General features: G+C 41.4%; 1 protein-coding gene across 2 annotated transcripts; it reads right to left on the reverse strand.

Annotated features, from left to right (window-relative positions):
* Positions 1 to 19,443: 19,443 nt before the first annotated feature.
* Positions 19,444 to 117,358, reverse strand: cnih3 (cornichon family AMPA receptor auxiliary protein 3). 2 transcript variants are annotated; one of them, XM_061704537.1, is made up of 6 exons: positions 117,247 to 117,358; positions 96,237 to 96,305; positions 80,472 to 80,519; positions 41,650 to 41,762; positions 28,993 to 29,139; positions 19,444 to 20,822 (listed from the first exon to the last, which is right to left on the reverse strand). In XM_061704537.1, exons 1-6 carry the CDS (start codon positions 117,322 to 117,324, stop codon positions 20,795 to 20,797), a joined length of 483 nt encoding a protein of 160 aa, XP_061560521.1. In that variant the 5' UTR covers positions 117,325 to 117,358; the 3' UTR covers positions 19,444 to 20,794. The 2 variants fall into 2 exon arrangements, with proteins under 2 accessions (XP_061560521.1, XP_061560520.1); XM_061704536.1 differs by lacking the exon at positions 19,444 to 20,822 and adding an exon at positions 28,495 to 28,550 and having other exon boundaries at positions 117,247 to 117,334.
* Between the last annotated feature and the right edge of the window lie 6,696 nt (positions 117,359 to 124,054).

Genomic DNA, 124,054 nt, shown 5'->3' on the forward strand with positions numbered 1-124,054 from the left:
TCACCTTTCTGGACAGAATATGTACGCCGGGCAGCAGAGGCGTTGAGGTGGTCCAATTTGGTGACCTCACTATTACATCTCTGCTTTTGGATGAAGATGTGGTTCTGTTGCCTTCATCAAGCCGCAATCTTCAACTCTCACTGGAGCGGTTTGCAGCCATGTGTGAAGTTGGGATGAGAATTAGCACCTCTAAATCTGAGGCCATAGTTCTCAGTCATAAAAGGGTAGATTGCCCTGTCAGGTCGAGGAAGAGATCCTGCCCCAAGGGGAGGAGTTCAATTATCTCAGGGTCTTGTTGATGAGTGAGGGAAGAATTGAGGGAGAGATCGACAGGCGGATCGGTGCAGCCTCTGCAGTGATAAAGACTGTATTTGTCTCTTGTAGTGAAGAAAGAGCTGAGCTGAAAGGCAAAGCTATTGATTTACCTGTCAAAAGAATAAGATTGCGGATACAAGCAGGCGTAATGAGTTTCCTCCTCCACATGTTGTACGAGCTCTGGTGAGAAGCTTAGTCATCTGGGAGGGGCTCAGAGTTGAGCCGCTGCTCCCCCGCATCGAGAGGAGCTCGATGAGATCGCTCGATGCCTCCCTGGTGAGGTGTTCTTTGCACGTCCCACCGAAAAGAGGCCTCAGTGGCTATCCAGAACACAACGGAGAGACTATGTTTCCCGGCTGGCCTGAAGACGCCACTGGATTCACCCGGAAGAGCTGGACGAAGTGACTGGGAAGAGGGAACTCTGGGCTTCCCTGTTTAAACTGCTGCCCGCGCGACCTGACTCCAGATAAGCGGATAGATGGATGAATGAATGGATGGTGGTGTTTTTTTTTTTTATGAGTTGAATTATCAAATAAAGAAACGAGTCCTGTAATGCTTCGTAACATGTTATGGTAAAGTTGCATAAAAATTGAAGGTTGATACATCATCGTACGAAATTAACCCCACAAGTCCTCACTTCAATCAGCATATCAAGAAACAAATCCACAAGTGTTTTCTGCTTTATCTTTGGCTTTTACTGTGAAATATTTGGTTATATTAGTACACCGGCAAAATAAAAGAGCAGGAATTATGTATGTTTGTCATTTGCAGCATTTAGTTGTAGCATTTCTAATGTCGAGATTTGTGTGGTCTGAAATATAAAACAGTTGGAAAAATGTCGGCCCCAAAAATCCTGCTCGTGTAAAGCCTAGCATTTTTGTTAGTCACTGATGGTGTAGTGGTACACTCGCCTGACTTTGGTGCAGGCAGTGTGGGTTCAGTTCCCACTCAGTGACGGTGTGAATGTGAGTGCAGATGGTTGTCTGTGTCTATATGTGCCCTGTGACTGACTGGCGACCAGTTCAGGGAGTAGTCCACCATTTGCCTGAAGTCAGCTGGGATAGGCTCCAGCACCCCGCGACCCTATCCAGGATAAGCGGTGTTGACGATGGATGTATTTTTATTAAAACAGCTACTATCTGCCAAAGTAGATCACAAATTGATCCTTGGTCAGTGGCTAGAAAAATGTAAAATGTTCTTGTGGCATAAATGAAGAAAAATACACTCAAAAGTCCTATGGACATGATTTTCAGTCCTTTGTGCACTTTCTGCTCAGTCAACATAACAGTTTGTATCTTTTAGCTCATTACTTTGATTTCATCCTGATGCCACATTACCTGCCCAACTACAGATGAGTTGTAGCAGTGTTTCCTTTCCTTGTTATTTCTTTTAAGGATCATCTCAGCATTTCAATCTTCTGCGCCTCTGGCAAAGTCTCTCCAATTATACTGAAGATTCAATCTTTATGCCATTTGGAATTTTCCTCTCTTGCTTTATTGCGACAGCGACCATACTGTAACTCTCCAGTCACCTATGGAGATTGTGGGCGCTGAAAGTCAATGATGGACTTTTTTTTATTAACTTTTGTCCCAAACTAATCTACCATGTGTTTTCAATTGAAACATAGCTGAGTGAACTTTAAGCCTCACACTTAAAGTATAATGGCCTGGACATTAATCTCCTCTTAAAATAATATATACATCAATCAGTGACAACATTAGATACATTAGATACATCTGGTAAGATTAAATACAAAAACCGTATAAAAAAATCATGCCTGTTCAAAACTCATAATACTGTAATCATAATACTCTGTTTTAATTCCATCCATCCATCCATTTTCTGAGCCGCTTATCCTCACTTGGGTCGCGGGCGTGCTGGAGCCTATCCCAGGTGTCATCGGGCAGGAGGCGGGGTACACCCTGAACTGGTTGCCAGCCAATCGCAGGGCACATACACACAGACAACCATTTGCACTCACAGTCACACCTAAGGGCAATTTAGAGTCTCCAATTTATGCATGTTTTTGGGATGTGGGAGGAAACCGGAGTGCCCGGAGAAAACCCACACAGGCACGGGGAGAACATGCAAACTCCACACAGTCAGGGCCGGGGATTGAACCCGGGTCCTCAGAACTGTGAGGCTGACGCTCTAACCAGTCGTCCACCGTGCCGCCTGTTTTAATTCACATGGTTAAATTAATTGTTGTTGTTTTTATATTAATGCACAATGAAGATGACATTTACATATTATATTAGCACTTATAAGAGCTCCTCATCCAGAATGTCTGTTATTTTAAGTCAGGCTTTATAGAGAAAGATAAACAGCCATATACAGTAGCTAGACTTGACATATAAAATATTATAGTACATTAGCGCTATAGAGTAAAGCACATTGGTGTATTCCTGCAGGCGTAAAAGGTGGCATCAAAAGCAGAGAACAATAAGAACAGAACATCTGCTGTGACAGAGTCAGGTCAGAGGGGATAAGAACATACCTTCAAGCAATGGTTGCACTCTGGACCTGCCAACAGCAAAGGTTTACACAGAGAAGGTTTATATTAGCATGTCTGGATGTGACAGGTAAAACACTACTGTATCACTGTTTACCGTTTTAATTATGAATATTTTTGTATTGCAATTTTTATTTTTGCTGCACATTATTATGAAGAAAACATTTAAATAATTGTGTATAATATAGTGTTTCAATTATTACCGAGAAATATATAGCCATAGACAACCACAGTAAGCCGTAGGGCATCCTCCTATTGTTTATAATACTGTTTATGTATATGTACCTTAAGTTTACGCAACAATCGGGCTTTATTTTGTAGTTCAGCTAAAATTAAGCTCAAAATCAATAAAACATTGTTAATAATGTTGACTCTATGGGAGGGGAAATAAGGGCTTAATTGAAGAAAGTAACGGCAAAACATTCAAGAATTAAAAATGATTAAGAAATCTATTTATTTCATGGGAATTCATATCAAAGTAAAATCGCTATCCATGCATCAATTTTCTATATCGCTTGTCATGATTAGGGTCACAGGTGAGCTGGAACCTAGCCCAGCTGACTTTTGGTGAGAAGCAGGGTACACCCTGGACTGGTTGACAGCCAATCGCAGGTTAAAAGCTGTCATCAAATAATAATTGTAGTCCCAGATGAAAGCTTGCTGGCCGAACTCTTACCTGTTTTTAAATATGCTATGTTGAATAATGAGACTGTGATTCTCGCCCAAAGTCAGCTAGCTGACACACAGCAGGCTCCAGCTCACCTACAACCCAAGTGCCGGTAAGCGGTAGAGAAAGCTGGATGATTTATTAGATGAATAATGACATTAATTCATCATGTAAACATTTTCTCAGTAATAAACTTCTGTATTTATGTATTACTTTCAACATATTGGCTTTCACCAAATGCAAAGTTTACTCGTAATTTAGATAACTGTAAGGTCATGTCCTGTACATAATTTACAGTATATAAGTTTATAAAATCACAAGGTACTCTATCATCGTGAAATGTGTAGCTATAGCTTGTTCATAGGGATTTCTTGACCAGTGTTGCCATACTAATCCTTGACAAAGTAAGTTAGTTACTTATTAGATTTTAAAGTAGCACTAAACTGGCCCAAAAAAATGTCATGTAAATTTGATACACCACAGAGAAGAGTAATGATAACAAGCCTGCCAAATTTGAATGAATAATAAAAAACAGCTAAGTATATAAAATCAGGGGTGGCACAGTGGACGACTGGTTACCACATCTGTCTCCCTGTTATGAGTACCGGGGTTCAAATCCCGGCCCCGCCTGTGTAGAGTTTGCATGTTCTCCCCGTGCCTGCGTGGGTTTTCTCCGGGCACTCCGGTTTCCTCCCACATCCCAAAAACATGCATGGTAGGTTGATTGAAGACTCTCCCCGTAGGTGTGAATGTGAGTGCGAATGGTTGTTTGTTTACATGTGACCTGCGATTGGCTCTCGACCAGTTCAGGGTGTACCCCGCTTCTCACCCGACGATAGCTGGCATAGGCTCCAGTACGCCCGTGAACCCAGCGGTACAGAAAATGGATGGATGGATGGATGGATATAAAATCAGGCTTCAACACTTGAATAAGATGCTGTGGGCGTGTCGAATGGATGCGCCAAAAGAAATAATAAAACAAACTGAGAGGGTGATAGTTTACGTTAGGAGGCTCAACTTCAAAATTGAATGGTTATTGTAGACAAGAATCATAAAAATAAGCACACAAGTCAACTTACCCTCGTTGTGGGAATGTCACAGCCGAACACGACACCTGATGACAGCAGGATGGTCGGAGGAAGCCAGGGAGTTAGACACTTGGCACTGTCCCGTTCCCTAGTATCAAGTTACCCACGAAGCAATGTTGTCCTGGTGAAAGTTTACTAAGCTGTCTGTCGTAAAATACGCACTGCAGAGTCCGGTAGTTGTGTTGATATTCAGCTCGCCATCTGCATGTGTTTTCAAAAAGTCAATTCATCACTTTTTTGTTTCCTAATTTTTTGGGAGCTTAAAAATTGTCCCCGAGATGTTCTGTAAATTGAGGTATCCAGCAAAGATGCATTTTTGAGGTATAGCCATCGTTAGCTTGCTAACTGCACGCTGGAGTATTGTTATGGAAGCTAAGCACAGCTACAGTGCATGAAATGAGCATTTAGCACGTCGCTATTTTTGTCATTAAATATATTTCCAAAGGTGCTGTTGACATTAAAATTTCACCAGATGTTGGGAACAATCCAAGTAATCCATACATACAAAGAAAGTAGAACAAATAAGATAAGAAATTAGGTTCTGTGTAATAATGTGAAATGACACAGGGAAAAAGTATTGAACACATGAAGAAATGGGGGTGCAAAAAGGCATGGAATGGACTGGTATTTATTTCATACTTTGTACAAAAGCCTTTGCTTGCAATTACAGGTTCAAGACGCCTCCTGTATGGAGAAACTAGTTGTATGCATTGCTCTGGTGTGATTTTGGCCCATTCTTCCACACAAGCAGTCTTCAAATCTTTAAGGTTTGTCATGAACGGAACAGAGGATAGGACCCAAAAATGCACAACTCCAAAACAAATGGACAGTCTCCAAAAAGATAGGTTTAATAGACAGGCATAGGTCGGTACACAGGCAGGCAATCCAAGAAAGACAACAGTATCCAAAAACATGAGGCAAAGAGGCGAGGTCGATAATCGGAACAGGGTCAAATCTTACTGTGAGTCTGTGACGTGGAAACAATGAATGCTGGAACGCGACGACAAGGTACAACAAACTGGCGACGAGAGGGAATGAGACACGAGGTTAAATACAAGGGGTAATTAGGGTGAACGAGGCACAGGTGGTGAAGATGCTCACAGGAGCAGGTGTGTGTGAAACAGGGGGGAAGACAAAACCAGGAACACACACCCATGACAAGGTTCCGTGGGCTTCTTTTATGGACCTGGCGTTTCAGTTCTTTCCATAGAATTTCGATTGGATTCAAGTCAAGTGATTGGCTGGGCCATTCTAGTAGCTTTATTTTGTTTCTTTGAAACCAATTGAGAGTTTCCTTGGCAGTATGTTTTCGATCATTATCCTGCTGAATTGTCCACCCTCATTTTATTTTCATCATCATCGTAGATGGCAGCAGAATTTTGTCAATAATGTCTTGTTACATTTGCCCATTCATCCTTCCTTCAATAATGTGACTTTTACCAGTACCATTTGTTGAAAAGCAGCCCCACAACATCATGTTCCCACCTCTGTACTTCACTGTTGGTATGGTGTTGTTAGGGTGATGTGCAGTGCCGTTTCTCCTCCAAACATGGTGTGCATTATGGCATCGAAACAGTTAAATTTTGCTCACATCCGACAAGATTATATTCTACCGATATTTAACTGGCTTGTCCAAATGTTGTTCAGCAAACTTTAAATGAGCTTTGACATGCTTTTTTTTTTTCCAGCAATGGGGTCTTGTGTGGTGAGTGTGCATACAGGCCATGGCGGCGGAGTGCATTACTCACTGTTTTCCTTGTGACAGTACCTGCTAATTCCATGTCTTTTTTAAGCTCTCCACAGATGGTCCTTTGCTTTTGGACAACTCTTTTGATTATTATTTGCAGTCCTCTGTCAGAAATCTTGTGAGGAGCACCTGATCGATGCAAATTTATGGTGGCATGATTGTGCCACCGTGCTCACTGGAACGTACAGAAGCTTAGATATGCGCCTGTAACCAATGCCATCGTTATGTTTTGCAACAATTTTTTTTGAAGTATTTAAGTATTTGACATGTCAACATTTTCAAGTATTGAACACATGAAGAAAGGGAGGTGCAAAAAGGCATGGAAAGCCAAGACAACACCTTAAATCTATCAAGAATCAAACAGCATTCGAGCCCCATGTCAGTGCAAATTAATATCAGCTGTTTCAGTCCTAATCGATGGCCTAAAAAAGGTCTCATTGTCAAAGTGTGAGTCAAGACACCTGGGTCCTCAGAACTATGAGGTGGATGTGCTAACCAGTCGGTTAGGCCATTGTATCATTGACAAATACGACATTGCATCAGTGCAATCAGTTATTTTTTCCAAGCCTACTTGCTACCCATTTTACCAAGCTAAGGAACATGAAGAGGAGATTCATAACAACCCAATCATTGAAAGCCATAATTTTTTGACTGACACTTGTGATGCTGACAATTAGCCTGCTTGACCATGATGAAAAAAAATATGCCCATAAAATGTACAGCGAAGATTACAATGACAGCAGTCATTTGAGCACTGTTGGAAATCATAAATGGAATTGCAGTTGCAGGACAAATTGTCAGAGGAAGACTTTACCTGTTACCTGATGGATTATGTCATACAGCTATAGGGAAAGAGCAATAAAAACTGTTCAATGTCAAGCACTCAGATGTTGCCCGACCCCAAAGAGCATTTTGTCTGACTAAACAAGGCAATAAATCACATCTCCCACATCATATGATATATTAATACTTATATGATAATTGACATAATGTTCTTGAGTAGAGCAGAGCAATTATACTGCTATATTGTGTGCACATCTAATGCAGCCCTATGGGGGGCACAAGTCAGTGCAAACTGTATGCCGGTCCCAAGCCCGGATAAATGCAGAGGGTTGCGTCAGGAAGGGCATCCGGCTTAAAACTTTGCCAAACAAATATGAGCGTTCATCCAAATAATTCCATCCCGTATCGGTCGTGGCCCGGGTTCACAACGTCCACCACCGGCGCCGTCAACCTGCAGAGCGGCGTTGGAAATTCAGCTACTGTGGGTCAAAGTCAAAGAAGAAGAAGAGGTGGAAAGCGGGTTCTTCGGCAGAAAGAGAAGAGGAAAGCACAGAGCCTAGAACTGAATGTGGGGGCTTTGAATGTTGGGACTATGACAGGAAAATCTCGGGAGTTGGTTGACATGATGATTAGGAGAAAGGTTGATATAGTGTGTGTCCAGGAGACCAGGTGGAAAGGCAGTAACGCTAGAAGTTTAGGGGCAGGGTTTAAATTATTTTACCATGGTGTAAATAGGAAGAGAAATGGAGTTGGGGTTATTTCAAAAGAAGAGTTGGCTAAGCATGTCGATGAGGCTGAAACTTGAAATTGAGGGTGTTATGTGTAATGTGATTAGTGGCTATGCCCCACAGGTAGGATGCGACCTAGAGGTGAAAGAGAAATTCTGGTAGAAGCGAGACAAAGTAATTCTGAGCATCCCAGACAGAGAGAGAGTCGTAATTGTTGCACATTGTAATGGACATGTTGGTGAAGGTAATAGGGGTGATGAAGAAGTGATGGGTAAGTACGGCATCCAGGAAAGGAACTTGGAGGGACAGATGGTGGTAGACTTTGAAACAAGGATGCACATAGCTGTCGTGAACACTTTTTTCCAGAAGAGGCACAAACATAGGGTGACCTACAAGAGCGGAGGTAGAAGCACGCAGGTGTATTACATCTTGTGCAGACGATGTAATCTGAAGGAGGTTACCAACTGTAAGGTAGTGGTAGGGGAGAGTGTGGCTAGACAGCATAGGATGGTGGTGTGTAAGATGACTCTGGTGGTGGTGAGGAAGATTAGGAACACAAAGGCAGAGAAGAGAACCATGCAGTGGAAGCTGAGACAGGACGAGTGTTGTGCAGCTTTTTGGGAAGAGGTGAGACAGGCTCTTGGTGGACGGGAGGAGCTTCCAGAAGACTGGACCACTGCAGCCAAGGTGATCAGAGAGGCAGGCAGGAGAGTGCTTGGTGTATCTTCTGGCAGGAAAGGAGAGAAGGAGACTTGGTGGTGTAACCTCGCAGTACAGGAAATCATACAAGGAAGAAGGTTAGCTAAGAAGAAGTGGGACACTGAGAGGACCGAGGAGAGGCGAAAGGAATACATTGAGATGCGACACAGGGCAAAGGTAGAGGAGGCAAAGGCCAAACAAGAGGCATATGATGACATGTATGGCAGGTTGGACACTAAAGAAGGAGAAAAGGATCTATACAGGCTGGCCAGACAGAGGGATAGAGATGGGAAGGATGTGCAGCAGGTTAGGGTGTTTAAGGATAGAGTTGGAAATATGTGACTGGTGCCAGCAGTGTGCTAGTTAGATGGAAAGAATACTTCGAGGAGTTGATGAATGAGGAAAATGAGAGAGAAGGGAGAGTAGAAGAGGCAAGTGTGGTGGACCAGGAAGTGTCTATGATTAGTAAGGGGGAAGTTAGAAACGCATTAAAGAGGATGAAAAATGGAAAGGCAGTTGGTCTTGATGACATTCCTGTGGAGGTATGGAAGCATCTAGGAGAAGTGGATGTGGAGTTTTTGACCAGCTTGTTCAATAGAATTCTAGTGCGTGAGAAGATGCCTGAGTGTACGTGTACTGGTGCCCATTTTTAAGAACAAAGGTGATGTGCAGTGCTGTGGGAACTATAGAGGAATGAAGTTGATGAGCCACACAATTAAGTTATGGGAAAGAGTAGTGGAGGCTACACTCAGGACAGAAGTGAGTATTTGCGAGCAGCAGTATGGTTTGAGGCCTAGAAAGAGTTTCACAGATGCATTATTTGCCTTGAGGATGTTGATGGAAAAGTACAGAGAAGGTCAGAAGGAGCTACATTGTGTCTTTGTAGATCTAGTGAAAGCCTATTACAGAGTACCCAGAGAGGAACTGTGGTACTGCATGCGGAAGTCTGGAGTGGCAGAGAAGTATGTTAGAATAATACAGGACATGTACGAGGGCGGCAGAACAGCGGTGAGGTGTGCTGTCGGTGTGACAGACGAATTTAGGGTGGACGTGGGACTGCATTAGGGATCAGCCCTGAGCCGCTTCCTTTTTGCAGTGGTGATGGATAGGCTGACAGATGAGGTTAGACTGGAATCCCCGTGGACCATGATGTTTGCAGATGACATTGTGTTCTGCAGTGAAAGCAGGGAGCAGCTGGAGGAACAGTTAGAAAGATGGAGGCATGCACTGGAAAGAAGAGGAATGTCAGACAGAATATATGTGCATGAATGAGAAGGGTGGTGGGGGAAGAGTGAGGCTACAAGGAGAAGAGATAGCAAAGGTGTAGGACTTTAAATACTTGGGGTCAACCGTCGAGAGCAATGGTGAGTGTGGTCAGGAAGTGAAGAAACAGGTCCAAACAGGTTGGAATGGGTGGAGGAAGGTGTCAGGTGTGTTACGTGACAGAAGAGTCTCTGCTAGTATGAAGGGCAAAGTTTATAAAACAGTGGTGAGGCCAGCCATGATGTACGGATTAGAGACAGTGGCACTGAAGAGACAACAGGAAGCAGAGGCGGAAATGAAGATGTTGAGGTTCGCTCTCGGATTGACCAGGTTGGATAAAATTAGAAATGAGTTCATCAGAGGGACAGCCAAGGTTAGATGTTTTGGAGACAAAGTTAGAGAGAGCAGACTTTGATGGTTTGGAAACGTCCAGAGGAGAAATAGTGAGTATATTGGTAGAAGGATGATGAGATTGGAGCTGCCAGGCAAGAGAGCTAGAGGAAGACCAAAGAGAAGGTTGATGGATGTCGTGAGGGAAGACATGATGGCAGTTGGTGTTGGAGAGGAGGATGCAGGAGATATTTTTCCATGGAAAAGGATGACACGATGTGGCAAACCCAAAAGGGACAAGCTGAAAGGAAAAGAAGAAGAAGAGACTCGGCAAAACTTGCAACTTGATTTGGACAGGAACAACTCATGACTTCACTCATACTTGAGCCCAGTTACTTGAAAAGACTTGACACTTTTTTGAGAGCAAAATTAAAAAAAAGGATGACGCGCTGTGGCGACCCCTAACGGGACAAGCCGAAAGGAAAAGAAGAAGAAGAAGACTATCAGCAAAGTGTTGCTTGTTGCAATTGGTACACAAATACCAAATACCTTCAAATAATTTGTTCTGATTTTAAAACTATTTTCCCCATAGAAAATAATGGAAATAGAATGAATCTTTTCCACGTCCAGGCTACCAACATAATGAATCCTTCATTGACTGTACAGTGGTATTGTGTGGTATCTCACATTTCGCGTGACATCCTGCATGACTGCGATCTACAGTACTGTGATAAACCACTTGCCCACTTCTAAAATTCTTAATGTCGTGCATAGTTTCCCCACTTTAATGTTTAAGATCCATCCATCCATCCATTTTCTGAGCCGCTTCTCCTTACTAGGGTCGCAGGCGTGCTGGAGCCGATCCCACCTGTCATCGGGCAGGAGGCGGGGTACACCCTGAACTGGTTGCCAGCCAATCGCAGGGCACATAGAAACAAACAACCTTTCGCACTCACATTCATGCCTATGGGCAATTTAGAGTCTCCAATTAATGCCTGTTTTTGGGATGTGGGAGGAAACCGGAATGCCCGGAGGAAACCCACGCAGGCACGGGCAGAACATGCAAACTCCACACAGGCGGGGCCGGGGATTGAACCCGGGTCCTCAGAACTGTGAGGCTGACACTCTAACCAGTCGGTCACCGTGCCGCCATGTTTAAGATCATCGAACTAATTTAAATATTAGACAAAGATAACCCAAGTAAATATAAAATGCAGTTTCTGAGGGGGGAAAAAGAACTATTCAAAGCTACCTGGTCCTGTGTGAAAAATTAATTGCCCTCTGAATCTAATCACTGTTTGGGCCAGCCTCAGCAGCAACAACTGAAATCAAATTTAAAAACGAAATATTTGAGATTGGCCACTCCAAAATCTCCATTCTGTTTTTTTAAGCAATTTAGAAGTTGACATGCTCGTCATTGTCGTGCTGCAGAACCCAAGTGCCCTTCAAGTTGAGGTCAGGAATTGATGGCTGAATTTTTTTGGTAAAGAGCAGAATTAACAAGAGAGGGTTCATGTTTTCTATTGTCAGATCTGCTAATATTTTTAGATTCGCAGCAATGATTATAAATATTTCCAGGTCGTTAAAGGTGTCTGGCAGACACACATCAATTCAGAGCTGTCAGGCATTTAATTTCATGCTTTCTCAGAGTGGTCTGACATCCTTATGCCACATTTAAGTACTGGGGGAAACCAGCACACTCAGCAACTTGATTCATCATTTAGAATTCATGCCTCAGAATGGTATTCAAAGTCTGTTTTTATTGGGCCTTTTTTTTTCCACAAAAAAAAGTATCAATATGTATGAGTGGGCTTCAGTTCTATGCAGAGGGGGATTAAAATTGGCTCCAGTGCAGTGAAAAGCTAAGGAAACAGACAGGTTCTACAGAAAGACCCGAGGTTCCAGAAAGCTGAGCACTGTGTGCCAGAGCCGCGGGACAAGAGCTCAGTGTCATTCTGCAGCTTTAAGACGAAAGCTGGATGACAGCAAAAAGAAAAAGCGATGGGAGTGAGTGGGGGCTAATGCAGGAGGGTGGGGACTTCATATCTAAATTAATGCACTTACACACATATGCCCAAACACATGAACATGATGAGGGGTCAGAAGGTAAGCAGTGGCTGTCTGGTGTAATTATGTTGATATGCGTGGAATCGGTCTCAAGACCATACTGAGAAGACAGGTTGTCAGCAATCTGTCACCCTTGTCTGCCACGGGTTGGACACACACTTGCGCACTTGCTCACACACACAAGCATGCATGCACACACACAAATGTCTCTCCAAAATGAGTCATTTTGATTGGCTCGCGAAGGCTACGTGCGCGGTCATGTGACTGCCTTGTGTCGTCTGATTGCCGCAACAAGCACCCTATGCGGAAGTCAAAGATGAAGTCTAAAAATAGACGCGCACACGCAGGAATGGATAAATAAAAGGAGCAAACGGGATGTCCATCATTGTAACAGAGTAAAAGTATCTATCCTTCTTCACATAAATACTCAATTAAAAGTAAAAAGTACGGCGCATTTAAAGTACTGTGACAAGTACAGTTAATGGAAAATGTTACTTGAGTAAATGTAACTGAGTATATGTAGCGCATTACTACCCACCTCTGCATTTATTAAACCATGAACAGATAGGTTAATAGTAAAGGAAGAAGCTACAGAGAGAGGATGTGGGTGAGAATAAAAGCGAGAGCGTGGATATTTTAAAAGAGGCTCGCTCACTCCCATCCCTTAGAACGTACCTCTTGTATACATTTTGGCAACAAACTTTGCTATTTCATTGACAGGTACGTTAATAAATATAGTTATGGGTATTTGTAAAACACAATATTTGTTTACTTTTTAGACTGAATTTGTATGGCTTGAGGCAGCATGGTGGCCGTTCGGTGTCTCGTTTGCTTAAAACCCGGAAATGTATTTTCAGCGTTTTAAAGCTTATGTGCATTTTGATTGGCTAGTTGCTACATCGTGCAACTGCAATTAAAATTTTGGAACCAACAACAGCAACAACCAGTGACCAACTGATCGGTCACTCATGAAAATAGTTGCCAAACCCCACACACTATGTGAGAGTTCAGCTGGGTCCAGCCACATCGCTCAGTGTGCAGCAGGCTTTAAACACACGCACAATTCGGTCTCTGTTATGACTCTGATACTACCTCTGAAAGGAGATTATTGCTGCAATTACTTACATAATCTCCTGAAAGTAGCCCCCTTCATGTCACCTTGCAGCTTTCCAGTTTGATTTAGATTTTGGTTCTTGCTGCATCATTCCAAAACTTTACTTTTTTGTTTGTGAAGCCATTAATCTGTTGAGGGGGCTACATGCTTGAGGTCAATGTCATGTTGAAAGATACATTTCTAACTTCAATTTTAGATTAATATCAGCATCTGATTAATTTGAAAGAAAACTCAATTTCCAGATGAAAATAAAAACAAGCACAAAACATTCCTGTATGTAGTTGTATACTACCGTAATTTCTCATGTATGGTCAAAATGGTCAAAAGTGAATAGTGCGCATTATACATAGGTATAGGGGAAAATGGAAAAAACTTTAACATTTTATAAATGTATGCTGCCATCGAGAGGTTATGAAAAAGCTTTACACTTTCATTCCCTAATATGCCCCCATCACCTAGAGGTTTTGAAAAAGGTGTAGCCTACACTTTCATTCCAATATGACAGGGGTATGTATGACTGGATACATGTAGAGTTGTGCTCATAAGTGTACATACCCTAACAGAATTTGTGAACTATTGTTTTTTTTGTTTTTTGTTTTTTTTAATACGACTGACTGAACAACAATCATCATTAATTTCTTTATGGTTATGTTTTGTTCAATGCTTTTCTGAAATGCTTGACAGTTTTGAGTGTATTCTTGAAATAATTTTACCCATCTTACAAATACTGCCTGGGCAATCAAACATATGAGCACAACTGTGTGTTTTCTCATTTACTAAATAAAAGTAGGGCTGTGAATTTCAAAATAAGAGTAAGTACATAAAAATAAAGTATTACGCGTTCAAATAAAGTGCTTGATTTCAGAATAATTATTTTAAAAAAACTAACACAATAGAGATAATACTTTATGTTTTGATCATATGGGTAGAAGCAAAAGCATTGTACACATTATACATAGGTAGAAGGGTTTTCCAGAATTTTTAGGTCAACTTTGGGGGTGCATATTATACATGGGTGCGCATTATACATGAGAAATTACGGTACCTCATATTTTTGGTGACATGCAGTTTTGATTTTGATTCATCCAGCCATCTTTTTTCTAACACCAATCTTGTTCAGGCTCATGGTTGAACTGGAACCTATCCCAGTTGACTGTGCAAAAGACAGACTACACCCTGAATTGATCTCTGGGTAATTAGGCCCACTATTACATACGTAACAGTGGGAGTGCTTACGTAAATATTTTCAGAAATCGGCAGATGACAAAAAGTTTACTTTGTGGTTCCCCTCCCTGAGCCATCATCTTATTATGGTGGAGAGGTTTGTGTGTCCCAATGAGCCGATGAGTTAAATTGTCTGGGGCTTTATGCCCTTAGCTGGGTCACCCACGGCAAACAGATCGAAGGTGAGGGACCATAAAAAGCCTGGCTCAACAGCCCCTATGATGAACATCAATGACCTCGTTTCCCCTCGCCCAGACGCTGGTCACCGGGGCCTACCTCGGAAAACAGTCCTGGCGGTGGGGCTCGTTGGCGAGCGCCTGGTCCCTGGGTCTGCACCCGTGGAGCCCAGCCGGGCACAGCCCGAAGAGGCAACGTGGGTCCCCCTTCCCATGGGCTCACCGCCCGTAGGAAGGGCTAAGGGGGTCAGGTGCACAGAGAGCTGGGTGGCGGCCAAAGGTGGCCGACTCCTAGCTATAAAAGCTGTCTCTTGGAACATGGAATGTCACCTCTCTGGCAGAAAAGGAGCTGGTCTGAGAGGTCAAGAATTTCTGACTAGACAGTCGGCCTTGCCTCAACAATTACTATAGTTTGGGCTCTGGTGCCAGTCCTTTTGAGAGGGGTTGGACTCTATTCCACTCTGGAGTTGCCCTTGATGAAAGGCACTGAACAGGTGTGGTCATACTTATTGCCCATACTATTGCTTGCTACCTATACATTGGGCTTCACCGCGGTTGACGAGAGGGTAGCCTTCCTCTGCCTTCGGGTAGGGGGAGAGGCTCTGACTGTTGTTTGTTCCTATGCACCAAACAGCAGCTCAGAGTACCCACCCTTTTAGAAGTCCTTGGCAGGGGTTCTGGAGAGTGTCCCACTGTGGATTCCCATGTTCTGCAACACTCACGTAGGCAATGCCAGACTCGGCTAGTCATGGATTGTCCATAATGAACACCATGTTCCGACATTAGGGTGCTCATGCACTTGGTACCACAACACACTGAAGTTCAATGATTGACTTTGTCTTCATGTGCGGACTTGTGACCGCATGTCTTGGAAACTCAGGTGAAGACAGGGGTGGAAGTGTCTACTGATCACCACCTGGTTGTGTGTTGGCTCCAATTGTGGGGGAAGATGCCGGTCCGACCTGGCAGATACAAATATATTGTGAGGGTCTGCTGGGAACGTCTGGCAGAATAATACCCTGTGAGAAGGAGTTTCAACTCCCACCTCTGGGAGAATTTCGAGCACGTCCCAGAGGAGGTGGGGAACATTTAGTCCGAGTAGACCATGTTCCGGCCTCCATTGTTGAAGCAACTGACCATAGCTGTGGCAGTTAGTTGGTCAGTGCCTGTTGTGGTGGCAATCCCCAAAAGTCTTGGTGGACATCAGCAGTCACCATGGCTGGACCATAGGGGCCCATGACTGCCCACCAAGATGCTTGTGCGCCGCCACCTGAGACATGGATCTCTTATAAAAAACAAACCTTTTATTTTATTTCTATTTTAATTCATCCTAGTAACTATGTTTGTGTTAAGAAATAATTATGTTGAGTTATTTATATCACTAAGACATTAAAAAGAAAGAAACAATGGTGTGCTTATTTTTGATTGATGGGAACCTAATCTTCAACAGTCCTGTGTGTACCCCACCTCTTGCCCAAAGTCAGCTATGATAGGCTCAATCTCACCCGTAACCCTGATGATTAGTGAGCCTGTTAGAGCGGGTGTGGAGTCTGTAAGGTTAAGGCTAAGTAGTGCTATTCTGGACTCTAACAACACAGTCCTATATGTAGATTAGAGTGACATACTCCACATTGTGATCCACTACCCACAAATGCATTGCAGACTTTGATGCTTTCTACTGAGGTTGTACTGTTTGATGAGTTTAAGCACTCTTCCCCGGTTTGTTCTACCGATAACAAGTCGAGAAAAAACTACCAGATTCCTGCAATATTAATCCCCACAGCAACTCGAAATATATTACTGTTTCTAAACAATGCAATCTTTTTTATATGACTTCTATGAATACTTATAGCACCAATCAGCCCTCCTTAATGAAAATTGGTCTTATGAATATTAGATCACGTTCCTCAAACGCTTTGCTAGTCAATGATTTTATCATAGACTATAATCTTAATATGATTGATCTTTGCAAAACTTAGTTATAACCAAATGAGTTTTTATCCACTTAATGAGGCATTTCCCCAAAACTTTGTGAATTAACATGTTGTGCGTCCTATTAAGACGGGAGGGTTTGTCGTCCTCATCTCCAAATCCAATTTCAACCTTAGCACGAGGCCAAACATTGACTTTAAAAATTTTGAGGCTCTTGTTATGTGATCTATAACACCACTGCCATTCTATCGTGCACTTATCTACTGCCCCTGGCCCTTATTTTGGGTTTTTAGATTAATTATCAGAATTTATTGCTGACTAGGTGACCCACCGTGACAATAAATTAATCATAGGTGACTTTAATATTCATATGAATTCGCCGTCGGAAAATATTAATGCAGCGTTTCAGACAATAATTGATACTTTTGGATTCGTGCAATTAAGACATGAACCGACCCATAATAAGGGTAATCCTTTAAATTTGCTTTTAACATGGGGCATCGCAACCTCAAATATAATGGTACTTCCCTATACTACTGCTATGTCCGACCATTACTTTATAAAATTTGAAGTCTTGGGCCATTGCCATTGTTCTGACCACAATGAAAGCTATAATAGCTATAATACAGTATTAGTTCTTCAACTACTACTGCACTCGCTGACCAATTAGCCTCAGCAATTGCTTCATTTCCTTCTTATATGTGGGTCCTATTGATAATCTCACAAATGATTTTAAAGTGGCTCTGTGTAATGCTCTTAACACCATTAAACACTTAAAACAAGAAATATCTTCCTTGGTTCACAGATAAAACCAGAAAATTAAAACAAGCATGTCGGAAGCTAAATACTTATTTGATACAGTAGCAATGCTAACCCAAAGGCAGCCTACTTCCAATAGCTCCTCCTTTTCAGTTAATGATTTCATGCAATTTTGTTTACAAAAAATAAAAAATAAAAAAAAATAAAAATAAACAAACTCATTAGGAATGAGATTAAGGACACTGTTCCTCAATCCCAGTTGAATGTGTTGATTACTGAGCCTAATGTGGGCACCAGTGTGGACACCCGTCCTGCTATCCTCTCTGATTTTGAGGAAGTATCTATTGACAGAGACTCATAAAACTCGTTAGTGCGGCAAAACAAAACCCTCCTGGGGGTGGAGGGGGTGGTGGGGTGGAGCGGCGTGTGGGGCGGTTGTCTGGGGGGGGTGGCATTAGGTCCCTGCAGCCCCCACTGGGTGGCCGGTTGTCGGGGCGCCTCGGTGGGGCCACCAGACCGCCCTGGGTCCCTCGGTGTGGGACGTGTCACGTCCACCGGGCTGCTCTCGGGTGGACCCCTGGGCCTGTTCCCGCCCCTCGATTGATTGGGTGGGGTCCTCAGCTGCCGCGGTGCGGCCACAACAATTCCATGACACTGGTGCATTTCAAATGATATCAATTCACTTGCATGTATCTGCAGGCACACACCCCTTGAACTCTTTCACTGGGTGTGGAGTCACGCACTGACTGCAACAAATAACTCATGAATATGCAAATCGCTTGTGTATCCCCTAACTTATACTCTTGTCCTGTAGACTTTTATAATTCACATATTTAATGCCACCACAGTTCAGTTGTATAGCGGGGTTCACGACCCTTGTCCTGCATGCTTCTTCTCCTGTCCTTGTTCTGTTTTATCTTGTCCTGTCCTTCCCTCACAGGGTGTAGCACTACAGACCCATGCGACACTCATATTAATGTTTCATTGTTGGAGATAATGTAATGATTTACTTCTCTCATCCTGTTTACAATTAGTGCTTTGTCTTTGTTTCTCTCTCCCTTCTAGAAACTTTGTTCTGTTCGACTGATTAAGTCTGATTCTCAATAAACCTCAATTATAATACAACAGCGGAAGCTTAAAAACTCTACTAACACAGTAAAACTGTTCCAGAAAAAAAGGGACACAGATTTTCCATTCTGCTTGACCTAACAGCCGAACAGGACAAAAAAACAAACAATTTAAATAAATAAATAAATAAATAAATTGACTCTTAATGAACATTGTACAGCATCTTGCCATTGTAATGAACATAGAGCAGCACCAGAATATAATCGACATCTATTGCAAACTGGTCATCCTGGAAGGAGGATCCCCCCCATCTGTGGTCCCTTCTCAAGGTTTCTTTTTCCCCAAATGCGGTTTTGAGCTTTTCCTTGTCCGATTGGGGGTTTAGATTAAGGGATATCGGCAATCATTGCCAACTGTGGGCCTGTGAAGCCATATGAGACTCTTTTGTGATTAAGGGCTATACAAATGAACTTCACTTGACATGAAGACAAGCGGTATAAAAATGTAATAATACAAAACATGTTCCCAAATTATGAAAGGGTTAACATATTTAGTATGCTTCCACACTAGCACACTTAAGTCTATTTGAATCAAAGTCTAGTTAATTTTTTTCCCCCTTGGTGTGGTTTGTTTGGTCAGATAGAACTTGAATGTGGACCAAATCAACTGGTCTAACACCACAAAGAAAAAAAAGTTTTCAAACTCTTCGATTGTGTTGAGAAAGCCATCCAACCTTGTTCCGGTGAAAACTGAACCAGTAACGTTTGCCACAGAGAAATATTCCGCCTCCCTTTCTCCTCCATCTCCTTTGTGTTTGAGGCTGTGACCGTGTGGACACGGATTTTGATTTTCTCTGGCATTTTTTTTATTAAACAGGATAATGCATAATTACTGCTAAAAAATACTGATACTTTTGATTTTAAAATAGTTTATTTCATAAACAATATCTAAATTCACATACACAGTAAGGATAGAAAATGCTAGAATTCGAATAGGGCAAAATACAGAGGAAAAAAAATGCAGGACTTCCAATCCATGATGGTGGTAATATTGGGAACAGGCGGTGGTTTCGACGAGGACACATAGAGAATGCAGACTATATTTGGGAAATGCCTGCTCCGCATTGACAAAATTACATATTTGCCATGTGACCTATTTATGGAGGTAATATCTGACTTGAAGGTAATCGTGTTATAGCAAGCATATGTTGTGTAAATAGTGTCAGTTGTGATGACGCCTACATCAGCTGCTACAGTTGCTTTTATTAGATTTAGAATGGATAGAATAAGTGACGGATTCCAATCAACAATGTCCATTTGTGCTTCATTCATCATTCTTAATGTTGAAAAACAACAATCGTTTAGATAAATATGGATGCAATAAAATCTCACACATAATAAATTATTACCCAAAATGCATTTGGTCCCTTGTTTTAATAGAGCTACAATATTGTCACATACAGTAGCTTCCCTGTTTTAAATTTTACATACTGGAAGACCTTCACCTGGGTGCCTGAACTGTCATACATGATCATGAACACACAGCCAAATATCGCAAATGTTGTGCAAGATTAAATCCCCTTTTTGTGCAAATATGTGTTTAAATAAAACTTTTAACACATTGCCTTTTAGCTGGGAGTTTTAGAAATATTTCTCATAGGACAACACTAAAACAACATGAAGAAGGCATTTGCTGTATACAGAACCTCCATGTTTCAGTTGGAAATGCCTTTTGACAAAGAGTACATCAAAATGCCCACCACACTAAGTCATAATGTACTTTATGTATGTGCTGCTATTGGTGCCGCGCCCAAATGGTTTTGCCTTTCGCAGTGTGATCCAGTTTATCCATGCATCCTCCGTTTCTGACTCACTCTTGCTACGGTCGTTGAGGTTCCGAAGCCGGGCGAATGCTAAGCTGAGCTGGGTCGGGCAGTACTGCTGTGCCTGAGACAAACTGTGCAAATGCTACTATGCTTTTCATCCTGTGCGCTACCATCACTGCTACTAGACCATAAATAACTGCAACACTCCAGAGGAAGCTGTATATGTGAGTGCATGTGTGTGTGTCCTTGTGTGTGTGTGTGAGAGGGAGAGTTAACATTACTTTTGTTCGCCAGGCTATGATCAACTCAATATTACCAATCAAACTGTGAATGGTAGTTTTTGTATGTATAGTTGACCTTGTCCCTTTGCTTTTGAGTTGAAAGTGAAGCAGCAAAGATGCATAAGTTTATGTCTCTTGCAAAAATCACTCTTGTAAAAAATGGCAGTTTGTGTATCCAGAGGCTTTTTGTTTCTCCAGTTCGTGAAAGGTCAGTTGTTATGAGGTAACCAGGGAGTAGACCATACTGAAACACAAGAAGAAGAAAGAGAGGATAGAAAGTGAGTGGACACTTTCATGATTGTGCAACTATCATGAAGCTGTGATCATTATGAATAAAAAGTATGATAGTGTATGTGTGCAGAAGAAATGTTTTCTTTTTTCAACGCTGATTGAAATCAACATGCAAAATCTGCTGTATAAAACTTTGTTTTGTTTCACTGTTTCCCATATATGCTCTACAGTGGTACCTTGACTTACAAGTTTAATCTTCCGTGACCAAGCTCGCAACTCAATTTCCTCGTATACCACATACATTTTCCCCAAAATAAATTAATTGAACTGTCATTAAGCCGTTCCAGCACCCCTAAAATTACCAGGTCAAAATAAAGAAAAATAGCACTCTATTGTCTAAAAACATAATAGAAGAGAATGTAAACAGCTAAACTCGTTTTACAAAGTGTAATTATTTGGGCCAAACCTCTTAATCAGCCGGTCGATCTCATCAGCTGATGTTAGGCCCTTTACAACTCGGCGAACATGGGCATTTTTTTTTTTAACACATTAACTCATTACTGTATAATACAATACTGTATAATGACATGAAAAAAAACAGAAACAAATCTGTAAAAAATTTGCCGATTTTCTTTTTTTATTTACACGTCAAGACATTACAACATAAGACAAAGATAGTGACACTCAAACAAACAACAATATCAGATTTTCGGTAAGATTCTGCATTTACTGTATATATATATATATAAATATATTTATACACTATATTTTTAGTAACCGGCCAATTAATTAGCTAGTTAAGCTAATTCTGCTGTTAAATTTTTTAAAACATTTATTTATGCAGCCTTACGCAAAGGAATGTGGCATACCTTTCTAGTTCCAAATACTATTTTGCATTTCTATTGAAATTGTTCCCTATTCTTGTTCCACGCTGAGGCATAGTGGGGTCATAAACTTGTCGTGTTTTCCTTTATTGTTCTCTTAGGATTTTTAGCATTTTCCCCTCTATTGATGGTGTCCAACGCTTTCCTGAAATCAGTAATGGTGATTGCAGGGAGTTTGTAGGTTTTTATACCTTCTATAATCATTCTAAGGGCAAGAATGTGTCCCACTGTTGTTCTTTCAACTCAAAATCCATTTAGATTTTTTCTCAGGTATAGGGAGGTCTTATTCTGCCATTTGAGCATTTTTGCCACAATTTAGCTGAGGTTAATGCCTCTGTAGTTACCACGCGAAAGCCGATCTCCTGACTTTGGAATAGACACTGGGTGAAGGTTGATCTCAATCAAGTAATACTTTGTTCCGGAATTATATCATCAAGGTTGCTGTGCTTCAGGACTACTGGTGGTATGTTATCCACGTTACTGCTCTTGCTACCGACAAGTGATTCTTTAGCATGATAATTCTTCCACTGCCTGATTGGCTTAATTTCAATGTCTAGGCCTTCCTGAATCAGAATAAGCTTTATTGGCCAGGTATGTTACAAGACACGAAAAGGAATTTGACTCCGGTAGTTGGAGCCACTCAAGTATGACAACAAATAGCCACTATGACAAAATATAAATTTAGGACATTGAGCAATGAAAGGGTACTGTACCACTAGTGTGGTGATGGTGATATAATGGCATTGTGCCACTGATGCAGTACTCAAGCCATTTAGACCAGTTTACAGTGTATAGTGCAATGATCTGATACAGTGACGATTGTGCATTCCAAGACTTTTCTTACTTTCTCGTCTGGTTGTGTATAATCAACATAGCATATCTGTAAATACTGTAACATGTTAAGAGTAGGCATTCTAATTCTTCCGGATGAAGATTTTCTTTAATTGCAGTGCATGAGTTTACAAGTAACAGTAGCATTTTAATTATGATTTTTGGAATATACAGAATATACAAAACAAGGCACATTTCAAAACAAAAGAACAGGAATACCTCTTAATAGTCGGTAATTAGTGTCTCGTCACATTTTGCCTTAACCTGAACTGTAGAACCAAAATCCTTCCTGGCATGTTAGTACTTTGTCATTATACATAAAAACTGCATTAGGAAAGCAAAATTATAACATAGAAGCTTGTAATGCATTGAGAATGTACAAAACAATCAGCGGCAAAATGATGTGTGCATTCATGCCTCTTTTATAATCATTTTGACAGTAGGCAAAGTGCTCTGTTATGTATACCTGGAAAAGAAGAAACTAAACAACACAGTATACAATAAAATGACTCCATCGAAGTCACAGATTGTGGATTTAACACTTGTTTTCATGAGCTGTGAATTGACAAGAATAGCTCAGCACAGTCTTTTCTCATCGTTGGTGCCTTTAGGAGCCTGCGACAGTTTCATTTATATTCACTAAAGTTCGCTCGTGAATATACAAAGAAGAGTAAAGAAGTACGTAAATAAGATGTACATAGTGGCTGAGAGGGCGGCATGGTGGCCGACTGGTTAGAGCGTCAGCCTCACAGTTCTGAGGACCCGGGTTCAATCCCCGGCCCCGCCTGTGTGGAGTTTGCATGTTCTCCCCGTGCCTGCGTGGGATTTCTCCGGGCACTTCGGTTTCCTCCCACATCCCAAAAACATGCATTAATTGGAGACTCTAATTGGAGACTCTCATGACTGTGAGTGCGAATGGTTGTTTGTTTCTATGTGCCCTGCGATTGGCTGGCTACCAGTTCAGGGTGTACCCCGCCTCCTGCCCCATGACAGCTGGGATAGGCTCCAGCGCGCCCGAGACCCTAGTGAGGAGAAGCGGCTCAGAAAATGGATAGTGGCTGAGAGTGGCTTGCGAGGATGGACGTTTGTGTGGTGAAGAAACTGAAACCTCAGACCTGAGGTGGGTCAGCTCTGCTTTGGGTTGCGAAACTACTGGAAGTAGATCAGAGGTCTTCAGTAGGTGGAATCTGGTCACAAATTTTTCTGTATTGATCCAGACTTATTGTTTTCACGAAAAACTAACTAACTTTTGGGGGAATCAACTGTAGTATTGTGCAGCTTTCTGACAAAATGTCTTACCCATCAAGCCCTCCATTTTCTACACCGCTTATCATCACTAGGGTTACAGGTATGCTGGAGCCTATCCCAGCTAAATTGTTTTGTGTGCACATTCAGTTCAAGCCATTATTTGTAGTGTTATTTTTTTATTTTATTGTCGTGGATTAACAAAATACAGGCATTTTATCCAAATGTAAATAGAAATATTACATTTTGGTGTTAATACACTTGATTGATACATGGATACACATATTTGCTCAGTCACCATGTTATAGTTATAAATAACATTTCTTAGATAGACTGGCGCATACAGATGGAAATGGAAATTTGGTTTCCAATCGAATATCGAATCGTCTGGGAATGCAACCTTAATGAAGACGAACAAAACTACGTTCTGATTACTTTGTACTTTAAAAGTCTTATTTCAATCAAATGCAATATATATATATTTTTTTGAGTACATATCAACGGACTTTGTGAAAAGTGAGTTTGCATATTTTGACAGTCAAAAATAGAGGATTTTTCTTTCCAGATTTTTGTGGGTAAATAACAAATACAGTGTTGTAAATATGTTCTCCTTACAGGTCAATCTGTGATATTTGGCATTACTGTTTAACAACATCCTTGACTGATGGCTGGTAAATAAACAAGACTAAAGCATAATTCATGTCATATCAGCTAATTTTCCTGGCTGCTCCAATATCAAGTGACAGATGTCGCTTATTTCATGTCTCATTAGCGTGACACAGCTGTCAAGTAAATTAGCCAAAGTTGATTCGTGTGTGTGTGCATGTGTGTGTGTGTGTGTGTGTGTGTGTGTGTGTGTGTGTGTGTGTGCTATAAACAGCAGATTTTCATGCCTGGGAAAAGAGTGTATTAAAAATATTCATCCCTTAAATGCCCACATACAAAACCAAATTGGAACGGCATCCAACAGCATGCATGAATAAGATATGAAACTGCTGAACAGTTAAGAACAGCCAGAGAAAAGCAGTTGCAGAGAAGGGAAATGCATTAGTGATTGAAGAGCAACACATTCCTGTGACAGAAGCAATTAGAGGAAAAAGGAGAAGACAAGTAAGGTGATAAGTTAAGATAAATTTCTGTTTAGTCAAAGAATTTTCCTTGTATTAGGTAAAGAAGCAACATACAAAGTTCTCCTACAGTTATAAGAAAATTAAAATGTCTCTTCATACTATGAACAGAAATTGTGCATATTTGATCTCAGTAAGGAAAGAAATTGCAAAAACTATCAATCAGAAAAAAATTATTTGGTTCAGGTTTGGATCAGTAAACTGTATATATACACATATACTGTGTGTGTGTGTGTGTGTGTATATATATATATATATATATATATATATACACACACACACACACACATATGGCCCGGTTGTCATAGCAACCCCACACAACTGATAAACTCTGCAATTCTCGCTGCTGCCCTGCTGAGCCAGACAGTCACAAGTGGACCAATGAAGCAAAGATGGAACTTCAAAGCTGTTTAGACTGCACAGACTGGAGTGTCTTTGAAAATTCAGCTGGCAGCCTGGATGAATATACGGACACTGTCACATGCTATATTAGTTTCTGTGAAGAGGTTTGTGTACCAACAAAATCATTTCGCACATTCAACAATAACAAGCCGTGGTTCACTGCTAAGGTTGTGTCCTCTCTCCGCTGCTCTTCTCTCTCTACACGAACAACTGCACCTCAGCGAACCCGACTGTCAAACTCCTGAAGTTTGCAGATGACACCACTGTCATCGGCCTCATCAAGGACGGTGACGAGTCTGCATATCAACAGGAAGCGAAGCGGCTGGAGCTGTGGTGCGGCCGACACAACCTGGAGCTGAACACGCTCAAGACTGTAGAGATGATCGTGGACTTCAGGAGGCATCCTTCGCCACAGCTGCCCCTCACGTTGTCCAGCTGCCTTGTGTCAACCGTCGAGACCTTCAAGTTCCTGGGAATTACAATCTCTCAAGACCTGAAGTGGGCGACCAACATCGACTCCGTCCTCAAAAAGGCCCAGCAGAGGATGTACTTCCTGCGGCTTCTGAGAAAGCACGGCCTGCCACCGGAGCTGCTGAGACAGTTCTAAACAGCGGTCATCGAATCAGTCCTGTGTTCTTCCATCACAGTCTGGTTTGGTGCTGCTACAAAAAAGGACAAACTCCGACTGCAACGGACAATCAAAACTGCTGAAAGGATTGTCGGTACCCCCCTACCCACCATTGAGGACTTGCATACTGCCAGAACTAAGACAAGGGCATGCAAAATCCTCTCGGACCCTCCACACCCCGGTCACCAGCTCTTCCATTTCCTTCTCTCAGGTAGGCACTACCGATCAATGCAAACTAGAACTAGTAGACATTCCAACAGCTTCTTCCCTCTTGCAATCAACTTCTTAAACAGCTAACCTATAATTCCATTACAACAAGCTGGCAATTTTTTGACTTGAGTTCGTTGTTGCATTTCTGTGGGGCCAATTATGTATTACTCGTGCACTCACTGTGGTTGTCTCGCCATTCTGCACTATTTGCATATACTGGCCACTCATGCCAGAGTAGAATCTGCTCCATTTGCACACTGATTGAGGAGTATCTGTAACATTTGCACAGCCAACATTGTCCCAGATTATCGCACTACTTGTCACTTTAAACCGCATACACTCCTTGAAGTCTCAGCGCCCTTTGCGCCCTTTGCACAATGGTCATAGCACCGGACAATTGCAATATTAGTCATTCGCACTGCTCTAAGTGCTAGAGGACTCGGCATCTTTTTGCACAATTGTTTTTTGTCAATGTCTTTATGTCTCCAAAGTGTTCTGTAAATTGACTGTCTGTTGTACAAGAGCGGCTCCAACTACCAGAGACAAATTCCTTGTGTGTTTTGGACATACTTGGCAAATAAAGATGATTCTGATTCTGATTCTGAGAAGTCTGGTTTATGTCACCTGGACCTTAAACAGCTCCCCTAGAAATCTGGGTTTCCATTCTTTAAAGACCCTTTGGTGTGCAGAACTGAGACGCTGACCAAAAGTGGCCAAGTGCTCTGGGACTAGTGCTGGAACACGATCAGTGGTGTTTAGGGACACTGCCTGTGGACATTGAAATCCCACGTTTGTAACAATCAAACCTCCAGGAATATTCTAAATGTATGCCTCAATGTCTGTGTCATTAATGTGTCAGCTTACAGGTTCGGCTGTGAGACTTTAAGAACTGTTCCTCTTGATTTGAAGCCAAGCAGTACGAAATGATGTTGCATTGAACCATTACCCGTTTTCATGACCATAAGGCGCACTTAAAAGTCTTAAATTTTCTCCAAAATTGGCAGAGCGCCTTATAATGTGGCGTGCCTTCTGTGTGCACCGAGTTCCAACATCTATAAATGTTGTTGTGTGATGAGCGTTCCGTTTGACTTTAAAAAAAAAAAAAAAATTTTTGTTTTTATCTTTTATATTATTATTTTTTTTTAGCATTACCTGCCGACACGGTGCTTACACAGAGGAAAAGCGGACGTGGATGAGGACAGGGGAAGGGTGGGTGAAGTAGGACACTTAAGCCATGCCCCCAGTAGGTATATAGTGCAGGTATGTGCATTGTGCAAAACAACATCGGTTTGGCTAAAGACCGAAAATGGCACTTACAAAGAGATACGCTTACGAAGCACAGCTTAAGTTGCAAGCTGTCAGTTACGCAGAGGAACATGGGAATCGAGCAGCCGTGAGAGAATTCAAGATAAATGAATCCATCGTTCCCAAGTGGAGGAAGCAGGAAAACGAAAACTTATGAAAATGAATGTAATATATGACTATGACTAACTAAGGAGCTCCTGAAGTAATTCCACCACATTACCATGCCAGGAGGGAGCACACCAAAGAAAGAAGAAAATAATCACAGTATAACTTGTCCTGTCTCTTAATATCAGTGATTATAAAAATGATGGGGGAAAGAAAATCTAATCATGACATCTGCATCTTTAAAATATCTAATCTAGACTAAGAAGAGTGAATGTGCTATAGTTTAGGCCCTACTATACAACATTTTAATTAAACTATTGGATAAACCACTTTGAAAATGTAATCATGAACAGTGTTGATTTTGATGTAACATCCTTCATTGGGGTTAAAACACAACCACTACAATAGTTACCTTTACTTAAATGCCTCTAGCGTTCATTTTATATTACAGCATTATCACACACATACAGGAGCAACTCAATGTAAGATAACAAAAATCAAACTCAAAATGTATTTAGCACCGAGTTGTAAGTAATAAAAACTGTATACTCTGACCTGGCGCTGTCAAAAGCAGAAAATCACGGTACAGCTAGAAGCCACAAATATCCACTCACTGATCACACCATTAGGTACACTTACACAATGAAATGGGAGCCAGTAAAAGAATGGTATCAAATTAATGCTCCATATAGAGGCTGTAGCTTTTACTTAATTTGGGTAAGTAAATGTGTAGTCTGATATGTTGGCAGATTACACTGAAAAACCATACATTTTTTATACATATTTTTGAGTTGTTCTCATTAAATGGTGTACCTCATGCTGTGGCTCGTGAATATATATTACATATTTATTGGCACGTGAATAAAACATTTATAAGTATGCCGTATAACACAACCATAATGTTAATAATAATAATAATAATACATATTAAAAATATAAGGATGGTACCTTTAAGTGTTCCCACTGATAAGACCTATTAGAGGGATATTTCCAGGTTCCACACACTGCAGCCCCCACATATGACACATGGAACAAGATCCGTAGTGATTATTATCAGCATCATAGACAAGGTCAGCATATTCACAAGAGCAACACATTTCAATCAACATTTTGTAATCATACAATCCGGAAATATGTATTATGTTAATTCTTCTCGTGCTTGTCAATGAATTAAAGAATCAAATTCTCTTAACATCACATGCATTAGCAACAACAAGCCTAAATGTACACCCTAACTATTTTAGCAGACCTGAAATTGCATGTGATTGCTAGAGAAATGGTTACTTTATTCAGTGAGTTGCACTCATACTGCTTCGTCAGACCTTGAAAAGTTCGAATAAAAGGTATATATCTGTTTTCATCCTTGTATTTTACCTGCAGCTGCTGTAATCGACTCTTTGACCTGTGATACAGCTATGGCTACCACACTGTATGTTGAATGCTCACCAGTACAAATAGTAGAAGAAGGACAGGACAAAGAAGGATAGCTTGCACCAGGCCTCCTTCAGGCAGAACTTGAGCGTGTCGCCGTTCATAACCGAAGCTGGGTCGTAGATCAACTCCTTGGTATCCGTTGGGGAATGGAAGTACCTACCGCAGAGGGCAAAGAACACAACATGGGTAGTTGACCTGTTCGACACCACGCCGTAGTTGAGGTGATGGAATTAAATGGGGAGTTGCAGGCACGTACTGTAAATGGTAAGATGATAGCATGGAAAAGAAGGTTGCTGACAGTTGATGGTGGATGTAAATGGTTGACCTATCAAACCTCAGGTTTCTTAACATGTTTCTGTTATCAGTATTATTCCATGATTTATTGGCAGAACAAATGGAAAAATGAAAAATTAAGACATTATTCATTTCGGTGTTGACGGTTAAATGAATGCTGTTCATATCTATTTTGAACCCAGTTCTGGTAATGGTCAGTATATACTTAGGACCCTATTTCTGTGACCAGTGTAAATCCGGCGTGGCACCAGGGGCAACTGTGCACCAGGGGCGGGTTAGATCCATGTTGATAAGTTCGTAGACCAGCGCAGCCTGGCGGATCCGACAGTGGGCATGCTGCACCAATGTAGGTGTTTACAGCTGACTTAATTCGCCACCAATCAAAGTGGCTCCTCCTCCTCTCATTCCCTTTAAAAGTGGCACAGTGACAGTCTTGACGGAGACATCTCTGTGTGACAAAGGATGATGCGTAATCACAGTGATCTGTGCATGGGCAGAGCATTGTCACTTCTCCTGGCCGGTGTGGCAACAGACAATGTGAGGGGGTACCCTTATTAAATACAGAATGAGATGGTGGTCACCACGCTCGTGACTTAAATATGTCCACTAACCTCTATCTATCTGTCTCCCTCTGCCCTGATCAAATTCACCAAAATCTCATTTGACCGTGGTCTGAGCAGGCGTAAAATTAGGCCAACTTTTAGCCACCAAATTGTCACTCCGCCGGTGAGCACATCTCCAAGGACACACCCTTGCTGTGCCAGAAAGCCCACCTTGGCGCAGACCGGTCTGCCAAATTGGCAAACACTTGCCCTGCTGTTGCAGGAAAATCAGAATCTGCCATTACTTGCGCCCCGCCACATATGTGCTGTCTACAAAAATAGAGCCCTTAAAATGAGCAGAATAAGCTTTTTCTTCTTCATAAAGAGTGTCATTTTGGACTTTTACTAATATGGAATATTAATAACAGAATTATTTTGGGGGGATGTTGGGATGTTTCCTGGAGATTCTCCATTCCAATGAGACTTAATTAAGAGCTAGGATTAAAATATTAGACGAAATGTAAAAAGAGCTCTGTTTATCTGTGTAGACTCATTTGAAACAGCACAAATGCATTTTTTAAATGGACCCAAGTGATGAGGAGTTTACTCCAGAATATTTGTGTATCACGTGGCTCAAATGACTGTCTTCCTCATTAATAAACAAAACATACAGGTGCAAGAAAAAGTATGTGAACCCTCTGGAATTACCTGGATTTTAGGATAAATTGGCCCGCCACACACTGACCGTCGCGATCCAATGCTACTGAAGTGAACCATGGCAAAAAAACTTACAAAAAAAATAAAATAAAATTACAAGTTGGCGACTGCGCCGCACATCAAGCGACTGAGCATCGCACGTCTAACAAAGCGCTGCAACAGAAAAACTGCAACCCTGTTTCGGGTTTTGTCACCTGTGCATTTCGGTGACAGAGACTCTTGGTGCTTTGCTTTAGTCGCTAAAAATATACTTGACTATTATTGTTTAACAAAATGTGTATAATTGCTGTTAGGTGGAATTCTCACACCTCAAAAATGAGTACTTTTCAGACATTTTGAGTGTTAATGGTTTCGACTGAAGCTATTTTTACCACTTTAAATTGGTTAATATTGCCTAAAAATAACAGAAGGAGTGGGGACAGACCAATAGTATCGATTTATGAAAAAAATATGAAATTGACCATACTTGGACATACAGAGTTTCCACCCAACAGTGACAATATTGCAGTGATTCCCAAACAAGGTGCTGTGGCACTCTAATGTGCCATGAAAGATCCTTAGTGTTTATAATAATTAATTTCACTTAATTTGTCAGAACAATATTATTCATTGCAAATATTTTTTTCATTTATCTATGGCAGTGACATATAGAGACAGGCTGAACAATTAAATGCTCTTCCAGTCCAAGGCAGAAGGTACAATTAATTGATAATACAATTAATTAATTGTATTATCAGGTTTTTGTTCAATTAAACAGCCCCAGAGTAAGTAAGCCAGTTTGTAAGCAAATTGAGACAAGTTCATCATGTCAGTATTGGTCTTTGGTGGTGTGCTGTGAGATTTATTTCAATGTAAAATTTGTGCTTCGGCTCAATAAAGGTTGGGGATCACGGGTTTAAACTGTACTGGTATGGCTTGGCTTTGTTTCAGCTTGCTTGTACTTAAAACCCAGAAATTTTTTTTTGGGGGTGTTACATCGGCAACATCACGATGCCTTTCAACAGCGATTCAAATTTTTAATCACAGCAAAACTAGTGGCTGACAGTCATGAAAACTAATTGCCAAACCCAGCAAACTGCCAGGTAACCTTGCAATGGCCAACACGGGAACATATATGAAACCACTGGAAGGGAGCTTGCCTTTGATTATTGCAAAATCCAGTTTTTAATGCAGGTGAAAAATATGTATAGCACATATATTTGCACTTCAAAGTTGATAGGAGTGTTAACTTCACTCCAAAAAAAAGTTTCAAAGGTGTATGATTAATCACACAGACAGTCACGCAATTAACTTCCATCCATTTTCTGAGCCACTTTCTGAGCCAATGCCTGTGAGGCCATAACAGCTGTTACGATCCTGCTGAGTAATCATGACACTGACATCTATCAGTCAATACTTCCTCATGAGCAGATGTCAACATGTTCTATGTTAAAACATCCATCCATCCATTTTCTGAGCCGCTTATCCTCACAAGGGTCACGGGAGTGCTGGAGCCTATCCCAGCTATCATCGGGCAGGAGGTGGGGTACACCCTGAACTGTTTGCCCGTCAATCGCAGGGCACCTACAAACAAACAACCACTTGCACATCACATTGCACCTACCATGCATGTTTTTGGGATGTGGGAGGAAACCGGACTTCCTGGAGAAAACCCACGCAAGCACGGGGAGAACATGCAAACTCCACACAGGCGGGGCCGGGGATTGAACCGCGGTCCTCAGAACTGTGAGGCAGACGCTCTAACCAGTCGACCACCATGCCGCCTAACATTAAAGACTTACAATGGATGGTTGCATTTCTAAACAACTGCAACAATTGCAAATTCCAGTATCATCAGTTAAAATAATTCTAGTAAATTGGATCTTGGCACCACTTTGCCAAGGTGTGTGTGTTTTATTTTTTTCCCCCAATACTGCCAAATCATATCCAAATCGGGCCATCAGGGGGAAAACAACAGAAATGGGTCAAACCATGTAGTGTAAATGCAGCTTTAATAAACCAGTTGCACGAAGACAAAAAGTCAATGAAATATCAAAATGTAACAATTGAGTAGCTACAATGAAATCGATATACGATAATACAAAGGCATCTGGATTCATTGGCTGCTCATCCCTCATGACTAAAATTCAACGTTGGCATTCGCAATCAACCCAGGAGGCATGGTAGTATCACAACAAGATACAGCTGCACCCATGTGCTAATGCGGTACATTGGGAGATGTGTGTATTTGGCTCTCCATCACTGCCACTCTCCACTGAATCACCTTGTCGCGATTAGCTATCACTCATATGCTTTTCTCCTCTGCCTCACCGTCCAAGCTTCCAGCTGTTCCTCCTCCATTGTCTACCTATGCCTTGCTCCCTCTCTCCTGTTTTCTTGTCTTCTCATCTCTCAGCTGCACGTGAAGCAGCATCTGTAGCCAGAAGGCATCTGGCACAGTCTCCAATTAATGAAACAGCAAGACGTGTTTTCTCTCCCTGACTCTCCTCCCCTTTGCAACAACAACCAGCTGAGCTCAGACCCATCAGATTGCTTGCGGTCTGCATCGGGATAACACCGATGGGAAGAACAGTCGTAATGACAGAGAAAGATGAATTAATGGTGACCCAATTTTCACTTGCTACCTTCCTGGGGCTCCAGAAATGTAATGTATATGTGAAACACAGATATTGAAAGAAAACTGGACTGTCTGCGTTTTCAAGCGTGCAAGATGACTGCTTTATTTTGTTCAATGTACAGTATACTGTATAAACCCTTGGAAGCGAAACCCTTAACCTAATGCAGCACCCTTTGCATTACATTCAGTCTCCTTCCTGTGCATTTATTTATATAATTGTAATTCTAAATGATGTGAATGGTGTTTTTTCATGGCCCCGTTATGTTCAGCAAAAAGATGGGGTTTGTTGACTTTCTTAATCAACTGTCAATCAACTTTACTGTCATTATGCTAGTGGCTACCGCAAACTGCAGCCTCCCTATTGTCGCCTAACCTCGCTGGTTTCCGCTATTCTGAAAGCTGTTCATGCTTGTTGCATGCTATGTATTTTCGTCACCCCAGCTACAGCTAACGTGGCTAAATACGATGCTGAGCTGCAGAGACGGAAGAACGTGCGTCAGTTGTCAACGCAGCATAAGTCACTAATCATCGCCTCCATGACAGCGAATAAACTACATTTTGACAAGTATTGTGACAAAGGATGGAGGGAGAATAAGATGAAAGACAGACGGCGGGGAAGCCAGTTGCTAAGCTATCGTGACATGAAGTCAAAAAACACCAAAATAAGTGATTGGGTGGTACAGTACACTTGTCACATACGTCTGCCTGGAATCGCGTTATAGCAGAGATTAGCCAAATTCGAAGAGCAAAATAGCACTCAAATGAATCGCTGTCTATAGAGGAAAATACTGGAATGCACTATAATGCTTGATAGCGACATAACACATGGATCGGAAACCGGAAATGAATTGGTATTTCACAACTGCGACGTCACTTGAAAAAAAACGGGCCTATAAATTTAAATGTACATTAATATCATAAATATTTCGAGTACCATTATTAGTCCCACAATGGAGAAATGTGCATAATTTCAGCAGCAATAGTGGATACAGGAAATACAAAAAGAGCATGCAAGACATTTGGCTGCAAATGCGTCTGCCAGGTTGATGTAATAAATACAACCCCAATTCCAATTAAGTTGGGGCGTTGTGTTAAACATAAATAAAAACAGAATACAATGATTTGCAAATCATGTTCAACCTATATTGAATTGAATACACTACAAACACAATATATCTAAAGTTTAAAATGATAAACTTTATTTTTCTGAGCAAATAATCATTAACTTAGAATTTTACGGCTGCAACACGTTCCAAAAAAGCTGGGACAGATGGCAAAAAAGACTGAGAAAGTTGAGGAATACTTATCAAACACCTGTTTGGAACATCCCACAGGTGAACAGGTTAATTGGGAACAGGTGGGTGCCCTGATTGGGTATAAAAGGAGCTTCGCTGAATTGCCATTGTCATTCACAAACAAAGATGGGACGAGGTTCACCTCTTTGTGAACAAGTGCGTGAGAAAATAGTCGAACAGTTTAAGGACAATGTTCCTCAACGTACAATTGCAAGGAATTTAGGGATTTCATCATCTACTGTGGTTCGACGAGTCCACATTTCAAATTGTTTTTGGAAACTGGGGACGTCGTGTGCTCCGGGCCAAAGAGGAAAAGAACCATCCGGACTGTTATGAACGCAAAGTTCAAAAGCCAGCATCTGTGATGGTATGGGGCTGTGTTAGTGCCAATGGCATGGGTAACTTACACATCTGTGAAGGCTCCATTAATGCTGAAAGGTACATACAGGTTTTGGAGAAACATATGCTGCCATCCAAGCAAGGTGTTTTTCATGGACGCCCCTGCTTATTTCAGCAAGACAATGCCAAACCACATTCTGGACGTGTTACAACAGCGTGGCTTCATAGTAAAAGAGTGCTGGTACTAGACTGGCCTGCCTGCAGTCCAGACCTGTCTCCCATTGAAAATGTGTGGCGCATTTTGAAGCGTAAAATACGACAACGGAGACCCCGGACTGTTGAACAGCTGAAGCTGTACAATGGGAAAGAATTGCCCCTACAAAGCTTCAACAATTAGTGTCCTCAGTTCCCAAACGTTTATAGAATGTTGTTAAAAGAAAAGGTGATGTAACACAGTGGTAAACATGACCCTGTCCCAGCTTTTTTGGAACGTGTTGCAGTCATAAAATTCTAAGTTAATGATTATTTGCTAAAAACAATCAACTTTATCAGTTTGAACATTAAATATCTTGTCTTTGTAGCGTATTCAAGTAAATGTAGGTTGAACATGATTTGCAAATCATTGTATTCTGTTTTTATTTATGTTTAACACAACGTCCCAACTTCATTGGAATTGGGGTTGTACTTTAAAATAACAAAGATTGAAGCCATAATTTATTAGCGATTACAATTGTAGAGTAATTATTATGTTTTGGAACTGAACAGTATCCAGAATTATTTTTATCCTACTACATAACATACAGCAATAACTGTCATCCATCCATTTTCTGAGCCGCTTCTCCTCACTAGGGTCACGGGTGTGTTGGAGCCTATCCCAGCTAACATCGGGCAGGAGGCGGGGTATACCCTGAACTGGTTGCCCGTCAATCGCAGGGCACATACAAACAAACAACCATTCACACTCACATTCACACCTACGGGCAATTTAGACTCATCAATTCATGTATGTTATCGGTTATCTGCGGGCACTCTGGTTTCCTCCCACATCCCAAAAACATGCATGGTTGGTTAATTGACAACTCTAAATTGCCCGTAGGTGTGAATGTGAGTGCGAATGGTTGTTTGTTTGTATGTGCCCTGCGATTGGTTGGCAACCAGTTCAGGGTGTACCCTGCCTCCTGCCCGATGATAGCTGAGATAGGCTCCAGCAGGCCCGTGACCCTAGTGAGGAGAAGAGGCTCAGAAAATGGATGGATGGAAAGTCAGCATTGTGAGGGTCTGTTAGGAACGTTTGGCAGAATCCCCTGTCAGAAGGAGTTTCAACTCCCACCTCCAACAGAACTTTGCTCATGTTCTGGAGGAGGCGGGGGACATCGAGTTCGAGTGGACCATGTTCCGCGCCTCCGTTGCTGAGTCGGCCGACCGGAGCTGTGGCCATAAGGTGGTCGGTGCCTGTCGTGGCGGCAATCCCCGAAACCGTTGGTGGACACCAATGGTGAGGGCTGCTGTCAAGCTGAAGAAGGAGTCCTATCGGGCTTTTTTGGCCTGTGGGTCTCCTGAGGCAGCTGCTGGGCACCGGCTGGCCAAGCGGAATGCAGCTTTGGTGGTCGCTGAAGCAAAAACATGGGCATGGGAGGGTTTGGTGAGGCCATGGAAAAAGACTTCGAGGAAAATTCGAGGAAATGCTTTGAGGAAATTCTGGTCCACCATCCGGCGTTCGGGGAGGGGAAAGCAGTGCACCATCAACACTGTGTATAGTGGGGATGGGCGCTGCTGACCTCGACTCGGGATGTTGTGAGTTGGTGGGGAGAATACTTCGAAGATCTCCTCAACTCCACCGGCACGCCTTCCCATGAGGAAGCAGATTCTGGGGTCTCTGTGGCGGGCTCTCCTTTCTCTGGGATTGAGGTCACCAAGGTGGTTAAAAAGCTCCTCGGTGGCAAGGCCCCGGGGATGAATGAGATTCTCCCGGAATTCCGAAAGGCTCTGGATGTTGTGGGGCTGTCCTTGTTGACACACCTCTGTAACATCGTGTGGACATCGGGGACAGTGCCTCTGGATTAGCAGTCTGGGGTGGTGGTCCCCCTTTTTAAGAAAGGGGACCGGAGGGTGTGTTCCAACTACAGGGGGATCACACTTCTCAGCCTCCGTGGTAAGGTCTATTCAGGGGTGCTGGAGAGGAGGGTCCGTCGGGAAGTCGAATCTCAGATTGAGGAGGAGCAGTGTAGGCGCAGCCGAGGTGTAGAGGGGGATCCGGTTTGGTGGCCTCAGTATTGCATCTCTGCTTTTTGCAGATGATGTGGTTCTGTTGGCTTCATCAAGCCGTGATCTCCAACTCTCACTGGAGCGGTTCGCAGCCGATTGTGAAGCGACTGAGATGAGAATCAGCACCTCCAAATCTGAGACCATGGTCCTCATTCGGAACTTTACTGATTACTTGATCTTAAAAGTAACCTAGTTACTTTACTAATTACTTGATTTCAAAAGTAACACAGTTAGAAAAAGTAACTTTTTAGTTTCTTTCAGCAGCTGCCAAGTGGCAGGGATATCATTTATCCACAGTAAAAAAAAAGCATTAACTTAACCGTACCCATTAATTGGTAATGTATGCCACCCAAGTTATAGAACGATGTCATCAACATGAACAAATAACTTAAATATTAGTTGAGTAGAACCCAGATTAAAACAGCAATTTAGTGCAGAGTTGACATGCCAACACAGCACAGTAAGTACCTAAACGAAAACAAGCACACCATTCTCAGTACACTTCTCGAAAGACTCTTAACTGCTAGATAGATGGATGACGATTGTGGTTCATGAAGGCAACTGTGTGTGTATGGGTATGTGTGCGTTTGGGCGTGCATGTACGTAAACCTGAGTGGCGGTTTGATATTGGGGGCACAGACACACACACACACACACACACACACAAAAACACACCATTGCTCCCACCATCGTAATTTTGATGCGAAGAGCGAGAAAAGGTGACAAGATTACGCAACTAGCAAAGCTGTGGGTGATTGACGGGGGGAGAGAAGCACTTACTTACGTGACGTCAGCCGTGCAGCGCGTTACACCAACTCACAGTCCGGACTACAGACGAAGTTAAAAGTTCTCACTTTTCATTGTAAATATTATTTAAGATAAGTATTGTAAGTCCTTCAGTGAATCAGTCCTGATTGTATGATAATTTATTACTGTGCACTTTGGAATGAATAATTAACCCAAAATGCATTGCGCACTTAACACGCAATCCATCCATCCATCCATCCATTTTCTTTACTGCTTATCCTCACTAGGGTCGCGGGCTGCTGGAGCCTATCCCAGCTATCTTTGGGCGAGAGGCAGGGTACACCCTGAACTGGTTGCCAGCCAATCGCAGGGCACACATAAACAAACAACCATTCGCACACACACGGGAAATTTAGAGCCGTCAATTAACCTTCCATGCATGTTTTTGGGATGTGGGAGGAAAGCGGAGTACCCGGAGAAAACCCACCCAGGCATGGGGAGAAAATGCAAACGCCACACAGGCGGGGCCGTGATTTGAACCCCGGTCCCCAGAACTGTGAGGCAGTTGTGCTAACCAGTCCCCCACTGTGCCAACCTTAACACGTCAGTAAAACTGTATTCTTAAAGTGTAAATAAAGAAGTAACAATCAAATACACGTTTTACTAAGGAAAATAAAAACATTGTGGAAATAGTGAACTTGTGCATTTCTTTGCACTTTTATGGTACTGTACCGTCATTGTGCATTGTAGAATAAACAATCACCTCTCAATCTCTTTGTTGGGTTTGTTGAAAAAAATGCTGTCTGCATGAGTAGTTAAATGTAATTGAAAAGCTGGACTGTGTTTTGTTCAAATCATCAGCCACAGGTTAATGCTTGATGAGAAACATTGATGACTCAAAAGTAACTATTGCTGCTTTTGAAAATGTAACTGTATGTAGCTACTTTCCTGGAAAAAGTAATGCATTACTTTGCCCGTTCCTCAAAATGGTGTCATTTTGGAGTGCATGCATCACTGCCAATATCCTACAAACAATTCTATTGAATAATCAAGTAATAATCAAGATAAAATATATTTCTGTTTGGTTAGAACAATTATGAATACACAAGAACAAAATTGACATTTCACTTAATAATGAATGACCAAGTCAATAATCGTGTCGTGGTACACTCCCCTGACTGGTGCGGGCAGCGTGGGTTCAGTTCCCATTCAGTGGCGGTGTGTGAATGTGAGTGCAAATGGTTGACCAGGGTGTAGTCCTCCTTTCGTCCGAAGTCAGCTGGGATAGACTCCAGCGCCCCGCGATCCTAACCAGGTTAACCGGTGTTGAAAATGGATGGATGGATGGATGGATGACCAATTGTTTTCCTCTTTTAGATAATCAACAGTATTTTTTCTTAAATTCACGTTGTGGATATAGCAGGCAACTGCATTTTCATGTCTACAAACATTTCTAATGCAGCAATTTCAAACACAAATACAAATAAATAAAACACATATATAAATAGATTTCAGTTTAAACGGCATTTTTTGGGAGTATCAAAAATGAAGGCATTAATTAAAAAAACAAGAACACAAGTTTGTCATCTTGTTATAAAGGCACAATTTTAACTGTGGTATGTCAGTTAGAACAATTTAACGATTTCAAGTTCAAATTAAGCTTTGATATGGTGGGGTACTTCCACTTGAATGATAGCTGTTGAGTGCATCAATTTCATTGTTACATTGTTCTGTACTTCCTGTAAATAAAATTGGTGAGTTGAGTTGTGGAGAGATTGCTGCAGAGTGATCATTTCTCAACTCTTCGGTAAAAGTGTCAAGTCTTTTTAAGTCACTGGGCTCAAGTATGAGTGAAGTCATGAGTTGTTCCTGTCCAAATCAAGTTGCAAGTCTTGTGACATTTTGCCGAGTCTCTTCTTCTTCTTTTCCTTTCAGCTTGTCCTTTTTGGGGTCGCCACAGCGTGTCATCCTTTTCCATGTAAGCCTATCTCCTGCATCCTCCTCTCTAACACCAACTGCCCTTATGTCTTCCCTTTTCCTAGATCAGTGGTTCTTAACGTGGGTTCGATCAACCCCAAAGGTTCGGTGAGGCTTTTTCAACCGAGGACTCGACACACACCGTGTGTGCGTGCGTGCATCTATCCTTTTCAGACTGCATTTTGAATGTCATGTTTATACCGTTCAAAACACAATGCTGTGTCAAGGTGGGCGTTTACCATTGCGGCGCTTGCTCCTCGAGTTGAAATGCTTTGGTTTTTTTTAAAGCCATCTTTATTTAACAATATTTCAATGATACAATTGAGTAGCATTGCTGTGGCATTAGACAGTGCATCCAATAATAAAAAAAAAGAGCCCAAAAAATGTACTCTTACCTGTGAACCCTTTTCGAGGATTGTAGAAATAACAAAGAAAAGGAGCAGATTTTGTTGTGAATTTTCACGACAAAGTCCATTCCTCTGGCATGAGAGTGACCCTTACCAAGGGGACTGGCAACAGCCAAATTCACATTCACTTACAGTAAATTTAAGGAATTATTTTTTTTTTTGGTGAAATTCAAGTTTAGTTGGTTTTGTTCTACAACGATTTTGTGTGCAACTGATGCGGGGTTCATTTTGTGCATGACCTGGATGACTGAGAATCTACACAGACAATAAAATATATACTTGTTTTGAAATTGAAATAAATTATATTTTATTTTTCAAATTAGGAAGGGTTCCGTGAACTCCAGATGAAATTAGCGGGGTTCCGTACCTCCAACAAGGTTAAGAACCACTGTGTCTCCTGGACACACAATATATCATCCTGTATCCTAATCATTATGTCAACCAACTCCTGAGATTTTCCTATCATAGTCCCAACATTCAAAGACCCCACATTCAGTTCTAGGCTCTGTGCTTTCCTCTTCTTTTTCTTCTTAAGAACCTGTTTTCCACCTCTGAATTTCCACCGGCGCCCTGCAGGTTCACGGTGCTGGGGGCGAACGTTGTTAACCCGGGCCACGACCGATCCGGTATGGAATTATTCGGCTGAACGCTCATATTTGTTTGGCAAAGTTTTAAGCCGGGTGCCCTTCCTGACGCAACCCTCTGCATTTATCCGGGCTTGGGACCAAGCTACAGTTTGCAGTGGCTTGTGCCCCCCATAGGGCTGCATTGACATTTTGTTGAGTTTAAAGTCATCAAATTCATGACTTGAGTCCCAAGTCATGTGACTTGAGTCCACACTTCAAAAGTGACCAAAAGCATTAACATTGTCCATCTGTCCATCCATTTTCTAAAAATATAAACGTTTTTGTTTTTGCTCCCATTTTTCGTGAGCTCGACTCAAAGATCTAAAACTTTTTCTACATACACAAAAGGGCCTTTCCTTCAAATATTGCTCATAAATCTGTAAATCTGTGTTAGTGAGCATTTCTCCTTTTTCGAGATAATCCATCCCACCTCACAGGTGTGGCATATCAAGATGATGATGAGACAGCATGATTATTGCACAGGTGTGCCTTAGGCTGGCCACAGCAAAAGGCCACTCTGAAATGTGAATATTGCCATAAATACGTCAGGACGAGGGCCATGTTTACTTCCTGAAATACGCTGTGCCTTGTTTTTTTTTTGTGTGCATGCGTTTCACTTCACGAACCCATTCCATTCACGTTACAAGTTTTTGTTTTTGCAGTGTGAATGACGACATACAAAAATCTGATTTATCAAAAAATTTGAATCGGGCATCATGCCATGCAGTGTAAACATAGCCTTATTTAAAACTATAGTTTAGTAAGCTATTTTAAATTGGTCACACCTTTACACCCACATCTACATTTAAAAAAAAAACAATAGTTTGTGATTACGGTATTCACCTCCATGTGTTGTAGAAGAGCAGGGGGATGTTGAGGCCCACAGTCAGCCATTCTTGGGCACACAGGAACATGATACAGAAGAGAACATGGATCGAGTACTCTGGTAGCACCAACTAAAAGATGGAGAGAGATAGAAACACATGAAAAAGGAGTGAGTCACAGAGCTCCCACTCCAAACCAGTAAATCTGTGTGTCAACATATGATCCTACAGTATATACTTCAGTACAGTATGCAACAGTTTGAAACATCATCAACATGGTTGACATTGTGGATAAAAAAAGAACGTCCTTCTCTGAACAAAACAGGTTAGATTAGGCTTTGTTTTAATAGCCATTTTACATCATGTCTTATGAAACAACAACAGCTATGATATATAAAATAGGAGGTAATGCTGCCACTTTATAGTATAGTATAGTATTGTATAGCATCGTACAGTATTGTACATTCCTTTTTCCACACCGGCTATGAAATGAATTTGGTCTCCACTTCTGCCACTGACATCACACCAAGACATGGGGAGTGTCAATTTTGGCGACGAAAAAGGGGCCAATTGATATTTTTGGAAATGACTGCCAGTTTCATTTTTCTTGAGAAAAAAAACACATTAAATCAACTTGTTAGTGAAATATGGACCATTAAGACCCTATATCTCCTTAAATATGTTCTTGTCTCCTAACAAATAAAGAATTTAAAAGTCAGTTATTTTCCCAATTGATTATGCTCACTCTTAACAAACATAATTACAGTACTTGGATTGGATTATATGAAGCACATGCAAGTTAACTAGTATGAACTCTATGAATACAAAATTAAATAAAAAGTAATTAAAGCTTAGGGCCAATTGGCTTCTATCAAACAATCTTTTTGAATGCCTGGAAGTGTTAAGAAGCAGCAATATTAGGTGCAATCACGATAATAATATGCCTTACTGATCCACATCACAGCAGCATTGCTAAGCTTCTCACTAAATTGACTATTCCCCCCCCCCCCACACAGATTACAAAATAGTCATCACAAGATGTGATCACTGTTTGGTCAAAAAAGCTTGCATGTTATTGCTACATAGGAGAGAACTATATATAACTAAAATTATTCAGTAATACTTCATGTATACAAGGTGGTCCGAAAGTCACGCAATATTATCTATTTCATTTCAGGTATCATTCAGACAGACGTGAGGTCATGAGGATGACATCTTAGGCTTTGCAGTTTTTGTAAGCATATCATTCCCTTGCTCAAGACTCGCCAATTTACATTGGGGCAGCGTTGCGGATTTGCCGCCAGCCAAGAAGTTTTTATGCCCCGACTGCAGTTCATTGCCAGTTTGAGAAGCATTATGGCTATCGCACTGCTATATACCATTTTCTATGAAAACACCAAACTCCTAGAGCAGGTGTTTGTGAAAAGCCAGAGAATGTCTATTCGGATGGCTGCACTGGAACACAGCATTAACAAAAGATTGATTCAGTGGATGCTCTTCTGCTTGAAGCCTTTGGTCGTCAACCAAACACAGGGCATATATAGACAAACAATGAATCACACTCACATTCACACCTACGTACAATGTGGGAGGATGACGGAGTACCTGGAAAAACCCAGGCAAGCACCGGTAAACATGTTAACTCAACACAGGCAGGCCTGAGCCAAGACTGTGAGGCAGATGCGCTAACCACATGCTACACGGTGATGCCTACTTTTAATTTAAAGTAATGTAATTTAATTTTAAATTTAAAAAAAATAGGATTTTTTTTTTTTATATATATTTTTTTTATTTTTTATTTTAAATTTTAATTTAATTTATTAATTAAAATGATTCCGGTCAAACAAGTATTCCGCCACATGACTAGGTGTGCTTCATGTTGCTCAGTGTTAGTGACCCTCGGTTGAGATTCAGGTGATTCAGTCATGTCAACAATCCTTTCCAACTTAACCAACAATCCCCCACCGTTTGACTTAAAACGTTACCACTGGTTGTGAAAACACATGAATGCATCAGGGTGTTAACAAGAAAAAACGTGTAGGTCCTTGTCCCTTTCAACACTGGCTTGAACACATTTAAGATTAAAAGGAATGACATTTACAGCTTTATTCTTTAACATTGACCCGGCTTTGAACATTTGCATCATGGCTGCAGAGTTACAAAATGTCAAATGCAATCACAAAAATCATTCAGTCCACGAAACCTAATTCTTGTCTAAAATGGCCATTGCCTAGAATAAATAGTTTTCAGAGCCGGTCACTACCTCAACCAGATCCATCTGTGAGAGCTGTTTTTCTTTTACTTTCAATACAGAGCAGAGTGGTGTTTTAATAGCAAAGTTCATATGTACTGTATGAACTGTATACTCACTCAGTGTTTCTAATGGTATAGTAATACTTTCACGGTACAAGATGTCCGCTATCATTAAGTGGTTTTGTTCTGCATTATTCAAATGGCTGCACACCTTTATAAAAACGGATGGCCGCATTCTCTCAGAAAAGCTCCCCATCAGCAGGAGACGAAAGAAAATGCTGTTATGACTAAAACTAAATTTACCCATTTAACAATGCTCCCTGTACTACAGTATGCATGGATGAGTGCGAAAACACATGTCCACTCCCTGTATGAACAAAAAGCTCATTAAAAAACATGCAGACAATGCTTTACGCTTTCTCTCTCTGTCCCAATCTGAATCCCTAACAAATGGTGGCCGGCAGCACTTAAACTTCAGTGCAAATATTCATACATTTTCTACTACTAACTACTACTAATACTTACAACCACAACTCTGGGCTATTTCGTGTTTTAGGTAACCTAAATAGCACTCGACAGACCCAACCTCAGAGACGCTGAAAATTATTTTCCCCAATTTAATTTTGAATTTTTAAATATTATTTTCATTACAAATTCTACAATTCTTCCGCTGTTATACTACCTGCAATAAAAGATTTGGACACAGTATAGTTCAATAGCATAGGAAAATGTGTCCAAACGTTTGACTGGTAGTGTATCTATTTACATTTCCCCTTCTTAAAATTTGGCGACAAAAAAAAAGAAAGAAAAGTCTGTTGTGAAGGAACAGGTAATTCCTCAGCTGCAGGAGGTTTACTTTACTTTCTGTGATAGATAATCTAAAACAACAAAGCCAAAATCTTAGCCAGGCTATGATAAAAAACATAAAAGGCAGCCAGAGAAGCAGCAACCAACACATGCTCTTACACAGATGTTGATTGTAGACCACCTTTAACATGTTCAAATACAAATCAGTTAATAGCAGATTGAAAATTGTTCAAATTTTGTTGAAATTGATCACGAACGCCTTTAAAATAAATGATATTTTACCAATGTATTGAACAATAAACCCTGAATTTAGAAGAATGGTAGGGAACTCTAACCTGCAGTCGTGCAAAGTTAGTTAGAGCTTGGCTGTCCGCCCACTAAATAGTTTTCAGAAAAAACATGGTTGCTATTCTTTTTTTTTTTTTTTTTTTAAATAAATATTGTATATTATTGTTTCAGGCGGGACGGCTGGTTGTCGACTGGGTAGCACATCTGCCGCACAGTTCTCCGGACCGGTGTACAATTCCCAGCCCTGCCTGTGTGGAGTTTGCATGTTCTCCCCATGCCTGTGTGGGTTTTCTCCGGGTACTCCGGTTTCCTCCCACATCCCCAAAATATGCATGGTAGGTTAATTGAAGACTCTAAATTGTCCGTAGGTGTGAATGTGAGTGTGAATGGTTGTTTGTTTCTACGTGCCCTGTGATTGGCTGGTGACCAGTTCAGGGTGTACCCTGCCTTTTGGCCAAAGATAGCTGGGAAAGGCTCCAGCACGGCCGCAGCGGAACGGAAGATGAATGAATGAATGCATTATTGGTTCATTACATTCATTAATTTAGAAGGCAACCTCTGAGGAATATCAAATATCTAGCTAACAAGGAATGGAACAAACATTGGGAGATTGGAGATTGATCCTCAGGGGTCCGAACACTGGTGGTGTTTGGTACAGCCAGTAAATATTAGATGATCCTTTTGAGATGAATCACCAAGAAAGAACAGGTCATGATAGGAAGGAAGAAAGTTGGACCAGGCCAGAGGGCAAGTGTGTTGTCTGCAACAAGGGAAAAGATAGCTGAAGATGAAGCTCATTTTGAAGGGTAGCCAAAGAAAGAAAAAAGAGAAGCACAGCAGACAATTACTTATCTACCAATAATTGCTGAAGTTTAGGATTTATGTATCAACAATCGCAGTTCATCTCAAATTTTACATTTGAGGTCGTACTGGAGTGCAAATACAAAAAGTATAACTATAAAAGTGCAACATCCCCCGGTTTTGTCAATGTGGTGTTTTTGGTGCAGCTTTGTTTGGTATGCTGGGCAATATATCACAGCAAGAACAACGTACGGTCAAAATGAAGCAGTGTTATGACAAAATATAGTCTATATTCTTAAATTATATTATCCCCTAGTTTCTGTGTGAGTTTTATTACTTCAATAGTTCTTAGTTCTTATGTGACTTTTACAAATGTACCTAGGTTTTTTTTCTTTTGTTTTTTGGTCTTTCCCCATCTTGTCTCAGTGGCTCGACCAGCCTTCCTTTTCTCTCAAGGACAAAATAAGATAAAGTGTCAATAGGCCTCGGCCCCCTCCCATTTTAGTTGAACTGTGCATTTGCTATTCCGTGTTCTTCAGAGTCAGGAGGAGGTGCGAAGCAGCTATAAGCAAATTCCTCTCTGTCTGCCTCTCTCTTTGCAAATATTTCATTAAAATGACAAAATACAAGTATGTTTCCTGATTTAATTCCAAAACAGAACGTAAAGCAGAGGTCACAAATAGCCATGAACAGTTAATGCTCCACCTTGAACATGACTGATCATAGTGTTTACTTCCAATATTGTATGTCTTCCAATATTCCAATATATCATAATCTGTCCTATCTGTCTCCAGTTTTCCCTCTATGGCCTCAGCTGTCTGTGCACCAACATCATACAAAAATGCTGCCTTTGCGAAGATAATGTTCAGTATTTATTGAAAATGTCAGAGCTGTGAGGGCTGTTGTCCTACCCATGCAACAGTCAAACTAAGGAAAGATTAGATGAGTAGGGCTGACTGGCGTTACGTTACATGCCTAACATGATTATATCCCTGTCACAGAAATGTACTTCTTTTATCTATATGCCGCTTGCTGCAATGCCTCGCTGAACTCAGGAAAAGGAAAAAAGAAGACGCTGCATACTACATAACTCAACACACAAACAGAGGTGCTACGTGGCATCACATGATTTACATCATTATGCTTGGGTTGTGTGTTGCTATAATAAGTTCCTATGATCCACGGCACCCATGAATGGTAACAAATAAAGAATGTAAGAGATTTCCAATCCGGGTGTTTATGTATTTTGCATTTTTAATCATGTTTTTCTTCTGCTCATAGCACACCGCCTTAGGTGTAAAATCAACTGGTCATACTTTATAGATACTTTGGAAGGATAAATAAGCAACAGAATCCAAATTAGGAATGCCTTTTGTGTCCTTGTCTCTAGCCATGAAACGTTCATGTTTGAGCACACAGTATTTGCGTAAACAGCTGTGTTTGTCTACAGATATCGTCATAGTCATTTGACATAAAGTAACACAATCAAACTGCATGTAAATCACCAAATTCCTGCCAAGTCCATACTTGGCCTTTAAATCCTTTTAATCCACTATAGTTATGTAAAACTATGAAGAGTCGAGAAACTATACTGAAGACCAAACTAACACAGGAAGCAAATATGTTCACAACGGCAGATATGATTGTGAGTGTGAAAGTGCACTGAAGCATACGCATTAAATTTCATTGCTTGGTGACTGTTCTAAATGAGGGAGTGAATGAGTGCCAGTGTGTCGACAGAGGCGCACATCTGGGACTGTGTCCATCTGGGACTGGAGCTCGATGTCCCTCGCTGCCATGTTACCGTGCCCAGAGGCATCCATCTGATCCATCGAGAAGCTGTTCGTCTCTAACACTTCATTTGTATGCTGATCTGAAATGTCATTTTACTCCTGGGACATGTCCCATGATAGACGGCATCACTATACTTTGGAATAATGTGCTTTACACAGCTGCAACCGTGCTGTTTGACGCCAGAAAATTTGCCATCCCGGGAATTCAGGTGTCAAGCCATCATTTTTAGCACGACTCCAAATCATATGAGCTAAATGTTGTGAGCGACTTTGTTCATGGCCGAATATAAACGGTGTCTGTACATATAGACTTTCATAAAACATCATTAGCCATTTGAGGGATTGAATTTGATTATTTTGCTAAAAATAACCCATTAAAGAAATCTGAGCTCAGCATTTTGGTAAAGACCAAAAACCCCAGGATTACAATACTGCATCTAATCAAGTGAATATATGGCTATACTGTATACTGGCTCCCCTCGTCTGAAGCCACTGAGGTAAATTCAAATCATCAAGTACATGTTGATCCGGTATACATTTAAGTTCATTAGATACTAAATACTAACTAACTAACTAACTGAGTCACCTTCAATAAGAGAAAAAAAAAAATAATGAAAATGAAATATAACAAAATATATGTATATGTATTATTAGAGGCGGCACGGTGGACGACTGGTTAGAGCGTGTGCCTCACAGTTCTGAGGACCAGGGTTCGATCCCCGCCCCAGCCTGTGTGGAGTTTGCATGTTCTCCCCGCGCCTGCGTGGGTTTTCTCCGGGCACCCCGGTTTCCTCCCACATCCAAAAAACATGCGTGGTAGGTTGATTGAAGACTCTAAATTACCCGTAGGTGTGAATGTGAGTGAAAATGGTTGTTTGTTTCTATGTGCCCTGCGATTGGCTGGCAACCTGTTCAGGTTGTACCCCGCCTCCTGCCCATTGATAGCTGGGATAGGCTGCGGCACTCCCGCATCCCTAGTGAGGATAAGCGGCTCAGAAAATGGATGGATGGATGGGTGTATTATTAGATGAGCAAGATGACAGTGTACACAGTGAATGAGTACATTTGTTTATCGCTATTGCCTCATTTTGTGACGCATGTCCGGTTTGGGGAGCAAAAATATTTAAATATTGCCTCATTAAAAGTTGGGCATGCACAGTAGAAGAATCATCTTTTACTGTCATGAACATGCATGCATCCAGTCCAGTCGGGGTCTTGAACCTAGGTCCCCCACGGTGGCAGGCAACGATCTTAACCATTGGGCCATGGTAGTTTCGCCTTAATACAAGAGATGGGAGCATGACGGGGTGTCCAATTCCAGCGCCCACAGACGAATCCACCCTCCCGAAGTGGAATTGCTATTGTGGAGAGTTGTACGCATAATATAATACATTAATATATCATAATATAATTGGATCGCATTCTCTGCTCACAAGTCCTGCAGTCAAAGCGTGGTGAAGTTCACTTGCTGGCTGGCTGCTGGAACTGCTATTTCTTTATTTAACATTTTTACATCTCATTGCACTTCTGCAAGGTAAAGGTAAAATTTGCTAACATTGGTTCCCCTAGCTTGCTATCATGCTGACTTAGTGTGGTCCTCACTGCTCCGTGTGTGTGTGTGCGTAGATGTGTATGTGTTGGCTCTTGTTTAAGGTTATACATTTTAAATATCCAAAATGTTAGTTATGTCTTGATCTGGTGATGTCTTTATCTGTGTGTAAAACAGATACAGTATAAAAAATGCCAGTGAGTATTTCATAGTATTTATTCCCACCCCCCCCTCAATTTTCATCCTCTATAGACCAGCTGCCACTGATATTGTGTTAAAACACGGCAACTAAGGTTTGGAACAAATGTGTACTGTACATATTCTAGTCAAATACAAATACTTTTAAATAGAGGATAACCATGAACATAGTGGGGCAAATAATAAGGGACAAAAGTCATTGATCTGGATGAGGTGAGAGTGCGGACATTAGCCGGTGTTCAAAGCAGTCGAGAGTTTAAAGCTGCTTGCTGATGCTGCGAGATAAATTTGCCAGGGTAGTTCGGGTTGGTTATGTCACTTTATAGCTGATACTGGTGATGATTCAGAACAAGATCATAAGGATCACCCACATCTGGGAATATGTGGGCATAGAGGCCTTCTGTACGTATAAGAAAGTTTTGAAAATGTACACTTAAAGGATTGAAGTGTTTGTGAAGATGGTGTACAGACACGTATTTAATATATACTGTAAAGTGCAGAATCCAGATCTCAACTTAAAACAAATAGAGTGCAGCTTAGTATACACATTTTTTACGGTTTGCGACAGGTTGGACCCCAAACCAGCAAAGCAGGCAGGCAAGGCAGGATGAATCTCCAAAAATGGTTTAGTTCCAAAAACACAAAAGGGGCAAACAAGGCGCCTAAAAAAATCTAAACAGCAAATTAACGAAAGTCTAAAAAAACAAAAAAAAGGGGTCAGAGTAAAAAATAAACATTAGTGTTAAACTCAAAACAAAATGAACCATAACAACGAGAGAACTGTGACATACAGCAACAAGCAAACATATTAAACAACAAGGAACACCTGGACAAGACACGAGTCTTGTCCAGGTGTGAAGGGAGCTGATTGGATGACAAGGTAGAGGGCAGACAAGAACAGGTGGAGACAAAAAACAACTAAACTAAATCTAATCAAAACAAAGTCAACAAAAACACAGATCTTGACAACATTTTTGCTCCCTGTTTTAAAAGTGGCAAGAGCAACTAAATTTCTGATAAATAGCTGGACAGTTTCCCAATTTTTTTTCCTGGGAGAAATGTGGACTGCAGAAACCATGACTGTTGAAAATTGTAATACATTTCGACACTTTCATACAATTATTCATTTCGTAATTCATTTAGTAACTTTCCAGTCGACGTAAAATCACATAAATACTTGATAATTGCCATCGGCTCACATTAATTCCCTTGGAACTTTCCTTACTGTATAAAATTTCCCACATTTCCATTTTCTGTTGATTATATGACACCATTCTGGAATGTAAAGAGTACATCAGGTTCAGGTTGCTCTGAAAATAAACCCAACATAATTCTAGTCACATGTTTCTATTCTATTCTGTTTTTTTTGTGTTTTTGTTTTTTCTATTCCCCTTGACAAAAAGGGGTGGTGTGCTCCAAAATCCTCTTATTGTGAGCATTCAAAATGCTTTTTACTTCATCAAAGTATATTCTCATACCCCCAAGGCCTGAAAGTAGAATTTTCTATATTAAAGAAAAAAAGCCCCCTTCTCCTTGCTTCATGAGCATCATCATCTCCTCCTGTTTATATTTCTGTTGCAAATGATGACTGACACATCCACCCCTCTCTGATGTGCTGATCCAGATCAGGTACAGTACGGCCACTGAATGTAGATGACATTGCATCATGATTCCCTTTACAGGTATACGAAACCTAGATCTTGCCTGTGGCACTAATGAGCTGTGTCGGTGACTGCTCTACATGTTATAGGTCCAGTATCGGCTTGTACATAAGAGAAAAAATATATATATAATAAAAAAGTTAGCAGGACTTAAACATTATGAGGTTAGGACCGCAACAGAGCCTGATGTCAATTTGCTCATTTTGAACCCTCGCTTAAAAAAAAAAAGAGAGCACATTTTAAAAAACATTTTAAAAAACAAAATTTTTTTAAATTATAGTTTTAAACCCACCTATACACTTAAAACACATTTCAAATTATTGAAACACACTTACACTTACACTATATATAAAAAATGGGCTTCCTCCCAAAGTCCAAAAATATTGATGGGACCTTAATTGAAGACTCTAAATTGCTTGTAGGTGTGAGTGTGAATGGTTGTTTGTCTATTTGTGCCATGCTAACGATCAGTTTAGGGTGTACCTCCCCAGCTAGGATAGGCTGCAACTCATCTGTGACCCTACTGAGGCTGAGCGGAACAGAGAATGGATGGATGTATAACAGACTCTTGTAATAAGCAAAAAGTGCTTTTTTGATGCTGTTTCTTTGTCACTCCCAGTTAAAATTTACTGTAAAACCAACACATTAAACAAAAGAGAATTAAATATTGTATACAGTATATGAACACCAAAATGTTCACCCTAAACATAACAGTAATGAGAAACACGATAGACTGACTCGCGGAAATTAGCATCCATGTTACTGTAATAATAAACCTTCAAACAGCTGCTCCTTTTAGACACATGGAACAACATATCATACCACATAAGCAAATTAAACATTGTACAAACACCAACATGTTCAACCAAACGATACAGTACAATATTACTAAAGGGCATATATTCTGCTCTGTGGGAATAATGACTATTGCTGTAACTTAGTATAGGACGTTATCTGCCTCCTCTTCTCTTAATTATCTGCATTGCATACACTGGGTGAATCTCCGGTTCCTAAGGGCGCTGCCTCAGTTTAGTGTTTGTTTTATGTTCAATTTTATTTATGTGCAGGACTTTGTTTCAGCTGTGTTTTTTTTTTTTTTTTAAAGTGCTCTGGGAATTAAGTTGACTAGAGTTCATTTTGCACTTGCGGTGCTCTCCCAAATGTTACTACTGAAATATGGTGGTCTCCACCACTTTTACACAGCTTTGCCAACAGCGCACGCAATCTATTAAAGTGAGTGAACACACAGTTTAGTGACGACTAACTGGGATAAAGTGGACCCACGCTATTCGCGGTTGATAGGGACCAGGCCAGACTGCTAACAGCAAAAATCGGCTGATAATTGACCCCCATTATAATTGCATTGGAAAAAAATATATAATTTGGTGGCCGACTGGTTAGCACATCTGCCTTACAGTTCTGAGGACCGGGGTTCAAATCCCGGCCCCGCCTGTGTGGAGTTTGCATGTTCTCCCCGTGCCTGTGTGGGTTTTCTCCGGGTACTCCGGTTTCCTTCCACATCCCCAAAACATGCTTGGTAGGTTGATTGAAGACTCTAAATTGCCCGTAGGTGTGAATGTGAATGTGAGTGCGAATGGTTGTTTGTTTATATGCCCTGTGATTGGCTGGTGACCACTTCAGGGTGTACCCCGCCTCTCGCCCGAGCTGGGATAGGGTGCAAGCGCGCCCGCGACCCTAGTGAGGATAAGCGGAACGGAAGATGAATGAATGAATGAATGCGGTTCGCATTCACATTGTGCATTTTACAATTGAACTATAATTTGTAAACAAAGCCACGCGTGTGACATTCGTTGCTCCCTTTGGACAGAAATGACGAGGGCGGGACAAAGCACAGACCCACAAATGTGCGCTCAATTTCTGTTTTGCAAATTTCGGCTATTAATAAAGTTGCAAAAATAAAGGACGGAGTAACCTGACATGCGGTGTCTGTCATTCCTGTGTTAAGCCTCCAATTAATATAATACAGCAGCCCATTCAACAAATGTTTCGCGATGTTCTATTTCTAATTTTGGAATACCATCGGCAAATGTGTGCTGCAAACCAAAGGAGTATATGTACCTCTGAGCCACAACATGAAAGGAAACTGTTGCTAGCCTGGATTAGACTACAAGACAAATTTGCTCTTTGACAATGGCGCTATCTCAGACTACTACCATAAAATCTTGCCGTACCTTGGTCAGACATTGGCAACACTACACGACATATATTACAATACCACCGTATCCCACATGGGTTTTTTCATGTCAAATCAAACACTGTCGTGGAGGCGGGGCAACAAAACTTGTCACCAGTCACCACGAGCGGATACAACCGTTACCAGGGCGATAACAGAAACAATGGATTGCGACAATAAATTATGTTGGAAAAAAAATGTGTGGTATTGTCACCAGGTGCTCAGGACGGGATGTTTTGGGCTGTCCATTCAAGGAGAGCTTGAGGTACAGTATGCTCACATACTTTTAAGACTGCTGGCAAGCAGGCAACATAACATTATATAATCCTACTGGTCGATGTCAGGTGCTCACTGAAACCACTCTCAGGTCTCCTACTGCAACATGGCAAATGAGAGCACCTGCCTACGTTTCATTCAGATGCTCACAGGATTGCCTCATTTTAGCCTCTTCCTCTCCAATTCCAATTAGTGAGGCCACCCGCCTTTGCATGTGCACACTCTCAGGTGACAAAAAGGAATAGAAAACTTTTCAAATTTGACTTTTCAGGGCAACTGCTTTCACAGGCACAAGGTAACCACATTGAAAAACATTGATTATTGATATACGTAACAATTACATTTCCAAGCTAGCCTTGGAAAAGTAATTGGAAATTTTATGGGACTGTGTTTTTTTTTTTAGGTCATGTTCGTGTTTTGGCTTCTAACCACCTGCTTGCAAAGAAACAACTTCTAGAGCTGAACTCATTCCAAGAGAAAATGACACTTTTATACAGTCACTCCCCGGACACTTCACCGGGTACATTTACGCAATCTAATGAGAGCCAATAGATGCGCTAAATATTCCATTTTACGTTATAAATATGATAAGCTTCCACTTTCAGTGACGTATTAATTCACCAATAGATTTATTATTGAAGTGGTAGTTTTCATGGGTGTGCTACTACACTATATCAGTTTTCTCTGAGGCTGCGTTGTCTGCTGGTCAATGGTCTATAAACTTGACAGAGGTTTTCCCGACACTGTTTTATTGAAAGTCAGATGGTGCTCACTTATAATACCACAGCGGAAGCTTAAAAACTCCATTGTGACACAGTAAAACTGTTCCGGCATAAAAGGGATACAGATTTTTCTTTCTGCTTGACCAGCTAAACAGGACAAAAAAAAAAAGAAAAGTCAGATGGTGTCATTCCATAATCATGGCAGACTTTTCCTAAAAGCTGATAACTTTTAAGCTGATGAATGTGTTCTGGAGACTTGTTTCTTTTTCATCACATATCTGACTGACACCTGAGGACATCCTAAAATGTACACCGTAATAATGCACTTGACTATAAAATTAACATTATGTCACACAAAGGAAGCAAACCAGGACAAGACTAAAACAAAATACTTTTGTGTGTTTAAAAATTGGGTCAAATTCAGACTTTGACGTTGCTGACACTTGACACAGTTACAACACTCTATAGAGAGGGTACATACACATACGGGTATAACAATTTTTTAGCGTCTTTAACAAGTTTTAAAATCTGTAAGATCTTACACATGAAAAGGAAAGTTCCGTTTCACATCACAATCAAGGAGTATGTGGCTCGGCTGAAATTGGTGTTGACAGCACCCCTAAGGATTTTATGTTTTTATGCCATAACTGTTTTCCAATGTGATCAGGGAGGGGAAAAAACTTCCTCTTAACACACTCCACACCACAGAATAATCAGTCAGGATAAACTTTCAGAGACATCTGATAATTGGACCTTTGCTAAATTTGACTACAAGGGAGGGAAAACACTCAGATTTGCACCGATTATTTGTTAGTGTACCTTGTACCTTTACTTACTGACACACTGATGTCCTGCGTTAAGATGACTTTCATCCACACATTCGTTGCTCTGCCATTAATAGCTTAGGAAAGCCACACTGCTACACTACATTACTGTTACACAAGCATTAGTCCAGAGTCAGCCCTCAAGGAGAATTAGTGTGATAGTGTCATTGTGATTTCGTCACTCCACATGACGTGGTCATCATAGGTCTATTATGTACTCCTTTACTGCCCATAAAAATGGCCATTGACAAATGGCACATAACCAAGGAATGCAATGGCAATGTTAATTGAAAGGGAAAGAAATGTTCACATTCAGTTCCAAATTTGTAGTTCAAATTCTCACTGCACTGTTAAATTATGTTTTGTTTTTGATTTAGTTAAAAATTGATGAATAAGGTTAGCTATGAATAAAGAATTAAACATTGTTTTCTATGTGTCTCTATTTTGCCTCCCTCTTGCCCGATAGTCGAATTTAGCTAGCTGTCATCAGAATCAGAATCATCTTTATTTGCCGAGTATGTCCAAAAAACACACAAGGAATTTGTCTCCGGAAGTTGAAGCCGCTCTAGTACGACAACAGACAGTCAATTGACAGAGAACACTTTTGAGACATAAAGACATTGACAAAAAACAGTCACTGAGCAATAAAGGGTTGCTAGTGATCTGGTAATACCGGTACATTTTTTATTTATTTATTTATTTATTTTTGACAATTGTGCAAAAAGATGCAGAGTCCTCTAGCACTTAGAGCAGTTCGAAAGACTAGTATTGCAATAGTCCGGTAGTCATAAGAGCCTTGCCTTGTCACTCAATCAGTTCAGTCCCTGGGATAAACCTAGCTGGGTCTATCTTTTTCCATAGAAGGAATCCATTTAGTTTCTTTGTTTCTCTTGAGAGTTACCCATTACTGGCACAATTGCATTGATTTCACAGAGCAAGCTATTGGAAACGCTGAAATAAAAGGAAGCAAAGTTAAATGCAGTCATCACTCTACTTAGATTCTTGAGTTTAGCTTCGGATGCTCACATCAGTGTTTCACCACAAAGTATGTCTTCATAATGCACCACACATTTTCAATGGGAGGCAGGTGTGGACTGCAGGCAGGCCAGTCTAGTACCCACAATCTTTTACTACGAAGCCACGCTGTTGGAACACGTGCAGAATGTGGTTTGGCATTGTCTTGCTGAAATAAGCAGGGGCGTCCATGAAAAAGACGTTGCTTGGATGGCAGCATATGTTTCTCCAAAACCTGTATGTACCTTTCAGCATTAATGGAGCCTTCACAGATGTGTAAGTTACCCATGCCATTGGCACTAACACAGCCCCATACCATCACAGATGCTGGCTTTTGAACGTTGCGTCCATAACAGTCCGGATGGTTATTTTACTCTGGCCCGGAGGACACGACGTCCGCAATTTCCAAAACAATTTGAAATGTGGACTCGTCGGACCACAGAACACTTTTCCACTTTTCATCAGTCCATCTTAGATGAGCTCGGGCCCAGAGAAGCCGGCGGTGTTTCTGGATGTTGTTGATAAATGGCTTTTGCTCTGCATAGTAGAGTTTCAAGTTTCACTTATGGATGTAGCGCCGAACTGTATTTACTGACATTGGTTTTCTGAAGTGTTCCTGAGCCCATGTGGTGATATCCTTTACACATTGATGTCGCTTTTTGATGCAGTGAGGGATCAAAGGTCACGGGCATTCAATGTTGGTTTTCGGCCTTGCCGCTTACATGCAGTGATTTCTCCAGATTATCTGAACCTTTTGATGATATCATGGACCGTAGCTGATGAAATCCCAAGTTCCTTGCAATTGTATGTTGAGAAACATTGTCCTTAAACGGTTCAACTATTTTCTCACGCACTTGTTCACAAAGAGGTCAACCTCACCCCATCTTTGCTTGTGAAGGACTGAGCAATTCAGGGAAGCTCCTTTTACACCCAATCATGGCACCCACCTGTTCCCAATTAGCCTGTTCACCTGTGGGATGTTCCAAACAGGTGTTTGATGAGCATTCCTCAACTTCCTCAGTCTTTTTTACCACCTGTCCCATCTTTTTTGGAACGTGTTGCAGCCATAAAATTCTAAGTTCATGATTATTTGCTAAAAACAATAAAGTTTATCAGTTTGAACATTAAATATCTTGTCTTTGTAGTGTATTCAATTAAATATAGGTTGAACGTACAGAGTAAGATTATTTGGCTAACAAATAAAGTTCATAGTAAAGCATATGGTATTGCAGGCAGGATGAAAATTGTCTTAACTTTTTAGCAACTGACTTTTTATTTTAACCTCAGAGTACAAAGTCTTAGTTGAAAGTGGGCCCATTAAGATATTGGTCTTTATAATAGAGCAGGGATCTTCAATTAAAATTCAGTAGGGTCCGGTGGCAAAAGATTTCTCAGGGCAAAAGTTTCGATTTGCATATCCGACCCATCCATACATCCATTTTCTGTACCGCTTATTCTCAACTCGGGTCACTAATGTGATGGAGTCTATCCCAACTGACTTTGGGCAAACTGGTCGCCAGCCATTCACAAGGCACATGTTACATTGCACTCACATCCACACTTATGGACAAGTTTGTGTTTAACCAGAGTACCTGGAGAAAACTCATTCAGACACAGGGAGAAAACACAAACTCCACACGGGAAGACCGGAGCCCAGATTTGAACACGACCACTGAACTGTGAGGTGGCTGTAGCAACCAGCCATCCACCATGCCAACATGGAGTCAACCTCCATCTATCCATCCATTTTCTGAGCCGCTTATCCTCACAAGGGTCGCGGGAGTGCCGGAGCCTATCCCAGCTATCTTTGGGCAGGAGACGGGGGACACCCTGAACTGGTTGCCAGCCAATCGCAGGGCACATACAAACAAACAACCATTCGCACTCACATTCACACCTATGGGAAATTTAGAGTCTTCAATGAACCTACCATGCATGTTTTTGGGATGTGGGAGGAGACCGGAGTGCCCAGAGAAAACCCACGCAGGCACGGGGAGAACATGCAAACTCCACACAGGCGGGGCCGGGGATTGAACCCTGGTCCTCAGAACTGTGAGGCAGATGTGCGAACCAGTCGACAATCGTGCCGGCCGCAGAATTTATATGCCCTGAAAACTGAAACTGGAATGCCCGGAGAAAACCCACGCAGGCACGGGGAGAACATGCAAACTCCACACAAGCGGTGCCGGGATTTGAACCCCGGTCCACAGAACTGTGAGGCAGATGTGCGAACCAGTCGACAATCGTGCCGGCCGCAGAATTTATATTTTGCTAATTCACCGTTTTCATGAAAACAAATATGTTTACATTAGTCCTCTTATGGCACCAACTACAATATTCAACAGAACTATGTTGATACTCTTTCAACCTAAGGACAGCAATGATAGTCATGAAACAGAAGTCTTCTTTTCGCAATTGAGTTGATAAAATGTCCTCTGGGGATGAGTTGTCAGGACAGCTGCTTTGGGCCTCGCTACATTCCAAATGCCTTCATACACTTGGGTGGAGATGTGATACAAGGAACGTATGCAACATTGCCGTCAGCTGGGAAATCTAGAGAAAAAAAACCCTGCATATTTAAATTCCATTTATTCACAAATATATGTATCTGGAGATTTTCACTTAAAACTCTTGTCCTCTGGAGAGTCCGCTACAAGAGTAGCTATTTTACATTTAAGTGCTTCTCTTGGAGCGATGCCATCTGAACGAAATTATTGTTAGAAAATAAACGCGAGATGACTGATGCAAAAAATATCATGAGGATTTTGGTGTGTATACAGATTGCCCATTACAGTATTTTTTTGTACAATACACTGCATTTTTCTTTTAACTAGTCCTGTTTTGGCTGCATTGTCATGCAGTATGCTGGATCTGTATGCCTCTTTATGCCAAGTTTTATTTACTGGAAATACTGGAGAGCGAGAGAGAAAAGAGAACAGAGCAAAAAAAAAAAACATTAACAGAGGTCAACAACAGTATAAACCGGTAGCCTATATGACAACAGTATATAGGAGGTAGCAGTGCTGAATTTAATATTTTCGGCGAACGTGAACTAAACTTAGTTCCTTTCTGCCTGGTCAATGTTATTGACCACACGCTCATTCTGGTGTCTTGAAACAGTTTTTGAGCGATAGTTCATTTACACTCAAGAATGCCAGGTTTTGTTCGTGACTTCCGGGACAAAACAAGGCGGAACACACTATATACGAGCCTTTCGATATCGGGGGGTGCACTTGGCTGAACTTGGCAACCGATTTGGTATGGCCGCGGCCACCATTCATGTTTGTAGTACATTAGGCAGGCCCGCTGCAGCTGCGTAAGTGTGCGTGGTGCGTTCAGGGACAGTGGATAAATGGGAGTGAATGTTCTTTGATGGTTCTTTTGTAATACAGTACATAATTGTAAAAATTGATTTTGAGGACAATTATTTGTATCAGAATGCTTTACTTAAAACACAGTGCGATCACACGGTGACAATATGAATTTATTTTGTTTTGTAATATAAGAATAGATAAAATATAGTCAGCCAGAGCTGCTAGGAATGCAGTTATCAGTGTCCTTTAACTATCGTTCCTGTCGTACTGTGTTACATGTTTTTGTTTGCACATTAAGGACAAAAGTCATATTTTTGTTTTGATTCCTCATTTTAAAACAGACAATGCAAGCAAAACGTTTTTGAGATTGTTGGGTGAAAGCTGCAGCTGGCTACTAGTGTATACTGAATGGCTGGCAACAATGGGAAAATGAAATGCCAGTATTTTGAGGGTAATAGCCCGTCAGCAACATATTGAGAAAAAAAAAGACAAAAAAACAGAACTATGAAGTAGTTCATTTTTGGACTGGTGAACCTAATTAAAAATTTAGAATTATGAACTATGAATTGAACTAATTAATTTTTGGAACGGTGAACTGAACTTTGAACTACTTAGCGTGTAGAAAATGTACTTTCCTAAAAGTGGGAGTTGGATTCTGTCTAAATATTGTCAACCGGGAAGGCAGTCAAGTTTACAAGAAAGAGTATGCTGTCCCTTCTAGTGGGCATACCTTAGCCTCACGGTAGCAGTACTGTGACTTCGGTAAGACTTGATCAATGATATCTAGATGAAATAGACTGTCAGTAAACTAAAGTTGAAGCTAAACTACAGCAGTTGTGATTGTTTCCACACATCTGAGAGACCATATGACTATTATTCTTTCTCGAACCTTGATATTGAATGTAAAGTTTTTCTGTCACACCTCATACTGTATGTTAGCATTAAGATATAATCATGACAATGATGCCGTGATACGTTGAATGAACATTTATGGTGACAAATAAACTATTTGAAGAAAAAACACTTTGGCTCTCATTTATGTTGAACTGAACACTGCATGTTCAAGTAGGGCAGAATAAACAAAAACTGCCAACTGAAGGAAATTAACAGAGTAGAACAAGCAACAAAGAAAAAGTAACAGAGAAGGGATAAAAAATGCTTGTGCCACAATAATAAAATGCAAAACAGAAATGAGGTCAAGAATCTTAGGATTAAGCGGCTTGCTTGACTTTTCCAATGGGCATCATGTCACGTTTCCGGCATGATGAGTGTGTGTGCTTTCGCAGAGCAGATCGCAACAGATCCAAATGCTTCGATTTGTGTGAACTTGAGTTCAAACGTTGACTATGAGCTGGGATCAGGAAAAATGCGTAAATAAGCAGTCTTGTATAAAGTACCTTAAAGCAACACTTGAATAAAATTATATTTATCTTAACGGAAAAGTACCTTAAAGCAACACTTGAATAAAAGTGTATTTATCTTAACGGAAAATACCTTGAAGCAACACTTGAATAAATGTATATTTATCTGAACGGAAAATACCTTTGGTAGAAGTTACCTTGTAGAACATTACTTGAGTTAAAGTCTGAAAGTCTCTGATATTTGCACTACTTACCGTAATTTTCCGTGTATATTGCAAATTTTTTTTACCCCAAAAATTGTCAATAGTGCGCATTATACATAGGTATAGGAGAAAATGAAAAAGACTTTCACGTTTTATAAATGTATGCCGCCATCTACATGTTATGAAATGCTATACACTTTCATTCCAATATGCCACAGCCCCCTAGAGGTTCTGAAAAAGTTGTACACTTTCATTCTAGTATGCCACCTAGAGGTTATGAAAAAGGTGTAGACTACACTTTCATTCCAATGTGACAGGGGTACATATGACTACATATATGCACAATTGTACTCATAAATTTACATACCCAGGCAGAATTTGTGAAATAATGTTGTTGTTTTTTAATACAACTGATGACTGAACAACAACCATCATTTATTTCTTTATGGTTATGTTTTGTTTAATGATAATGCTTTTCTGAACTGATTGACAGTTTAATTTGAATCCCAATAAAATAAAATTAAATGTGTTTCGCCTGGTCCTTCATGTTTTCTTAAAAGAATTGTACACATCTTACAAATTCTGCCCGGGTAATCAAACATATGAGCACAACTGTGTGTTTTCTCATTTACTAAATACAAGTAGGGCTGTGAATTTCAAAGTAAGAGCAAGTAAATAAAAAAAAGTATGTGTTCAAAAAAAGTGCTTAACTTCAGAATAATTATTTGGAAAAACTAACAAAATTCAGATACTTCATGTTTTGATCATATGGGTAGAAGCAAAAGCATGGATTGTAAAAATGCATTATACATAGGTTGAAGGGTTTTCCAGAATTTTGAGGTCAACTTTGGGGGTGCGCATTATACACAAGAAATTACGGTAAGTATCTCAAGTAATTTTCAGATATTAAATGTATTGGAAGTAAAAGTAAAAATATCATAAAAGTGAATGTTTAGAATTTTGATTGTGTAGTAATGGTAGACGCATAAAGACTTTGATTCCCTGTGTCTTATTTTTATTACCTCCCCCTATCGTTATCCCTACCACATTAGTACAGTGGAACCTCGATTTAATGGACTAATAGCGGGGAGGGTGTTGTCCATTAAATTTGACTGTTCGTTAAATTTAAACACTTTTTTGTGGCCTAAAAACAAACTTACCTCACTGGTACACTAACGGGGTCATCTTGACTTTAACTGGACACGTTTCTGGCCATTAAATCAGAAGTACTTTAAATCGAGGTTCCACTGTACAGGCAGGACTTTTCTTCCACTTTGTTCGGGGAAATGCATTGGAGTGAAAGAATAAATTTTAATGAGGAAATGTAGAGGAGTGGAACTTTCCAGAAATACAAATAATGAAATAAAGTGGACATATTTGAAAATTCTATTCATGTACAGTAACAAAGTATTTGTATTGTGTTACATTACAAGACTCTAAATAAGGCATGCCATTGTTTAAGTCACAAGGGTTAAAGCTGGGGAGAAAAAGTTAGAGCTTATAGTCAAAACTTTACGGTATATTCAAACGTGTACATCAAATTCTTGTTTTAAAAAAAATATTGAAAATTTACATTGTATAGTCATCCCACCCTGTAAACTGAACAGTTTAAAATAAACCCTTAAAAGCCCCAAATTAATAATATAATGCCTTTGATGAGCGTATGGGCGCTTCTGAATAAATGTTTTGAATCACTTTGCGTTGTGTTGATTTTGATTCATTGTCTGATGACTCTGCAATTGGCTTGCGACCAGTTCAGCGTGCACCCCGCCTCTCGCCCGAAGACCACTGGGATAGGCTCCAGCATGCCTGCGACCGTAGTAAGGAGAAGCAGTACAGAAAATGGATGGATGATGTCTGATTATTAGTTGCGCCTAGTATAGTTAAGTTTTTTTTGCTGCATCCAACCTCCGAGTACCCCATGAAAGCTCAGTTCAACAAGCACTTTTTGCAACACTTATTTTAAGTGTGAAAAGTATAAATCAGGAGTTGAAGACATTACAATAAAGTAATGACATGCCCTGTTGATTGTTATCAAATTAGTGTAGCTAGTAGTATTAGTAGTAAACATAGTTTAGTTTACTTTTCTCTTTTAAATGAGATGCGTGAGGTGCACCTGTGAGATGAGTCATCTTTGACCTTTGATTTTTTTACTGTACCAAACAAATACTAGTCCCACACAGGGCAAATTCACATTTTACAGCAGCAAGAAAAAGTGTTGAACACACTCAGGATGTGTCCAAGACTAAATCAGTCAATATCATCAGGGGTGAACGCACTGTAGGTGGTACGTAGGTGCACATACGCACTGAATATTTTAACAGCGCACTAGAGTCAAGTGTGTTTCTGCGCATTTGCGTACTAAACATTTTGCGTTTTGACGGTCTGGCAAAATATTGTGAAACCAGTCGTGGTGCAAAAATGATTGCGGGCCGCTGAACTAGAGAACTGCGCCAAATCAGCTGATCACGCCGTCCCGTACTGTAAGTCTTTAAGTTCATCCATCCAGTGAGGTTGGTGTGTCAGGAAAAAAAAAAGCCAACAACAACCTCTGGTGCTCCTTTGAGAACCAGACCAAAATCGTTACGTGCCACCCTGAATATCAAATGTCGTCTTTATTTTTCTCTGAGAGTTTTAAGATCAGTTGAGATTTCAAACCAAACAAGAAACTTGGACAGTCCAGTGAGAAATCCTTTGTAGTGCATTCACAGCCGAGTTCATATACCTTTATTTGAAAGGTCTTTCTCTCGCTCTAGTTCTCTCACAGCAAATAGAACCACCATCTGTATAGCTATCCTTGTATGTGTCTTGGCAAACTTTATCAAAGTATTCAGGACAGGTCCTCAGTGGCATCATCTTAGACAATCTACTTCACACTGACTAAAGCAACAGCAAGCCCAGTAGCCTACAGTGTATGTAGATACATGATGAGTCTGTGTGTGTGTGTGTGTGTGTGTGTGTGTGTGTGTGTGTGTGTGTGTGTGTGTGTGTGTGTGTGTGTGTGTGTGAATGTGTGGACCCAGTGGAAAGATAAAAGACGAAACGAGGATGGGGAACACACTATGAGATGCAGAGATGGATGTGATGCATGACGGACGAAGCAAAAAGGAATGAGAGAGAGGCGGCGTCAAGAGCCTTTGTAGTGAAACATCAAAACGCATCACGGAAATCTCAGGGGAACCTCTTCAACTCCAACCCACCACTATCACTCATCACCAAGCTCCCAAATCTTATTGGCTGGTTTTACAGTAGATAGCAGAGAGGGCTTCACCTTAACAACTAGTATACCAAGAAGAAAAAATCTACTTGCAAGTATTTATGTACATTAATGGCATACAGTTCATTTAACCCACTTTTACATTACATCCATAACTACTTGATATTTACACCATCATCAAAGTGCTAAGTTGTTATGAATTATCAAGTGTATTGTAGCTTGTGTCATTCTCTCCACTTTTGCTTAGATAAACAACAACAAAAAAATAATCACACATTCCACCAGCATGAATTCTCACTCCTATCTGTCTGCTTTCCTGCTCTGCTTGTTTCCACACACACTAAACACACAAGTCGCTCAAACCTCTTGTTGGGCACTACAAACAATCACCACACACTATATTATCCCCTTGTCACTGTTTGTTTTCTACGTTCAGTATTTGTTCATTACCCTTCTATGTACTCTGGCTTTGCTGTACTTAAATATCGCAATATCTCTATCACCCTCTCTAAATAACAAAATACCCCAAAATCTCCCGGAAAACTGTCAAAAAAAACAACAACAAAGAATACATAGTACCCAATCTATTTAAAATTATGATACACGCAACCATTATGTCACACTTAATTTTTGTGTCATGGAATGTCACTGGCATTCGATCGCAGGCAAAGAGAATTAAGATTATGGGGGGAAAAAGGGGGAAAAAAAACACTATCATCAAATACACATTTTGTTAGTGCAGGGATCTCATTTGATGTGTCTCCTGTGTCTGAGACGCACAAAAATGAACAGGGACCCACAATCTAAGATGAATCTGCATTTGATGACGCAATGATATGGCTTAAAATATTCCGGCGTGGTGCTGGAAATCTGGTGTGGGATTTTTTTTTTTTTTTTTTTTTACAATACAGGGATCTAGAGTGCGACTAATTTGGTTGCATATGCGCCCTAATTTCAGAGTGGTTCCACCTGTACGCCCAGCCATTTCAGGAAGAAATGCGACGAGAAAGCAGACACGTAACCCTCCCTCTGATTTGTGTGTGTGCGCGCACGTACTATTCAAATGCAGGCACTACCATAGTAAACGTCCACAAAGTTACGTTTTCTGACGACGAGCCGCTGGCTGCACATTTACAGAAAGTTGAGCGGCATAAATTGAATTAGTTCCAAAGCCTAACGTGATTCAAGTCAGATGAACGCGGCCATCCTAACACCAACGACCTGGTATGTCGAATTTGTATGAAGTCACAATACAGACAACACAACTAAGAACCTCAAGGTGAACGAATCAATTTTAAACACAACCATCCCACCCAATTTCTTCAACTGGTAACAAAAAACACAGTGGGACATTTCCAGTCAGCTTGCAATTATGGAAATCTTTGGCCAACACCGCAAATACAAACGTTACAGCCTGTATGGTGCACATATGCTCACATTATCCATACATCCATTTTCTGTACCGCTTCTCCTCACTAGGGTCGCGGGCGTGGTGGAGCCTATCCCAGCCATTTTCGGGCGAGAGGCGGGGTACACCCTAAACTGGTCGCCAGCCAATCGCAGGGCACATAAAAACAGACAACCATTCGCGCACACATTCACACCTATGGGAAATATAGAGTCTTCACTCAACCAGTTGCTACTTGGCACATTTACTTAACCAACTGGAAACTTGATTGGCAGTATATGTCTATTAAGACATTAATGACTGTTTATATGGCTGTGCCAAAATGTTTAATATTTGTTCAATGCAATTTTTGTGAACAGAGCCTGAGTGTGTTTTATTGAATACATTTTATTTATCTAAGTTGTTTTATTTACAGTACTACATTACAATGCCAATGTTAAATATATTATTTTAGTTAATTGTTCTTAAAAAGGATGTACCTGAATTATTATGCTCTAATATCACTATATCAGTGGCATAAAAAACATCAACAATACTATTGTTTGTTGTGACAGTTTTTGGGAAAATATATCATTCTAAAAAAATTAAAATAAAAAAAAACTAAACACATATCATATGTTGTATATTGCGAGAGCAATAGATAGCACATAAATATTGTACAGTGTAAAAAATAGAGTAACAACTGTAATAAAAATCTCCAATATAGCGGGACCTCGAAGCAAGAACCGTGACATAGCGGAGGATTATTGTATCTGTATTCCGTGATGATACGTTGGAGGGACTTCATTGCTTCCAGGCATGTGCATCCTGGGAATCACATAGTTTCAAGTGTAAAATGAGCTATGTTAGTGAGTTTTATTCTTAATATCCAGATAGATTTGAACACTTTCTGAGTTGCACAATGCGGAGATAGACACAACCGCACAGACAACAACATGTGCCCACTGCGAGCATAATAATGCACATGGGTTTGATTCTAACCCACAGTGTGTGCCATGGCTCCATGTGACCAATGGGCCGCATGTCTGCTTCGATTCTCAGTCATTCATGTCATGGTATTTTGCAATCTATTGACATTGAACCTTTAATCAATTAAAAAGGCTTCTTAAAAATTTGAACTGAAGAAGTCTTTTGGATTTAATCTGAAATATCTTCAACAAATAATCGTCCAGTTGCCTGGATTCAACCTTTGTGACTGTGATATACGAAAATAAATTATGAGTTGTGGATGAACGTTTTGGAGGATGAACTGTAGCGCATGCTGTTGCAGTCAGTAGCATAGCTAGTCATTTGGGGGCCTGAGGCAAATGCAGTCATGGGACCCTCCACATCCGTGAATTGCACGAAAAAAAGTTTTAGTTTTCACCTCAGCACAAGGTATTTTGAAATCTGTTAGGATTATCTGACCGCTAAAGTTAACAGTTACGTACTGTATTTGATACTGTATGTTCCCCCTGTCTATAAATGTCTATCGTCAACAAAAAAATTGAGAAGATTCTCTTATTCCCTTAGTTAGATAAAGTCTTTAAAATAAATTTTCAGGGATTATTATTTTACAAGTGAATCATCTCAACGCATTAACTGCAATTGGTAAGAACATTAACTCACGTTTAATATAGTTCACCATTTCGACTGCTTTAATACTCATATCGTCATGATAAAACGTGAAACTCCTGTCTCCCCTTCTCCTCTATTGACACTGACAGCAGCGTCTATATATAGCGTCTTCCTGATTCAAGTCTGCACATGTGCAGTAAAATGGAGTAATCCATTGTACAAACAACGAGGGGCAGCATCAGGCACTTCAATGTATTTTTAAGCAGGTGAAAGACTGAAACAATAATATTTAAATTGAAGAAAGCTTTATTAATAAGTTTTCATGAGACATTTCACGGCCCATAGAGACCTGGGCTCAAGGCAATTTCCCGTGTTTGACTAATGGGACTGTAAATTTGCCCCTGGTTGCAATAATCTCGTTTGAATCTGATGTAGACATGTTTTAGAGTTTCTGCGATAGAGGGTTAGGTTATGTTTTCTATTACAAATTAGGCAGTTTTGGTAACTTGATTGACGTGCGTGCTGTTCAAATGGTGATTATGGTAAGCATCGTAGTTGAGTTAGTTTATTTTCAACCAGGATTTGATTTCAGTAAGGCAGTTCGTCAGTGTGGAGCCAGTTGCTGTGGTGATAGATTTGGTGGCAATGTAAATCGGAATGTTCTCAGTGGAGCAGAGGAAATACAGACTATTTTGGCAATGTTTGAAAGTGGGAGGATGTAAAGGGTGGAAAGGCAACAAACCCGACGGAACACTTGACTTTATTGTTTCGATTATAAAATAGTTATTGCGCTTTCTAGTACTCTCTCTGTTGTTGCCCTTTTTCTCTATGTTTGGTAAACCAAGGCAGCTTATTTACACAAAGGAAGAGTAGCTAAACATCAGGTAGTTTACTTTGGACTTTGGACAAAGTTCTTTTTGCGATAAAATATATTTTGGAATTATGGCTGAAAAGTTCATCCTTGGTTTCATTATAACAAAAAAATCTCCCAAACTCAAGTGGGAAAATATGTGATAAACCAAGGCTGAACGTTTCGGTCATAATTGTGGTGGTAATTAATTTACAAAGTTTGAGAAACTATGCTCTATTAGCTACAGTATTTATTTTAACCACACACCGATAAAAATAAGGTAAATTAAACTTCAAGTTGGGGCTGGAACAGATTAATTCAATTTGCATTAATTTCAATGGGAAATTCTGCTCCACATTAAAATGGCACTTTTAGTTTGCTAAATAACAGACATTTCAGTTTTTAAACTAATATACTGTTAATTTTTTTTTATCAGCACAGGAGGGCACAGTTTGCCACCCAGAAAATGTTTGATAAGATTCGTTTTTTGACAACTAATACACCAATCTATCTATTGTACAAAAATATGCGCTCACATTGCTAGAAAATGTAGGTGCCTATTCTCTCTCTCTGACAGAGTCTGAACTTCTTCACGCTGCCATAGCTGCCGCTCTCTCAGATATTTGTCCTCCATCCGCCTCACTGTCCCTTCTGCCTGTCTGTCCACTGTGAGGGACAGAGACTTCGGCTTCTCTGCCTCCCGTCTTTGAAACTCACTACCACCTGACCTCTGAAATATAGACTCATTCACCCCTCTTCAAATCTAAATTCCAAGCACACCTTTTCCGGACTGCCTACTCACATTAACATTTCCCATATCATTTGACATTTTAATTGATAGTTTATGTTCTTTTATTTTTATTCTATTGCTTGATCTTTTTAACTGTTTGTACGGTGACCGGGAGGCACAGTGAACGACTGGTTAGCACATCTGCCTCACAGGCAGAGGACCTGGGTTAAGATACAGCCTCCCCCGTGTTGAGTTTGCATGTTCTCCCCGTAACTGTGTGGGTTTTCTCTGGGTACTCCAGTTTCCTCCCACATTCCAGAAACATTCATGGTAGGTTTATTGTAGACTCTAAACTCTAGGTTTGAATGTGAGTGCGAAATATTTTTTTGTCCATATGTGCTGATTGGCTGGCGATAAGTTCAGGGTGTAACTCGCCTCTCCTCCAGAGTCAGCTGAGATAGGCACCAGTACGCCCGTGACCCTAGCGGGGATAAGCGGTATGGAAAATGAATGGATGGCACCGTTAAATACATCCATCCATCCACCCATTTACTGAGCCGCTTCTCCTCACTAGGGTCGCGGGCGTGCTGGAGCCTATCCCAGCTGTCATCGGGAAGGAGGCGGGGTACACCCTGAACTGGTTGCCAGCCAATCGCAGGGCACATAGAAACAAACAACCATTCACACTCACAGTCATGCCTAAGGGCAATTTAGAATCTCCAATTAATGCATGTTTTTGGGATGTGGGAGGAAACCGGAGTGCCCGGAGAAAACCCATGCAGGCACGGGGAGAACATACAAACTCCACACAGGCGGGGACGGGGATTGAACCCCACATCTCAGAACTGTGAGGCTGACGCTCTAACCAGTCGGCCACCGTTCCGCCGTTAAATACAACGCATTCTAATTATTATTAAAAACCCAGAAAGCCGAAGCAGATGGGATGTAAAGCCGATAATAATGAAATCTTACTTAAACAAAATCGAGCTTCATTACTTTAAAAAGATGACTAACAAATGTATTTTGTGTCAAAACTATTCTTTGTAAAGGCCCCGGAGTCTCAGGATGCGCAATGTGGAAGTCCCGAATGAGCGAGTTATCAACAATAAACCAAGATGGCACCCATGAACGTTCCTCAGGCCAGTAGCCCTCCCAGTCCACCAGATATTGCAACCCCATCCAACGAGACGACAACAGCCACCTCACCGTGAAGACGGAGCCCCTGTCCACGAAACGGGGGGGGAGGAGGGGGCCTGGAAGGTGGGACCAGAAAGGACTCTCGGGCGGGCTTGAGCAGGCCGACGTGAAATGCAGGGTGGACCTGCATCGACCTTGGGAGCCTAAGCGTCATGGTGACAGGGCTGATGACCTTTGCGATGGGGAAGGGCCCAACGAACCTGGGAGCGAGCTTCCGGGACTCCACTGAAGTGGAAGATGTTTGGTCGAGAGCCAAACTCACTGACCCACTTTGTAGTTCGTGTTCGTGTAGTGTAGTGTCCTCTTTCGGTCAGCTGCCGTCTTGTAGGACTGTCCTTGGCATAGCAGCATTTGGCGGGCTCGCTCCCAGGTCCTCCTGCAGCATCTCACCAAGGTCAATGCAGATGGAACCGTGGACTCTGGGGCTATGGCAGGAAACAGAGATGGTTGGCAACCATGCACAATGTGAAAAGGCAATAGACCAGTGGATGCAGAGGGGAAAGAATTGTGAGAGAACTCGACCCAAACCAGCTTCTGAGTCCAGGATTGTGGCTCCTGTGACGTGAAACATCGGAGCCCAGTCTCCAGGTCCTGGTTCAGCCTCTCAGTTTGTCCGTTGGTTTCAGGATGGAACCCAGATGACAGACTGACGGTAGCACCTATTAAACTGCAAAACTCCTTCCAAAATCGTGAAACGAATTGGGGGCCCGTATCTGATACCTTCTTGGGAAAACCATGAAACTTGAATACCTGGTTTATCATCAACTCGGCAGTTTCTTTAGCTGGGGTGAGTTTCGGCAGTGCAATGACGTGTGCCATATTAGAGAACCTGTCAACAACTGTGATAACGGTGGTATTTCCTTTAGAGGCCAGTAATCCTGTCACAGTCTATGGATATGTCTGACTTTGTGGTATTGGCAGGGGTCGCAATTCCCCAGAAGGACATTGACGAGAGGGCTTGTTAGCAGCGCATACCTGGCAAGCATTGACGTAATTGATAACATCTTGTATAACATTAGGCCACCAAAAGTGCTGTTCGACTACAGATTGCGTTTTGGCAATGCCTGGATGACATACAGTCCTGTTAGTGTGAGCCCAGTGGATAAAGTCTTCCCCTTAAGGTCGGGACCACATAAAGCCTCTTTTCAGGGCAATCTTCAGGGCTAAGAGTGTTATTCATAGCCTATTTTACCACAGTTTCAATGTCCCAAACAAAAGCAGAAATAAAACATGACGGGCAAAATGGTTTTAGGTTCGGACAAGGAATTCTCGACGCAGAACATACGCGATAAAGCATCTGGTTTACCATTTTTAGAACCAGGTCGGTAGGATAATGTGAAATTAAATCTTGTGAAGAATAGAGCCCATCTAGTCTGCCTAGCATTTAATCTTTTAGCAGACTTAAGATACTCGAGGTTCTTGTGACCTGTCCATACTAAAAACGGGGTCTGAGCCCTTCCTCCACTCCACCAAAGCCACCTTGAGAGCCAGCAGTTCACGGTCACCTATGTCGTAATTTCTCTCGGGTGGAGTCAGTTTTTTAGAGAGATAAGCGCAAGGATGTAACTTACCATCCTTGAGACATTTCTGGGAGAGCACTGCTCCTATTCCGTCATCAGACGCATCAACTTCTACAACAAACTGCTGTTTGGGATCTGGCAAAGTGAGGATGGGAGTGGAGGTAAAGCTCGATTTTAGTTTCTGTAAAGCTGACTGACAAAGCGGGTTCCACACAAAGGATCTGTGTGGCGAGGTAAGATCATGTAAAGGCGAGGAACTGAAATTTCTAATGAACTTTCTGTAGAAATTTGCAAACCCTAAGAACCTTTGTACGTCCTTGCATGACGTGGGAGTGGGCGAATTATTCACGGCATCAACTTTGCAAGGGTCTATTTTGATTTCACGTTGAGCCAGCATGAAACCCAGAAAAGAAACGGACGCCTTGTGGAACTCACATTTCTCAGCCTTGACATATAGTTCATTCTGCAGTAACCGCCGCAACACAGATCGGACATGAATGATGTGAGTCTCCTCCTCCTTTTCCTGACTAGATGATACGCATTTCTCAAGTCTTGTTTGGTGAAAACCTTGGCTCCCTCCAGGAACTCAAAGGCGGTGGAGATGCTAATAAATGACTAAAAATTTTATAAAATTATGATCCCATTAATGTGGGTGTTCTTAAAGACAGAGTGACCTACGTATATATAATAATAATAAAAATAATATATTGTACATTTTGGTTTTTGAACCTGTTTATGCATACAGTACTTTAGATCAGTGAATCAATAGTCTTAGGTCTTATTGTCAGACATAATGCATATACCGAACACTGTAATTATCCAATCAGTTGGATTTCATAAACTCCTCCGCAGCGTAGAATAAAATCTCAATACAGACTAATACAATGGCGACAATTCTGTAAATGTATACTGTCTCCAGCATGAGTCACGGCACTATTAATATTAATTTCTTACAGATCCCCGAGTGAATGCTATTTTCTTGTCAAAGATGGGTTTCCCTTCCCCCATTTCACCTCTCTTGTTATTATCCTCTCTGCTGTCCGATTCTTTCTCTTCCCTTCCTCTGCTGCTGACACCATTCCTCCACAGTGTTCTGCACATCTGAGGACGTCCTGCCTGTTAGCACTGCATGGGACCAACATAGTGTGGTTTGCACATAAGATCATTATTCAGACTGATTGAGATTTACACTGTTCCCACATGAGGGATCGCACTCACACATACTGTACAGCTTTTATCAGAAACACAGTGGATCACTTTTGTTGTTCTTAATGCACATATAGTATGTCCTGTGTGTGATTATATCCATGTGGAACCTAATACAGTAATGTGCTTTTGACTAAAAAGCTTTATTTAATCCCATTTCTCAAATTATTAATTCATTGGGGTTGTAAATGACTTTATTTAACTTTCTTTTTTTGCCTCCAGTGCGCTTTAGGTGAGAAGGTTAGTTAGGTACACCTTGGATTCATTGTCAGCCAATCGCAAATATTCAATATCATAACTACAAACTAAGTAAAAACTGCAATTTCAACATGGGTCAAAACATCATATTATGCATCAGAAAAGAACATTTACTCATTAAGAAGCTCCATTCAGAAAACTATGGAACATTCTTTTTATCTTATCAGACTTTAAAAAAAATTCTAATAACCCATTTGAAGTGAAAATGTGGGATTTTTGCATTAACATTACACATAACTTTTGTGAAACATAAGAACCATAATATCCCTTTTCGCCGGCAAGTTTTGATTGAACAGCTGACCAAGACTGAGGGTTCAAAGTAGAGAAGAAGGTATTCAATGCTCCAGTAGGCTAATGGACAAAGTACTCACAGCCTAAACCTGAGATTGTGGATTCAAGTCCCATCTGGGCTGTAAGATATTTGGTCGTCTGGCAGCCATAGTAATGCATGCCTAAAGAGCCTATCTCACTGGCAAAGACAACTGCCTCGACTGGACTGGAGTTGACAGAAGACCAAAATATTGCCTGCGGTCTCACCGGGGCGACATCTAGCGGAGACCACTTCGCACAAAGGTCGCCGCGATGTCTCCGTGATGTCTGTCTCCTCAGTGTTCTTGATCTCCCAGAAAGTCTCGAAAATATCGCATAGACCTCGTGGACCCATCTTCCCAGTTGAGATTTGAAAAAGTCTCCAAAAGGTAGCCGAAAAATTTAACATGTTTGAATTTACTGCAACTCCCTGGGTATCCGGCTAGTTTCCAGGAGACATTGCGGAGACTCGAGTCGTCATCAGGTCACCAACATACTTTGGATTTTAGATCACCATAGAGTGACTCTCTAACATGGACTCAGTGTCCATTTCATTAAAAAACAAAAACACCTTGGTTTTGTCATACGAGTGTCCAGAAAAGGCCCCTCTGACAGCTACGTCTGTTTGACCCAGTTTTGTATCCGCTTTGTCCATATATGGCTGCCCCCTATAAGACCGCCCCCTTTTCTCTGACTGGTTGCGTCCATGTAGAAGACCCACTTGTGAGACCACATGTGTTTGTTATCATGTCCAATCTGGAATGTAAGATACAGTATCAGGGGAGCAGACAGCCATATTCATGTATGTCTAAAACCTGCAAAATACACCTAATTGCACAAAGACCTACAAAATGTAACAAAATAACGTAATGATGGCCCACAACGTAATAATGGCCCATAATGTAATAAATATGCCCTTTTTAAAATGTAATAGGCCAATAAAGTAATAGCTGGCCAATAACGTAATAAAAATCCTGAACCTATTATGTCCACTACAGTTGAAACAATAAGTTTACATACAGGGGATATATCACACAAAACCAACTTTTTCTAGTATTTGCATTGTCTCTATGGTGCCTCAGTAAATGTGAAATATGAATTTAAATCATCCATGCATTCCTGAGTTCCAGGAGTTCCATCCATGCATTCCTGAGTTCCAGATGTTTTCCTGCTGAGAGCCCTGAAATCAGGTCAGTCAAATTTCTCGAGGTTATCTACGTCACAAGTGAAGATCTCCACCTTCCCTTAAGACTCCTGAACCAGCGCTGTCAACCTAACAAACACGTGTGCTATCACAAGTGGGTCTTCAACACGGAGGCAACCAATCAGAGTAAAAGGGGCGGTCTAATATGGACAAAGCGGATACAAAACTGGGTCAAACAGATGTCGCTGTCAGAGGGGCCTTTTCTGGACACTCATATGACGAAACCAAGGTGTTTTTTTGTTAAATGAAATTGACACTTTTATACTTGTTAGCGAGTCACTCTATGGAGGACTAAATAGCCAAAATACCGGACCTTTAAAAATACACATAAGTTTTGTTTGGTTTTTTTCTCAGTCTGAAATGAAATTAGACTAAATCTTTTCTGTTTGAGGTCAACTGAGATTACTAAATGTTTTTATATTTGCTTAGTGCCAGAATAATCAGAAAATGACTTTTATTTATTTACACAATTTCTCATTACTTTCTTCATAGTCAAACATTTACATACAGTAAGATTACATACAGTCTCTGTACTGCAATTTGGGGAAACCCAGATGATGATGTCATGTATTTGGAAGCTTCTTATTGGTTTATTGACATCTGAGTTGATTGGACACACCTGTGGATGTATTTGAAGGCACACCTGAACACACTGCTTCTTTGCATAAAATCATGGAAATAAAGTCAAAAGAAATCACCCAAAACATCAGGAAGGAAATTGTGTGCTTGCACAAGTCTGGTTCATCCTTGGGTGCAAGTTCAAGATGTCTGAAGGTACCATGTTCATCTGTTCAAACAATTATACACAAACATAAACACCATGGGAATGTCCAGCCATTTTACCGCCCAGGAGCAAGTCGGGTTCTGTGTCCCTGAGATGAGCGTGCTTTGGTCCGAAATGTGGATATCAACCCAAGAACAAATGCAAAAAGCCTTGTGAAGATGCTGGCTGAAGCTGTAGGACTGTGCCATTATCCACAGTCAAACAAGTAGTGTACCGACATTGGCTGAAAGGCCACTCTTGCAGGAAGAAGCCATGACTCCCAAAGAAACAAAAAAAGACAGATTACAGTTTGCAACTACACACTAGGACAAAGACCATAATTTTGGGAGACATGTTCTGTGTCTAATGAAACTAAAATTTAAATGGTTGGCCTTAATGAGCATCTTTATAATGCTCGTAAGCTTGCAAGTCTTAGAACACCATCCTAACTATGAAATACAGGTGTGTGTGGCAGGATCATGTCGTGGGGTTGTTTTGCGACAGGAGAGACTAGTGCACTTCACAAAATGGATGGTATCACGAGGACAGCGTGGTTTCGTAGTAAAAGAGTGCGGGTACTAGACTGGCCTGCCTGCCTCCTATTGAAAATGTGTGGCGCATTATGAAGCGTAAAATACGACAACGGAGACCCCAGACTGTTGAATAGCTGAAGCTGTACATCAAGCAAGAATGGGAAAGAAATGCACCTACAATGCTTCAAAAATTAGTGTCCTCAGTTCCCAAACGTTTCTTGAATGTTGTTAAAAGAAAAGGTGATGTAACACAGTGGTAAACATGACCCTGTGCCAGCTTTTTTGGAACGTGTTTGGAACCATAAAATTCTAAGTTAATGATTATTTGCTAAAAACAATTAAGTTCATCAGTTTGAACATTAAATATCTTGTCTTTGTAGTGTATTCAATTACGTTGAACATGATTTGCAAATAAATGTCTTCTGTTTTTATTTATGTTTAACACAACGTCCACTGATGGTGGAGTTGTACACTCGCCTAACTTTGGTCCAGGCAGCATGGGTTCAGTTCCCACTCAGTGATGGTTCCCAATTATCCTGTTCACCTGTGGCATGTTCCAAACAAGTGTTTGATAAGCATTCCTCAACTTCCTCAGTCTTTTTTGCCACCTGTCCCAGCTTTTTTGAAATGTGTTGCTGCCATAAAATTCTAAGTTAATGATAATTTGCTAAAAACAATTAAGTTGATCAGTTTGAACATTAAATATCTTGTCTTTGTAGTGTATTCAATTAAAATAGGTTGAACGTGTTTTGCAAATAATTGTATTCTGTTTTTATTTATGGTTTACACAACGTCCACTGATGGTGTAGTGGTACATTCGCCTGACTTTGGTGCAGGCAGCATCGGTTCAGTTCCCACTCAGTGACGGTGTGTATGTGGGTGCGAATGGTTGTCCGTGTCTCTATGTGCCCTGACTGGCGACCAGTTCAGGGTGTGGTCCGCCTTCCGCGCGGAGTCGGCTGGGGTAGGCTCCAGCGCCCCGTGACCCTAACCAGGATAAGTGGTGTTGAAAATGGATGGATGGACACAATGTCCCAACTTCATTGGAATTGGGGTTGTAAACATCTGGTTTAAACTGTACATTTGGAAATGCTTTGAAGGAGCAGACACAACTAGTAGAGATTATGCTAACCATCAAGTTAAATATACAAAATACATGGAGAGAGGGCAAGGGATAGAGAGACATTTATTACGTTGTGAGCAGTTGTTATGTTATGAGCTGTTATTACGTTATGGGCTTCTACAGTTGCAGTTTTACAGTTACAGCAAGAGGGTATGTGTGCAAGGGTCAATCGCCTGCCGTGCGAGGGGGAGTCACCAACTGTAATTTCTTTGTGATAGTCAGTCGTGTTTAGTTACGTCACTTCGTGTGCGGCTGGCCTTAATTGAAAAGCTCAGAAATTGTAATGATGTCATTCAAATTTTTGTTTCTGGAATTTCACAAAGTGTGTAATTGTTGAAAAACACCTCTTTGGTTTCATTTACTTTAGGTAATAAAGTGGACATCAAACTGAGGTCAAAATGTTTGCAGAGAACCCAATAGCTATGGAAATAACAAGATCCCTTTTCAGTTGTAGACATTTTGTTGACAGCCACAAACAGCATGAACAGCTGGGTAAGAAAATTAGTACCATGTATAAAAGAAGAAATCAAGTGGATGACAAGCATGGAAGACATGAAGAGATTTGGATACCCAAAGCTTTGTCTTGAAGATAACCTACCCACTGTGAGCAATGGCAGAAAAAAAGAAAAAACTTTTCACTGTCAATGTCATTGACTTCAGATTATAAAGTGGACATCAATATTTTTTCTTTTTAAACCTATTCTTTTCTGCAGCTTAGTAATGCAGTATGAGTGGTCTAGATGTCTTATTGTGGTGAGTGACAGGCGAAGGCTGATATTGTTAGAGCCGAAGGTATAATTCTGCTTTCTAGCTGTATATGCTTCTGAGCCAGAGAGATTGTAGCGGCAGCGAGAGGCAGACACACTGCTTGATATCTGTCACAGGCCATCTTTTGTTGCAAGCTGATTTTATCCTTCATCTTTGCTCCTGTCGCACTGATATGTACTACCACCGATTTTTAGGTACGATAGCCGTTGTGCGTCTTTCCTTTGAGACAGTTTATACACTCTTCAGTCTATTGCGGTCTTGGGATTGAAAGCTATGAATGAAGGTTAGAATGATCTTGCGGCTAAATTGTCAACAAAAAGTATATTTGGGGTTCGGCATTTACTCAGACGCACTGTAGTTATATTAACCACTTATTTCAGTTCAAGGTGAGATTAAATAATTTTAATGATCCTTTAAATAACCCACTTTCCTTAATTAGTCTTTTCATCCCTGCAGCAAAGCACCCATGGGGTGTCTGTTCAGACATGAAGAATCCCTGCAGACTTCAACCTTCCAGCACACTTCAGTAAAAAGCGTCATGACTATGTTAGGACTGATTCTGAGGGTCAGCAGCATCTGAACAGACAGTGGGTTTTAGTAATATCAGCATTGAAGCTGCATCTGGTCATGTCTTTCCTTCTGGTTGTGCTCGTCAAGGGTTTTGATCTTGGTGAGTTGAGCCAACACCTGTTGGACCTGATTCAAATGGCCGGCATCTACGTACTTGGGGGCCACACTGAGTGAGGGTGGGGTTGCCACTTGCCCATCCCTAAAATAAACAGTAACCCTATTTTGTTCAACAATTCCATATGAGAAAGAGCCCAAAAGACTGTTTGGAAAGGTGTAGGCCCAAAGAAACCTGTTTATTGGGAAGCAATAAAAGAGAAAAGGTAAATGAAAAGAGTGTTTCCCTATTAATTAAAAATGTAATAAAGTTCTGATAACACAGCTGCTAGTAGCTTTCATATGAATTACTTCAATGTCTTCAGTCACCAATACTTCTCCTGATGATGTTGTCATCTGCACCCCTGCTGTTTTTACAAAAAAATCAAGAGAACCCCACTCACTGCTGTGAGGTCAAAAAATGGCACGTTCCAATTTCTGCTTGTTTTTAAATGTAACTGAGTGTTTGCCAGAATTTAACAAAAAAAAAAAATCACTGTCACAGCACAGTCACCACTGTGCTGTGACTGTGCCAGTTGGAGTGAGCTGAATAGTTCACTCAAGGGATAAAAGAGGGGAAACAGTCATCGTGTTGCAGAACCTTCTTTTTCGCAGCCTCAGGCATCCACAGAACAGAATGAAAATATACTCTGTGAACTGTCTGCACTTAATGCCTGAACAGGAAAATAGTCACTTGGGGGCACTTCAGTCACCTCATGCATTGGAGAAATTTTGCATATGTGAGACATTGAAGTCCCCCCTTGCACTGAAAAGGTCTGTTTTGTTGGCCATGGAAAGTGTCTCCGAGCTCTATTTTGTGAAGAAAAAATTTAGACATTAATTGAAAGTACAGTATTTTTTCATGTAAACAGAAAAGAAATGTTGCTACAAGATAATTAAAACCTAAGTATACTTTATGAACTATTAGACTTTTTAGCATGATGATATTATCCGCATTCTTCCCCCAAGTACTGTCATCACTGCATATCCAAGCTACCAATGAAAAAAACATTTTTTTCAGAGCTCTCAGTGCCATGAAGCACATTGGGCCGCAATTACGGTTTCTGTTATCCGTAGTTTTTACGGCAGCAGGGGATTGGCCTACTGCCCAACCCCGGCACCTGGTATTCTTCGGTGGTCTACCATCCAAGTACTAGCCAGGACCCACCCTGCATAGTTTCCGAGATTGAGCCTTCTCAGGGCAGTTCCCGGGGCAATGAAAACAAATTGCAAACCCCAATTCCAATGAAGTTGGGATGCTGTGTAAACCGTAAATGAAACCAGAATACAATGATTTGCAAATCCTTTTCAACATATATTCAATTGAATACACGACAAAAACGATATTTTTAATGTTCACACTGAAACAATGTACAATTGCAAGCAATTAAGGAACTTCATCATCTACGGTCCGTAATATCATCAAAAGGTTCAGAGACTGGAGAAATATCTGCCCTTTACCAGCAAGCTTGAAAACCAATACTGAATGCCTGTGACCTTCGATCCTTCAGGTGACACAGCATTACGTTAATGATTATTTGCTAAAAACAATAAAGTTTACCACTTTGAACATTAAATATCTTGTCTTTGTAGTGTATTCAATTAAATATAGGTTGAACATGATTTGCAAATCATTGTATTCACACATGTATTTAACACAACGTCCCAACTTCATTGGAATTGGGGTTGTATAATTAAATAAATATATGTCCGAGTATTAAATTAATCAGTAACCGTTATTTACTATTTTCTTCTTCTTTTCTTGTGTGCTGTGAAATACATTCCTCTACAGCTTTTCTTTCCTGTTTTGACAATAAAGTTACAACTACTTTGGAGTAATTTCAGCTAACTGAAAAATACTTGGGGAAAACAGCTGGACATAACTGGAACTGGATGATAGATAGATAGATAGATAGAAATGTCACATTAAAGCCTTATTTTATCCTCACAATGCATACTCAAGGCAAACAGTTATGGAATCAGATTTGTGTCAACATGAACACACACAAACACATGAACCCAGGAACACACACTCTCGATGACTCTGCATAGCACTTCAACTTTCCCTCTCTGTTTTGTTTTAATGCAAGTCCAACAGGACGCAAGAAGGCATAGGAAGCGTCACTATGCATTCATAAAAGATTAAAGAGCTATACGACTCACTCCAAACTCCCAAATTATAATGATAATGGAATTTCAAAAAATTAAATCAAGACAGACCTTGTTGTAACTCATCACAATCAAACCAAATATTTCATAGGGCTGAAAGCTGCTCACCTTTCTCAGCAGGTTGCAGATCCTCTCGATGTTTCGCAGTCTCTCCCTCTGTAAGACCACGAAGCAAAGAAAATAATGAGGTCACTTACAGTACGTACATTTACAGAACACTGTGGCTATGTTGCATTATCAGACATCAGTTTCATGATCAAACAGTAGACATTACTTTCATTTTTTTCATTGTTTTAGACTGTTATTGGATTGAAAACCGGAAAATTGCTTTACTTTGGAAAATATTTAATCACTACAAAGATAATTTTAGTATTTGCTGTGCTTTTTGCAAAACTTTAACCCAAAATTATTATTAAGTGTAGTATTACAACCTCCCCCATGAAGCGTCACCTTATGATAGTTGAAGGTGTTTTCGTGTCCCAATGATTCTAGGAGTTCAGTTGTTGTGGTCTTTATGCTCAGGGAGAACTGAGGCTCCAGACAAAGCATGACTCAAGAACCCTCATGACGATGACAATAAGTCAACCTCTTCCCCTCACCCGGAAGTGGGTCACCAGGGCAAGGTGGTGGTGCTGGATGGCGAATTCATGGTGGCTGTGACTGCACCTAATGTTCTCGACCGGGCACAGCCCAAAAATGTAACGTGGGTCCCTTTACTCATGGGCTCACCACACAAAGGAGAGGTGAAGTGGGTCAGAGACTTTGGTGGTATGATCCACATCTCCAGATGTTGATATTTAGAGACATCACCGCTCTGACAGGGAAGGAGTCTGAGCTGGTGTGCGAGTTCCAGCTAGATACAATCAAGCTCACCTTTACACACAGCTTGGGCTCTAGAACCAATCATCTTGAGAGGGGTTGGATTGTAATCTACTCCCGAGTTACCCCTGGTGAGAGATGGCGACATGGCGATGTGGGCATTCTTATTGACCCCTTATTGACCTCTTATTAATCAGTGCCTGTACATTGGGGTTCCCAATGTACAGGCATAAGCCTCCCTCCCGAGCAGTGGTATTGGACGTCTGTGGTTCTCATGGATTCTCCAAGTAAAACACCATGTTTAAGCGTGAGGGTGCCCATGTGCACAATGGACTTTGTGGTCATGTCATCAGACACTGATCACCACCTGGTGGTGTGCTGGCTCTGATGGGTGAGGGAAGATGTCGGTCAGGCCTAACAGACTCAAACCTATTGAGAGGGTCTGCTGGGAACGTTTTACACTTTTAACTCCCACCACCAGCAGAACTTTGACCATTTCTCGGAGCAGGGGGTGGACATTGGGTACGAGTGGGCCTTTTTCCATGCCTCAATTATTGAGGCATGGAAAAAGCTGCGGCTGTAGGTTGGTCGGGCTCTCTCACAGTGAGACAAGAAAAAGCAGGCAGTACATTTGTTGTATACTGACAAAAGTATTTGATAAAATGAGACACACTATCTCTGGAAGTGAAAAGGGAATGCGTTGCGTTTCCAGTCTTGGATTCATGAATACTTGTGGAGACTTCACTTCAAGCGATATGAGAGCTCATCACTTCACATCCAGTGTAAAACCACAATGGTTAGTTGTGTGTGGTGTGACATCAAGAAGCTCACAAATACTTCAGAAAAACATTGTGCTGCTGTATTAATAATGTGTTGGCTTTTAAGCTTGTATAATAACGTGTAAAAAGCTTCAGAAGCACAAATCAGCACTCGCCAAAGTGCTGACACCAGCAACCACTATTTCACTTAAGCTTTTAACGTCATCATCAAATATTAAACAAATTCCCATAGCATCACATTCTGCGTTTTTCCTGCCAGTGTTCTTAGTTCTAAAGAATACTTTAAGGGTTTTTCTCATTGTAAGAATAGTTGATCCTGTGGTTATTTGATGACTAATTGCTGCTTCTCAATTAGCTGACCACTGTCAGAAGCGTGTTTTGCTTGTGAATGACAAGTTGTATAAAAACATGGTGTCTAAAGCTACAGTATTCATGTACTGTATTTATTTATGGATCTGTACAGGTTATGCCTGTTAAGGACATTGTGGAGTCACATATTTTGTGCCCGGATTGCCCGGAGAAAACCCACCGAGGCACACGGAGAACATGCAAACTCCACACAGGCGGGGCCGGGATTTGAACCCCGGTCACCAGAACAGTGAGGCAGATGTACTAACCAGTCGTCCACCATAATTCTATACTGATTTTTCGTAGTGTCAGTGTTTGTTTTGACCTTTAGATTTGCTTTTGCATTGTGTTTTGATCTGGTCTTGTTTCATGTTATCTGGAATTTCGTGTTTTATTTCATGTCTCCTGTTTGTGCCTTCATGTATTTTCTGCTCATCAACTCATTGGGTGCATCTCATTTCTACATTTGGAACTACGTAGGTCCGAGCTCCTCTGTTTACATGCTAGCTCCTCTCACCAGAAATGACATCGAGGAGCCAGGATATTGACAGAGGGGCGATGCAGGAGGGGTTAGGAATGCACAAAGCAGTAGCACTGCCTTGCTCATTCCCCACATCCCGTCCTGCCCTTTTCTGTCCTCTCTAATCTTGTTCTCTTGGTTAATTATTGCATGTCCCCCCCATCCACAAATAATAACACGATTTAACTGTTGTAATGTTACTAGTGTTCAAATATCTACGCTCACAATTGTTCTGCTGTGGTTCTCACCTGAGTTCCCCTTGTCCACTCTGTCCCTCTGTCTGTCCCCTAAAACCATTTTCTGCCTGGCTGCATTTTCAATAAACACCAGAATAATAAAAAAAAAAAATAATAATAATAATAAGTAGAGGGAGTATTTCAGACTCCTCTGTTGCACAGCAAAACTATTCCAGCACAAAAGGCATACAGATACACCATTCTGCAAGGCCATGCAGCTGAACAGAATGGGATAAAAAAAATAATAAATTTAATTTAAAAAAGGAGGCTGTAGGAATGTTTTGGAGAAATAGAACAAACGTTCCTCGATGACGTCATTTCATGGAGATCGCTACTCAAGATGACGAACTGTCTGCGTGGCTAAATTATTACTATCACCACAAATCTCCACTTTATGCTTTATATACTATACTAAATACTACACAATCCTAAGCAATATGTGGTTGGATAGGCATATAGTAACCGTGAGAAGGTGTAATGAAGTAATTTTAGTATTAAATACTGCCCCAAATACAAGAGAAACTCAACAAAATATGTATATTCCAACTACAATAATGAAAGAATGATAAAAACATTTAAGATGATGAAAACGTTGCATTTAAGGGACTTGTGTCATGAACGGAACAGAGGATAGGACCCAAAAATGCACGACTCCAAAACAAAGGGACAGTTTCCAAAAAGAGAGGTTTAATAGACAGGCAATCCAAGAAAGGCAACAGTATCCAAAAACATGAGGCAAAGAGGCAAGGTTGATAATCGGAACAGGGTCAAGTCTTACTGTGAGTCTGTGACAAGGAATGCTGGAACGTGACGACAAGGTACAACGAACTAGCAACGAGAGGGAATGAGACACGAGGTTAAATACAATAGGTAATTAGGGTGAACGAGGCACAGGTGGTGAAGATGCTCACAGGAGCAGGTGTGTGTGAAACAGGGAGGGGAAGACAAAACCCGGAACACACACACACACACACACACACGACAGTACCCCCCCCCCCCCCCCTTAATCCAGGGGCCCCAGACGGCCCTGGGGCCCCTGGATGCACAACGTGGAAGTCCCGAATGAGCGAATCATCCATGATAAACCCAGACGGTACCCATGAACGTTCCTCAGGCCCATAGCCCTCCCAGTCCACCAGATATTGAAACCCCCTCCCCCTCCGACGAGACGACAACAGCCGCTTCACAGCGAAGACAGGGCCCCCACCCACAAACCGGGGGGGAGGAGGGGGCCTGGAAGGCGGGACCAGAGGGGACTCCCGTGCTGGTTTGAGAAGGCTGACATGAAAAGCAGGGTGGACCCGCATCGACCTTGGGAGCCTCAGCTTCACGGTGACAGGGTTGATGATCTTTGTGATGGGGAGGGCCCAACGAACCTGGGAGCGAGCTTCTTGGACTCCACCCGGAGTGGAATATGTTTGGTCGAGAGCCAAACTCGCTGACCCCCTTTGTAGTTCGGGGCCGGTGTCCTCCGACGGTCAGCAGCGGCTTTGTAGGACCGTCCCTGGCGCAGCAGCATCTGTCGGGCTCGCTCCCAGGTCCTCCTGCAGCGTCTCACCAAGGTTAATGCCGCTGGAACTGTGGACTCAGGGGCTATGGCAGGAAACAGAGATGGTTGGTAACCATGCAAAACGTGAAAAGGCGATAGACCAGCGGATGCAGAGGGGAGGGAATTGTGGGAGAATTCGACCCAAACCAATTTCTGAGACCAGGATCGCGGATCCTGTGAAGCGAGACATCGGAGCCCAGTCTCCAGGTCCTGGTTCAGCCTCTCGGTTTGGCCGTTGGTTTCAGGGTGAAACCCAGATGACAGCGTGACGGTAGCACCTATGAGATTGCAAAACTCCTTCCAAAATTGCGAAATAAATTGGGGACCCCTATCAGACATCACATTCTTGGGGAAACCATGGAACTTGAAAACCTGATTAATCATCAGCTCGGCAGTGTCTTTAGCTGAGGGGAGTTTTGGAAGTGCAATGAAGTGTGCCATCTTAGAGAACCTGTCAACAACTGTAAGAATGGTGGTATTGCCTTTAGAGGCCGGTAATCCTGTCACAAAGTCTACGGAAATGTCTGACCAAGGACGTTGTGGTATTGGCAGGGGTCGCAACTCCCCAGAAGGACGTTGATGAGAGGGCTTTTTGGCAGCACATACCTGGCAAGCATTGACAATCGATAACATCCCTCCTAACATTAGGTCACCAAAAGCGCTGTTCGACCACTGATTGAGTCTTGGCAATGCCTGGGTGACATACAGTGCGGTTCGTGTGAGCCCAGTGGATGACTCTTCCCCTTAAGGTCAGAACCACATAAAGCCTGTTTTCAGGGCAATCTTCAGGGCTAGGAGTGTTTTTCAGAGCCCCTTTAACCGCCGTTTCAATGTCCCAAACAAAAGCGGAAATAAAACATGACTTGGGCAAAATAGTCTTAGGGTCGGACAAAGAATTCTCTTCGGAGAAAATGCGTGACAAAGCATCTGGCTTACCATTTTTAGAACTAGGTCGGTAGGATAGCGTGAAATTAAATCTAGTAAAGAACAGAGCCCATCTAGCCTGCCTCGCATTTAATCTTTTAGCAGTCTTAATATACTCAAGGTTCTTGTGATCTGTCCATACTAAAAACGGAGTCTGTGCCCCCTCTAGCCAGTCCCTCCACTCCATCAAAGCCACCTTGGCTGCCAGCAGTCTTTTTTCTCAGCTGGGGTCAGTTTTTTGGAGAGAAAAGCACAAGGATGTAATTTATCATCCTTGAGAGATTTCTGGGAGAGCACTGCTCCTATTCCGGCATCAGACGCATCGACTTCGACCACAAACTGCTGTTGGAGATCTAGCAAAGTAAGGATGGGAGCGGAGGTAAAGCTCGACTTAAGTTTTTGAAACGCTGCCTCACAAAGCGGGTTCCATGCAAAAGGTTTGTGTGGCGAGGTAAGATCATGCAAAGGAGAGGCTATAGAACTGAAATTTCTGATGAATGTTCTGTAGAAGTTTGCGAACCCTAAGAACCTTTGTACATCTTTGCGTGACGTGGGAGTAGGCCAATTAATTACTGCATCGACTTTGCAAGGGTCCATTTTGACTTCACCTTGAGCCAGGACAAAACCCAGAAAAGAAACTGACGCCTTGTGGAACTCACATTTCTCAGCCTTAACATGTAGTTGATTCTGCAGTAACTGCTCCAAAACAGAGCGGACATGAATAATGTGAGTCTCCTCATCCGGGGAGAAAATAAAAATGTCATCCAAATAAACAAAAACATAAACATTCAGCATGTCACGCAGGACATCATTGACAAGGTTCTGGAAAACAGCTGGAGCGTTAGTAAGCCCAAAAGGCATTACCAAATATTCATAATGTCCTGTTGGTGTGTTGAATGCTGTTTTCCATTCATCCCCCTCCCTTATCCTGACTAGATGATATGCATTTCTTAAATCCAGTTTGGTGAAAACCTTGGCTCCCTCCAGGAACTCAAAGGCGGTGGAGATGAGAGGAAGAGGGTACCTGTTTTTTACCGTGATCTCGTTGAGACCCCGGTAATCGATACAGGGTTGCAGGGTCTTGTCTTTCTTGTCCACAAAGAAAAATCCTGCTCCCGCAGGGGATGAAGATGGGCGAATGATCCCGGTTGCCAGTGATTCCTCCACGTACTCCTTCATGGCCTTGTGTTCCGGCCCTGAAAGAGAGAACAACCTCCCTCGTGGGGGTGTGGTTCCAGGCAGCAAGTCAACAGCACAGTCATAAGGTCTGTGGGGTGGAAGGGATTTGGCCTTGGACTTGGAAAAAACGTCTTTAATATCCTGGTAACAGGTGGGCACTTGAGATAAATCAGGATCCCCAGATGGCGGCTTGAAACAGTTCCGGGCGCAATTGCTGCCCCATGACATAACCTGCCCAGAGGACCAGTCAATGTGGGGGTTATGTAATTTCAACCATGGGTTCCCTAAGATAAGGTCATGATTCATGGCGTCAAAAACATGAAAACTAATGCGTTCCGAGTGAGAATCGGGAAATGTCAATGTGAGTGTTTGGGTGCGGTGAGTGATCTTGCCCATAAAACTGCCGTCTGCAGCATAGGTGTTGCGGTGGCATTTTATTTAAAAGGTTCGAAGGTGCATACGTCTAACGAGGATGGAGTTGAGTAAGTTTGCGTCAGAACCAGAGTCAATTAATACAGGTGTATGAATTTCTTGATCAGGAGAGCATAGTATCACTTTAGGAAGAACCCGTGTAGGGTTTTCCTTCATGAAATTCAGACTCACCTCTCCCGTGCCCTTGCTACCGGCACCGGCAACTTTGACGTGACAGTTGCTCACGGAATGACCCAACTGACCGCAGTAGAAGCACCGCCCTTCCCTCAGCCGGCGTTGACGTTCCTCAGGGGAGAGACGGAACCTGCCCAGTTGCATGGGTTCCTCCGTGGGCACGTTAGCCAGTGGGTTGAGACCGGAACCAGGGGATCTGCCTTGGTATGGCTGGTCACCGAGGCTCGTCCTCAAAGTGCGCGGTGACGCAGCCTTCCGCCGATCTCCATCCAGCTCGCGATCCAAAAGCCTCTTGTCGATTTTTACGGCGAGAGCGATGAGAGTGTCCAAGTCGGTCGGCAGGTCTAGCGGGACTAAATGATCCTTGACGCCGGGGGATAGTCCTTGAAAAAACGCATCGAGTAGCGCCCGATTATTCCAATGACTCTCAGCTGCTAGAATGCGAAACTCAATCGCGTAATCATACACCCTTGCGCTTGCCTTGCTGTAAGGTGACAAGGGAGCAAGCTGCCTCACGATCAGGAGTGGAAAATTGAAAAATTTGCTCCATAGTCTTTACGAAAAAAGCCCATGAATGACACGCGGCGGAATTGCGGCTCCATTCAGCAGTACCCCACGCCTCCGCACGACCAGTCAGGTGGGAAATGACGAAAGCGATCTTTACCCGCTCGGTGGGGAAGGCAGCTGCCTGCAGCTCAAAGTGGAGTTCGCACTGCGTGATGAACGGCTTAATGTTCCCAGAATTTTCAGAGAACCTCTCCGGTCGAGAGAGCTGTGGGCAGACAGCAGCGGAGGTGGCTGCATGTTGACTGTTTCACATTGAAATACCGTGGCGGTATTGGGTGTGGTGCCAACTGGTTCCTTCTCTTGAATAATTTTCATAAGAAGTTCAAACTGTGAGGCCACCTGTCTCATCATATTGTCCTGATGCCTTGACAGTCCCTCTAGATGAAGGTGGAGGGCAGCAATCTGCTCATCCTGCTTCGAGAGGCGTTGACCCTGCGCTTGAAGGGCTTTGCGCACCGGATCTGAGTCTGCTGGGTCCATGTTATGGCCAGTTCGTTCTGTCATGAACGGAACAGAGGATAGGACCCAAAAATGCACTACTCTAAAACAAATGGACAGTTTCCAAAAAGAGAGGTTTAATAGACGGGCATAGGTCGGTACACAGGTAGGCAATCCAAGAAAGGCAACAGTATCCAAAAACATGAGGCAAAGAGGCAAGGTTGATAATCGGAACAGGGTCAAGTCTTACCGTGAGTCTGTGACAAGGCATGCTGGAACGTGACGACAAGGTACAACGAACTGGCAACGAGAGGGAATGAGACACGAGGTTAAATACAATAGGTAATTAGGGTGAATGAGGCACAGGTGGTGAAGATGCTCACAGGAGCAGGTGTGTGTGAAACAGGGAGGGGAAGACAAAACCCAGAACACACACACATATGACAACTTGAGATGCACCCATTTTCTCCACCTGGTCTTGTCAGTCCTGCTCTTTATATCTGCGAATCAGATCTCACCATCTGCTTGTCTCCTGTCCAGTTTTGCCTCGTTTTCTTGATAGTCCTTGTATATTTAGTTCAGAGGTGGGTAGAGGAGCAGAATATTGCACTCAAGTAAGAGTACTGTTACTTTAGAATAATATGACTCAAGTAAAAGTGAAAGGTAGTCCTCAAAATAATAGAGTAAGAGTAAGAAAGTTCTCAGTGGAAAAAAATGAGACCCAGAAATAGTTTTATATTCTTTTGTTTCCAGTTTGGCGTCCCGGTGCCGACTGGTTACACTGTGTGGAGTTTGCATGTTCTCCCCATGCCTGCGTGGGTTTTCTCCTCCCACATCCCAAAAACATGCATTAATTGGAGACTCTAGAATTGCCCGTAGGCATGACTGTGAGTGCGAATGGTTGTTTGTTTCTATGTGCCCTGCAATTGGCTGGCAACCAGTTCAGGGTGTACCCCGCCTCCTGCCTGATGGCAACTGGGATAGGCTCCAGCACGCCCGCGACCCTAGTGAGGAGAAGCGGCTCAGAAAATGGATGGATGGATGGATGTTTCCAGTTCTTAAACACCACAAAAGGCTCACCAGGAAGAGATGACAAAGACAGGAACAAGGCTGCAGTGGATATAAAAAAAAAATCTATGGCAGGTTGTGCCTGCCATAGGCAGGTTTTTGTGACGTAAAATAATTTAGACCAAAATAAACCATTTCAAATTGTCTCCCACCATTAACGGGACCTATAATTGGTGCAACCCGATTTGTTATTTTAATTATTTTGAGAGGTGAAAATAAACAACAGAAATATTCTTGTATGGGATTGACTTGGACTTGGGGATTAACTTGCTGCCTTCTTGGTCTGGTCACCATTGCAAAAGAGATGTTCTATCTCAACTGGTCTTTTACCTGATTAAATAAAGGTTAAATAAAAAATAAATAAATAAATCTGGTTGCACAAAGGTGCACTCTCTCTTATAAATGGGATGCGGTTGTGTTCAGGAGTAACCAATCACATTCAAACTCATGTTAAATGGGAGGCCACACACATCCACCATGACCCAAAAAGGATCAATACATGCATAGGGCCTTACAAATTATTTACTTTATTAACTAGAATGGCTGAATAAAGAAGTTGTTTGCTGACAAGATTTATTGATAAAGTGTAGGCTTTTTACTAGATTCTTTGTTTTATGGTTCTGCACTTCAACTGTAGCATGAGTGTGTGTGCCAGCCAGCAAGAGAGCGAGAGAGAGAGAGTTTATATCACAGCAAAGATGCATGTTTAACAGTTACTTTTGACCTTGATGTTTTCTCAAGTTTGACGTGGGCTGAAATATCTGTTTCGGCAGTTACAAGACTGCATTGCATGATAAAGTTATTGTAAACACAAGTCGCACATCTTTTTTTCCCCTTTTCTATATGAGTCACTGTGATTGGCCTGCGAAGCCCAAGAGAAGACTTTGTGTGGAGATGTGACTTTCTGTCGTTTGATTGGTGAATTGGAGTCAAACTTCACTGTGGTTACGTTGGATTGGTGCAACGGCGCTGTTGCGGACGTCGAAAACGAAAGTCTAAAAATAGATCACGCACACAATAATTGATCAATAAAAGTAGCGAATGGCACGTAGACCACTGCAGCGGAGTAAAAGTACTGTTTCTTCTTAACATAAATACTCAAATAAAAGTAAAAAGTATGACGCGTTAAAACTACTCTGACAGGTACAATTTATCCAAAATGTTACTTGAGTAATTGTGACGGAGTAAACGTAGGGTGATCATACCTACCTATGATTTTAGTGTATGCCGTGCGTCCCGTTATATTACCTGTGATAGTGAGTCTGTCCCCTGTGTCAATTTGTTTAGTTCATCTGGCAAGTATTCACAACACCTAACCCTTTCCACATTTTGTTATGTTCCAACCTTATTCCAAAATTGATGAAATTGTTTTTTTTTACCCTCAGAATTCTACAAAGACCACCCCCTGTGAAATATACAGTAAATATTTTTCTAATTTTAGTTACTGTATTACAAATATAAAAATCTGAAAAATCATGCACATAAGTATTGACAGCTGTTACCATGAAGCTTGTTGCCATTTAGCTCAAACTTGAGCTCAGATGCATACTGTTTCCCCTAACCATGCTTGCATTGTTTCTACAATTTAATTGGAGTCCATCTGTGTTAAATTCAGTTGACTGAACATGATTGGGTGAGGCACACACCTGTCTATGTAATGTCCCATAGTCAACAGTGCATGCAGACTCAAACCAAGTATGAAGTCCAATGAATTTTCTGTCGGCCTCTGAGACGGGATTGTCTCGAGGCACCAATCTGGGGAAGGCTACAGAGAAATATCTTCCATTTTAAAGGTACCATTGAGCGCAGTGGCCTCCGTTATCCATAAATGGTATAAGTTCGGAACCATCAAGCCTTTACAGAGCTGGCTGTCCGTCTAAACTAAGTGATTCAGGGAGAACGACCTTAGACAGAGAAGAGACCAATAACCAGATAGTCACTACGTCGGAGCTCCTGTGTTTCTCCTTGGAAAGAGGAAGTCATATGTGTATTCTTTAATAATAGGAGCTGTTTTTGGCTGATGCCAATTTTCACATTGATTAGTCTAAATTTTCCAGGAGAAAATGATCAAAGTGCTGAGTCAGATTGCTTGTTTGTGTTTTATCATCTTCCCATTTTATCCTCTTCACACAGAAGGGACAATTGTCTCTCCAACATTTTGGTGGTGTGACATAATTGGTGGAAACAATCGGGAAAAATAAACTACTGTACTTCTTTCTTCCCTTTTGGTGTGTCGCAGTCAAGTTGAAAGTCAGAGCTGTCTCCTGTTTAAACACACGATCTGCTGTGCATGAACAAAATGTTTATTAGTATCATAATGAGTCATTAGTTTCACCGAGTTACTCCCTCACATGCTCTGCTTGTATCAACCAATCAGACTGTGATGTCTGCTACCATTCCATTGGCCATGCTTCAAACTCACAAATTCCATCTGTTTTATAGGCATATTCTTGAGGAGGAACTGCTAATGATTTGGTCCAAGTTGGCACACGAGGGTGGGGGGGGGGGGGGGTCTCTTTTTCCTGTGAGATTATTTAAGGATTCAGCAGTACTCAGACATTGCACATTTTGAAGAGAGATCTTTATGACAATCTGGGTTGCGTTGCTCAGGCAACACAAGTAGTGTATATGGTTCGAGTGAGGATGTGTCTATGGGAAATAAAGTTGAGACAGTTTTATATACTGTGGAGTGATTGAAACATTGCTTCATATGTGTGTGTGTGTGTGTGTGTGTGTGTGTGTGTGTGTGTGTCGACAAGACAATCATGTCTTCAACTGCCTATCTCTCGTTTATCCCAAATGTCACATGGGACTCTTATCTCTTTTCAGAGTTAGCAAAGGAGATGTGGCAGTGGAAAAAGAGCATAAAAAGTATCTTGTTGTGCTTCATAGTACAAGTAGAAGTCATTTCAGGGGAAGAAAGTTTGCCTCTGATGTCTAATATACACTGGTGGCATTACTGTGGGGGGAAAAAAGATTCATTGAGGAAAGAATGAATTGCAGACCCAAACAACCATTCGCACTCACATTCACACCTACGGGCAATTTAGAGTTGTCAATTAACCTACCATGTATGTTTTTGGGATGTGGGAGGAAAGGAGTGCCCGGAGAAAACCCACGCAGGCACGGGGAGAACATGCAAACACCACACAGGTGGGGCCGGGGATTGAACCCCGGTCCTCAGAACTGTGAGGCAGACGCTCTTGAAAATGTAAACACTGGTTGAGATTTATATAAAGTCTTGCCTATTGATATTTATCTGTTTCTGAATTTTTGTGAGAAACCATTACCATCTGTCTTTGGGCAGTGCAGCGCAGAGGGTAAGTGTACACCCTGAAACCGTAGGGTCGCTGGTTCGTATCCCTGTGTGAGCGCATGTCGTCGTTGTGTCTCTGGGCTAGACACTTACCCCACATTGTCCATTATTGAATGTGGTGGGGCCATAGGCACAGAATTTGAATTGCAGCAAAGAACACACTGCACGAATTGTCACAGAACACACTGCACGAAGGTTCAGTCGGTTCCAGGTGCGGCACTCGGTGTTCGGGGACTCAAAATTGCCCTTCGGTGTGAATGTGAGGGTGAATGGTTGCTCATCTCTTCAGCTTTGGAGGAAAAAAAATCAAGAGAGCACTCCAAATGTTCCTCAGAGAATCATAATGTTCCTCAAATGAGTATACTGTATCAACAAAATAGCTATTCCATTCCAGTGTTATTTGAATTCCATTTCATTCCACAAGTCAAGTGTATCCCACCTACTATGAAATTTGTTGGGGGATCTGTAATGATCTGGGGACGCTTCAGCAAGGCTGATATCAGGCATATTTATCTTTGTGATAGCCGCATCAATTAAGCCACGTTGTTGTCCTGCAATAGAAAATTTATTAATTCTTCTTTGACAATATTTTACATTTTTTCCAGTAGGATAATGCTCCATGCTACAGACACTGGTCGGTGAAGGTGTGGATGGAGGACCCCTGTCAAGACCTTGTCATGGCTGCTCCCAATCTCCAGACTGAGGTCCACTGAAAACATCTGGAATGTTCATGTATGTGATGGATGTATGAGGTATGTCTGCAATCAAGAGGAAACTGGATGGCGAGCTGCTTGAATCGTTGCGCCAGGAGTGGCGTTAAGACACCCAACAGCAATGGGAAATAACGTTGAGCATGATAAGTCACATAAAAGCTGTGATTGCAAATCAGTGCTTTACCATTAAATATTGATTTATTTTCTGTTTCTATGTTAAAACATTGGTATGATGTTGTTTGGTTGAATTTAATTTATTCTCTTTGTATGATTTAAGATTTACATAATAACTGCTGAGGTTTTGAAATGATTAAATTCAGTCGACATGGACTTAAGTAGCAGTCTAACAATACAGCACGAGACAAAGTAGTCTGTGTAATCTGTGAGAGATGATGAAGTAAAAGTGCAGCAAGAAGACTCAGATGACATTTATACTCTCAAGAGAGTTGCAAATGTCACATGAAGTGTCAAGATTCTGCTGGAAGTATTATTGTAAGTGAGCAGACTGTCGAGCAGCGCCCTGAGGTGAGTGGCTTCGTCCAAAATGGAGACTCATATTGAAAGTTGTTAGCATGTACTTTCCACCTTCAAGTCAAAATAGTTTTTCTGATACACATTTACTTATTTGATAATTGTCAAGGAAAATTTAATTGTATAGCCCTTAATCACAAAATAATCTCAAAGGGCTTCACAGGCCCACAGTTAACAAAGATTAATGAAGCAGATTGAACTGGATCAGAATTCATGCGCCACAAAGAGCATACAGAACCTAAACATATAGCATCTTAATTAAATTCATTCATGGCTTATAGAGTACATTAAACTCAATTGATAATTTTTAAATATTCAAATTTACAGTAATGCAAATACAACCCCAATTCCAATGAAGCTGGGACGTTGTGTTAAACATAACTAAAAACAGAATACAATGATTTGCAAATCACGTTCAACCTATATTTAATTTAATACACTACAAAGACAAGATATTTAATGTTCAAACTGATGAATTTAATTGTTTTTAGCAAATAATCATTAACTTAGAATTTTATGGCTGCAACACATTCCAAAAAAGCTGGTATAGGGTCATGTTTACCACTGTGTTACATCACCTTTTAACAACATTCAATAAACATTTGGGAACCTGGGACACTAATTGTTGAAGCTTTGTAGGTGGTATTCTTTCCCATTTTTGCTTGATGTCCAGCTTCAGTAGTTCAACAGTCCGAGGTCTCCATTGTCATATTTTACGCTTCATAATGCACTAACACAGCCCCATACCATCACAGATGCTGGCTTTTGAACTTTGCATCCATAACAGTCCGGATGGTTCTTTTCCTCTTTGGCCCAGAGGATACGACGTCCACAATTTCCAAAATCAATTTGAAATGTGGACTCGTCGGACCACAGAACACTGTTCCACTTTGCATCAGCCCATCTTAGATGAGCTCGGGCCCAGAGAAGCCAGTGGCGTTTCCCTAAGGGATCGAAGGTCACGGGCATTCAATGTTGGTTTTCGGCCTTGCCGCTTACATGCAGTGATTTCTCCAGATTCTCTGAACCTTTTGATGATATTATGGACCGTAGATGATGAAATCCCTAAATTCCTTGCAATTTTACGTTGAGGAACATTGTCCTTAAACGGTTCGACTATTTTCTCATGCACTTGTTCACAAAGAGGTGAACCTCTTGAGCAATTCAGAGACTCCTTTTATACCCAATCATGGCACCCACCTGTTCCCAATTAGCCTGTTCACCTGTGGGATGTTCCAAACAGGTGTTTGATGAGCATTCCAAAACTTCCTCAGTCTTTTTTGCCATCTGTCCCAGCTTTTTTGGAACGTGTTGTAGCCATAAAATTCTAAGTAAATGATTATTTGCTAAAAACAATCAAGTTTATCAGTTTGAACATTAAATATCTTGTCTTTGTAGTGTATTCAATTAAATATAGGTTGAACATGATTTGCAAATGGTTGTATTCTGTTTTTATTTATGTTTAACACAATGTCTCAACTTCATTAGAATTGGGGTTGTACTATGAAGTACTAGATACACCAGGGGTCACCAACCGTTTTGAAACTTAGAGCTACTTCAAGGGTACTGATTAATGCAAAGGGCTACAAGTTTGATACACACTTCGAAATAAATTTTAAAAAATCCTCAAAATATTTGGGGGTGAATGTTTTCCTCATAGTCATACCATAGCTTGTCCCCACGAATCCTCTGTTTGGTCACGTGCTCAAAAGTGACCTTTGAACTAATAGGTTTTTAATTAAAAAAAAATTATAATTTCCAGAGTTACACTGTTGCAGGTGTGATTTAAAAAAGAATAGCAACAGAAAATAGTTATATGCAGCTCACTGGTATGTGGCGGCATTTTATTCAAATTTTTAGAATAGCAGCTATTTAGGACAGGCCCGCGGGATACTCATGTGGTCCTTGGGGGCTACATGATGCCCGCGGGAACCACGTTGGTGACCCCTGAGCTAGACCATATACTGAAAATAGAGACTGAAAAGTGTCTGTATGTGTGTGTGTGTCAGTGTGTGTGTGTGTGTGTACATATATATAGCCTCGGATTCACCTTTTTGCAATTTCCCCAAAAATTTAGCTCATTTTTTTTCTTTGTTCTTGTTCTATTTTATTTTTGGGGGGCGGACCCAAACCTGAAAACGTTAATTGGCGCTTTATCCCCGCTAATTCAAGAATTTTGGAGTTTTAATGGCCGTCAATTTTTGTTATTCGCGTCCCTAGCCCTACTGTAGATATATTAGTAATCATAACAACGGATTAAAGAAGAAAGACCAAACCTACCGCATGGAGTGGGTTGCCTTGATCAATTGGCACCTTGAAGTCAGCCTGGAGCTCATCAAAAGCTGTTATCTGAGAATGAAAAATACATATAATGACTTTGTGTTCAGCGGCACGGTGGCCGACTGGTTAGAGCGTCAACCTCACGGTTCTGAGAACCCGGGTTCAATCCCTGGTCCTGCCTGTGTGGAGTTTGCATGTTCTCCCCGTGCCTGCGTGGGTTTTCTCCGGGCACTCCTGTTTCCTCCCACATCCCAAAAACATGCATTAATTCGAAACTCTAAATTGCCTGTAGGCATGACTGTGAGTGCGAATGGTTGTTTGTTTCTATGTGCCCTGCGATTGGCTGGCAACCAGTTCAGGGTGTGCGGGGTACTGCCCGATGACAGCTGGGATAGGCTCCAGCACGCCCGCAACCCTAGTGAGGAGAAGCGGCTCAGAAAATGGATGGATGGATGGACTTTGTGACCATTGCATTTTTTTAGAGGAATGAGCTGATCTAAATGAAAAAAAATCCAACAATTAGGTGATTAATAAAAGTCCCAATATTGGGATATATCTCCTGTATCTCCTATCCCAGATGATTTGGGATGAGAGGCAGAAGACGTCGTGGACTCATCACCTGTCTATCACATGACTACATATATACACTACATATAAACACACGTACGTGTGCATGTGTGTGTGTGTGTGTGTACAGAGCTGCCAACCGATAAAAATTCACTTCCAGAACAATTTGTCCAAATTTGTCTTAATTCCCACCTGTCAAATTACCAAGAATATTTCCGTGCGACAGTCATAATAATAATAGTTAATAAATCATGGCTTCAATATTTGTCATTTTAATGTTTTTATTACATCAACCTTATAATGGCGAACGCAGTTGCAGCCTGAATCAAAGTACCAGTATATGAGATTTCGATATTCCACCATCCAAAATAGCGGCATCTATGGATTAATTCACCTCTGCCAATTTTATTTTCAGCCCTGGTAACAAAAAACAAACAAAAAAAAGTCTTCAAGTCGAATAATCAGATCTCAACATCAAAATTAAAACGCAGCACTCTATTTTGCAAACAAACAAATAACAAATAACACACAACGGGCCTGTCCAACATTGCTGACTGACTGACTTTATGTAAGGATAATAGTTTTGGTTTTGTGCAATGTACTTTTAAGAAGTAATGTAATTATGTCTTCTTTTGGATGCTATTCATATTACACATTTATATTTCCCATATCCACAATAGCTGCTGAAATGATGTAAATTTCCCCATTCTGGGACTAATTAAGATTATCTTATATCACAAATATTTATTAATAATAACAATATATTTGGCAGCACGGTGGACGATTGGTTAGCACATCTGCCTCACAGTTCTGAGGACCCGGGTTCAAATCCGGCCTCGCCTGTGTGGAGTTTGCATGTTCTGTGAGGTTGACGCTCTAACCAGTCGGCCACCGTGCCGCTGAACACAAGATAGCCTGAATAATTGGTAAACGGCAACATTTGCTGGGATGGTTCCCAGCTGAGTGTGGAGCTGCTGGGACTGAAATGAGCCCCTATAAATTGGAGGCCATGTTCTTCATTCGCAAATGGGTGAATTGTGCCTTATTGGTTTGGAACAAAGTCTTTCATCAGGTGGAACAGATGGAGGAGTTCTAGTCTATTGTGGTCTTGTTTACGCGTGAGTGATGGATGCATTGTGAAATCCAAAGTCGATTCGACACGGCCGTCTGCAGTAATGCATTCACTCCATGGAACTGGTGTGGGGACGTGATAGTTGAGCGAAAATAGGAAGCTTCCAATTTATAAGTCCACCTACATTCCCACCCTCATCAATGGTAACAAGCTTTGGTGAGTGATCTAAAGAACAAGATCGAGCGCACAGGCGGCCAAAAGAAGCTTCTTCCGCCGTCTGGGTTTGCTTACTCTAATCTATGGCAAGAGAAGCTCTGTCATCCAGGAGGGAGTCAGAGCCACTGATTCTCCGCATTGTGAGTAGCCAGATGAGTTGGCTCTGGCACTTCGTTAAGATTCCTCTCTGACAGATCATGACGAAGTGGTCCAGTTATGTCCCACTGGGAGGTGACCCTGGGGCACACCTCAAATATGCTGGAGGGACAATGTGTCAGAGCTGGCCTGGGAACAACTAAGTGGAGCTGGAGAAGGTGGCCGGAGACAAGGAAGTCTTGGCTTCCCAATTTAGACTGCTGCTCCCACAACCCCGATGATTAGAAGAAAATGGATTGGACACCAGCTATGCTTGACTTTTATAGACTGTTGTTTGAGCTGCACTTCCTTGAGATTGGTTTACAGAACTGTCCAAACGGAGAGATGCCATTAATGCAGTCACAGGTGAATGTACTGGCATTGCTGCATGCACCATAGTTGTCGCAGATGTCACATGACCAAGCAAAGGAATCTTCACAATGACACTCATGATATATATATAAGAATTGTTACAACAAAGAAAAAAATCTAACAAACACAAATGTCCTTACTTTTAATTGGGAATTTCTGATCCGAGTTTCACGTGTTGATTTTTAGATTTCAAATTGGACCCCGGCACTCTAAGTTCTAAGTTCCTCAGTGGTAATGAGCTCATATATGAGAAAGGGGTTTCTCATTCAGTTGAGTTGCACTTTGTGTCTCTGGTGTATGGTGTGCACCACAGGGCAGCTGTAAGATTACCAGTGCATCGGTATGTGCATATGTAATAAAAAAAATAAAAATATGACTGTCGTACACAATATGTGCAGAAATAAGCGGCATGTGTGTCATATTTTATATGTGAATGTGTTACCTTCTTAGACGCAGCTAAGGTTTGCTCTGATCCTGATGATTTCCCTTGACTCCATAACTCACAGGCAGCTTTTTACATGTTATTACCCAGTAGATCCAAAGAGTGATCCTGGTTCATTGCCTCACTCTGTTACAGTGTTACATACCCCTAGGCTATTCTCCTGCCTGATGAAATTGCATATACAGTGTTATCATGTGTAAATACTGTAGATCTTTGCATATTGGGGGATAATCTTCACAAACATGCACACTTAATATCCATTGCACATTTACTGCTATGGACAGTTTAGAGCAGCTGTACTCAAATACAAATCTTAAAGGGCGACATATTATTTCAAAGACTCAAACGTCCATTTATTGGGGTCCATCAGGCCACATGCAACACATCGGTCAGATCCACTTATCTAGCCAGCTAATGGAAAATGTGCTGACTCGCAACGGCTGTTCTCATCAGTCGCCAGGCGCCGCCGTTAGCGGCTAATGGCTAATATCTAGCTGCCTTAGCCAATTTCCCATGCCGCATGGCCGGATCTTACTACTTATTTAGCCATTATCTGGCTAGATAAGTGGATCTGACTGAATTTTAGCTTGTCTTTGCTGAATATTTACTAACTCTGTATGGTTTTGTCAGTAAATAAAGCAGGCAGGAATGAAGTAAGGACTGATACGCATCACATGACCGACTGGTTAGCACGTCTGCCTCACAGTTCTGAGGGACCCGGTTTCACATCCGGCCTCGCCTGTGTGGAGTTTGCATGTTCTCCCCGTGCCTGCGTAGATTTTCTCCGGGTACTCCGGTTTCCTCCCACATCCCAAAAACATGCATGGTAGGATAGATACTTGAAGACTCTAAATTGCCCGTAAGTGTGAATGTGAGTGCGAATGGTTGTTTGTTTATATTTGCCCTGCGATTGGCTGGCAACCAGTTCAGGGTGTACCCCGCCACTCGCTAGCTGGGATAGGATCCAACATGCCCGCGACCCTAGTGAGGATAAGCGGTACAGAAAATGGATGGATTGATGGAAAATATAACATGAAGTTTCCCCTTTAAGTTTTATACTTTCTACGGTGGGTGAGGCGGATTACAGTTTTATTGACGAACTTGACTAACGATTGATTAACAAAATGCACCAAAGGTGTGAGATACATGTGACATTTTATTCTTGGTAATCACTAGTTTGAACACAAATGTTTGAAATGATTAAAGTGAAAAAAATGACTGACTTTGTCCACAAAAGGTTTGGATATTTACCGACAAAGCCATACTTTTGTTATCCTTGTTTTTTGTTTTTAAAACAGGAAACAAATTCAAAATGCAAAGATTAAAAAACAACACTGTTGATTGTTTTTCTAGCTCCATCTTTCAACATTTACCTAATCCTTAGTAGGATTTAGCAAGGAATATCGAAATCTGTGCTGCAGACTTCCCAGAGGTCAATGGCAGTACATGAGCCGGGAGTTGGCTACTACTTTAATCGCTTGCATGCTCCCTACAGGGCCTGTATCTGTGCAGAACACCTTGGCAGAGGGAGACAGCTGGAGAAGCCAGTTTCCCTGATGTTGATAAATAGTGTTGGCACAGTTAACCCTTCACTTCACTCTGAGGAAATCAAATTAAACTAATCGTTTCCTCGCAGACATCTCCAGAGTTTTCTGTATGCCGCTGTCAGACTTTCTGTGAAGCATAAGGGGAAAGGCAATATAGACATAGTGACATGCATCATTTATTTATTTAAGTGATTTTGTATTATAACCAGTTTCAGTGAAAATAATTCAAGAGACACACTCAAGAATCAATAGTATGTAAATAATATACATTGTTGAATCATCTATCTGAAAAATATTGTGTTTTCAGTATTGATTACCTTCTTCAAATATGTTGTCACAGTGAACAGGTGAAGGTGTGTCAACACTGATAAAACTAATAAAACATTTCCTCAATTAATTTTTAAAATTTAGAAATGCATAAACAACCTTGATGATTACCAAATCTATCAACCACAAATAGCCCCCCCCCCCCCACACACCACCCCACCTGCACCCCACACACACCACTTTCTGATCAGGAAAGATGGAAAGAAGCGTACACCCCCCCCCCCCCCCCCCCCATTGCCCTTTTTGCGGCTTGATCACCTGCCATCTCAAATCTCTGTGCACATGGCTGTGTGTATGTGTCTGTTTGTGCTCAAATAAGATTGGCTTCCACCTCCGGGAGCAGTTCTTTTGAGATTTTTGAAGCTCGTCATGGACTCAGCTTCCCAAACCAAATCCTGAAAGACTTGTGTAGCCTGACCTGAGTGAAACCTTAGCTTTTTGTTGCCTGGTCTGTTTTTTTTTTTTTTTTTTTTAAGTTGATCTCAAAGGGTTTTTGTTTCTGAATTTGTTAGATTGTGTGTGTATAATACATGTTTTTTCAAGATAGTTTGTTCGATTCTACCTTCATATTCGTATTTCCGACATATACCTTGTACAAAGCCACCACTGGCTACTTTCACCATAATCAATGTTCATTATAGGTGCCCTTTAAGAAATTACTCCAATTTGTGGTTTCAGTAATGTTCTTCGTGTTCACCCTCACAAGACTAAAATGTAACTTATGTCAGCTGTACTGACTCAAATGCTGATTTTTTTAGCCAGCAAGACCAACCTCTTCAAGAGGTCTCAGCCCCCTTGTTTGGTACACAAAGTGGTTCAAACGGTAGCTTTCATACAAACTCAAACAAACAAAAACTATCATAAAAATCACCTTTCAATTTGTTAACCTAACCTGTCAAATGAGAACACAGTCACCGGACTGTATCCAGTTCTCTATCACTAATGAGATTTTGCCAGTATCTTTTAAAGCAATGCACATCCAAATGATTCCAAGTCCACAAATCTCCAGAGTGTTGACCTCGTCGGCTGCGATCACACAGCACTAGCTGTGGTTACGGATGATGAAGAATGGGAAAAACAAGTTTCCTATTTGTAGTTTATGATGAATGCAGTCCTGTGATATATGGAGAGCTAGAGTGTTAGCCAATTCGGCAAGATGGAAAAAGAAGTGAAAAAAGAAGGAGGGATGAGGATCACCCACATAATCCCCCAGTGTGTGCATTGTGCAATGAAACAATCGAAACCGTGGAGTCAGGATGATGGATGAGGAGCCAGCGGGGGTTAATGAACACGTGGATCAATGCTGAGCCAAGCCAGTTATACACCAAACGCCACCTCCATTAACCTCCATTTCCTGGTGCCAAAAACTCTGTTGACTGCGTCATTGAGATTACAATCAATTGTAGCACCAATGAATTTCTTCCCACTTGATGTCTCACTCGGGCGCCTTGTCCACATGTTTCAGTTCAGTGAACATGGCGGAAACTCCCACGGTGTGTATCAGGAGAAATCCATAAAGAACTACATTTACTGTACTGTGTTTTTTGTTCTGTAATTTATAAACGTGCATCTTCGGTGCAACACTCACTGCCTATGACATTTTGCTTTATATTTGATGTGGTGCATCACATATCAAGTAATCTAATACTTTGGTTACCTCATATGAAGTGTATATACACTGCAAGTCCAAGTGCTCAATTCTGAATTCTATTTACACCGAAATGTTTAGTAGTGCTACGAGCGAAGGAGTGCCAATTCGGATTCACTCGCGAGCCTGATTGACAAAACGAATCATTATTTTCACATTAGAATGAAACTGAATCAAAGTGCATATTTTATTTACATATTTGATATGATCAGATTTTTATCCACATTTTGAAGAGGCCTGGTTCTAATAAAAGGGTGTCTGATTTCATGGATAGTATTCTTTTCAATTAACACTGCCAAGATGACGCACATCCGGATTGTGCCACTTGGGAGCATAAAATCAGAATTCTGTCTCTTCAACCTTGTACTGTAAATCCAACCCTAGCCATGGATTCATCAATCCTGTATACTGCATTAAGTGCATAATACAACATATGGGGGATTTTTCAAACCTCAAAAATATGTTCAACGCCGTGTTGAGGAAAAGCTTATTAATATTAAAAATGTATTTGTTTTATTTATTTTTTTATTTATTTTTTGATCCAATAAACAACCAACGTGTTTTTGACTTGGCTCACGAAATCAGATAGATAGATAGATAGATAGATAGATAGATAGATAGATAGATAGATAGATAGATAGATAGATAGATAGATAGATAGACGGACGGACGGACAGATAGACGGCAATAGAGTCCCTGCTAGTCATAGTGAATGTAGTAAAGGAAAAAAATGCAACTACGACATTATGAGAGAAATTAATTGAACTTCATCTTTATTTCATTAATGATATTAAGACATAAATAATCCAGATGAAGACAGTGCAGACTGAGTGCACAAACCGCAACTTTGTTTTCTGTCGCTGGACTGCGCAAATGTTCTGCCCTTTCAATTATGTTGTTCTTCATCTTTCATTGCCCTCAATCTGTTTTCCATACTAGGGCTTCCCCAGCAAAAAAAAAAACTTCCCGCATTAAAATATGAATATATAATTTATTTTACAATGGAACACTCCTGTGGTTGTCCAGTTTAGAATCTGACCAAACGGTTTCTTAAAATGTTCCCCACTTTCATCGTGTACACCAGATGTCAGTGGACTGCTCTTCCTCAACCCTTGATTAGCCGAGCATCATAAGATTAACTGCGGCAGTGTGTTTTGCTTTTTGGGGAGCTTTTTGCTTTACTTATTTCAAAAGGACCAGCCTCAACTATATATTTAAAAAATTTAATGTCAGAAAAGGAAAATATAACAAGAAGCTCTGTTCAGGAAGGCATTCAGAGTCCGACATTAACCCTTATTGAGTGGCAGTTCTATGGGCCACCATGAGGCAAGTTGTGGTGGCCCTGTCAGAACCAGTACTGGCCTTGTATATTTACAGTATAATATGTTGAGTTTTGGTGTGTTTTTTTTCTTTTCATATTTAGTGTCTTTATACTATATTAGTTAAGCCACTTTTAATAACATAGTACAATTGCATTCATGGCTACATATGACATATGTGCTAACCTCACTAAAATAAAGGCATTGCAATTGCACAAATATGAATGCTTCAAATAATAAATGAATTAAAAAAATATGAAAATATTTAATAGACTCCTGCACTCCCGCGACCCTTGTCAGGATAAGCGGCTCAGAAAATGGATGGATGAAAATATTTAGGCAGCACGGTGTGAACTGGTTAGAGTGTTTGCCTCACAGTTCAGAGGACCGGGGTTCAATCCCTGGCCCCGCCTGTGTGGATTTTGCATGTTCTCCCCGTACTTGTGTGGGTTTTCTCCGGGCACTCCTTTCCTCCCACATCCCAAAAACAGGCATGGTAGGTTAATTGAAGACTCTAAATTGCCCATAGGTATGAATGTGAGTGAGAATGGTTGTTTGTTTCTATGCGCCCTGCGATGGGCTGGCAACCAGTTCAGGGTGTTCCCCGCTTCCTGCCCGATGATAGCTGGGATAGGCTCCAGCACTCCCATGACCCTTGTGAGGATAAGCGGCTCAGAAAATGGATGGTTGGATGAAAATATTTACTGAGCACTGACATTCCAACAACCCACAAAATACTTTTTTTAATGAAGGCAACGGACCCCAAACCTTTTAAGCATTGCTGAGCATTTCATGTGAAAACATTTTTGGTTATTTACACCACAGAGATAACCAGTGTTGCCACAGTTACCTTGAAAAAGTAACTTAGTTACTTTACTGATTACTTGAGCTTAAAAATAATTTAGTTACTTTACTGATTAATTGATTTAAAAAGTAACGAAGTTAGAAAAAAGTAACTTTTTATTTACTTTCAGCAGCTGCCAAGTGGGAGGAATATCACTTATCTACAGTACAAAAAAAAACAGGCCCGGTCAGGCCAGCGTCTATAGGTAGGTGGGTAGGTACACTGCACACTGGCCATCGGGTCACCGTTAATGTCGAACGCTGGCACTCATAGTCAGATGGGTAACAGACCTGCCACCTGTTCATATTTTGTGTGTGTTACACATTTTCACCTCGAAGTACACTGATACGATTTAGTGCTCAAAAGGTTTCAATAACGTTCTGCAGAACCCAAGTCAGCACCAGAGTGTATAGACTGTTGAAAACCATAAAGTCACACAAATGTACACCAATAAATAGAAATTAATTAATTAGAAATTAGTAAGCAGACGATTTATCTAGTGCACTAGCTGGACAACTAACATAAATTGACAATTACATTTACCATGTCTCTCAAACCGTAGTAATGTGATTTTCTTGTCCATGATATCGTGCAGTCAGCACGATAAAGCAAGATCTCTTGCCAGTCATAATGTTAACTTTGCACTTAAGAGATAAAAAGGATGTCTGTTGAAGATAATGTGAGAAAGGATTCTTTGTATTTCCATCTTTTTATGTTGAGAAAAACATCTGAACAAATCAGAGGTTAACCAATGTCCCAGAATGGATTGCGTTCAACCGTAGAACTTCCCTCATTGCTGTCTTTCTTACCTAATTTTTTCCTTCCCAAAAAGTTTGACCTTCAATTCTGCTCCACTCATCCATCAATGAATCCAGATATGCCACAGTAAGAAATCTTTGTCGTCTAAATGGCCTTTCTTCCTTTGCTTATCCATCATTCCAAAAGGTTATTTTAAAGGTTCTGCTAGTTTATTTCCTTTATCTATTCTCGTGTGTTGTTCTCAGTGCCGGTCTTCTGTAGCTTGACTCGGCTATTGCAGCCATTTCTGTATTACATATGTTAAAGGCATTCAAGATCAGAGAAACAGTACTTTATTTAAAAAGATCCCATGACAATGACAAACCACCTTTAATTGTAACTTTTCTCCTTTAAGTTTTTTAAACTTCTCCTGCTGCTCCTTTAGGTCTTTAAACTAGTTCCACTTAACTAGTAGATCTTTATTTGCCTATGTGCTTCTTACATGTCCTGATTAGTGTCCCATTTGTGTGAAGTTTCTCACATGGTTCTGTCTTTGGCACAGACCTGTTTTCTTATGTGTTCACCTTGGGTCATTTGGTCAAGGGACATGATATATTTTGTATGCCAATAATACATAGGTCAGCTTCTTGGCCAAATCTTATAAGAACTGTTAAACTTCCATAATTGATGAGCTCCTGTCACTGCAATCACCCACTGAAACGGTCATCAACACCTACTACTGCAATTTACAATTGGCTTCCTGCAAAATTCTGAACAATCTGTATGGTAATACCCTTATCCTTTGATATTTGTTTTCTTCTTGTTTTAAGACACCTGTAATGCAAACTATGCCCTGCGGTTGGCTGGTAACCAGTCGAGAATGTACTCCGCCTCTCACCCAAATCCACCGAGGATGGGCTCCAGCTCACCCGTGACCCTAATGAGGACAGGTGGTATGGGAAATGGATGGATGATAACCCAAACTAATGGCGAAAACAACATAAATAGAATTCTGCCAGTCTTGGCAAAAAAATATCGACCCTTCTTCCCAGTGGCATTTTAATATGAAAAAGGTGGAAGGACACCAAATACCAGGAACACTTAAGTACTCTCTTTTCATGTCTGTCTAATGCCTACATTAGGGTGACCAGCCATTCACTTTTTGGAACACCCAAAAGGTGTCCTGTCAAAATTTGAAAATCACTTGTGACTTCAACAGTGCTGTCGGGATTGTTGCACCACTGCTTTTGTGGTTGTCTTTTAAACCTTTTGACTGAAAAAAGCAGCTACAGTATTTACAACTTGTGAAGCCCTTTCCATTTCTTCCTAACTATAAAAATTTAATAAAATTAATATTTTAGTGTACACCTATCTGTTATAGTGTTGTTGTTGTTTTTTGTTGTTGTTTTTTGTTCATGATAAAAATAAATCTCTTCCTCAGCATTTCATCCAAGATGGACACTCCTGCCTTGTGCCTCTTAAAACCTCAAATACACATGTGGCTCTACTTCTTGAATAGCAAAACAGGGTTTGCATCATCATGGGAACACCACAAACACAGCAGCAGTCGGTTGAGTGTTATGGTTTTTAAGTGTGAATGATTAGTCTTACAGCACCTTGGTTAAATTGACCAATACCCTGTTCTCGTCAAAATCTCTAGGTGTTCAAAAAGGTGTGAGTGTGTCTTCCTGTTGGAGGTGCTGGGCAGCAGCTTTGCATTTGATGACTTTGGTGAGATGCAAACATCCATCCATCCATTTTCTGAGCCGCTTCTCCTCACTAGGGTTGCGGGCGTGCTGGAGCCTATCCCAGTTCAGGTACACCCTGAACTGGTTGCCAGCCAATCGCAGGGCACATACAAACAAACAACCATTCGCACTCACATTCACACCTACGGGCAATTTAGAGTCTCCAATTAATGCATGTTTTTGGGATGTGGGAGGAAACCGGAGTGCCCGGAGAAAAACCACGCAGGCACGGGGAGAACATGCAAACTCCACACAGGCGGGGCCGGGGATTGAACCCTGGTCCTCAGAACTGTGAGGCTGATGCTCCAACCAGTCGTCCACCTTGCCGCCCAGATGCAAACAATAGATGTTTATAAAAGGAGCACTTCTTTTACTCTTAGGCAATGGCCTTCCATAGTTTTATCACAAAAGTAAGACGTGAATGTATGTCGGCTATAAAACCCACTCAACCACCTCACTATTTTACACTACAGCAGACTCTGATTTTACATATTGTGGTAGAATAGAAAAGGTGTTTTCTATTCATGCGAACTCTTGAAACACACTTTTCAGACTACTGTTACAATCTTGAAAGTCTTAAATCAAAATGTTTTCCACCTGTTTTATCTCAGGATGTGGTACAGTCAAATGTGTTAGTGCTCCCTGAATGCCATATTTGATCTAGTCTGCTATGTTCCAATGTCTCACTGATCTTCATCCTCCCTACTGAAGATTGTTCTTTCTGAGCAAGACAAATCTGCTGATGCAATCAAGAAAACTGGGAATTAGGGCATATCCCACTTGGAATCTACAAGGACAGAGCTTAAAACATTCCCAGCAAATTAAAGGGACCATAAAAAATAATAACAATTACAGATGGCTTGTTGTACACAAACCTATCCTTCATTTATATTCACCAACCAGTACAGGGGTGTACCCTGCCTCTCACCCAAAGTCAGTTAGGATAGGCAACCCGAGTGAGGCTATGCAGTATCAAAAATGGATGGATGGTTGGATGGATGGATGCATGGATGGATGGACGGATGGATGGGGAGGGGGGTTGGCAGCACGGCTGTAAAATCAACATGAATTATTATTCAGCAATTGTGTTATTTTCTCAGCTAAGGGAAAATGTGGACTATGATCTGCAAACAAGTCATGAATAATATCACTGCAAATTTACTCTAATCTGATAGATCATACACAGTGTTACTGGGAAGAGTGTGTGTGTGTGTGTGTGTGTGTTTGTGTGTGGTTTTCTAAGAATGGGAAAAAGAATAACCTTATACAGATTGGTAAGTAAGCCCAAACATATGTAGGATCAATGATAACAATCAAATGAGTACACAAATGATACCGTATCCATCAAGAACTCTGTTAAGTTAACATTTACACAGTTAACATAACACTTCCTGTATTACGCTCTTGTTCTGAAAGACAAAGCAAACAAATTCCGGTAGCAGAAGTAGCGGAAGTAGCTGATTTAGCGAACAATACACGGTAACTTTCACTTATTAATATCACATAAAATACTGTAATAATGCATTCTGGTGCAACAAGTAATGGCTAATGCCAACAAGACATTTAAAGTATACTTGTGTCACTGCTCACTTTGTCATTGACGCACACAGCCAAACGATACTTATAATGTTATAAGATATGCTTCTGACACACCCATTGCTACTGGAGCCACCGTGACGTCACTGCCCATACACAAGCCATGTGAACTGGACTGCTCGAATAATAAATATACAAATGAAGACTCATGTAATAAATGCTCAAGGCACCCAAATTATAAAGATGAAAGAAAAGATTATCCCTGACAATGAATGACTTTGCGGTATCATTAGCATGTGATAACCCAACCAACATGCAAATCTTTTCCACTTACCACATTGCAAGCACCTCACATCCACAATGAATGGACTGGCTGACTACGGACTGTGCTCTGTGACGTGAAGAGTGGCTTATGGCCATACTATTACTCTGAGAACCTCCGATCTCATCTGAGCTTCGATAGGTCCACAATATGCGACCCAGAAGCCACCTATTGGAGTACCACTGATCCATGGAGAATCAGATTGAAATTGGTCTGTGACCTGCTTTAAGTTTGAAATCCATGAAGTGTGTTGATTGTATGCAATAGCCAAGGAAAGGCCAAAGGCAGGAAAGTGAGGCAATCAGTTGCAGGCGTCATTGTGTGACCAAGTTACGCTATATTCTTGTTTGGTACCCACCCACTCAACTCAACTTTGGAAAATGGCTGACAACGCACCGACGTCTTATGGAAAGCTAAAACTTGTACTTTGCATCACCCGCCAACCTCAGAGGAGTTGAGGAATAAATGACTTCAATTTATTTTTGGACAAATTTTATTTCAGAACCAGAATTGTGGTGTGTCGGCACATTTTGTGGAGGATAACTTCGAATATTCCGCAGAGTACAGCCAAACTTGGAGTTGGGCCAGCAACATGCGCATTCCAGCCATCTCAAATGCCAGGCTTTAAATAACAAAATCAATGGATTTATGGCACTTGACCAATAGCACTTTTCCGTGGTTGAGGAGGAAGGATTTCACACGGTATGAGAGAATTTGGAACCCCAGTACAATGTCCCCAGCTGCCACTACTTTGCAGATGTTTCCCTCCCAGCTACAGTAGGTGTGATGTTGCGGCTGCACACATTCATCATCTGATTGATTGTGCTTTACCATGGAAATAGGGACCCAATAAGTTGTGGCCTATTGCTGAGAGAGAATGTCATTTTCCCTTTGTGCCCAGCGTAACACTGGCTAGACAGTCTCTATATCATGTCTGCACCAGACGACTTTCCCATCTCACAGACGGTGCCAGAGGATCGTTTGGCACACTTTCAGCTTTAATGACACATGGAGGACATTAGAGATTCCTGGTACACGGGAAGAGAATTACTTAACCGGAGATGGCCTAGTGAAGCGTTGAGCAGTGGAGCTCAAGGGAGGTTGCAGTTCACCTTGTATGTTAATTACAACGGCTTCATAATTGAGCTCTGTGAGCTCCCCTGTGGTCGACTGGTCTTGTTTCTTGTACAATGAACAGACAGATTATTTCAATGACTGCATCTTGTATTGTATTTTTTTAACAATCTGCTATGTGCTGCTTTACCCAATACTGCCGGAACAGTTCAAATTCCCCCATGGGGATCAATAATTCAATACATCACAATTCCTTATCGCCCCTAGCATTACTACTGTTAATGAAACTATTGTGATCCACATTGTCTATCTTGCTGTCTGTCTTAATCCAACCAGTCAAGGCAGATGGCCACGACACACTGTTGTGTTTAAGTTTTCTGCCTATTAAAGGGGAGTTCCTTACTTCCATGATAAACTGCTCTCACATTTTTTTATTATAATATTTCATTATCATTATTTAACTTTTGTCCTTTTAAAGGTGACTCATCAGGGGTGGGGCGGCGCTCTAGCATCCTCAATTGACCAGCCACTACTGACTGATCCAATTGGATTTACTTACCAATCTGTATTTCGTCATTTTCTCTCTTAGAACACCACACACGAACGCATGCACACACGCAAAGCTCACCCCGGACCCTGTCAAACATCATTGATCAATACAATTGCTCTCCCAAATAGTAAGACTTGAAAATGCATGGTCAATTTTTCACAGACGTTGGGCCAAAAACACCTGAAGAGATTTGTTCCCTAAATATGTACATTATGCAAAATTTAATTGTATCTTTAACATTGCACATTACATCTCCTTTATATAAATTGATCATTATCCAGCCATCCATCCATTTTCTACACCGTTTATCCTCACTGGAGTTGCTGGTATGAAGGAGCCTATCCCAGCTATCTGTGGGCGAGAGGGGTTGTACACCCTGAACCGGTTGCCAGCCAATCGCAAGGCACATATAAACAACCATTAGCACTCACGTTAATACCAACAGCTAATTTAGAGTCTTCAATTAACCTACCATGCATGTTTTTGGGATGTGGGAGGAAACCAGAGTACCTGGAGAAAACCCATGCAGGCACGGGGAGAATATGCAAAGTCCACACAGGTGCGGCAAGGATTTGAACCCCCTACCCTCAGAACTGTGAGGCAGATGTGCTAACCAATCACCCACCGTGCCGCCTTCATTATATATACAAAAATATAAAACCATTTATTTTATTTTTTTTCAAATGGTGTCAGAACCACTTAAAAAAATTACTTTTATTAATTCCCTGAAAGCATTCCTGCAAAGCTACTCTGGAGATTTAACATGAACAGATTTTCTAAAGACTTTCTCCTGTCTCCCAATTTTGTGTTTGCAATTACACAACAATGACTTTGCCTGTTTACCCCATATGATTAATTTCCTCTCACAGTAATGAAAATTATTTTTAATTATTATTATTTTTTAATGAATTTAATTTGTTAGACCATGTACCCTCTCTCATTGACTTACATGATTTAAAAAGTGAATGTAAAAATCACTGTAAGAACCCAACAATTCTAGGGTTTAACAATATTATTCACATTCTTATTTTTGAGTAATTTAATTATGCATGCTCTTGCCTTTCGTAAAAATGCGTTTGAAAGTAGGCCAAAAGGTCCAACGTGTGTGTGAAAATAACAGTCACGGCAGACTCATCTTATTTTCAGTGACCTAAAAGTTCCCGATTCATTTTACTTCCAATGCAGTTTTATCTGTGGGCTATTTTCATTACTTAATGTCTGTGTTGGTATTATTTATGGCTTGGTTTGAATGTTTTTCAATGCACACACATTTTAAGAAATTTACTGCAGGCATTAAAGCTTAAGGTTCCTAAGACTCCTAGGTCGCAGTTCGATGATCGACTTTGTGGTCGTGTCATCAGACTTAAGTTAGCTCCGATGGTGGGGGAAGATGCCGGTCCGACGTGGCAGGCCCAAACGTATTGTGAGGATCTGCTGGGAACGTCTGGCGGAATCCCCTGTCAGGAGGAGTTTCAACTCCCACGTCCCTAGAGCCAGCTTCTGTAGCCGGGGATCGGATCGCCTTCGGCCACCGCCCAGCTCACACTGCACCCGACCCCTATGGAGTTTACTTGAGTATCATATCTTCCATGCTTTTAATTAAATTGTATACATTAATTCTATTCCCATGGGCTCACCACCTATGGGAGGGACCACACCGGAGGGTGTGTTCCAACTACAGGGGGATCACACTGCTCAGCCTTCCTGGTAAGGTCTATTCAGGGGTGCTGGAGAGGAGGGTCCGTCGGGAAGTCGAATCTCAGATTCAGGAGGAGCAGTGTGGTTTTCGTCCTGGCTGTGGAACAGTGGACCAGCTCTACACCCTCGGCAGGGTCATCGAGGGTGCATGGGAGTTCTCCCAACCAGTCTACATGTGTTTTGTGGACTTGGAAAAGGCATTCGACCGTGTCCCTCGGGGGGTCCTGTGGGGGGTGCTTCGGGAGTATGGGGTACCGAACCCCCTGATCCGTATCACTGCAGCACGGGCTCTTCGGTCCCTGTACGACTGGAGTCAGAGTTTGGTCCGCATATCTGGCAGTAAATCGGACTCGTTTCCGGTGAGGGTTGGACTCCACCAAGGCTGCCCTTTGTCACCGATTCTGTCTGCCAAACAGGCTTGACAGAAGCCAACATTCCCAGTTTTTGGCAGGTGTCTAGTTTAAATGTGCACAGCGTGACTGCAGCATGCTTCCACAGCCCGCCATCATATTCCCAACACACAGCCGCTACCTAATTATGTTTCCTCTCAGTGCAGAGCCTAATCTTATTATGCTGCTATATGTCAGTGTGAGTGGGAATCTGTGGAGAAGGCATCACCACTCTTTCTGCTGTCTTAAGCAGAACACAAAATCAAGCCCCTCACAATGTGGATGGATCATTGTTGTACCTTCCAGATAATATTGTCATGGTCTGTGATTTGGTTTGGATTGTTTGGTTTTGCTTCATCTGTTCCTGTGTTCCATTTTTTTCTTGTCTTGTGTGCTCATTTAGTTATTGTGTCCACCTGTTCTCGTCAACCCTTCTACCTTGTGTCGACCAATCAGCTCCCTCCAGCCGGTCATGTCTTGTCCAGGTGTTCTTCCTTGTCTCGTCCGTCTGTTTGTATTTAGTCCCCTGGTTTCTTTTGGTTCTTGTCACTTCATTGTCATTTTAGTATGTCAGTGTCACATGTCGAAGTTGTTATATCACTAGTCATGTCTTGTTTTCTTTTGTTACTTTGCATTTGGATTGTTGTATTTAGAGTTTTCCAAGATCCTCGTTTTCTTTTGTTTTTTGGAAATGAAGACATTTCTGGAGACTCCTGCTTTGCTTCCCTGCACTTGGGTCCTCCATGTTTTGCCTTGCCCTCAAAGAACCCTCATTGTGACAAATATGTGCAGTTGTAAACAAAATAATACTCTGGTGGGAATGGTCTGCTTTCTGTCCCTTATTTATGAAACAGCAGCGATATGGGATCGTAACTTTAGAGGTGATGTGCCCCCAATTAGAATGTAATGCACGTAACTTTTTTTTAACAATTAAAAAACAACCAACAATGAAAATGACTGACATACTTTTGATAAAATACATTAAAAATCAATAGTGTAATATTGTGCATGCCAGGGGTGGGGAATATGGCCTTAGTCTGTTTTTGTTTTTTTTCCACAAAAAAATGTTCATGATCTTAATGGGGTTTTCCCATTTACTTGTAGAATAAGCAAATAACATTTAATACTTTTTTTTTTTTTTTTTTACAGAAAATGTGACAAATTGTTACTCTTGAAAATAAGTTAAATTGTTCCCATTTGGGGAAAAAAAATATTTTGTCAAAACATACTGTATGGAAAGACTATCCTTAATAAATGAACATTCTAAATGTTCAACAATTTAACATAATCAAATGAGTTATCAAATTGCACGGCTTGGCTAATCCATATTAGTCTGTTTTTGAAGAGAAACACCACAACCCCTCCAGCTCTCTCACAGTCTATTCTCATTTAGAGTTGTACAAGTGAGGGAAAGCAACCTCAGCAAATAATTTGCGGCTTGGAAACACACAGCTCACATCAAAAGTTTCCAGCATGTCGATAAATCAAAAATTTTTTTGGGCACCGGCATGTCTTTGGCATTATTTAGTGCGATTGATTCTGTAATTGCCTTCTAATGGGCACCTTTATTGTCATATGGAACACAATATGAAAATGATTCCATCCATGTCTGTTTCTTAGTAGGAAGTAAAGTTGCGAGTGGTCACTCCATATAACAATATTAACATCATCATCATCATAGTTATATCGCTGATTTGACAATATTTACTGTGTTTTTGTAAGTTAGCTCCATTCTGCAACCATGCTGTGAGTGCAAGTAGTGCATATCAGCAGGGATTTGATTTGAACTACAGAAAAAATATGTTAAAAAAAACAAATAACTTGTGAAATAGTCCTTGTGCATGCAAATATTGTATATTCAACCTTTCCCCCCACTGACCTCAGTTAATTTATGTACACATTACAATGTCACTTTGGAAATTAATCTCATTATTCAGATGTACTTATGTAGTTCCTTAGAACACAAGTGTAACTGTGTGAGAATCGCAGAGTTAATTAAAATCACATTTTAGGCTGTGTTATATTTATCTGGACCAAAGCACATGGTGTGTTTAGAATCACACGTTTAGTCCTGGATCTCTTGGTGTTCACACTGGCATTTTCATCATTGGTCCAAGGCTGCCAGTATAAACATATGCTTAAAGTTACAATCAGACTGGACAGCATATTGTTATTCAAGACAGAGTAATAATGTTGTTTGCTGGGTTGCATTTGTTTATTGTGGGATTTTTACAAGCAGAAATGTCGCAAAGACATTCTAGAATGTATTTTAAAAAGCACTGCAAGTTCCTCTGTTGCCCACACACACAAACACATGCAAACTTTCTGTCTTCAATTCCACTCAAATTGTTTTGATATTTGAGCTGCATTAATTTAAGTCCATGTTAGAATTGTACAAACTCTATGCTAACCCCTAACTTTATTTGGGGTTAATCAGAGACATGTTAAATAGTCACAGGGTGTGTGCTGACCCCCATTTATCATCAGTTTGAATGTGATTGCTTAATTCTAAGCAAATTTATACGAGGGTGTGTGCACTTGTGCAACCACGTTATCTCAATTGTTTATTTTTACTTCCCCTCTCTATTTTTTGTTCTTCAATTGAGTTGTACAGGTTAGAGATTAACTAATGATTTATCTTGCCTTTGTCTCATTTTTTAATATACCAAAAACCTGCCATTTGAACAGGGGTGTGTAGACTTTTTATATCCTCCGCAGCTTCCCTTCACCTTCTTTGTTAACAGTTGTTTTATTGACAGTGTTGATTTTATTAACAGAAATAAATACACAAGTTAAAAATATAGTTTTTCTTGATTGTATGAATAACATAATGTCAGACAATATACTGTATAATACTATTACCAGATATGTAATAATAATAAGTTCTGAGGAACCGGGATTGAACCCGGGTCCTCAGAACTGTGAGGCTGACGCTCTAACCAGTCGACTACCGTGTTGCCTCGCAGGGCACATATTAACAAACAGAAAAACCATTTGCACATACAATCACACCTATGGGCAATTTAGAGTCTTCAATCAACCTAGCATGCTTGTTTTTGGGATGTGGGAGGAAACCGGAGCGCCCGGAGAAAACCCACCCAGGCACGGGGAGAACATGCAAATTCCACACTGACGGGGGCCTCAGAATTGTGAGGCAGATGTACTAACCAGTCGTGCACTGCGCCGCCATGTTATCATTCAGACATTGATAATAGAAAAAAAAAAAATATTCAAATGTTTTTCAAAGTCTTTAGTATTTGTAACATGTTTTCGGAAGCTGCTAATTACAATTTTGCATTTATAGGATTTTTCTCCTATTGCTTGATATGCAAATGCATCTTAGTGTCTTCAGAGTTCCTTTTTTTTTGCTTTTTTTTTTTTTTTACAATTTTTTTTATTTTTTTTATTTTTACAAATGGTCCGTCTTTGTCACTCAACTGTCTTTACCGCCCATGCTACTGGAAAGAGCCTCATCATATTGTTGCAATACACTCGAGGGATCTGTGAGCTGAAGTGCCAGGATGAGGCAGTCATTTTGCATTCACACAATAGCAGACAGCAAAATAAATTGTTATTTGTGAGATATGTATGAATTTGAGAAGGTGTCAGAACTATTGCATGTCTGTACCATTATTACAACTGTTTAAAGACACACGGTTAGTTGGTTTAATGAGTAATAGGGATCATTCTGCACTTGTATCCGCAGAGTTCGAAAGGCAACACATGTAAATTGTGCAACTCACGCGATTTTTATGAAGCTGTCTGCCTTTACAGTTAGCCAATAAGTGTGCCTTTATTATGAATGCCTACAATTTTAAATCTTCCATCCTTATTATTATTTTTATTTTATTTTTCTAACAAGTGCGTTTACCGTTATTGATCCAATGATATTAAAATGACCCATATACATGTATTAATACAGTGTAGGCTGTATTTTTACTGGCTGCGGCCATTCAGTTCTGCTTATTGTTTACAATTCATGGAACAGTATAGAATATCTGATCGGTGTGTATTTACAAAATGTCGATCATGATGGAGGTGTGGACCACCTGCCATTCATTATATTATTCAAGATGTCGTGATGCAGTCAATCATTTCTACACTGCATGGTGTATCTGTGCGTGCGTGCGTGCGTGCGCGTGCGTGCGGCCGCAGGACTCCCGAATAGATCGCGGAAGATTGCTGATCTATTGATTTAAGATGCGGCGCCGTGTTGCAACCTGCATGAAGCCGAAGCCCGATTGCATGAAACACAATTAGGGGTCAAATTATGACAATAGGAATAAACATGCGACAATGACAGCTGATACAGGTGTGCACCAGTCACTGTATTAAAAACAAATTACTCCGTACATTGTATATGTCCCACGGATATTAAGTGCATCTTACATGAATGGAAGTGTGTTGATAGGCTGCAGTGGAAGAGAACATTAAATCTAAAAATGAACCACATCTAAAGTACTTACATGCCATATTGCGAAGAAGATGAGAGACACGCAGAGGACCAGAGACAGCATATAGCAGAAGGCAGCAAAAGTGAACATAATTGGGAAGGAAAACGACGGGTAATTCCCCAGAAAAAAAGGACGATCCCATTAAAAAAAAAAAAAAAAAAAAAAAAAAAAGGGCTGTGGTGAACAATAAAGTTGTCACGCTGCCACGAGAAGGCGAGGTGGTACCGGTACCACGACTTCGCCCATGTCAAGGAATAAAATGCAGAAAAATAAATAACATGGAGGGAGGGGGGAATAATAATAATAACAATGAAAGAAAAAGCTCACAGCGGCGCGTCCACTGCGTCTCCCCACGCAGTGATGTTGCGACTCAGAATTCCAAACTGGTTCGAGATCAGCCCACAGCGGTGTTCACCGTCTTGGCTGCAAGGCTCGTGTCTCCAGAGGAAGGTTGTTGGGAGATATACAAAAAAAAAAAGCGTTTGAGAGCACATCATACGCAAGATCGCGAACAGGTGGATTGACAAGAGCACCCAGGGCGTGTGCACGCGCAAAAATACTTCATTTCACTCTATATTATTATTAGTATTATTGTGTGTGTGTGTGTGTGTTACCTTTTGGAAACGCTTTTTTTTTATCTTGAACGTTTGCTTGTGATTGATTTTCCAATTAATATTCGACAAAACGATGAGCATATCAATTTGCCAACATCGACGATTATCAAGGGAAAGAAGAACATGACACATTTAGGATGACGGGACGGAATGAGTTGCCTAATGATTTTGTAAATTTGATCGCGATGATGAAAAAGACTAACTAAAATAAGAGTGTCTCTGCTGGTGTCCAACATACTGTAACCAAGCTATACAAAATATATTTCTGGCGACTGGCACCCTCTACTGGCTATTATTGTATATAACATGTATTTTCCATCTACACTAAAACAAATAACAAAAAATAATAATGTACCTTAATTTTCGGTTGCACTTGATGAAAATGTGGTAAACTGACGTTATTCTCCCCTCTTTTCATTGAAAGTAATCAGAATCAGAATCAGAATCATCTTTATTTGCCAAGTATGTCCAAAACACACAAGGAATTTGTCTCCGGTAGTTGGAGCCGCTCTAGTACAACAGACAGTCAATTTACAGAACACTTTGGGGACATCAAGACATTAACAAAAAACAATTGTGCAAAAAGATGCAGAGTCCTCCAGCACTTAGATCAGTTCGAATGAATACTATTGCAATAGTCCGGTGCAATGACCATTGTGCAAAGGGCGCTGAGACTTCAAGGAGTGTATGCGGTTTAAAGTGACGAGTAGTGCGATCATCTGGGACAATGTTGGTTGTTCAAATGTTACAGATACTCCTCAATCAGTGTGCAAATGGAGCAGATGCTACTCTGGCATGAGTGGCCAGTATATGCAAATAGTGCAGCATGGCGAGACAACTACAGTGAGTGCACGAGTAATACATAATTGGCCCCACAGAAATGTGACAACGAACTCAAGTCAAAAAATTTCCAGCTTGTTGTAATGGAATTATAGGTTAGGTGTTTAAGAAGTTGATCGCAAGAGGGAAGAAGCTGTTGGAATGTCTACTAGTTCTAGTTTGCGTTGATCGGTAGCGCCTACCTGAGGGAAGGAGCTGGAAGAGCTGGTGACCGGGGTGCAGACGGTCCGAGAGGATTTTGCACGCCCTTGTCTTAGTTCTGGCAGCGTGCAAGTCCTTAATGGTGGGTAGGGGGGTACCGACAATCCTGTCAGCAGTTTTGATTGTCCGTTGCAGTCGGAGTTTGTCCTTTTTTGTAGCAGCACCAAACCAGACTGTGATGGAAGAACACAGGACTGATTCGATGACCACTGTGTAGAACTGTCTCAGCAGCTCCGGTGGCAGGCCGTGCTTTCTCAGAAGCCGCAGGAAGTACATCATCTGCTGGGCCTTTTTGAGGACGGAGTCGATGTTGGTCGCCCACTTCAGGTTTTGAGAGATTGTAATTCCCAGGAACTTGAAGGTCTCGACGGTTGACACAAGGCAGCTGGAAAACGTGAGGGGCAGCTGTGGCGAAGGATGCCTCCTGAAGTCCACGATCATCTCTACAGTCTTGAGCGTGTTCAGCTCCAGGTTGTGTCGGCCACACCACAGCTCCAGCCGCTCCGCTTCCTGTCGATATGCAGACTCGTCACCGTCCTTGATGAGGCCGATGACAGTGGTGTCATCTGCAAACTTCAGGAGTTTGACAGTCGGGTTCGCTGAGGTGCAGTCGTTCGTGTAGAGAGAGAAGAGCAGCGGAGAGAGGACCCAACCTTGGGGCGCCCCAGTGCTGATGCTGCGTGTGGATGAGGTGGCCTCCCCCAGCCTGACCTGCTGTGTCCAAATAATATTGAGCGTGTTAACACATTTTAATCGTGCAACCAATGTGCATGTTCAAATTAAATATAGTCAAAGGATTTTATTTTTCCAGCATCCATAGGGTCCTCGATGATCCATGGTGACCTGAAGTACAATGTTTGTAAATTGTAAGACACAATTTTAAATTCGTTGCATGACTTGTAACTCAGTTAATTCGCAAATCAGATACAGTTTCCTATTTGAAATGGCTTAAAACAGAGGTGGGCAGTAACGCACTACATTTACTTGATTACATTTACTCAAATGGAATTTTGGACGAATTGTACTGGTCAGAGTAGTTGTAATGCATCATACTTTTTAGTTGTACTTGAGTATTTATGTTAAGAAGAAACGTTACTTTTACGCCATCATAGTGATCTACATGCCACTAGGTACTTTATTTGTTCATTAATTATTTGCTAGGGGTGGGCGTATCAATCTAAATAGCAATACTATCAATACCAAGGTGATTATTGGTATCGGATCGACAATATCACAATACCATTCCATTACACAATATCAATATAATATAAGGTATTTTTTGTTGTGATGTTGACATTGTTATATTTATATTTTTGTTACATTGCTGCTTTTTTTGTTTGTTATTTCGCACTAGTGACTTTTTTTCTGAAACAATTGTTGTAGTACAATAATTTTATTATTTTTTTTACACTGTTACATTTTTTCCTATTGTTGTAGTTAGTTAATAAAAATGTATTTTTATTGTCTTTTCGCTGTGTTTTACTATAATCATAACCAACTAACTCAAGGCAAAATCACAAAATTATTCAATGATCATGACATTTCAGTTAAAAAAAAAAGTATCGGTATCGGCGATACGAGCCCTGTATTTAATTGGTATCGGATCGATAGTTTTTCGACCAGATCTTCTACTTCCGCATAGGTGTCGTTTGAATCCAGTTCACCAATCAAACGGCACAAGGCAATCATGACTGCACACGAATCCTTCGCTGGCCAATCCAAGTGACTCATATTAGGGAGAAAAAAAATCTGATGAGCAATTTGTGTTTATATTACAGACGCCGAAATAAAACAGCTTTGTGATGCAGTGTAGTCTTCAATTGTGACTTGGATAGTTCATCAGCCCACACTTCAGAAGACAACTTGCGGTAAGTTGCGGTTGTTTTAGCTGTGCAGCAAGCAAGCAGTAGCTCAATTTTACGTTGATAAGTGACCTGAACATTATTATTTCACTTTATTTTCACCTCCCCTCTCAAAAAGATACAAAAAGAAATAAAAATCAATTCAGTAAATTATGTCACATTAATGGTGGAAAAAGTTGTAAAATAATTTATTTTGGTGTAAATTCCTTGTTGTGCTGTTTAACAAGTGGAAACAAAATAATGTCTATATTTCTTCGAGCTGAATTTGCCTTAATTTGTTATTTTACAAAGATTTTATTCATTGTTTGTGATTTTACAAATATGTGATTTATTATATTTTAGATAAAGGGTGGCAGTGTGGAGTTTGTATCTTCTCCCTGTGCCTGCGTGGGTTTTCTCCGGGTACTCCGGTCTCCTCCCACAGTCCAAAAACATGGTTAATTGAAGACTCGAAATTGCCCATTGGTGTTATGGTTGTTTATATGTGCCCTTCAATTGGCTGGCAACCAGTTCAGAGTGTAACCCGCCTCTAGACCGAAATCAGCTGAGATAGGCGCTAGCACGCCCGCAACCCTATGAATATTTTAGATGAAGTGATATTGTTCAGCAACATCTGAATTTGCACGTTCATATTTTATATAGTTATTTTTTTATTTTATTTGACGTTCATGATGACTTAAGTTACCGTAATTCTTCGTGTATAATGCGCACCCCCAAAGTTGACCTCAAAATTCTGGAAAACTCTTCTACCTATGTATAATGCATTTTTACAATGCATGATTTTTCTTTTACCCATATGATTAAAACATGCAGTATTATCTGAATTTTATCCTTTTTTTCAAATAATTATTCTGAAGTTAAGCAGTTTATTTGAACATGTAATACTTTCCTTTTTTCTACTTGCTCTTATTTTGAAATTCACAGCCCTATTTTTATTTAATAAATGAGAAAACACAGTTTTGCTCATATGTTTGATTACCCGAGGTAAAATTTGGAAGATGGCTACAATTCTTTAAAGAAAACATGAAGGGCCAGGTGAAACACCATCCATCCATCCATCAATTTTCTGAGCCGCTTATCCTCACAAGGGTCCCGGGAGTGCTGGAGCCTATCCCAGCTATCATCGGGCAGGAGGTGGAGTACACTCTGAACTGCTTGCCAGCCAATCGCAGGGCACATAGAAACAAACAACCATTCTCACTCATTCAGACCTACGGGCAATTTAAAGTCTTCAATGAACCTACCATGCATGTTTTTGGGATGTGGGAGGAAACCGGAGTGCCCGGAGAAAACCCACGCAGGCACGGGGAGAACATGCAAACTCCACACAGGCGTTTGAATTGAATCCCGGTCCTCAGAACTGTGCGCCAGACGCTCTAACCAGTCGGACACCGTGCCACCAGGTGAAACACATTTAATTTAATTTTAATGGGATTCAAATTAAACTGTCAAGGTTCAGAAAATCATAAACATACAAAATTGATTAAATAGAATTAATGTCCATCCATCCATTTTCTACCGCTTATCCGGGTCGGGTCGCGGGGGCAGTAGCTTTAACAGGGATGCCCAGACTTCCCTCTCCCCAGCCACTTCATCCAGCTCTTCCAGGGGGATCCCGAGGCATTCCCAGGCCAGCCGAAGGACGTAGTCTCTCCAGTGTGTCCTGGGTCGTCCCTGAGGTCTCCTCCCGGTGGGACGTGCCCGGAACACCTCACCAGGGAGGTGTCCGGGAGGCATCCGAATCAGATGCCCCAGTCACCTCATCTGGCTCCTCTCATTGCAGAGGAGCAGCGGCTCTACTCTGAGATCCTCCCGGATGACCGAGCTTCTCACCCCATCTCTAAGGGAGAGCCCGGACACCCTGCTGAGGAAACTCATTTCGGCCGCTTGTATCCGGGATCGCGTTCTTTCGGTCACAACCCACAGCTCATGACCATAGGTGAGGGTAGGAACAAAGATCGACCGGTAAATTGAGAGCTTCACCTTTCGGCTTAGCTCCTTCTTTACCACAATGGACCGATACAAAGTCCGCATCACTGCAGACACTGCACCGATCCGCCTGTCGATCTCCCGTTCCATTCTTCCCACACTCGTGAACAAGACCCCAAGATACTTGAACTCCTCCACTTGGGGCAGGATCTCGTCCCCGACCTGGAGAGGGCATGCCACCCTTTTCCGACTGAGGACCATGGTCTCTGATTTGGAGGTGCTGATTCTCATCCCAGCCGCTTCACACTCGGCTGCGAACTGCTCCAGTGAAAGTTGGAGCTCACGGCTTGATGAAGCCAACAGAACCACATCATCAGCAAAAAGCAGAGATGCAATACTGAGGCCACCAAACCAGACCCCCTCTACGCCTTGGCTGCGCAGAGAAATTCTGTCCATAAAAGTTATGAACAGAATCGGCGACAAAGGGCAGCCTTGGCGGAGTCCAACCCTCACCGGGAACGAGTCCGACTTACTGCCGGATATGCGGACCAAACTCTGACTCCGGTCGTACAGGGACTGAACAGCCCGTATCAGGGGGTTCGGTACCCCATACTCCCGAAGCACCCTCCACAGCACTCCCCGAGGGACACGGTCGAACGCCTTCTCCAAGTCCACAAAACACATGTAGACTGGTTGGGCGAACTCCCATGCACCCTCGAGGACCTTGCCGAGGGTGTAGAGCTGGTCCACTGTTCCACGGCCAGGAAGAAAACCACACTGCTCCTCCTGAATCTGAGATTCGACTTCCCGACGGACCCTCCTCTCCAGCACCCCTGAATAGACCTTACCAGGGAGGCTGAGCAGTGTGATCCCCCTGTAGTTGGAACACACCCTCCGGTATGGCCCCTCCCATAGGTGGTGAGAATTAATATAGAATATAATTAATGTATACAATTTAATTAAAAGCATGGAAGATATGATACTCAAGTAAACTCCATAGGGGTCGGGTGAAGTGCGAGCTGGGCGGTGGCCGAAGGCGGGGACCTTGGCGATCCGATCCCTGGCTTCAGAAGCTGGCTCTAGGGACGTGGAATGTCACCTCTCTGGCAGGGAAGGAGCCCGAGCTGGTGTGTGAGGTCGAGAAGTTCCGACTAGATATAGTCGGACTCGCCTCCATGCACAGCTTGTGCTCTGGTACCAGTCTTCTCGAGAGGGGTTGGACTCTTCCACTCTGGAGTTGCCCACGGTGAGAGCCGCCGAGCAGGTGTGGGTATACTTATTGCCCCCCGGCTCGGTGCCTGTACGTTGGGGTTCACCCCGGTGGACGAGAGGGTAGCCTCCCTCCGCCTTCGGGTGGGGGGACGGGTCCAGACT

The sequence above is a fragment of the Phycodurus eques genome, chromosome 18 (assembly GCF_024500275.1).
Source record: "Phycodurus eques isolate BA_2022a chromosome 18, UOR_Pequ_1.1, whole genome shotgun sequence".
NCBI classification, from domain to species: Eukaryota; Metazoa; Chordata; class Actinopteri; order Syngnathiformes; family Syngnathidae; genus Phycodurus; species Phycodurus eques.

What these genes read in the sequence shown, in the direction of transcription:
- cnih3 (XM_061704537.1), bottom strand. Translation starts at nt 117,324, where the DNA reads ATGTTCACTTTTGCTGCCTTCTGCTATATGCTGTCTCTGGTCCTCTGC. An exon ending in AAGGCAACCCACTCCATGCG is followed by an intron (nt 80,520 to 96,236) that starts GTAGGTTTGGTC and finishes GTGGTCTTACAG; the next exon opens with AGGGAGAGACTGCGAAACAT. An exon ending in TTCTTCTACTATTTGTACTG is followed by an intron (nt 20,823 to 28,992) that starts GTGAGCATTCAA and finishes CTTGTGTTTCAG; the next exon opens with TATGGTCTACTCCCTGGTTA.